Raw genomic sequence first — 144,179 nt, 5'->3', positions numbered from 1 at the left:
TCATTAAATAAAACAAGTAATAATAAATGTCAGAAAAGAAGCAGTAAAAATTGTAGGACTACTTTACATTGGTGGTGTTGGTGATCATTACTGTAGACATTACCATTTTACACTGCTCTCTCCTCAAGGAACCCCTAGCAAAACCTATGTAGGAACCCCAAGGTTCCATTGAACACTGGTTGAGAAGCTGATATATACAGTATATATATATATATATATATATCAGTTTAACTGTTATTATAGTACCCTGAAGTCTTTTATAATTCAATGTTTTAGTTAGCTTTTCGAAATTAGGTATCCTAAGCAGCACAAAGGTATTAATAGTTTGTTATACCATTACATTGTTTAGTTGAAGAACAATTTGTTCACATGGAATGAGCGTTTATCAGTTACAATTATTATTTCATTGTAAATCATTATTTAATCCAATAAAGCCATATTTTATCAAAATCACACATGCTTCCCTTTCCCTCTCATCTCAAAAGATGTCTCATTGAAACTAAAATTTATTGTCTGCTTGAAGCTAATGGCACCTTAAGGAACAATAAAACATGTGACCATTTTCTACAAATAGACTTGTACTGCTAAAATGCCTCGAAAGTGATACAATAATAAATGTTATTGTACTGCGGACGGGTGGCTCCTACACGCATAGCGACATATATGTACGGTGCTCCCTGCTGCTGGGTTCAAGGCGTGTGCATGCCCCTCACAGCAGGGAGAAGGAACAAATAGATTTTAGGTAAAAAGTGTGCTGCTTTTTACTAAGTACACATATTACCACTTGTTAGGCACACATTTAACCCCTTGATTACCCCAAGATGTTAACCCCTTCCCAGCCAGTGTCATTAGTACAGTGACAGTGTATATTATCACTGATCATGGTCTTAGTGTCACTAGTGATTTCAGTGTCAGATTGCCCACCACACTATCACAGTTCCACTATAAGTCACTGATCACCACCATTACTAGTATTAAAAAAATAAATAAATACAAATTCCAGTATACATACCATAGTTTGTAGAAGCTATAACTTTCACATAAATCAATACACACATATTTTTTTTTCACCAAAGACACGTAGCAGAATACATTTTCACCTAAATTTATAAAGAAATTTCATTTTTACATTTTTTTATTGCATATGGTTTATAGCAGAATATATATATATATATATATATATATTTTTTTTTTCCAAAATGTTCGGTATTGTATAAAACTACAAAACCCAGTGGTGATCAAATACTAACAAAAGAAAGCTCTATTTGTGTGAAAAAAATTATATAAATGTAATTTGTATACAGCGTTGCATGACCACGCAATTACCAGCAAAAAATGGCCTGGTCATGAAGAGGGTAAAACCTTCCTGAGCTCAAGTGGTTAAAAGCACTTTTTTCACCTGAGTATAGAGCCTACACTCCAAACTGCATCTAGCAAAACATTATTTATTTATTTCAGGTACTTGCATAGTGCCATCAATTTACGCAGCGCTTTACATATATCTTGTACATTCAAATCAGTCCCTAACCCTCAAGGAGCGTACAATCTAAGGTCCCTAACTTACATTCATACATACACATACTGGGGCCAATTTAGACAGGATCCAATTAACCTACCAGCATGTCTTTGGAGTGTGAGAGGAAACTGGAGTACCCGGAGGAAACCCACACAGGCACAGAGAGAACATGCAAACTCCAGGCAGGAGGTGCTGTGGCTGGGATTTGAACCAATGACCCTAGTACTGCCAGGCAGAAGTGCTAACCATTTAGCACAGTGCAATGTATTTTGAATGCACCCAAATATACATATAAATTAATGTATGAAAGCATATAAATTCTAAATGCATTGTTGGAAATTAAATAGCATACTGCCAATCAAACTATAAATAGAAATGCATGTGGTTGATGCATGTATATATTTCTAAAAAATAAAATGCAAAAAATATATACTTAACATAAGACTTTAGTATAACTTTGCAGCTTGCTTTTGTGCTTATATTTATCTGAGAATGTTTTAAAATCTTACAATAGGCTATATCTCTAAATGGACAACGACAAATGTGTTTAAAGCAACTTCTCTTAAGTAAAACTAGCCAAGTACATATTTAAGCAAAGGGCCATCTGGCTCTCCTTGACCAAGTTTTTATTAGGAAAGAATCTCCCACTAGAGTTTTTAAAGTTGCATCTGTTATTCATCAGTTACTTTACCCCACATTTCCTGTAAGTGGTTTGTTTGGGTAATAAGCAGTTACTCACATCATTAAATGAACAAAGCCTTTCTGATCACCTGCAGTTCTATTACAAAGACAGTTCCTGAAGGGAATTTAAAAGGTAGTGATTCTGAAGTAACTTGTACTGGGCACAGGGGAGCCTAGATTTCAAATATTCTTAAATCTGTCACTTGACCTGGAGGAAAACATAAACACACAACACATGACAGCACATAAAAAAACGCAAGTATAGTGAATTAATTAATTAAAGTTGTCACTCAACACAAAACTTGCGTCTGAAAGAATAAACAAATCCGATGAAGGTGAAGACATAAGAAGTGTGAAACACAGCAAAGGATTTGATGTGCGTTGAGAAGATAAATTATAGCAGAAAGAGAGGTCTATGACAATAAATAACAAATAAATCCAAAACTAACATCATATGCACATGCATAACTGTTCATCTACATTCCCCTCAAATTTGAAGGGAATGAACATGACTTTTTCAGGTGCTTTGAATAGGAATGTTATGTATTTCTGTATTTGTATTTTTCTGTGCGTTCCTGCGCTAGCGTTTGCCAGGGGGCAGGATACATGCTTGCTTCACATAAGCATGAAGAACCAACATTAAAATAGTATGATACAAATCTGTTCAACATTGGATAATAAGTGTTACATGTAAACTTGGAGAGTTACAACATAGTAAGTATTCACGAGATTACATGTTTATAATCAAGACATTTTGGTGGCTTCCCATGCTAAGTATATTTTATATTTTGTGTACTGTTGTTTTCTGGCACCACTGCCTATGACCTTTGAGGCACACTGAGGACCATTGTCTAATAGAAGTTGTCCTAGACTCACATGAAGAAAAAAATGACTCTTAGTGGCAAGGATGGTAAATGTTTCTTAAAGGTTCTATTTATGGAAAATGTTGTCCCTGCTTCCCCGTCTGTGCGCACTCCCTGGGAGCACACGGCACTGTGATCTGGTGCCTGCTGTGTCTGGATCACTGTACGGGACCTCTGTGTGAGGTCCCGATCATGTGATCGCTGATTGGCCAATCAGTGATCACATGAATAGTAGTAAGCAAAATGTCACTTCTGACATCATTGCTTACTACGTGTGAAATCTGTGAATGATCACAGAGATCACATGGTACAAGGCGATTCAGAACAGCCTTGTACCATGTGACAAGCTGTGACCAATCTCAGCTCACTCAGTATTTCTCAATGGCTTCAAGAATGCAGCCACAGAGAAGGAGAAATGATTGCTTTACAACCTTTATGGGTGTAAAAGCAATCAGTGTAAAAAAAAAAAAAAAAATGTATCACAGCCCCACAAGTAGTACAGTGTCACTGTGGTGACACTGTACTGCTAGGGTGACAGTATGTTAAAACAAAAACAAAAACATAAATAATAATATAAAAAAATAAAATAATGTCAAAAACATTTTTTTAAAAATGTTTAATTTTTGGTTATAAACTAATTTGGGTTTTTTTTTACTAAAAAGATAGATGAATACATTTTGGCCAAGATTTATGTATTTGCAAAAACACTTTTTTTTTCAAAATGTTTGGACTTTTTCATTTATATAGCAAAAAAATTTTAATCCAAGTAGTGAATAAATACCACCAAAATAAAGTTTTACCTGTCTCAAAAGATGCTAAAAAATTCATATGGGTACAGTGTTGCATGACCGCGCAATTGTCATTCAAAGTGTGATAGCACTGAAAGCTGAAAGTTGGCCTTGACAGGAAGGGGGTGAAAGTGTCCGGACTGGAAGTGGTTAATTTTCAGCAAGAATATAGTTTGCATTGCCTGCCACATAAAGATCTGATGCAACCTTTTGCCATGGTGTGAGGGAATTGCATGTGGGATCATCGGTTCCCCTGGATGATGCTGCAAATAAAGTTGACATTTTGGAAATCATTTCTGGAGAGTAGAATATATTCCACACTCTTGTACATTTAACATCTCCATATATGCCCTTGATATATTTTTTTAGTTTTATTAACCCCTTCCCACTGGTCATATGGAGACATGTGGCCTCATGGAAGTGGGCCTTTACCCGTAGAACAGCATATCTACATACCTGTGATTGTGCTACAACCGCCCACACAGTTCTGGGAGCGCCCTGTTCTGGGTCACCTGATTGCTGTGATAGCCTCCAATTGACTATCCCATTGATCAGTCACTATGCAGCCCTCCCCTGTATTTACTCTGTCTTCTGAATGGAGAGACAGCTACATTACATTGTATCTCCCTCTCCTTGCAGGAGATGAAGATGTAATAAAACAAAAATGTGTAAAAAATTATTTCAAAATTAAAAAGATAAAATAGCTAGATCAAGGTTTGATCTAGGTCAGTGCCAAGGTTTGTGTTAGGATCAAGGCAAGGATCAAAGGTCAAAATCAAGGGCAAAAGTCGGGGTCAAAGGTCAAGGTCAGTATATTTTGAGTAGAATTCTTTTTTTTTTTAAACATTTTATTAAATTAGCATCAGTGTCACTTAGTGTCTGTGCTTTAGATAGGATAGGAAAAAAGTGTGCATCATTGTTTCTGGGCCCTACTATGAGTACAAACAACAACTAACGTGTAGTATTGCTACATTTCTTAGAAGCAAGAGAATTTATTTTGGGTTGTTCTTTGTTGGTAATTTATGGTAATAGCAAGAAATATACAGATACATTTAAATAAAATGATTTTTTAAATCTTTAAATTTCGGGTTAGTTTTCCTTTGATAATATAAAAAAAATATATCAGGAAATATCTGCTACCATTTACCACTTTAAGAAAGGCCAATTTGTCCAGTAAAAAGGTATAATCCACCTGGATACACAAAGTAGTTGCGATGAAATGTAAAATTTTACTAACACATCAAAGTTGCTAAATTGTGTTTAGGCATTAACATTTGTTTTACCCTTAGTTGCTTTTGTTTTACCCTTCATTGCTAAGGGGTTACATTTGGGAACAACCAACTTTTAAAGATCAGATCATCAACCCAGGGGCGGACTGACCATTCGAGCACTCGGGCACTGCACGAGGGCCCGGGGTCAGTAGGGGGCCCCATAAAATGCCCCTTGTACCTTTTATAGGCTTTTTTGGGTGTGTTTTGAGTGTGAGCGAGGACACAGGGGCCCCATGATCCCCAATTGCCCGTTGTCAGTCCGCCCCTGCATCAACCATAATCAACCATGGTTTCAAATCAGTTGGAGGTGACTAGGCATTTTTATTTGACATTTTTCCATTCAATGCATCTTTGAGCAGCAGCCAGCTTAGGGTATCACCAGCTAGAATCTTAAATCCTGATATCTAATCCTAAATTCTGCTGATATTTGCTGATAATTTTTTTTTCAGAATGCCATGGGATTCATTTTTATCAGAATTGCCCAAACTGGAAAAGAATATGCATCTTGCTCAAGGTAAGTGGTTTTTCACAGACTCCACTGTAAAGTGGCCAGGTGTTGGTTTGACTCATTGCACCCCAGCAAATCAGTCAAAAAAGAAAATTAATCACTGCATTATGGGCTGTAGCAACTTTTCTTGTTTAGTAAATAGCAGCAGGGGTCAACTCCAGGGGCGGACTGACAACTCATGGGGCCCCCGGGCAACAGGGGATCATGGGGCCCCTGTGTCCTTGCCCAAACTGAAAAAAGCCTATGAAAAAGGTACCAGGGGCATCTCATGGGGCCCCCTACTGGCCCCGAGCCTTCCAAATGGTCAGTCCGCTCCTGGTCACCTCTGATATCTTTCATGCTAATAAAAGTGCTTTTCAGTTGGAACATATCAGAGGTGATCCCAGCTGCTGTTTAAGAAACAAGAAAGGTTGCTGCTGCCCAAAGTGCAGAAATTCTTTTTTTTTCCTGGCTGACCAAAGTGAAAGGAGGACTTGACTTTGCCAACTTTGCCAAATACATTACTCCGAGGGGATTTCAACTGAATGAAAGAGTTTATTATTAAATGTTCTCTCAGAGGTGATAATATAACAGCAAAATGTGGAATTAATTTAGCTTGGCAATTATCAACTTCAATAACTGTTTTTGGATCTTTAGTGATCGCAGAAACGTTATCTTATCTGGTCTTCTAATGACCAAATGTTGCCAAAAATATTTTATTCCATTTACTTTTAATGTGCATATTTTATAGATTGAATTAAACTCCCCTTTTGCTGATTCTTTTAAGCCTGTCTTTATATTATTGAATCATTTTTTTAGCAGTGATGTAAAACTCTAACAAGCTGCATAGCTTTCATCTGATTTCCTTTGGAATGCTCCCTACCAAATAGTAAGTGGATAAAGATTTTATTAACAACCTGCATTTGTTAGGCTAGGTTCACACTAGGTTTGTAAGCAGGCGTTTTGCAGCCGTTTGAGGGGCGTTTTTAACACTTCTCAAACGCCTATGAAAATTATACATATGGCAGCACACAATGCTGTTCACACTGAAGCATTAGCGTTGCGGCAAAATTGACTCCTCCTGTTGTGTCAGGAGTTAAAGCCTTTCAACCCCTCCCATTCAAGTCTATGGTGATGCTCCTCAAATGCCTGGCAGGCATTTGCCGGGTGTTAATAACTATTTAAAGCATCAATCTGTCCTTGTCTAGGTTTGTCTGTCCATATTTTGACCTGGCCTCCTAAACAGTATTTTGCACCAGCAAGCTTGCTGTAGATAATAATGTCTTTGTTTTAGAGTGTTGGCGTTTGATAATGCTCACACTTTAAAGTCTTAAGTATCTGAGGTCTATCCACAGCTCACTTGTTCATGATTTTTAACTAGGACTATTGAAATCACAATAAAGGAATGTATTTATAAAAAAATGTAGAGCTATTCATTCTGTGAATCTGTATTTAGGTGTATTCTGTGAGAATACCAGGAGAATTAAATACTACTAGGCTATTTTCTTTCCAGGTCAGATGTTCTTCTTTCATAACAATAGCTTGAATTGGGAAAATACAGCATTTTGGCCAGTAGATGGACCTGGTGATCATAGTAAAAATGTATTTAAAGTGATACTAAACCCATGGCCTTGCATTCACTATATCTAGTTTCCCACACTACACACAACATGGAAATACAATTATTGTAGTAAATATAAACTGCTAAATACCTTTTCTCATCAACAGTTAGAGCAGTCTTGTGACTTCTATCAGTGTCCAGCAGAGCACATGTTAAAGCTTGTAGGAGGAAAGAACAAAGAGAGGGCGCACAGGCCTAGTGCATTACCATAAAAAATGTTTAATAAGAAATAAAATAGGTGTTGTACTCACAAACGACAATAAAGTCAAGGCACTATAAAGTCAATCATAAAAGAACAGCTGGGTCAACACCGCGCTGAGTAACAGTCCGTAATGGGGAGTGTAGACATCCAATAGGCTGACGCGTTTCGAGGACTTGCCTCTTCCTCAGAGCCACTTTTATTGTCGTTTGTGAGTACAACACCTATTTTATTTCTTATTAAACATTTTTTATGGTAATGCACTAGGCCTGTGCGCCCTCTCTTTGTTCTTTCCTCATTCAGTATATTTGGATTCCCCGGTCTGTTGAGGGCAGCAAGGTGTGCATGTTCCAGGACATTCTTAATGTGGTTGCAGCCTGCATCGAGCCCATCCCCAAGCGCAGGAGAATTTGTGTTTGCTGGTTCAAAGCTTGTAGGAGGCCTGCCTATAAGGCTGCATACCCCCTGACCCTCTGTCTGGACAGTGCTGACTGGCTCTGTGCTGATCACATACACTCTCCCAAAGAAAAAAAAAAACCTCTCTAGGAATACACACCAAACTGAGCATGTGCTGAGTGACTCCAATGACTCTATTTTATCAGGAGATGAGTCGGGGGCAATGGAAGAAGGGGACAATACAGAGGAATAACCCCTTAGGTTCCACAGTGAGTATAACAAGCATGCTTGACTGCATATACAGTACATATAAATATCAAGCGTAGGTGAGCGCTGGAACTATAAGCAGCTAGCACCAAGGTATAGGTAACACCTCCTTATGGATAAATATATAGAAGGTGCACCGCTAAAATAAGTGAATGATATTGTACTGAAAATAAAGTGCTAACTCAATATGACATATAGCGGAAAAAAAATATACAGTACAGACTGATTTTACTGTTGTGGGTTTGGTAACCCTTTAATTGCCATGATCATCAGCTGCAACTACTGACCATAATGTGGTATTTTCCTGTTCCATGCACTTCTTATGTATCAAGAATATCTGACATGGAAAGAAAATACCCTAATACCATTCAGTTCTGGCAGCATTCACACAGAACAAATGTACATGTATTTTAGCAGGACTAATAGCTCCATGATTTGTTTTTAAATACACCCCAAGTATTTGCATCCTGTCAGGCTTTTTTACAAGTCATTCCATTAATGCGACTGGAACTCTGCAAGGTGTAAGCACTGTTTGGCTAATTATATCTAATTGTATCTACCGAGATAGCCAGACAATTTCAGCACAACAAACACAGCACTAGGCTACCCACATTGTTTATTTAGCGGTTTGGTAGCTGTGCCTGATCTTGAATGCTTTTTCTGTTGATATATACATTCTGTGAAATAAAAATAAATTGTATTTACAAAGCTAGATTAGTTACTAGTGGAAGTAATGATTTCATTTAAAATGTGTGCCATTATTACATGCTATGTAAATACTTTGCACATCTATAGAGCATTTTAGTGTACTAATTGCTTTTTTTGCATTTGTGACGCATATTTTTTGCCACATGTGTGGTCTTCTACATGTCCCGCTTGTTTTTTTTTCTATGAGTGTGTCGCACTGTATTCAGCCCACATGGAAGAAAAATATATTTGAAATATATTTTAAAAATATTCTTACCAAATACTGTATATTGAAATATATTTGAAATGCTGCAATTTTGGCCATATTCAATATATTTCAATATATATATATATATATATATACACACACACACACACACACACATACACTATATGTTGAAATGCATTTTTATTACAAAATATATGAAAAATATTTGTAAAAAATGTTTTTAAAAATACAGTTCAAATATACTGTATGTCTTTAAAAATACAAATCTACATATTTGGAGTGCATTTACAAATATATGTAAAAATATATGTTAAAATTACTTTTTAATATGTTAAAAAAATATTCTTCAGATTTTTTTTAACATATAAAAAAGTAATTTTAACATATATTTTTACATATATTTGTAAATGCATTCCAAAAATGTAGATTTGTATTTTTATAGACATACAGTATATTTGAAATGTATTTTTAAAAATATTTTTCATATATATTGTAATAAAAGCGTATTTCAACACAGTATATATATATATATATATATATATCTTGAAATATATTGACTATGGGCAAAATTGTAGCATTTCCAATAAATATTTTAAAAATATATTTCAAATATATTTTTCTTCCATATGGGTGGGCTGGGCCCACCACCTGTTAGGCAGAGTGATCACCACCTGACAAAAGTTGCATAATCCAGGCCTGTTGTCATCAGGAAGAGAGCAGTGTAGGAGCGTGTAAACTAGTAAGTAGATGAGGGCAATTAAATAAGCCTGCCACTGACCACCAATGTGGGAGGATTAACAACACTGTCAATTATCAGCAATGCAGGGGGCTTACCAGCACTGCCACTGATCACTAATGCGGGGGGGGGGGGTTAAATACTACTGTCACTGACCATTTGGGGTTATTGTCGTCACTCAAGCTAGTGCAGAGGATTATTATTGCTGTCACTCACAGCAATGCTTGGGGTTATTCTTGCAGTCACTGGCACCAATGCTATTATTGTGGTCAATGGCAGGGGGTTGTTATTGCAGTCACTCTGACCAAGTTTGAGGGTTATTGTTGTGATCAGATACCAGTGCAAGGGGATATTACAGTGGCAACTGACACTACTGAAAGGCCCTATTTTACTCCCACTTTCTCAAAAGTTTGCATTGCGTTAAATAATACAGCAAGACCAACATTTTCAGGTGTTAAGGTGCATTACAGACCATTCATTCTGAATGGGTTGCCAAACTCAACATAACGCACAGCTTCAGTGCACAAAAATCAAGCTGCTATTTGTTCGCCCCTTTGGAAGTGCCAGGAGCCACACTTGAGGCCCTTAACAATTTTCTCAGATGTCGGACTGGATGTTGCTAAGAGATGCCTAGCTGTCACTGTTCAACTTAACCATCATAGGAGGGAGCTCTCAAACACCGAGGTCAGAGTCAATGCCTCAAGGGGGGGAAAAGCACATGTGAGGGGTTTGAATCAGAGAAAGAGCTCAATCCTGCGATGGGCAAGGTGAACAGTAACAGCTAGGTTAAACAAAAATAATGAATTGTGCTATGGCTATACCAAATCGAAACTAAAGTAGTGTCAAAACTTAAAATATTAACTGGTGCAGGTGCTCAAATGTGTTCCACTGTTACTCAAAGAAAAATTCCTTTAAAACAGTGCTCAACAGTATGCAATATGAAAACAAACAATATCCAAAGTGTCCAAATAAACCTTCAGTCCATATACACTATATTTCCGAAAGTATTGGGACTCCTGCCTTTACACGCACATGAACTTTAATGGCATCCCAGTCTTAGTCCGTAGGGTTCAATATTGAGTTGGCCAACCCTTTGCGACTATAACAGCTTCAGCTCATCTGGGAAGGCTGTCCAGAAGGTATAGGAGTGTGTCTATGGGAATGTTTGACCATTCTTCCAGAAGTGCATTTGTGAGGTCACTGATGTTTGATGAGAAGGCCTGGCTCGCAGTCTCCGCTACAATTCATCCCAAAGGTGTTCTATTGGGTTGAGGTCAGGACTCTGTGCAGGCCAGTCAAGTTCCTCCACCCCAAACTCGCTCATCCCATGTCTTTATGGACCTTGCTTCGTGCACTGGTGCGCAGTCATGTTGGAACAGGAAGGGGCCATCCCCAAACTGTTCCCACAAAGTTGGGAGCATGAAATTGTCCAAAATGTCTTGGTATGCTGATGCCTTAAGAGTTCCCTTCACTGGAACTAGGGGCCAAGCACAACCCCTGAAAAACAACCCCACACCATAATCCACCCTCCACCAAATGTTACACTTGGCACAGTTCAGGCAGGCAAGTACCGCTCTCGTGGCAACCACCAAACTCAGACTCGTCTATTGGATTGCTAGACAGAGAAGGGTGATTCATCACTCCAGAGAACACATCTCCACTCCTCTAGAGTCCAGTGGCAGTGCGCTTTACCCCATTGCATCTGATGCTTTGCATTGCACTTGGTGATGTAAGGCTTGGATGCAGCTACTCGTCCATGGAAACCCATTGCATGAAGCTCTCTATGCACTGTTGTGCTAATCTGAAGGCTACACGAAGTTTGGAGGTCTTTAGCTATTGACTCTGCAGACAGTTGACAACTTCTGCATGCGCTGACCCCACTCGGTCATTTTACGTTGTTCCCAGTTGCTTACGCTTTGTTATAATACCACTATCAGTTGACTGTGGACTATATTTTAGCAAGAAAATTTAATGAATGGACTTATTGCACAGGTGGCAACCTATCACAGTACCACGATTGAATTCACTGAGCTCCTTAGAGCAACCCATTCTTTCACAAATGTTTGTAGAAGCAGTCTGCATGCCTAGGAGCTTGATTTTATACACCTGTGGCCATGGAGGTGATTGGAACACCTGAATCCAATGATTTGGAGGGCTGGCCCAATACGTTTGGCAATATAGTGTATGTCACGTCCTGTCCAGTGGAATGCAAGTGAACAGCAGCACTCTAAGATTGTCCTCAATGCCTGTCAAGTTTGAAGCTCATTGTTTTTTACTTATTGTGAGTGAAAAACGTTTAATTACTTTTATAATGAAGGCAGTATTATGCTATGGGGGCCTCCTCTCTCCTTTCCATGAGATATTAGGACAGGTATAAGTGTATAATAAAACAGCGCAAAAATAGACCTCTAAACAAATATTCAGGTTCACAAATATATGATGCTCATAAGTAAATCACAAATCATAAATGTCCACTCAAAATTAGTGAATATCCCATATAATAATTAATTTATCCTTCTCCAGAACCAAAATAATAAACACCAAAGGACCATGTGTGATGAAGATTGGAGATTCCAAACAATCTTTAGAGACCTTGAGAACACCCGATGGGAGGGGCGAAATGCGTTGACGCATTTCCGGTCTACACTCCATACGTCTGACGCTACTTCTGGTGAGTGGAGCGCACGCCGAGCGGTGCGTTCCAGCGGCCATTTTTTGGGATCTGTGCTGGTTTCTTTGCTGATCCTCTGTTCCATCCTGTGGCATTTGATGTGAGAATCCTGGATTATGGGGCTGTGAGCTGGTCGTTATCATCTGGCTGGTATTGGTTCAATAAATGTGCCTTTTACAAGTTGGTAAAATGTGAGTGGCCTGGATTTTGTTTTTTTATCTATACTATTGATCTGGCAATATTACACTATATAAGATTTTTTCCCTGGTGACACGGTGGAGCGGATTCATGGGGCTGTGGTGGGGACCTGAAAGAAGATCATAACCTGGCGGTGTAAGGATACCATAGAGCTGATGAAAAGAGGGTTTATAATCCCTAAAAATCCCTAAAGGCTTCTCATCACCATTATCTGGTGAGTGCAATTGATGTTGGTGTGCACGGGTGAAAGGTGGAAGCTTTTTTTGATCTAAAGATTGTTTGGAATCTCCAGTCTTCATCACACACGGTCCTTTGGTGTTTATTATTTTGGTTTTGGAGAAGGATAAATTAATTATTATATGGGATATTCACTAATTTTGAGTGGACATTTATGATTTGTGATTTACTTATGAGCATCATATATTTGTGAGCCTGAATATTTGTTTAGAGGTCTATTTTTGCGCAGTTTTATTTATATTTATCACTGTTTGCGTTTTCACATTGCACAGCAGCAATTTAGATCATTATTAGTTTTGTATTGGCGCAGGAATATTTTCTTTTTTTTTTTTTTTAGGTATAAGTGTACAGTATGAAGGAAAAGAGAGATATTCTTATCCACCATCAGATCGAGCGCTGTTTGCTGTTGAAAAAGCAAGATGTCCATCTATTCTGGTGAGTGTAGCCAAAAAATGGGGGGCACGGATTGAAGAGCACTTTTTAAAGAGCACCAGTCAGTATTTGTATAATTTGAGCATGGAGCACTTTAAGAAGATACATATATATCACTATGGTCTGAAGGTTTATTTGGGCGTTTTGGATATTGTTTGTTTTGATATTGCATACTGTTGAGCGCTGTTCTAAAGGAATTTTCCTTTGATTAACAGCTAGGTGTCTCTTAGCAATGTCCTTAGCAACATCCTAGAAGTTTTCAGGTCAGGCTTTATGAGGTATGTAAATGGCCTTCACCCATAGTAAGGTCATCATCTGCACAGTTTGTTTTTATCTATAGATGTCTCTTATCTGCATAGGCTGTTTTTTGGTAAAGGAGTACTATGCCTTTGAATAGAGTAGCAGCAATCTGATTCATTACAACTTGAAAAAATAGGATTTTTAGTTTTGACTGTGACACCAATTTTTTTTTTTTACACCATTGTCTTAAAAGTGGAATAAACCATTAAAACAGAGTCCACATAAAACTTCAAAACCACAACACATTCACCAAACCCCCTCCTATTCCAGTATTCTCAAAAATACAAAATATATACTTCAGGTATGTGTTTGGTAGAAGTTGAAGTGTAAGGACAGTGTGCAAGCACTTGAATAGACAAATAGAGAGAGCTGTGCAGTGTGGGACTTTTTTTTATCATATCTACTATAGACGGTTTTGTTGGAGTGTGCAGCCTTTGTATGGAACGTATCAACCATGGTAAAGTACCATCCGTTAGGGTTCCATATGCTTAAAGAAATATGACTGCACCATAGAGCCTGGTGGGTGGTACACCTTAATAAGGCAAGGCCACAGAAAAAGGCATGCATTACTCTTTATTAAAAGCACAGACACTTTTTTATATTGCTGCCAATGCACCATTTTCCTCTTCCTCCTCCTCAAGGGTGCAAAGCAGTCACTTTCTCTACGGCTCTGTTCACACCAATGCGGTTTTAGTGTTTTTTGCTTTTTGCATAAATGCACTACAGTCCATTTAATTATATCATTAACATATTTGTTTGTTGCAGACACACACACACACACACATATATATATATATATATATATATATATATATATTGTGGCAGCGCGGTACCCTGCCTCGGTTGAAATCAAGCCTTTAACCCTGGATTCTCCAGAGGGTTTATGTAATGCAGAGGAAACTGGCTTTTCAGTTTCCTCATTTATTCATAAAGTCCGTTTTGGGATCTGGAGCCTGGAGATTTCAAAGTGATCTGGGAGGGATGAAATCTCCAATCCGGGGTCCGTGTTTTCACAGCCCCAGCACACTGATTGCACAGGTGTGTTCAGGCCTTTTCATAGACGCCTAACCATGATTCTGGGCTCCACCCCGGCAGACAAGAGGTCTCTGCCTTGGAGTCAGGTGGGCTTTACCTAAGAGAGGTAGAAGCCAGAATAGCTGTGTGCTAGAGGTTTGCTGTGTGCAAAAACAACCTTTTGGAAGGAGTCTGCAGGAGACAGACAAAGCGGTATACCTGAGAGAGCCAGAAGGCTGAATATTGTTTAATTTGTTTGATGGTGGACACCCCTGCGTGGGAATCTTTATGGAACTTTTTCTTTAAATAAAAGTGGGCTAAAAAGGCCTTAAAGAAAGTGAGTTGCTGTGTGCTTTAAAAAAGCTCTACCATTTGAAGCGAGTTCCCACAATATATATATATATAAATTATATAGTGCCTTCAATTTATGCAGTGCTTTACATATGTACTTGACCTTATTAATCCTTATAAATATTGATATTAACCTAGAACATAACTTCAACATGTATAGCAAAAAATGGCAGGAATATACAGTACAATAATCTGTTTTGTAATGCTGGATTCACACTCTGCAATCTTGATGTAGAAATGCTGTACAGTCACCTTTTAAGATTTGCCTAAAATTATGTAATACATGGGCCTACATAAACAATGCATTACTTTTTTATTCAGCTGGGTAGGCCCTTGCATTTTATAGTTTCAAAATTTAAATGGAATGACGATCACACTGTGTACAGGATGGAGATGAATGTGTATACAGGATGGAGATGACTGGATGGAGATGACTGTGTGTAGAGGCTGTTGATGACTGTATAGAGATGATTGGATAGAGATGACTGTGTGTGGCCAGCAGCAGGGCCATGGTTGCAACAATACTCCAAGGATGGGCCTTGGACTGAGCCTATGGCTGCTTCTATGTATCTGAAGTGGATCCTTAGTAATCTTGCTGTTGTGAAGTAGGATAGTACCCTGTTAAACATATGCTAGACTGTACATCTAATGAGGTACTCAAAAGGAAAAGAGAGATTCCAGGATAACAAACTCTGTGCAAACATGGTCTGACTAGGAGATGGTGATGGATGGGGAAGGAGTCTTTAATCATGTGCAAGATGTCAGGTCCAACGCTAGAGGTTTCCCCAGTTAGAGTGTCAGTGTTCCTAGTAGTAACCAGGACTATGGTGAGTGTGTGCATTGGGCATACTATGTCTTAGCCATACTGTATGTGCAAGCGTGCAAGAGGAATGAACTAATAAAGGGCTGTTGACTGAGTATGGCCGATTCTAGACCTGAGCGAGTCCTAATACAGGCAGGTGCCTGGAGGAATACAAGTGGGTGATTCAGTTGCATTGTGGGACCTGCCCTAAAGTTATTGATCCTAAAAAGGACTTTTGGGTGCAGGGATTTGTGCACACTGACAGGGCACATATGATAGTGTACCTCAGCACTGCAATTCCTATATATGTAAACCCAAAGACTGAATTGACAGCTGATGATACAGATATAAAGGTCCTTGTTTCAACACTTTATGTTTTTTGATGAAATCAGTGAAATAGTTGTGGATAGGGACAGGCTATAAAAAAAAATCACCTGCAGCCAGCAAAAAATTAAGAAACATGCTGTGAAATAACTCATGCATTCTGTTAGGCTATAGTCAGTGCATGTGTAGGGGCTGTAAATACACTGCACGACATACATAAGGATGATTAATCACTTAAGCTCCCTTTCATGACCAGACCATGGTTTTGCTATTCCGCACTGTGCTACTTTAACTGCCAATTGCACAGTCATTCTATGTTGTATCCAAATGAAATTTATATAATTGTTTTCTATGCAAATAGAGCTTTACACGTTGTGGTATTTGATCACACTGAGTTTTTTATTTTTTATTATGTAAATGAAAAAAGACTGATAATTTGGGGAAAAAAACTATATTTTTTACTTTCTGATTTAAAACATATCCAATAACAAACACATCCAATAAAAAAAATGCAAATAATCAAATGTCTTCATAAATTTGACCAAAATGTATTCTGCTACATGTCTTTGGTAAAAAAACCTAACAAGTATATTAGTTGGTTTGTGTTAAATCTGACACTATGTAGGAACTGACTAAATGACACTGACATCTCAGTGTACTGTGTGCTGCTTTTACAAAGCAATGTGATTGTTTTTATTCCCCCCCTTGGGGGGAGGGTCATATATCCAGGGGGCACGTTTATTATAAATGGGGCTCCCATATTCTGAAAACCTGCAATCCTGCAAACCTCCAAATTTCGTTTTGGGGATGGGATGTGGGGAAGAGGCCATTGTCCACTCAACATGGGGACAAAGTGTCTTGCAGAGGGTAAGGCTTTATGATTTTTTTTAGGTATAGGGCCTGGTGTAGTTCAGGGGTGGGCCCACATGCTTGCTGCTCTCATTTGCCTGGTCACTAAAGTTGCATGTCTAGATAAGCACCTAGTATAATTTTTAGTATGGGCCATGCTCCTATTTTGTTTTATTAAGGGTCATTACTTCTAAAAAAAAAAAATGTAATAGACTTCCTCCTAAAATTTCAACCGGCCCCCTCGTCGGGTTCTGGGACTTTATGGGTGCTGACATAACTCTGCAGGAAGTGGAGATGGCCATAAAGACCCCTACACTGAGCAAGGGACTGGGCCCAGATAGTTTCACGACCCTCTTCTACAAGACATTCCCTGACCTGCTAAGCCTCTACCTCTGGGCTGTCTACAATCATCCGAAATCTGGCCAACCCTTCCTACTGGAATATTTGAAGCAGGGGCGGACTGACCATTTGGAAACTCGGGCCCTGCCCGAGGGCCCGGGGTCAGTAGGGGGCTCCATGAGATGCCCCTGGTACCTTTTACATAGACTTTTTTGAGTTTGGGCAAGGAGACAGGGGCCCCATGATCCCCTATTGCCCAGGGGGCCCCATGAGTTGTCAGTCCGCCCCTGATTTGAAGGCAGCAGTTTTGATGATCCCTCATCCTGATAGTGATCTAACTACCACCCCATTTCATTACTAAACATGTTAAGATCCTTGCCAAAATCCTAGCTTCAAGACTGAGCTCCTACCTAGGCTGGCTAATGCACAAGGATCAGGTTGGTTCATCCCCCTCCGAGGCATAGGTGATAACATCCGTAGGGTGGTGCAACTTATACATCAAGCTAAAACCTGATCCCATTCTGCCATGTTACTGTCTCTTGACATCCGAAAAGCTTTCACTCTCTGATTTTGGGGTTTTAGCAACGCATTCCTCTCTTGGATTTCTGCCCTTTACTTCTGCCCGTCCACGATCCTTAAATCACGAACCCTTGGCAGCCCCCATTCATGATTGATCAGATATCCGAAGCTGAAAATTAGCGAGGGGACATCCTACTATACTTCTCTACCCCCCATACCTCCTTTTAAAACCTCTTTGCTCTCTTCTCTGAGTTCAGATCCATAATCAATCCCTGCTCCATGTAAAGGAGTCTAAGTCCAAAGCCTTAAACCTCATGATCCCCCGGACCAGCTATCAGTTATCCATGGCAACTATACTTTTTCATGGCCTACCGCTTTACCTTACTTGGGCATCTGTTTAACCCCATCATACTACTTGCTATATCAAGCTAATTATTCTAAAGCCTCCTATTTTCTGCTCCTCCCTTCAGATCTCTTGGTTCAGCAAGATCCAGGCCCTTCGCGTGATGTATTTGCCTAAACTTTACTTTTTTCGGGTCCTCCCAATCTCTGTACCAAAGCACATCATAAATGTTGAGCAGTGTAAAGTCCTTCACTTTATTTGGCATTGTAATAAACCCTGGCTGTCTGCTTCTGTCTTGTTCCATCTACGTACGTTGGGGGGCTTAGCAGTTCTTAATCTCAAATCCTACTATGTAGCTGTCCAAATCGCCCCTCTCATCTCTCTTCACACTAACACGGAAATACCTACTTTAGTTCACGCAGCAATCCTTTACTGCTCCCTGTAACCAGTTTTCAACCTTGTATGGACTCTGCCCCTGCATAGGCCTCCTTTATTGGATCCAACACTGTACATTTGTTGTGTCTGTGAGACTCAGTGAAATTCTCTGCCCACCTGATCTCTCCACATTTGCCCTTATCTGGCATCTTGGACACCCCCAATTTCTGCCAGCTATTGACAATCCAGTGGTGTTTTATTGGTGGAGGATGCGGGGGACCAAATACGTGTACGAGGCTCTTGTTCCTCGACCGTATCAAATCTTTTGAATAATACCACAATCACTGGCATTTTACGGGTACTGAGAACTTTCATTACACCCAAATCCGCTGTCATGTTCATTCTCTTCTCAAACATCAGTTGGATTGCCCTAAACAGTTGAAACATTTAAAAATCGGTTTCTCAAGGACCCTTCATTGAAAGGACTAGTGTCCGTCCTTTATAACTCCCTCACAGACAACCTGGGTCCTCGCACCCTTCCTTATGTTAAGAAGTGGAATGCTGACCTAGGCAAGTCCTTGGATGACTACTCCTTGAACTAAATCTGACTTGATTTTTTCAGGTGCTCTTGGAACATTTTTGCCCAGGATAATGCCTACAAGCTCTTCTCCCACTGGTACATGACTCCGGTGAGGGTAGTGGAAATTTGTCTGCTCTGCACCTTCTACTTGTTCGTGGATTGCAGGCTACCCTACACTCTTTTTCATATCTGGTGGTCCTGCCCGAAAGACTTACAATTTTGGACCCAGGTGTACTCATTGATCAAATCTGCTTTAATTGTTTAATTGACACGTGACCCCTTGGAAGTCTTGTTGCATACATCTATTCCTTCCTTGACTAAAGCCCAGAGAACGTTAAATCGGTTTCATCTTCCTGGCAGCTCAACAGACACTGGCCAGATCCTGGCACCAGCCATTTCTCAACTTTGCAGAAGTCAAACAGCATCTCATGAGGACTATGGTTCATAAGAAGCTCACTTCTATCCTATCAAATACCCACACTAAATTCCTGAAGATTTGGGACCTACAACGATCAATTGGGCCTGGACCCTTCCTTGCTATCTGTCTGACTGCTCAAGTGGTCCTTTTGGTTGTCCAGCAGACTGGATTACTTGGGAAACCTCTCCCTTCCCCCTCTTCTCCCCTTCAGGCAAACATTTTTCCCCACATATCCCCCCCTTTTATTTTCTCCTTTTCCAACCACAGGCCCCCTCCCCTTTTCTGATGTTCTGTTTTCTTTCAGGATGTCCCTGCTCTCTCCCTTTCTCCATTTCAACTCTTAACTCATAAACCTTCTAATCAATTCTGATGACTCTTTGTGTATTGTACTGATGTTAGATGGATTTTCTACTGTATATCAACCACTGTTATGTTTTTCTTTTTTTTCCTAATTTTTCTATGTTATTCCCAGTACAGTTCCAAACAGACCCTTATGCAGGTAAGTAATATCTTACACCCAGGACATCCTACAACAAGGAAGCCCTGTAATGTGCATCTAATTTCCCGGCTGTTGTACTGATCCTCAGGCTTCAGCACTTTCTGAATCACTATCTGGCAGTATGTAGCTCAAGTGTAATGACTTCTCTGTGACCAAACTTTCTTCATGTTTGCTCAGAGACAATGACTCAGAAAGGGTTTAAACCAGAGACAGCTAAAAAATATATATTTTCTGAAGGAGGTCAGCAGTGCAAGTCAACATATTTATTTGACCCTAGGTTTCCTTAAAGTCCTTATTTCTTAAATGAACGCATTTCTGACAGTGTATTTGGTTTGCATTTAGTAAAGTCCAATTGTTCCAAAATCAACTAGTATATGGCCAGCCTACGAACCAGATCACAATGATTCTCTTATGTTAATATTGTAGCAATCGTACATACAGAGATGGATGTGGTCATCCATCTTGCTCAAGACCCTCCATCTTGTATCTCTCTCTCCCTCCAATCCCCCTCCTCAGGAATGTGGTCTGTGTGTGTATGCTGAATTCAAAAGGCATCAGGCCCCAGCTGGAGAGCTTCATGGTTATAAACCCAAATTAGCCGGTGCCCGGGTGTCTGTTGGCTTCTCAATCTGAGATAATCGTAAAACCATAAGCCAGTCCTTCACTGGGCTTCAAAGACATTCCAGCTAGCTGTAAAACAGACCTCACATTTAAAACCCACTTTTCCATATAATTTTATATCTTAAGGTAGGAAATAATTACATAAACATAAAGCATATATTCGGATAGCTCAGTTTAATGCTAGTCGTCTGATATCTTACACCCTTAGTGGAAGTCTACAGGAGAGCAGAAAGCCATATAGTTCTAGCTGGAATAGTCAAATATGGCATGTTTGATATCTAGACGTTCAGCAGATGATTCTGCATATTAATCTACCCGTGGATAGAATGTTACATGTACCTAGGGAAGGTTACTGCCCTGGTATAACTTGTGAAGGGATTTTGGTTCTAGCCTGAGTCCCCCGCCTACAACACCCCTCCCCAAATGAGACGATTGGTTCTCTGCTGTAAGGAGACACCCTACTGAGTTCCTAGAAAAAGGCTGTTATGCTTGGAGCAGTGAGTTGAAGTTGAAGAAATCTCCCTTTTAACATCGGAACCAACTTGGGAAAATGGCACCCTTTTGCTCTGAAACTTGATGTCAGGAGCCGCCGCGGCGTGTGGCTCGGCGCAGGCGCAGTGTGCCGATTCGCACTGGCATGCGGGCACTAGGTGTCAGGGATCCCGAGTCCTCGGCGGCACGCGCATGCACAGACCGCCGATCAGTCCCAGCCGGCGAGCGCAGAGTCCTCGGCGATCGCGGCGGCCGCGCATGCGCAGTAGCGATCGCGGCCGCACCAATGGGAGAGCAGGGCGCTCTATTTAAAGCTGCCCTGTGCATCTCCAAGTTGCCGCAAGGTCTTGTTCCTGTCCTGTAAGTACGCTTCCTTGTTGCCAAACTCTGCCTGTTCTGTTTATGCTGACCTTCTCCTGCTCTGACCCCGGCTCGTTCCTGACCATCCCTCTGCCTGACCCTCTGTACCACGCTGCCCGCTACCTGCTGAACCTGGCTTGTGACCCCGACCATTCTCCGCTTACTCCCCCTGTACCACGCTGCCCGCACAATACCAACCCGGATAGTCTGACCTCGTCTACTCCTGACAGTCGCCCATCCATCCCGCTCGGATCGGGATCTGTCATCCCATCCATCCTGCTCGGATCGGGATCGGTCGTCCCCTTCACAGCAGGCTCAACCCGGGCACATACCCTCAGCGGGACCCCTCTGCCGCCGCCGGGGGTGCCCAGGGACGCGACCTGGTTTCAGTCTTGCACCAAGTCCATCCCCACCATCAGGGGCCCTGGTGAACAGGCAGACTGGGACTTAAACTCCGCGTCCTGGGAAACCCCGTGCTGTGGACCACTAGAGATCCCGTTGGGCGGAGCCTGACACTAGGTCCGGGGCGGTCGCAGCGAAGGCGGAACTTGCGCATGCGCACTCGGGACCACGGGTGCGCACCTGGCAACAATGACAGCGCAGGGCGCGGTATTTAAATCCGCTCTGCGCTGACACTGATTGCCGTATGGTCTCATCTGTTGTTCCTGCTCCTGTATCTGTGCTGATTGATTGTTGCCGACCCTGATTATTCCTGACCATGCTGTCTTCTCCTGCTCTGATCCTTGGCTTGCCTGACCTCTCCTTTGATGCCCCTCATTGGATCTGACCTTCCGTTACTGACCCGGCGAGTGACCCGACTATTCTCTGCCTGCTGCCCTGTACCACGCTGTCCCCACGGTTACCGACCCGGCCTGTCTGACCACGCTTCTGCTCAGCCCTCCATCCATCCGTCCTGCTCGGACTCATCCGCCTCTTCACATCAGGCTCTTATCCTGCAGATACCTCTGGTGGATCCCTCTACCATGGGTGGGTGTACTCAGGGGCCACGACCTGGTCTCTATCTGCTCCAAGTCCATCCCCACCATCAGGGGCCCTGGTGAACAAGCAGACTAGAACTTAGACTCCGCGCTCTGGGGAATCCTATCTCGTGGGTTGCTAGAGGTACCGCCAGGTGGTACATTACCTTGATCTGCTTAACCCAGGACTATTGGCAAGTACTCTACCTCTCTAATACTATTTCTGTTAGCTCTTTGCTGTGTTATTGTGCTCTGTATTTATATATATATATATATTGACTACATCATTTTCTGTAAATATTGTTATTGCACCCTTTTGACCTTTTTAGTAATAAATTCTATTATCTGAAAAGTGTTGAACTGTTTCTAAAGCTCTTTAATGCAAACTAAGAATCCCTGTCTCTGAAGAGCGCTACTGTGTGTTGTAAACCTCTATATACCTCTGCCTGCGGTGACAGTGGTATACAGACGATTATTCAAAGATCATAGTGTTATTGCTAATATTGGCAAGTTTCCTCCTTTTCTCTACAAAAAGGCGATGGTGGCAGTGTGAAGGGTTAATTGCATAATTAACCTGACCCAGTAACAATCACTCTCAGGCTGCTGGCACAAAGATTGTGGTCCATTAGCTGGAAAATCTTTGTGCAGGGTGTAGCTGAGCGTGCCATTGTTACGCACGTGACAGCGCGGTTTTAGATTGGCTAGTTCTTCAGTCACGAGTTGGTGAGAAGGGCTAGGGTCTGACTCCGTGACCATCACAAGTATGGTAGAACACTTTATTATTAAAAAGTATACGTAAACGTTAATCACAAACTTTTTGTTTTATGACACTCAGATGAAGAGAGCATGCCCCTTGAAACTTGATATGTAGTTGATACTTGATATGTAGTATGCCACTCTTACTTCTTTGTACAATTCAGTTTGGAAAATAGGTGGTGTGCTTCCTGACACTGCTGGAGCAATAGTACATAAGAAAGAAAACAAAGTCAAAAGTAATAGGAATAAAAAGGCAAGAAAGCAGGGAACAATAAAAAATGCATGCAGATAATTCAGGAATGAGCAATTAATACTGGCAATACACACAAAGAACATAAAACGTTGGTGGATTCTGAAGTTGGAAGACATATGAATGGACAGGGGAAAAACTGACAAAAATGCAGACTGGAGAATACATGAACATAAAAGTCTGGACACAAAAAAGGTGAAAAGATACAAACAGAATGACACAAAAGAAACAAAGAAAATTACCAATATTATAAAGACTATAATAAAGTTGGAAAGAGCCAGATATGTTTGGTTTGAGTCACTGATGATGGCTTGTTTCTGCTGTTAAAGCAGATTATTTATAATAAAATAGAAAACTGAAAGTTTCCATGTCCCTGTTATCTTTATTGTTTGAGGCTGTTCACTGTTCTTTCCATTACTTATAAAGCAATGAACAGATACATGTCAAACAGGAAAAAGATAAACTAGGTTTAGTTTTTCTCCTACACCATTTGCTACGTATGATGAATTGTAGAACTTATATGATGTTTTAGATAGTTGGCCTTTTATCTTTTAAATGAACTGTAAGATTGCCTCTTTTGCAGATATTTTCTTTAAAGCGGAGTTCCACCCTTTTTTTCATGATCCTAGCCACACAATGCCCACCCGCAGAACTGTGTGTAAAGCGATATATATATATATATATATATATATATATATATACACAGTTGTGTTCAAAATAATAGCAGTGTGTTGAAAAAAGTGAATAAAGCTCAAAATCCTTCTAATAGCTTTTATTTCCATACACACAAATGCATTGGGAACACTACACATTCTATTCTAAATCAAAACATGAAGAACAATATATCAAATTTGTGTTGTTCCTCTAAAAAAAAGTGAAGAAAAGTGAATATTAGACTGTTCAAAAAAATAGCAGTGTTTGTATTCTTCTTTACAAACTCAAACATTCACTATATAAACTGAAAAATGAAGATTTTACTTTCCTTTGAATCACTTAATTAATATTTAGTTGTATAACCACTGTTTCTGAGAACTGCTGTACATCTGTGTTGCATGGAGTCAACCAACTTCTGGCACCTGTGAACAGGTATTCCAGCCCAGGATGATTGGACTACATTCCACAGTTCTCTATTTCTTGGTTTTGCCTCAGAAACTGCATTTTTTATGTCACCCCACAAGTTTTCTATTGGATTAGGATCCAGGGATTGGGCTGGCCACTCCATAACGTCAATCTTGTTGGCCTGGAACCAAGATGTTGCATGTTTACTGGTGTGTTTGGGGTCGTTGTCTTGTTGGAACACCCATTTCAAGGGCATTTCCTCTTCAGCATAAGGCAACATGACCTCTTCAAGTATTCTGATGTATTCAAACTGATCCATGATCCCTGGTATGCGATAAACAGGCCCAACACCGTAGTATGAGAAACATCCCCATATCATGATGCTTGCGCAACCATGCTTCACTGTCTTCACAGTGTACTGTGGCTTGAATTCAGTGTTTGGGGGTCGTCTGACAAACTGTCTCCGGCCACTAGACCCAAAAAGAACAATCTTGCTTTCATCAGTCCACAAAATGTTGCGCCATTTTTCTTTAGGCCAGTCAATCTGCTCTTTGGCAAATTGTAACCTCTTCAGCACGTCTTTTTTTCAACAGTGGGACTTTGCGGGGGCTTCTTGCAGATAGCTTGGCTTCACATAGGCATCTTCTAATTGTAACAGTACTCACAGGTAACTTTAGACCTTCTTTGATCTTCCTGGAGCTGATTGTTGGCTGAGTCCTTGCCATTTTGGCTATTATTCTATCCATTCAAATGGTAGTTTTTCGCTTTCTTCCACGTCTTTCAGGTTTTGGTTGCCATTTTAAAGCATTTTGCACTCATTTTAGCTGAGCAGCCTATCATTTTCTGAACTTCTTTATATGTTTTCCCTTTCCAATCAACTTTTTAATCAAGGTACGCTGATCTTCTGAACAATGTCTGTAACACCCATTTTCCTCAGAATTTCAGAGAGAAATGCACTGTAACCAGCATGTACAACATTTGCTGCCTTCCTTCCTTAAATAAGGGCAATAATTGCCACCTGTTTTTCAAAGAATGAATGACCTCACTAATAGAACTCTACACTGCTATTATTTTGAACATGCCCCTTTCAATTAGTGATTCAATTACACAGAATCAGCAGCATGCATGTCATGACTGTTGGGTCTGTTGGATTTCTATTACTCTACTACACCTGCTAGTAAATTATATGCCATGTAGAAATATCATTTCTACCAAAAACAGTGATTGATCAGGTTAGTGATGTCTGACTGTTATTATTTTGAACACAACTGTACTGTATATATTTTTTTTTCTAAATACCTTTTTTTCTATCTGTATTCTGGCCACCTACACAATTTTGTCATCAGGCGATTCCCTGGGGATATAGGCATCATTTATCCCAGGGGTCTTTTGAAAGCCTAATGGTGAAATCTTGCGGTATTTCTTGACTGGAAGTGATGTTATCGGGAAGATTGATTGACAGGTCAACAACGGGGCGGGAACTTTTGCCACCATTGTTATAGCAGCCTACAAACAATACACAATGCACCACCATGTGTCCTTACAGCGCAGGTGCAAGATCGGGAGGTGCATTCTGGGGAGCTAGCTCTACTGAATCTCAGAAGAAAGTAGGAGGTGGGTTCAGCTGCCCACACTAGTAAAGGCTGCTGACTGTCTGCTGGGATCCTACTGAGGAATGTCACATTTACAAGTAAGCAAAGGATATAAACTTAGAATACTGTCCTAATTATTTAGTACAACTGAAGAAAATCACGGGGGTGCTTTTTGTAGAAAAGACTGGAACTCCGCTTTAAGGAAATTCAGTCCACACCTGAAGTTTGGTAAAATATGAAAAGGTGGAATATTTTCAGCAAAACAGTAATACAAAATATGCACACATCTGGAAATGGACAAAGTCTGATGACTTGAAACAAACCTGCTGAGTATTAGAGGAAAATAAAAAGCTTGCATTTAATTACATCATAGTTCAAAACTAACCATCTTAATTTTTTTTACAGTTCTTTTAGCCTTTTTGTAAAGTGTTGCAGTAAAACAGCTATAAATAGCTGAAAATCATTGTGGTGAATAGCAAAATGGGAAACTGATAAATTCTTCTAATGAACAAACTCATCCTTCATGTTTTTATAAAGTTAAAAGGTCATAGGGGGTGAGAAGAACAAAAAGCAATCAAAACGAAGACAACACTATTTTCCTGGCTTGTCGTGTGTCAGCAAATGTACCTTAAAACCCAAATCCAAGAAAATAAAAAAAAATCTGCACTTGCAGTGGGTCTCCCCTTGGTGCTGTAAGGCCTCATGCACACAGTACATTTTAAAAATGCTCCTCCTCTTGGCAGCATAATGTTGGCAGAAAAAATGCCTGACGTTTGTAAAAGTGTGTAATGCTTTAACAAGTGTTGGCAGAAAAAATGCCTGATGTTTGTAAAAGTGTGTAATGCTTTAACAAGTGTTTAGGTGCGTTTACAGGTGCCTAGCCAATGAAATGAATTCAAATTTAAGCTCTAAAAGGTGCCTAGCTTAAAATGTGCTTAGGCTCATTTAGAGGCATCAAACTTTTTTTCTGCTAAAACGTTGCTGCTCCTGGAGGCACTGGTCCTGAGTTTTTTGTTCTGCTGGTAAAAGCCCTTGTCACTAAACACTTCTAAAAGCCTATGTGTGTATGGCAGAGGCGGACTGACCATTTGGGAACTCGGGCACTGCCCGAGGGCCCAGAGTCAGTAGGGGGCCCCCTGAGGTGCCCCTGGTACCTTTCATAGGCTTTTTTGGGTGTGGTTTGAGTGTGGGCAAGGACACAGGGGCCCCATGATCCCCTATTGCTCGGGGGCCCCATGAGTTGTCAGTCCGCCCCTGGTGCATGGACACATAGGGTAAAATGGAGGGGCATTTGGAAACAGGAAAAAGAACCTTCTGCCACCCCTAAAAGTAGCTGCAAAATGTCTTGTGTGCATGAGGCCTTAGGATTGATTGCTCATTATGTCTAGGGACGAGATGAAAAGGCATCATTTACCGGGTTCCTTATTCCAACTGATGGTTGCCTCCTCTGCCCAAAGCTCTGGTCTGTGGGCGTCAGCATCATCACGTACCATATGGGAACATTAACACTGTATGGTGAGAAGGCTGGATGTGACCAAAGGCAGTAGCAGATTGGTTGCTGGAGGATTGGTCGCAGCCAGCTGGAGTAAAGTGTAAGGCACACACCTTTTATCCCTAGGCTAAATGAGCAATTAACCTTTGCAGTGCATGTGTGGGGGGAGGACAACTGCCCTGGGACACAGATGGCAAAAAAAAAACCTGAAAGGGTTATAACCCTGACTTATGATATCCAAAATTAAAGAAAAAAGTTTTGCCTATAGTTCTACTTTAATCCACAGGGAAGAGATCCTGAGTGAAACTAAGCAACACCATGCAAGCCAGGAATTTGTTTGACCTGTTTATAGGGGAATTTAGAGCTACTGTAGTTCCTTCAAAGCTCCAATTAATTGGCATCTATGGTCTCCAAGTACTCCTGCTGCAAATTTCAGCAAAAATATTTCCTTGGGCGGAGCAAAATCAGGATAACTTGGTGGCAATTCATCTCCCAGATCCTGAGAACACTGTTGTGGATAATTTCAGCCACCATTTCTACAGCCAGAGTAAATGAGCTTTAATATTTATGGAAACTATTTTCTGTCTTGGGGACTGGGGTTGTGGACCTGATGGTAATCCATAATAATTCCTGGCTTCCCAGATTCTACCGCTGCTTCTATTGCCCTCAAGCTTTGGGTCAGTATCCCTTGGCAATACCTTGGAATGTCTGAATTTTTTCTCTCATTTTCAGGGCTCAATTGAAGAAACAGAGAGAAGGCATTTGGCAATTGCAATTTTGCTGTTCTGGCCAAGAACACCATCCATCTACTGTTCAAAGTGTTCGTTGCTTCATTGATACCAATGCCTCCAAAAGGACACCTCCTGGTTCAAGGGTATTTTGAACACCAATAATACTGAATTTCATGGTGGGAAGACACACTACTCAACTTTAGCCTATCCTCTTTAGTGTACAAGTCCCTGCTATTTTATTCTTTCATTATTATGGACATTTAAAGTATATCACACTGACAATGTATGCAGTGCTTTACATACTGTGCATTCACATTCCTGCCTTCAAGGAGATTACGATCTAAGGTCCCTAACTCACTTACATACTGTACATAGAAGCACACACATACTACAGCTAGTTTCAGCAGGAGCCAATGAACCTTTTGGCATGTATTTTGTGTGAAGCTGGAGTATTTAGCGGAAACCCAAGCGTCACAGGGAGGGCATGCAAACTCCATGCAGACAGTTTCCTGGCTGGGATTTAAACCAGTGCTGTGAAGCAGAAAAGCTTATCACTATGCTATCCATGGTCAGGCTGGTGAAATTTCTTTGTGTTTGTAGCTAGTAGTTCATTTGTTTCCCTAGAGCCATCAATCTATAACATTCTCAGCTTCTTAAAGTAAGTCCTGAATAATAAGGTACCTTTGTTACAATTTGCTGAGATTTCAAGTTTAAGCCGCATGCATACTGATCCGTATTTCTTCTGCTTTTGTGTTAAGTGAAAAAAAAAAAAAAAAATGGAAGAAAAACATGTAGCCATGTAATCCTATGGAACTCTTCATAGTGATGCTTTGCAGGTTCTCTGCATTTAGTAAAATCCTGCTTGCTGCATTTTTGGTGGGGTAAAAAAAACCCACCTCCCTATTGAAATGCATGGAAAATGCATAAAAAAGCACCCACATTGTGTTCTTAATGCACTGCAAATATGGTGCATTTTTGTTAAGGATCAGTCTAAAAGTAGCCTTAGGGGCCCTGCCAGGATTTCAGTGGACCTCACATTTCTTAGTATTAGTGTTTATCAAGGCAGCATGGAGACAAAATTCTACACGGACTTCCTGTGTTCCCTATGACACCTAACTCTAAATATATTTTATTTTGATGTTTATTGGCTCAACTAGGAGGGTGCTGGTACTTCATGCCTTTCTTCTTTATAGAACTATTCTGCATGGTTTTTGAAGATAAACGTGTTCACAGACCATGCCTCCTACTACCTAAAGTCTCTTCACTTTCTGTTTTAATCTGGACAGGGGCGTATTTGCCGCGAGGCAAACTAGGCATTTGGCTAGGGCGGCACTTTTCAGGGGGGCTGCACGGCGGCAGTGCCGCCCCCCCTTTCCCACAGAAGGGACACTTCCGTGGGAAACGGACAGGGCCGCCATGGCTGAGGGACCGGCTGCAGAGGAGAGCGGAGTGGTGGGTGGATCCCCGGTGTGCGATCGGAGCACGTGAGGGGCGGTGCCCGCTGTCAGTGTGCCGGTGTAGCGGCAAGATGAGTCCCCCCATGAAGATCCAGGATCTGCAGGAGCGCCAGAGGAAGGAGGAAGCAGAAGAGGACGAGGTCAGGGGGGCAGAGACGGCCCGCTCCTTTGCAGCCGCTGCCGGAAATCGTGGGGGAGAAGTTACACAGGCACAGGAATGATCCTGACACCATCTGGAGGAGCTGTTGCTGGACAGGTAAGTGCTTGGAGGACTGGTGCTCCCTTGGTCCTGTCTCACTGTCCCCTGATACCATGCCCCCCCACCTGTTCCACTTCCCTCCCCCGTCCCATTGCCCCCCATCCATCACACTGCCCCCTGCCCCCACATGTCACCCTGCCCCACACCTGTTCCACTTCCCCCTCCTGTCCCCCATATTGTCCCACTACCCCTCATCTGTTCCCACTGCCCCCTACCTGTCCCTCTGCATTCCTCCTGTCCCACTGCCCCCCACCTATCCCTCTGTGCCCCTCCTGTCCCTCTGTGCTCCTTCTCCTGTCCCACTGCCCCTCACCTGTCCCACTTCCCCTCACCTGTCCCACTGCGCTTCACCTGTCCCACTGCGCTACTCCTGTCCCACTGCCCCTCACCTGCCCCACTGCGCTACTCCTGTCCCGCTGCCCTAATGCTGTCCCATGCCCCCCCGTCATGCTGCCCCCCATCTGTCCCTCTGCGGTCCTCCTGTCCCACTGCCCCTCACCTGTCCCACTGCACTCCTCCTGTCCCACTGTCCCTCACCTGTCCCACTGCACTCCTCCTGTCCCACTGCCCCTCACCTGTCCCACTGCCCCCCACCTATCCTTCTGCACTCCTCCTGTCCCTCTGTGCTCCTTCTCCTGTCCCACTGCCCCTCAATTGTCCCACTGCGCTCCTCCTGTCCCACTGCGCTCCTCCTGTCCCACTGCCCCTCACCTGTCCCACTGCCCCTCACCTGTCCCACTGCACTCCTCCTCTCCTACAGCCCCTTACCTCTCCCACTGTGCTACTTCTGTCCCACTGCCCCTCACCTGTCCCACTGCGCTCCTCCTGTCCCACTGCCCCTCACCTGTCCTACTGCGCTCCTCCTATCCCACTGCCCCTCATCTGTCCCACTGCGCTCCTCCTGTCCTACAGCCCCTTACCTGTCCCACTGCGCTACTTCTGTCCCACTGCCCCTCACCTGTCCCACTGTGCTCCACCTGTCCCACTGCGCTACTCCTGTCCCACTGCCCCTCACCTGTCCCACTGCGCTACTCCTGTGCCGTTGCCCTGATGCTGTCCCATGCCCCCCCGTCATGCTGCCCCCCATCTGTCCCTCTGCGCTCCTCCTGTCCCACTGCCCCTCACCTGTCCCACTGCCCGCCTCCTGTCCCACTGCCCCTCACCTGTCCTACTGCCCCCCACCTATCCTTCTGCGCTCCTCCTGTCCCTCTGTGCTCCTTCTCCTGTCCCACTGCCCCTCACCTGTCCCACTGCGCTCCTCCTGTCAATGACACCAATGAGGGGGCACTTTTCCTCCCACTGACACCAATGATGGGGCGCTATTCCACTGACACCAATGATGGGACACTATTCCTCCCACTGACATTAATTTCGGGACACTATTCCTCCCACTGATACCAATGATGGGACACTTCCTCCCACTGACACCAAAGATGGGGCACTATTCCTCCCACTGACACCAATGATGGGGCACTATTCCTCCTACTGACACTAATTATGGGGCACTTCCTCCCACTGATACCAATGATGGGGCACGATTCCTCCCACTGACACCAATGATGGGGCACGATTCCTCCCACTGACACCAATGATGGGGCACGATTCCTCCCACTGACACCAATGATGGGGCACGATTCCTCCCACTGACACCAATGATGGGGCACGATTCCTCCCACTGACACCAATGATGGGGCACTTCCTCCCACTGATAGCAATGATGGGGCACTATTCCTCCCCTTGACACCAATGATGGGGCACTTCCTCCCACTGACCCCAAAGATGGAGCACTATTCCTCCCACTGACACCAATGATGGGGCACTATTCCTCCCACTGACACTAATGATGGGGCACGTCCTCTCACTGATACCAATGATGGGGCACTATTCCTCCCACTGACACCAATGATGGGGCACGATTCCTCCCACTGACACCAATGATGGGGCACAATTCCTCCCACTGACACCAATGATGGGGCACTTCCTCCCACTGATAGCAATGATGGGACACTATTCCTCCCCTTGACACCAATGATGGGGCACGATTCCTCCCACTGACACCAATGATGGGGCACTTCCTCCCACTGATAGCAATGATGGGACACTATTCCTCCCTTTGACACCAATGATGGGGCACGATTTCTCCCATTGACACCAATAATGGGGCACGATTCCTCCCACTGATACCAATGATGGGGCACTATTCCTCACACACTGACACTAATGATGGGGCACCATCATTGGTATCAGTGGCAGGAATAGTGTCCCATCATTGGTGTCAGTGGGAGGAATCGTGCCCCATCATTGGTGTCAGTGTGAGGAATAGTGCCCCATCATTGGTGTCCATGGGATGAATAGTGCCCCATCATTGGTGTCAGTAGGAGGAATAGCGCCCCATCGGTGTCAGTGGGTGGAGCTCTAATAGGAAGAGGTGGAGCCTAAAGAGGAAGGGGTGAAGTTTGCAGATGAAATGGTGGGACAAATTTAGATGTGGGGGGGTACCCAATTTTAGTCTTGCCTAGAGCAGCACAAAACCAAAATACACTACTGAATCTGGACCAAAGTTTCTGTCTCTTACTGGCTCTCATTGCTGAAAATAAGTATCTTTAGGGCAAAAACAACTGTAATTTCTTTTAGCCAAGTAATATTGTCACTAGTTATATGAAAAAAAATTGTTAAAACCAAGATTAACACTGGATAGAGGCAAAAAGTTTTGGAATACAGCAATGTTTCACCAATAAATTAGACACCAAAAGCACAATTCAAAATGTATTATATTTTGGCATCTTTCAACACAATTCAATTTCCTCTGTGGAGTCCCCAAGGCACCCCCCAAGTCAAGGGAATGTGGCCTAGTATGGTTTGGGGGAAGGGAGCCATTCACCCCGCCCCCCTTTTCCTTTCCAGGCCAGGCTGCATGCTCAGTGTGTTGGTCTGGTATGGATTTGTTGGAAGACCTTATATAATTTTTAGAGTTTTTTTGCATGGAGTCTCCCTCTCTGTACCAGACCTGCATGGATTTCCTGGGGGACCTCACGCAATTTGTTTGTGTGAGGTACCCCCTTAATATCCTTACCAGACTCAAAGAATCTGGTATGCATTTTTGGGGGGACTCTATGCAATTTTTGTTCCATGCTTACTGTAATGACATGCAAAAATGACATTTACAGAGAAAAAACAAACAAAAAAATGAAACTGTTTAAATTGTCAGAAAATTAAAGGCCAAAAAAGAAAACACAAAAAAACACACGCAAAATACATGGAAGACTCCTAGGATCGGGGGGAGACTGAGGAGGAGGTCTGTGGGGTTTTAAAAAAAAAAAAAAAAATTGGCAATGACAGCTGTCAAAGTTTTTAAACGTTACTTCCTTTGTAAACGTCAGTGCTAAAAAAAATAAAATCACTGCTCCTGGCTACCTGGAATTGGGAGGAGGGACAAATGAACTCGGGTATGGTTCATTTCAGCTGTGCCCAGTGTGAATGGACCTGAATTCACCAAAATTCACACTAAATATATAGTAACACCGCAGAGTATATATAAATACCTTAAATATGTGCTGCACACCTTAACAAAAGATATTCAAATGTCAAAGAAAAAATACTGATCAAAATGTATCAAATGAACACATATTTAAACTTCATCAGCATCAGTCAAGGCTTAGAGATACATTGGTACATGCAAGGAGACTTTGTGTGAGACACTGGAGATAAGGAGAGTGGTTGAGGTTTGATACTACCTTACTGAAGTTCTGTATACAAATGTAGTTATTCTCTAGTGTTGGATGCATTTATATCATGGTTTTTATAATTATTATTATACAGGATGTACAGTATATAGCGCCAACATTTTGCACAGCGCTTTACAAAATGAACGTAGACATTACAGTTACAATACAATTTGATACAGGAAACAGAGGGCCCTGCTTGTTACAGCTTACAATCCTGCTGAACTATGAGAAGCCTCTTTTTTATTCCCTGAGCATTGCACACTTACTGTACATGCTGATTCAAGAACATGCATACTTGCAGTGGGACAACCATCTATATTGAGTACAAGACCATAGAGCAGGGGTCCTCCAACTACAGCCCATGAGCCAGATGCAGCCCGCCAAAGACATTAATCCAGCCCGCCGGGCCAGCCAAAAAACAAGAAAAAAACAGAAAAAAAAACAGCGCTGGCCGGAAAATAACTAAGCGAGTGGCAGCCTGGAAGCCTCAGATTTCACCTCCTGCAGCCAGAGGAGCAAAAGGAGAGGAGGAGAGCACACCAGGCACCAGGTACAGTGCATTGCAGTGTCCAGTGTATCAGTTTACAGTGCATTGCGGTGTCCAGTGTATCAGAGTACAGTGCATTGCGGTGTCCAGTGCGTTAGTGTACAGTGCACTGCGGTGTCCAGTGCCTTACAGAGTAAAGTGCATTGCAGTGTACAGTGCGTTAGCGTGTACAGTGCATTGCGGTGTCCACTGCGTTACAGTGTACAGTGCATTGTGATCTTAAGACCGTTACAGTGTACTGCAGTGTCCAGTGCGTTACAGTGTACAGTGCATTGCGGTGTCCAGTGCATTACAGAGTACAGTGCATTGCGGTGTCCACTGTGTTAGTGTACAGTGCACTGTGGTGTCCACTGCGTTACAGTGTATTGCGGTGTCCAGTGCGTTAGTGTACAGTGCACTGTGGTGTCCACTGCATTAGTGTACAGTGCACTGTGGTGTCCACTGCATTAGTGTACAGTGCACTGCAGTGTCCAGTGCATTACAAAGTACAGTACATTGTGGTGTCCAGTGCGTTACATTGTACTGCATTGTCCAGTGTGTTACAGTGCACAGTGCATTGCAGTGTCCAGTGTGTTACAGTGTAAAGTGCATTTTGTTGTCCAGTGCATTGCGACGTCCAGTGTGATACAGAGTACAGTGCATTGCGGTGTCCAGTGTGTTACAGAGCCCAGTGCATTGCGGTGTTCAGTGCATTAGAGAGTACAGTGCATTGTGGTGTCCAGTGTGTTACAAAGCACAGTGCATTGTGGTGTCCAGTGCGTTAGTGTACAGTGCATTGCGGTGTCAAGTGCCTTACAGAATACAGTGCATTGCGGTGTCCAGTGCATTACAGTGTATAGTGCATTGCAGTGTCCACTGCATTACAGTGTACAGTGCATTGCGATCTCAAGGGCGTTACAGTGTACTGTGGTATTATTATTATTATACAGGATTTATATAGTGCCAACAGTTTGCTCAGCGCTTTACAATATAAGGGAGACATTACAATTACAATACATTTCAGTACAGACGGAATAGGAGGGCCTGGCTCGTGGAGCTTACAATCTAAAGGAAGGTGGAGGTGGTACAAAAGGTGATAGTTGCAGGGGATGATCTGATGGAGAGGAGTCAAGTACAGTTCTTAGGTGGAGGTGGGGTAGACTTCTCTGAAAAAGTGAGTTTCTAAAGATCGCCTAGGCAGACAGGGTGGGGGCTGACCGGACATGCTGTGTTAGGGAGTTCAAGAGGATGGGAGAGGCTCTGGAGAAGTCCTGGAGGCAAGCGTGGGAGGAGGTGATGAGGGAGCTAGAGAGGAAGATATCTTAGGAGGAGCAGAGTGGGCGATATCTGTGGATAAGGTTGGTATCCAGTGTGTTACAGAGTACAGTGCATTGCGGTGTCAAGTGCATTACAGAGTACAGTGCATTGTGGTTTCCAGTGCGTTACCGTGTACAGTGCACTGCAGTGTCCAGTGCGTTACAGTGTACAGTGCATTGCAGTGTCCAGTGTGTTACAGAGTACAGTGCATTGTGGTGTCCACTGTGTTACAGTGTACAGTCCATTGTGGTGTCCACTGCATTGCGGTGTCCAGTGCATTACAGTGTCCAGTGCATTACAATGTATAGTGCATTGTGGTTTCCAGTGTGTTACAAAGAATAGTGCATTGTGGTGTCCAGTGCACTACAGTGTACAATGCATTGTGGTGTCCAGTGCGTTACCATGTACAGTGCATTGCGGTGTCCAGTGCTTTACAGTGTACAGTGCATTGCGGTATCCAGTGTGTTACAGAGTATAGTGCATTGCGATGTCCAGTGTATCAGAGTACAATGCATTGCGGTGTCCAGTGTGTTAGTGTACAGTCCATTGCGGTGTCCACTGCGTTAGTGTACAGTACATTGTGGTGTCAAGTGTCTTACAGAGTGCAGTGCATTGCGATCTCAAGTGCATTACAGTGTACTGCGCTATCCAGTGCTTTACAGAGTACAGTGCATTGCGATGTCCAGTGCATTTCAGTGTGCAGTGCATTGCGCTGTTCAGTGTGTTACAGTGTACAGTGCATTGTGGTATACAGTGCATTGTGGTGTCCACTGCGTTACAGTGTACAGTGCATTGTGGTGTCCATTGCGTTACAGAGTACAGTGCATTGCGGTGTCCAGTGTGTTACAGAGTACAGTGCATTGTGGTGTCCAGTGCGTTACAGAGTACAGTGCATTGCGGTGTCCAGTGTGTTACAGAGTACAGTGCATTGTGGTGTCCAGTGCGTTACAGAGTACAGTGCATTGCGGTGTCCAGTGCGTTACAGAGTACAGTGCATTGTGGTGTCCAGTGCGTTACAGAGTACAGTGCATTGCGGTGTCCAGTGTGTTACAGTGTACAGTGCATTGCGGTGTCCAGTGCGTTACAGAGTACAGTGCATTGTGGTGTCCAGTGCGTTACAGAGTACAGTGTATTGAGGTGTACAGTGCGTTACAGAGTACAGTGCATTGTGGTGTCCAGTGCGTTACAGAGTACAGTGTATTGAGGTGTACAGTGCGTTACAGAGTACAGTGCATTGTGGTGTCCAGTGTGTTACAGAGTACAGTGCATTGTGGTGTCCAGTGCGTTACAGTGTACAGTGCATTTTAAATATTGTATTGTGTTTTCCTGTTTTTTGCATTACACATAAGATATGTGCGGTGTGCATAGGAATTTGTTCATATTCTTTTCAAACTATAGTCCATCCCCCCAAAATGTGAAGGTCCATGAACTGTCCCCTTGTTTAAAAAGTTTGAGGACCCCTGCCATAGAGGGAAGATAGTTTGATGCCATGGTGAGGAGATTAAGAAGTGTTTTTTTAGCGTTACCATTTAATGCAGTGAATTCCAGTCCAATAATTGGTGGGATTGCATTTATACTAGAGTATATGGTCACCAGATGAATTTATCACATGACGACATGAAGCCCAGCACTGAATGGTACTTGCATAGAAGCACTGCTACAGCAAATATAACCCTTTTAATAATACTTGACAATATTTGTGCACCTATTTCAACATCCATTGGGTGGCAGTGTGAGACTTTTACTGTTTATTTTTTTCACATCAATATTTATGGGAGTGCGTGTGCGCTGCAGGATTATTAAAATCATTTTGAAAAGCAATAATGCTGAAAGACACAAGTACAAGAAAGCAGTGGATTATGACAAATGTATATTAAAATATACATTCGCATTTTCGACCTATACAAAGACTTGTATCTATATTTTGTTTGTAATATCTCACATCTGAATTCCAAAAGGGAATATTTGCCATGGTTTAGGAAACGTTTAGTAATGCTAAATGTGCCTAAGCAGTACCCTGAAAATGTACCCTTTGGTGGAGTTCCCCCCCCCCCGCCAGAAAAAAAATAGCACAGCTGTAAAGGACAGCCTGCCGAAAAGGGTATGAAGTCACCCACATAGAGTAGAGAATTATATAAAACGTTATTAATGATAATCCATAAGACAATATCACAAGACTAGTGAAAACCAGGTTTTAACGGCTTCCATACCAGGCACTTTTACCCCCTTCCTGCCCAGGCCATTTTTAAGGTTTCAGCGCTCTCACATTTTGAATGACAATTGCACGGTCATACAACATTGTACCCAAACTAAAATTTTATCATTTTCTTCACACAACTAGAGCTTTCTTTTGGTGGTATTTAATCAACACTGGGGTTTTTAATTTTTGCTAAATTAACAAAAAAAGACTGAAAATTTTGAAAAAGAAAACATGTTTTTCTTTGTTTCTGTTATAAAAGTTTGCAATTAAATAATTGTTCTTCATAAATTTAGGCCGAGATGTATTCTACTACATGTCTTTGGTGAAAATAACCCAAATTAGGATGTATTATTTAGTTTGTAGGACAGTTAGAGTTCACAAACTATGGTATAGATCTGAATATTGATCAATCCTGAAGTACTGACAGCCAATCTAATTTCTTGAGGTCCAAGAATGTCAGAACAGTACAGATATCCCCCAAATGACCCCTTTTTGCAAAGTAGACAGTCCGACGTATTTCATAAGAGGCATGGCAAGTTTTTTGAAGTTGTAATTTTTTTGTCATAATTTTTCGGAAAATTAAAAAAATAAAAAAAATAAGTTTCACTATTTTTTTTTACATACTGTCACCAGTGCAGTACAGCTTCATCATATAACTGGCATGGCGGTGATCAGGGACACTGACTGGTGACAGTACGAAAAAAAAATTGATAATTTTTTTAAATTTTGTTTACATTTTTTTAATAGTTTTAATTATTTATTACATTTTTTCTCTTTTTTTAAGATTTTTTAAATATTTCACTATGACCAAAGTAGTCCAATGTTACCATAGTAACATTGTACTACTTTGGGGAAGTGATCAGTATTTTTTTTTTTGTTTTACACAATTTGCATACAGCAAAGAATTACTTTGCTATAAGCAAGCATTTACCTGAATGACATTGTTTCATTCAGGGTTTTTTTTTTCTGCTTAGCTGTGATTTGGCCACGGCTAATCACATGACACAGCTGGGCTGTGATTGGCATGTAATCGCTGTGACCATTCACAGCTAAACATACTTGTATACAATGGATGGCATGAAAGGAAGCCATCCATTGTATACAACTGTCATGTGACCTGCTGTGATTGGTCACAGCAGGTCACATGGCACTGGAAACGGGTCCGGTACGCAGATATGTCATCGGCCGTGTCCGAGGTACACGGTCGGTGATTGATCGCGCCGCAGAGCGGCCCTGCCTGAAAGGACGCCATATGGCGTCCACCCGGAGGGACGAGCTGCTTGCCCGGCCGCCATCTGGCTATAGGCCAGTTGGCAACTGGTTAAACCAGACACCTTCCATGAGTGAACACAAACATATATTAGCCAAATAAAACGATAAAAAAAATCCAGATTGTTATGCCCTACGTCTTTGCCATGTAATAACAAGGCATTAATGGTCATGAATGCTATATGGATACATAAACATGCATTAACCACTTGAGCTCCAGAGGATTTACCCCCTTAATGACCAGGCCTCTTTTTGCTACTCGGCGCTGCACTAATTCAACTGATAATTGGACGGTCATGCAATACTGCACCCAAACGAAATTTACGTCCTTTTTTCACACAAATAGAGCTTTCTTTCAGTGGTATTTGATCACCTGTGCGCTTTTTATTTTTCACGCTATAAACAAAAAAAGGCCAAAAATTTTGAAGAAAAACAATATTTTTTACTTTCAGCTATAAAAATATATAGTAAACTCAAAGTTGGTTATAAATTTAGGCCAAAATGTATTCTGCTACATGTTTTTGGTAAGAAAAATCCCAATAAGTGTATATTGATTGCTTTGTGTGACAGTTATAGCGTCTACAAACTATGGTATAGATACTGCAATTTACGCCATTTTTTTGCTATACAATGCTGCGCTAGTTTAACGGACAATTATGCGGTCATGCAATACGGTACATAAATGAAATTTACATTTTTTTTTCCCACAAATTGAGCTTTCTTTCGGTGGTATTTGATCGCCTGTGCGGTTTTTATTTTTTGCGCTATAAAAAAAAAGGCTGACAATTTTGAGGAAAAAAAACAATATTTTGGACTTTTTGCTATAAAAAAAAATTTAAAAATCAAATTTAGTCATAAATTTCTGCCTAAATGCATTCTGCGACATGTCTTTGCTAAAAAAAAAACCCAATACGTGTAAATTAATTGGTTTACGTGAAAGTTATAGATATAAGTTATAGATATAAGTTTACAAATGGCGGGAAAGATACTGGGATTTTTAGGTTTTTTTATACTAATAATGGCGGCGATCAGTGACTTATGGCGGCGATCAGTGACTTATGGCGGCAATCAGCGACTTATGGCGGCAATCAGCGATTTATGGCGGCAATCAGCGACTTATGACGGGACTGCGGCGGACATTCTGACATTGGGGGGTACTGACTTGGGGTCACTGACATCCCCAGTGACACCAATACAGTGATCAGTGCAAAAAAAAAAAAAACACTGACACTGTACTAATGGCACTGGGGAGGAAGGGGTTAAGTTTATTTTTCAGGGAAAGGGTTAACTGTGTGAGGGGAGTGTTTTACTAGGGGGTGGGGGTGTGTACTGCAGGGAACACCGCTGATTGGGAGAGAGAAACTCTTCTGTCCCGATCAGCGTGTCCTGGAGCTGTCAGGGAACTGACATAAAACACAGCTACTGCAGCTGTGCTCTCTGTCAGCGATTGCCGCCAATCGCCGGGACATAGCCGGTAACGACCGTCTGTGACCCGGTGACTGACATCCGCGGCTGTGATCGGTGGGACAGGTAGGGCGGCGGCGCACCCCCTACCTGTTTACATAACACACATTTTAAAAGGTGCTTTTGCCCAGCCATGCCACCCTGCCGCCGTATTTATGCAGTGGCTGGGCGGCATGTGGTTAAACCAACATGCATTAAACTAGACATAGAAGGGCTATTAGCGTAAATTGCTAATATAAAGTCATAAGTCCTCTAACTGTAAGACTAACGTATTCAAATATATATAGCCCTTCACTAATACAGTACATCTATAAGGGAACCACAGGTTTGACTATAGCTAGACATAAGTTTAATCCACGTTTACTGCCTCTGTCTGCATATGCCGTGAATTTTTCTTCCCATGCTTATTAGCAAATATTGCGGACTGACAACACTGCATTTGGCGTCTGCTAAAGCTTTTATTTATTAATTGAAGCTTCTATTTGCCAAATGAACTGCATATCTGCTCACTGTCCGGGCTATCCACAAAATGGACTTATGAAGGGCTATATTTATCAGAAATCACCTCGCTACATTAATCTTACAGTTAGAGGATTTATGATTTTATATTTGCAATCTATGATAATAGCCCTTCTATGTCTAAAAGCTGATTTACCAATTGGTGACTAGACAACCCAATGCAGACAAGAACAGTAACAGTGGTAAATATATACAAGAATCACGTACAATGTACCTTATAAATTGAGACATTCACCTATCTACAACTAAAATGATAAAAACAGTCTTTCGTTTGTCACACTGGCCAGTGAAGAACAGATACACAAAAGATGCAAAGTGTCAAGAGCTGGCAAAGCTGAGGCACATTGGAACTCAAACTAAACTAGATTGTAAACTCCAAGGATCAGGCCCTCCTAACCCTCTTGTATTGAACTGTATTGTTGCTGTATTGTCCCCCTTTATATTGTAAAGCGCTGAGCAAACTGTTGGCGCTATATAAATCCTGTATAATAATAATAAACATACAACTCACTTTATTATTTATTATAGGCACTTATAGAGCGCCATCAATTTACACAGCGCTTTACATATTTACAGTCCCTAACCCTTAAGGGGCATACAATCTAAGGTCCCTAACTCATTCATGCATACACATACTAGGGCCAATTTAGACAGGATCCAATTAACCTACCAGCATGTCTTTTGGAGTGTGGGAGGAAACCCACGCAGGTACTGGGAGAATATGCAAATTCCAGGCAGGTGGTGCCGTGGTTGGGATTCGAACCAACAACACTAGTACTGCCACGTGGAAGTGCTAACCATTTAGCCACTGTGCTGCCCTACTTTGAAATCCAAAGGTACAACATACAGTGGGGGGGGATTTACTAAAACTGGTGCAGTCAAAATCTGGTTCAGCAGTGTATGGTAGCCAATCAGCTTCTAACTTCAGCTTGTTACATTAAGCTTTAACAATAAAACCTGGAAGCTGATTGGTTTCTATGCAGAGCTGCACCAGATTTTGCACTCTCCAATTTTAGTAAATAACCCCCAAAGTGTGTTCCTACTAGTGCAGAGAATAATATGATGTTCTAGTCCTGACATCCAGATATGATTTTCTCTAACTGTCCCTGTACCCAGTAGTGTATTTAGGTTTTGTGCTGCCCTAGGAAACACAAAGATCATCTGCCCCCACGGACACTGACCAACACCTCCCCTTCCCCCTCCCTCAGAGAAAGCCTGACATTGACCAACAACATCCCTACCCCCACCCAGGAGAGCCTTCCACTACCCCCCCCCCCAGCGATAGAGAAAAAGACACTCATCTTCAGAGCTCCAGGCATCCCCAGGAACAAGAGTCAGGCTCTACATACACCATCAAGTAGCCTGCAGCCTCTCTCAGATCCCACATGGTTTCCATGGCGCATGTCCCTTCTTTCATTCCTTCTTCTGGGGGAGGTGCTTCCCCCCTCAAAAATGCTGCCCTAGGCAAGTTCCTTGTTTGCCTTGTGGTAAATACGCCCCTGCCTGTACCTAAAGAAGATTTTTCAACACTGTTCCCTTATTAAATCACCTAAACTGGTGTCTGGGATGTAATCCACTGTGCCATGTAAATGTTTTGTAGGTGAAACTGGCTGATACAGATTACCCCTCTGTCAAGCTGCAATAGCATCCTGGAATACTGGAGATCAATTGATCCACTTTCAGATTTCAAATGCAGAACAGGTGGCTGGGGAAAAGTGATCTAGGAGTAACCCCTGGATCACATCTGTGATACCGCTGTGGGACCCACACAAATACCTGCAGCCACACCACCCACACAGAGGAATGCATGACCCGCAGATGGGTGCCATTAATTCTAATGGCCCGCCACCCGCACTGGAAATCACAACCGTACTGGGAACCTCATTTCCTATGCGGGCTGTGATTTCCCAAGTAGTGCAGGGACTTCTTCCCTGCATGTCCCAGGGCACGGGAGTCCATTCATATGAATGGGCTCTTGTTCCTGTGGAAATTGCAGCCTGCATGACCACACAGATGTGAACCAGGGGTAAAGGATGATTCTCCACAGATGTAAGGAACAGGTACTTTGCAAGCTTTTGCTTGTGACAGTTTATAAATGATAACCAGCTCAACAAACACCACAAAAATAGGCGGGTAAGCCTTATTATTAGCTCTCTGACTCATCTAGAATATACTGATGTGGGTTAATACCAAAAAAAAAATGTCAAAAAACAAAAAGCTGTAAAGGACAAACTGTATACAGTCGGTTAATCAAAAATACAATACATTGAGTGAGAGACCTGGTTGAAAAATAGCTCTTAATAATATTCAAAAAAGACATGGTAATATCCAGCATCACACAAATGAATGATATATGACCATACCAAAAATCTCAAGCGACGCAGTCATGCGCTAGAGAGACTATGGCACAAAACCAGATCCCAACAAGCGTTCACCGGATATAAATCCGCCTTCCTCACCTACACTTCCTCCCTCCACGCTGCCAAGCAAGCCTACTTTGTAACTCTACTTTGTAACCCTCATCAATACCCTCTCCTCCAATCCTCGCCGGCTCTTCTCCACTTTCAACTCTCTGCTCTCTCCGCCCCCACCTCCACCCAGTACCTCACTCACCGCCCACGAGATTGCTAACCACTTCCAAAGCAAGATCGACGCAATTCGCAGGGACATCACCACTGCTCAGACTTCCGCCCCACCTAGCATCCCTCACATGAAAACCCCCTCAACACTCCTCTCCTTCGACCTCGCCACTGTCCAGACCTCCAACCCGCCCAACATTCCTCACACTAAAACCCCCTCAACACTCCACTCCTTCGACCCTGCTACCACTGAAGAGGTCACTAAGGTCTTCTCTTAAGCTTGCCTTACCACATGCCCCCTTGACCCTGTCCCCACACAACTCCTACGATCACCCTTCTCCTCCATCCTACGCTCCCTCACTCACATCTTTAATCTCTCCCTCTCTACTGGCGCATTCCCCTCCCCTCTGAAGCACACGCACATCACTCCCATACTTAAAAAACCCTCCCTGGATCCCACCGACCTAAACAATCTTAGACCCATCTCCCTGCTGCCATTTACATCCAAACTCCTTGAGCGCTTAGCCTATAATCGCCTAAGCTCCCACCTCACCAACAACAATCTGCTTGATCCCCTACAATCTGGCTTCTGTCCTCTACACTCCACCGAAACTGCCCTACTCAAACTCACCAACGACCTGCTAACCGCCAGAGCCAATGGCCGCTACTCAGTGTTACTACTCCTCGACCTCCCTGCGGCTTTCAAGGCGGTCTATACTCTTTTGGCCTCAGAGACTCCGCTCTCTCCTGGCTCTCTTCCTATCTATCACAGCGCTTCTTCAGTGTTACCTATAATACTGCCACCTCCCCCTCACTCCCCCTCTCTGTTGGAGTCCCCCCAAGGTTCTGTCCTCGGGCCCCTTCTCTTCTCTCTCTACACCTCCTCCGTGGGTCAACTCCCACAGCTTCAACTACCATCTCTATGCCGATAACACTCAAATCTATCTCTCTACCCCTCGCCTCACCCCTTCAGTCTCCACCCGAATCACTAGCCTTCTGAACAACATAGACTGGATGTCACTCCACTTCCTCAAATTAAACCTTGCCAAAACCGAGCTCCTAGTTTTCCCTCCAGCCCACGCCCCCCCTCCCCCCCGACCTCTCCATCACGACCAACAATGCCACCATCAGCCTTACCCCGCAAGCCAGAGTACTAGGTGTCATTATAGACTCCAATCTGTCTTTCCAGCCCCAGGTCCAATCGCTGACAAATTCATGCGGACTCCACCTCTGCAACATCTCCAAAATACGCACGTTCCTAACTCCAGCAAGTACAAAGCAACTCATTCACTCCCTTATTATATCACGACTTGACTACTTTAACTCCTTCCTCGCCGGCCTACCTCAACACAGGCTATCCCCGCTTCAGTCTATCCTGAATTCTGCGGCCAGACTCATCCACCTTACTAACCGCTCCGTATCCGCCACCCCCCTCTGCCAATCCCTCCACTGGCTTCCAATTGCCCAACGGATAAAATTCATATTATTAACATTGACGTACAAAGCTGTTCATAACACTGCCCCAAACGACATCACCGACCTGATATCCATCTACCACCCAAAACGCACTCTCCGCTCCTCACAAAACCTCCTACTCTCTAGTTCCCTGGTCTCCTCCTCCCATGCCCGTCTCCAGGACTTCTCCAGGGCTTCCCCCATCCTCTGGAACTCACTAACCCAATCCATCAGACTGTCACCTACCCTCCTCACCTTTAGGTGCACCCTGAAAACCCATCTCTTCAGAGAAGCCTACCCCGCCCTCACCTAATTGCCGATCTCCTCCGCTCTTCCCACCACTCCATCCCCCACAGCTATTTACTCCTGTACCACTCTCCCCTAGACTGTAAGCTCCAAAGAGCAGGGCCCTCAAACCCCTCGTGTATTGTATTGTTACTGTGCTGTCTCGTGTACTGTCTCCCATTATAATGTATAGCGCTGAGCAAACTGTTGCCGCTAAATAAATACTGTATAATAATAATACTATAAATTGTAGGCTAGTATAGCGGAGGGTAATTCATGAAACCTTGGCTGAAATATTTTCAGATCAAATAAGTTCATTAGTCCTCTATGAATTAGTTGAAACACCGGTTGTGGGAGATCATGAGATTTCACATCATTTAAATGGTTAATTAAATGTCATCCCAATTGTGAACTCAAGCTAATGCATAGCCATCATAAGTGCGCCTGTGCTGGATATCTGGAACTGCATTGCAGTAGAATTATAGATGTGAGCAATAAAGAGTCAACAGGGAATTCCCCATTAAGGTAACCACCTCCAATCATAGATGTTGAGCTCCATACATGACGAACTTGTGGAGCAACAGTATCCGGCACCATGGACTACTTAATACAAAACTGCAAATGTTGTGAATTGAAGTGAGAAGGCTGCTTCAACAGCAGAATAATCGTAAGTGTCCATATAGTCCAGAGGAGGATAGCAGCTCTTTCAATACGGACATAAATATTGTAAAAGTCCAGTACAGATACAAAGAGAGGGAAAATTGGTGGTGGCCATTATGGAGGCCAAGGTGAACACGGTAAAATTACCTTTCAGTTGTCTTTTAAATTCGGAATGGTTTCCTTATATCTTCACTAAGACTGGTGTTTGTCCCTTTTTGCAAGGTAATGGTCTAACAATGGCCTTTGTATAGACACATAATAAAGTTTTGTACACAATTATTTACATAAGCTACTTTGCATGGGTATTTTTGATTAACCAACTGTATATAGTTTGTTCTTTACAGCTTTTTGTTTTTTGTGACGGATTATACCCTGTGGTCTTTTCAGGACTCGGCTGGCAATGTGTTAGTCTACTTATACAGACGCACGTACCCGGAAAGGCACTTTAGCATTATCAGACACTGTCTCTTTTCATAAACCCCACTGCAAGTTAGCAACTGAAGGTAGGTGCAAATCCCCAGCAGATACATATAAACAGCACTATTATTGCTTTATAGCAAAATCACGGATAAATACATTGCAGGTTCTGGAAAGAGTGGCTAGCAGAGACTATATTGATCAATCTATCAATCCTTTATGTGGGCAAGGATTGAGAATAAATGGAGAGCTGATCACTTTGTAGAAACAGTTTGAAATGCACCACTATCTTTTGCAGGCAATTTTATATTTGGTAGACTTTCAATAGTCTTAGTGAAAATCCTGTCCTTACTTTTTTTCACTACAACTACAAAAAATGGTGCTCAATACTCCACTCCCTTCTGACTTCTGCAGTCTCTCACACCACTTATCATGAGTAATCCAAAGATCAAATTCTGTACACTGATAGGTTTGACTAGCAGAAGTGCTGACAAAAGAAATACCAGCTGTTCCCCAGCATAATGTGGCAAATAAGGTTTAATGTTGATAAAGGTCAGGTTATGCACTTGGGCGCTAAGAATATGCATGCATCATACATACAACTGGGGGAATCAATGGTGGAGAAGGATCTGGGAGTTTTGGTAGATCACAAGCTTAATAATGGCATGCAATGCAAGCTGCGGTTTCTAAAGCGAGCAAAATCCTCTCTTGTATTAAAAAAAGTATAGACTCCAGAGAGAGAGAGAGATCATATTACCCCTGTACAGATCATTAGTAATACCTCATCTGTAATATGCAGTTCAGTTTTGGGCACTGTGACAGTAGGCAGGTGAAATCACCTGGTTGCATTCTGGATGGATGATACATTTGTCCGAGGTTCAGGCTATATGGGGATTTGTCCCACTAGAGGGAAGTGCTGAGTCCTTCAGCACTGAGGTAATGAGCCCAGCTGAAGGTAGTGGGCTCATTAAGACCTGTATAAAACTAGTGGGTAGCTAGGGAAAGCTGTTGTTGCAGTAAGTAGCCAAGTTGGCCAGAATTTATTTTGATGTTTCTTTTTTGGTTTACCATTTTTCTGTAAATATTGTAAATAAATTGCACCTGTTTGTTTTCACCTCCACTGTTGTTGTGCTGTGCCTGTCTTTTTGTGTTGTGCACCCATCCAGGGGGTCACACACATCCGCTGCCGAGCTAACCCCGTTACATATGGTGGAGGATGCGGGCAGTTGTGGTAACTAAAGGCCAGCATGGAGGTGATAATAAGACAGTTGGCTCTGGCAAATGCCAATCAACAGCAGGCAAATGCCAATCAACAGCAGGCAAATGCAAGTTTCCAGCAGAGCATTGCAGCCCAGCAGAAGGCCTTGGAACAAGCAGAGGTCCGCCATAGGGAGGTGCAACAGGACCAGAAACACCAGCAACAAATTGAGGCTGTTTTGAAGCAGCTCCAGCAGAGGCAGCAGACTGAGGCTGGTGATGATTCTGGTAAAACACCATCATTTTTTGTGGGCCATTTATTGCCAAAAATGACTGGAGATGATGATCCGGAGGTGTTTCTAACCACCTTTGAAAGGACTGCTGAAAGGGAAAAGTGGCCTAAAGAACAGTGGGCTGGATTGATTGCCACATTATTAACTGGAGAGTCGCAAAAAGCTTACTATGACCTGGAGCCGGACCAGGCCAAAAACTATGATGTGCTAAAAGCGGAAATTTTGGCCCGATTGGGTGTTACCCTCGCTGTCCGTGCTCAGCGGGTACATAATTGTACTTTTCGGCTTGGGAAACCTCCCAGGTCACAGATGTATGATCTCATTCACCTGAGCAGGAAGTGGCTGCAGCCAGAGACTTTGACCGCCCCAAAAATTGTGGAACGTGTCGTCATGGATCGGTTCCTAAGGTCTCTGCCTAATGCTATTCAAAAGTGGGTCAGCCATGGAGACCCAGAGACCGCAGACAAGCTGGTGGATCTAGTGGAGAGATACTTGGCTACGGAGAACCTGACCTCCTCTTCCAGAGACTCACGGACTTTCCACCCTAAGACCAGACCATTCTCAGCGGCAGGTAAGATGATTCCACGGTGTGAGGGTGGAGAGAGTGAGAGGGTGGGAGTATTACCCAATGTCTGGCAAGAGCGGCCAGGAAGGCCAAGGCCACAAGAATCGGCGAAAAAAATTATTTGTTACCGCTGCCGGCAAGAGGGACATATTGCAGCTAATTGCCCAGTGGTGGATGAGCCTATGCAGTGTGACTTTCTGAGCAATAGACGTCAGTCGCTGTTTGTGGCAGTGGTATGCACGGCCAGCACGGGCACCGAGAAACATTTGTGCAAGATGACTGTTAATGGAAATAATATTGTGGGGTTGCTGGATTCAGGTAGCCTGGTAACCTTGATAAGAGAGGAGATGGTCACTACAAAGGTCTCTGGGCATAAAAAGGTGGCGGTGATTTGTGTGCATGGGGACACTAGGGAGTATCCCGTGGCTACTGTGTTTTTTGAGACCCCCAAAGGTAACATGTCTCATCAGGTAGGATTGGTACCTCACTTACCACATGATGCCATTGTGGGGAGGGATTTTCCAAAATTCTGGGAACTCTGGGATTGTCCTGTCCCCCCCCCACTGTCTCCCCTGAAGACCAGGAAAGTGAATCCCAGAAAGCGTCTGAGTGTGGTGAGGTCTCTCCCAAGTTCCCCTTGTCGGTACTAGCTGGGGAGACCCAAGGAACTTGGGAACAGCCCGCCTCTTCAGATGAAAATCTGCCGGTTGTGGAGTTCTCAGACTTAGAGGTGCATAGGGAAAATTTTGCCACCGAACAGCTGAAAGACCCCACGCTGATAAAAGCCCGGGAAAATGTAGTAAAAGTAGATGGCGAACTAGTGAGCCCTGAGAAAACTGCTGCTTATCCATACTTCCTTGTGGAAAGGGTCCTACTCTATCGAGTTGCTCAAGGGGCAGAAGAAACCATTGAGCAACTGGTGGTGCCCAGACCTTACAGGAAGTTGGTGTTGGAGTTGGCCCATGGACACATCCTTGGGGGTCATTTGGGGGCGGAGAAAACACGGGAAAGAGTATTGCAGCGGTTCTATTGGCCTGGGGTCATTAAGGAGGTAGAAAATTACTGTTCCTCTTGCCCTGTGTGTCAGAAGTCGGCCCCTATGCCCCATTTCCGTAGTCCACTGGTACCTCTTCCCATCATTGAGGTCCCCTTTGAAAGGATTGCCATGGATTTGGTAGGTACGCTGGTGAAATCCGCTAGGGGGCATCAGTACATGTTGGTCATACTTGACTATGCCACCCGCTATCCAGAAGCAATTCCACTCCGAAATACCTCTGCCAAGACAATAGCTAAGGAGCTATTCCTCGTGTTCACCCGAGTGGGTATTTCGAAGGAACTGCTTACAGACCAGGGAACCCCCTTTATGTCCCGGGTGATGAAAGAGCTGTGCAAACTGTTCAAGGTAAAACAGTTGCGCACCTCTGTGTATCATCCCCAAACTGATGGGTTGGTGGAAAGGTTCAACAAAACCCTGAAACAAATGCTAAGGAAGGTGGTAGATAAGGATGGAAAGGGTTGGGATTATTTAGTACCCTATTTGATGTTTGCCATCGGGGAGGTACCCCAGTCCTCTACAGGGTTTTCACCATTTGAGTTGCTCTATGGAGACACCCAAGGGGGCTGTTAGATATCGCCAAGGAAACTTGGGAAAGTGAGAGTTCTCCCCACCGGAGTGTGATTGAGCACGTCGCCCAAATGCAAGATAGAATTGCCCAGGTCATGCCTATCGTAAAGGAACATTTGGCCCAAGCACAGTTAGCGCAGCAGAGGGTGTACAATCGGGGGGCCCAGACCAGGTCGTTTGCTGAAGGAGATAGAGTGCTAGTGCTAATCCCTACGGTTGAAAGCAAATTACTGGCCAAATGGCATGGCCCATACGAGGTGATTGAGAGAGTGAGTGAGGTAAATTACAGGATCAGACAACCAGGAAGGCAGAAACCTGAGCAGATCTACCACATCAATCTGTTAAAGGCCTGGAGGGACAGGGAATCCCTAGTTGCTGAGGTTTTGTCACCAGCGCCATCTAACTGCTTGGTTCCGGAGGTTGGGATAGCATTCACGCTGTCTACAACTCAAAAACAGGAGGCTAAAGAGTTTGTGCTCCGCAACACAGATGTTTTTTCTGAGCTGCCGGGACAAACCTCGGGGGTGGAGCATGACATTATCACCCCACCGGGTGAAAGGGTAAAACTGTAACCCTATCGAATCCCAGAGGCCAGGCGAGAGGCAATACGTGGGGAAGTACAGAGAATGCTAGATTTGGGGGTGATAGAGGAGTCCCAAAGTGACTGGTCCAGCCCCATAGTGTTGGTGCCCAAACCAGATGGGAGCTGGCGGTTTTGTAACGACTTTCGACAGTTGAATAAAGTTACAAAATTTGACACCTACCCCATGCCAAGGATATATGAACTAATCGAGCGACTGGGAGCAGCCCGGTACATGACAACGCTAGACTTGACAAAAGGTTATTGGCAAATTCCCCTAGCTAAGTCAGCAAAGGAGAAGACTGCATTTGTAACCCCAGAAGGGTCATTCCAGTATAAAAGAATGCCGTTCGGGTTACAGAATGCACCGGCCACCTTTCAGCGCAAAATGGATCAGATTCTTCGTCCCCATCAGAAGTATGCTGCAGCGTACTTGGACGATGTGATTGTCCATAGCGCAGATTGGGCCTCACATTTGCCAAAAGTTCAGGCTGTGCTAGACTCAATACGGAAAGCTGGGTTTACGGCCAACCCAAAGAAGTGTACGATTGGACAGCTACCTTGGGTACACTATTGGGAGAGGGGTAATAAAACCTCAGATAAACAAAGTGGAAGCAATAAAGAATTGGCCACGCCCAAATAACAAGAAGCAGGTACGGGCTTTTCTAGGAATTGCTGGCTACTATCGGCGATTCATTCCCCATTTTGCTTCTATGGCAGTACCCCAAACCAACCTGACAAAAGGGAAGGAGTTGGTCATGGTTAAGTGGTCCCCTGACGCTGAAGCAGCCTTCCAGCCTTTAAAAAGGGCCTTATATAGCCAGCCAGTCCTATACTCACCAGACTTCTCAAAAGACTTTGTGGTCCAGATGGATGCATCCAATGTTGGCTTAGGTGCAGTGCTGTCCCAGGTTTGGCAGGGGGAGGAGCACCCAGTAATCTATCTCAGCCGAAAGCTAAAGTCTCACGAGGAAAATTACGCCACGATTGAGAAGGAGTGTTTAGCGGTAAAGTGGGCCCTAGATTCCCTTCGGTACTATCTGCTGGGCAGACATTTTGACCTGATCACAGATCACGCTCCCTTGAAATGGATGGCTCAAAATAAGGAGACCAATAGAAGGGTAAATAGGTGGTTTCTGGCCCTACAGGAATTTACCTTCACGGTGAAGCATCGCCCTGGAGTTCAGATGGGAAATGTGGATGCTTTATCCCGGGTACATGCCTGCCTGGCTACTGGTGTTACAACCCCAAGGTTGAAACAAGAGGGGGGGGGGGTATGTGACAGTAGGCAGGTGAAATCACCTGGTTGCATCCTGGATGGACGATACATTTGTCCGAGGTTCAGGCTTTATGGGGATTTGTCCCACTAGAAGGAAGTGCTGAGTCCTTCAGCACTGAGGTAATGAGCCCAGCTGAAGGTAGTGGGCTCATTAAGACCTGTATAAAACTTCCCAGAGTGCTTAGGGAGTTGCTCCAACCTGGAACCAGATCTGTGTCTGAACTGACTGGGGAGCTGACATCTTATCTGTGTGCAGAGAGACCAAAGCCTGTGTGGCTAGCCTCCAAGTATTAGCAACTAGGTATAGCAGCAGGCTGTACCTAGTGGGTAGCTAGGGAAAGCTGTTGTTGCAGTAAGTAGCCAAGTTGGCCAGGATTTATTTTGATGTTTCTTTTTTGGTTTACCATTTTTCTGTAAATATTGTAAATAAATTGCACCTGTTTGTTTTCACCTCCACTGTTGTGCTGTGCCTGTCTTTTTGTGTTGTGCACCCATCCAGGGGGTCACACACACCCGCTGCCGAGCTAACCCCGTTACAGCACCAATTCACAAAAAGAACATTGGGGAACTGGAGAAAGTACAGAGAAGGGCAACCAAATTGATAAGAGGCATGGAGGAGATCAGTTATGGGGAAAGATTAGAGGAACTGAATTTATTCTCTCTTGAGAAGAGGAGATTAAGGGAGGATATGATCAACATGTATAAATACATCAGTGGTTCATATAGTGAACTTGGTGTAGAGTTATTCACCCTGAGGTCATCATAGAGGACAAGGGGGCACTCTTTACGTCTGGAGGAAAAGAAATTTAATCTCCAAACACAGAAAGGTTTCTTCACAGTGAGAGCTGTGAATATGTGGAATAGACTCCCTCAAGAGTTTGTTCTGGCCAGCTCAGTAGATTGCTTTAAAAAAGGCCTGGATTCTTTCTTAGATATACAGAATATAACTGGATACTAATATTTATAGGTAAAGTTGATCCAGGGAATATCCGACTGCCTCTCGGGGGATCAGGAAGGAATTTTTTCCCCTGCATGAGCAAATTGGATCATGCTTTGCTGGGTTTTTTGCCTTCCTCTGGATCAACTGTGGGTATAGGATTATAACCTTTTTTTTTTAATGGTTGAACTGGATTGAATTTTGTCTTTTTTCAGCCAGACTAACTATGTAAGTATAAGAGGGGCACTCTGCTTATCACAGACAAATAATTAGCAACTTGGCTCTTTCTAAACTTACCACACATGAATCCAGAAAATGATTGCTGTCCTTCCCCTCTCCTTTCTTTTCTTGCCTTCTGTGTCTCTTAAACCAGGGTGTAGTGTCACTTTAAGCTTCTAAGGGGGCCAAACTCAGCCAGCCAAGTTTAAATGGGTACTCTAGCTACCTATGGCTGCTACATCGATAAACAGAATTTTAAAGTATAATGTAAAATGTTCTCAATTTCTAGTTAATAAAGTGGTATTAAACCCAAAATAAAAAATGTAATACAGTGTGTAACACCCTACTACAAATGTCTAATGCAGGATGTTGAAGCCAACACAAGATGGCAGTGTTCTGAGGAACAGTAGCAGCCACATGTTGAAGAATAGCCATGTGCAGGGGCGGACTGACCATTTGGAAGCTCAGGCACTGCCCGAGAGCCCGGGGTCAGTAGGAGGCCCCATGAGATGCCCCTAGTACCTTTTTCATAGGCTTTTTTGAGTTTGGGCAAGGACACAGGGACCCCATGATTCCCTATTGCCCGGGGGCCCCATGAGTTGTCAGTCCGCCCCTGGCCATGTGGAACTTGTATGCTAAGTTGCAGGACTTGACTGAAGAACAGTGCACCAGGAAACTACATTTCCCAGAGGAGCTTGTGTGTGAGTGGGGGCATATATATCTAAAAGTCTGGGAGACTGACCAGAGAGATTGAGAGAGGAGGAAGTGTGCTGATGTCCAAAGTGTTGGACCAGGCTGCGGAGCCAAACCAGAGAGGGAGGAGAAGCGGAAAGAGTCTGCTGATCATCAGTCTGGCCACGCTGCCCAGTGAGCCAATCTGCAAGCAGGAAACCAGTCGGGCAGCTGAATCAGGACTGTAGAGTCTGTGGGGGCCCCCAGCTGCAGGGAAAGACAAACCGCTAAGACCTGCCAGACACCATTAATCAGGTGAGAGAGTCCCATACACCGACTAACTGAGAGAACATTGACAATGTCTTCACATCTGCTATCTACCTTCATATAGTTGTGGACATTACACATAGTTACCCCAGTTTGTTACCTAGTTCTCCCAGCCACCACCATTGGAACACATTTGCATTATGCTCTCATCATCCAAGCTGACCGCAGGACACACAGCTACAGGCCAGAATACAGCAGTGCCAACTGAAACAGAAATATACCCTTAACAGTTGAGCGGGATTTCTACTACTGTTGCCTGTGACCCTTGTCACACAGAGAGTTGTTCTCTCATACAAACACTTATGTCAACTGTTACACTTTACTACACCAAATCTGTCCTTGTTTAGTGCCTTAAAGGGGACCTTACATCAGTTCACCACCATTTGTAAGAGAAGTCCTTATTTCTATCATCTACATCTTAGATCATCTTCACAGCAATTGGGCCCCAACTAGCGCACAGAAGATTCCATATTGTTCTTAATGGGACATTGGTTGATTATAGATGAGAGCTCTCTCCTTTGTCAAATCTAATCCTTGCCATCAGGTTCTGAGGACATGCAGTGAGCCTACCTGTTTATTGATAGTTGTTCTCGCTTGCTGGGTATTCAACAGTTATTATTATTATTATACAGTATTTATATAGCGCCAAAGGGTTTGCTCAGCACTGTACAATAGCAAGGGGGACAGAACATGAGATAAAACAGTAACAATACAATACACAAGGGGTTCGAGGGCCCTGCTCTTTTGAGCTCACAATCTAGGAGGGAGGGGAAGTGGTACAGGAGGAAGTGGCTGTGGGGTATGGAGTGGTGGGAGAAGTGGAGGAGATCGTTTGTTAGGTGAGGGTGGGGTAGGCTTCCCTGAAGAGATGGGTTTTCAGGGTGCGCCTGAAGGTGAGGAGGGTAGGTGACAGTCTGATGGATTGGGGTAGTGAGTTCCAGAGGATGTGGGAAGTCCTGGAGAAGTCCTGCAGTCGGGCGTGGGATGAGGAGACCAGGGAGCTAGAGAGTAGGAGGTCCTGTGAGGAGCGAAGGGCACGGGTAGGGTGGTATTTGGGTATCGGGTCAGTTAGGTAGTTTGGGGCAGCGTTGTGAGTGGCTTTGTAGGTCAGAGTTAGTAATTTGAATTTGATGTGCTGGGCAATCGGGAGCCAGTGAAGGGATTGGCAGAGGGGGGTGGCAGATGTGGAGTGGTTGGGGAGGTGGATGAGTCTAGCCGCTGAATTTGGGATAGACTGGAGTGGGAATAGCATTTGTTTGGGTAGGCCAGGGATAAGGGAGTTGCAGTAGTCCAGGGGTGAGATGATGAGGGAGTGTACGACTTGTTTAGTAGTGTCAGGGGTGAGGAATGTACGTATCTTAGAGATGTTGCGGAGGTGGAGCCTGCATGACCTTGATAGTGATTGGACATGAGGTTGGAAGGAAAGATTTGAGTCCAGGGTGACACCCAGGACTTTGGCGTGTGGGGTGGGATTGATGGTGGCGTTGCTAGTAGTGATGGAGAGGATGGGGGGGTGTGCGGGCTGGGGGGAAAACCAGGAGCTCGATTTTGGACAGGTTTAACTTGAGGAAATGGAGCGACATCCAGTCTGATATGTAGTTCAGGAGGTGGGCGATGCGGGCGGAGAGTGAGGGGGTGAGGTGGGGGGTGGAGAGGTAAATTTGTGTGTTGTCGGCATAGAGGTAATAGTTGAAGCCGTGGGAGTGTATCAGTTTGCCAAGGGAGGAGGTGTAGATGGAGAAGAGGAGGGGTCCGAGGACAGAGCCTTGGGGGACTCCAACAGAGAGAGGGAGGTGGCAGCGTTATAGGTGACGCTGAAGGAGCGTTGGGATAGGTAGGAGGAGAACCAGGAGAGAGCAGCGTCCCTGATGCCAAGGGAGTGCAGTTTTGTAAGGAGGAGGGGGTGGTCAACTGTGTCGAAGGCCGCGGAGAGGTTGAGTTACCTCAGATCGGAGGCAGTGGATTATTTATGAAAGCGGGCCTGCTAACAATTACTGGTACTTTTCTGTGAATGCGGTTACGTTTATTTAGAGTTCACCAGAGTGAACATATTGCTGCATTTGCCAATCCTATTGTGTGTTTTTTGATCAAGCTATGTTCAAACTCAGGGTAGGGAAGTGTTAGATGTAACAGCAGATTTAAACAAATTAAACCGAAGCCAAACTCCAGCTAATTCTTTATAAGCGGTTATAGACATTTTTTTTTTCCTTTTGTGGTAAAGGTTTTACATGAATAAACAAAAGCTGGTCATTGTAGGCACCCCTGCTAATGATAAATGGTTTGACTCATCTCTGTAACTGACATTCTGCTGGAGAGTTTGCTCTTTTGAAAAACAACAGACTTACTGGCTAGATCACCAGATGAAAAATAGAAGAAAGAAAGCCTGAAAAAGAAAACTAATGCAGCCATAACAGCTAAGAATTAGTAATAATAAATGCTTTCTTTTAGATTAAAAACTGTTTTAATTAGTCAAAAAATAAATGATCTAACATGTTTTTATATTTTTAACACATAGCTGTAACACCAACTAACTTATTTCACAACATGTTGTTACTAAGAACTAGAGAAATTTCTCTTCAGACACCTATACAGAATTTCAGTGCAATGTTAAGTATGGTGGTTTAAAGTCCTTGGTTTCTCAGGTATTTATGTAACGTGTATCGCAATCGTCATTTTCATGTGTAGGCGCCCCAAATTGGGCTGCCAAAAAGTTTCTCACGTGTGGTTTCCCCATACTTGGGATTAGTAACAGAATGTGTTTTGGGCTGTTATTTTACATATACCCATGGTATGAATGAGTCACAACTTTGTGCAAAAAAAAAAAGTCATTTTCCAAATATTGTGGTAAAAAATAAAATCTTTTAAGGACTCAACATGCCTCTCGGCAAATTCCTTCAGGTGTCTACTTTCCAAAAAGGAGTGATTTGGGGGGGGGGTTTGTCCAGGCATTTTAGCACCTCAAAAAATGTGATGGGCAGTCAGAAAGTAAAAGCTGCGTAAATTCCAATATATATACCATAGTCTTCATCAGATCAAAGAACCTAACCAGCAACTCTTTACTCACTTGGCAATAGTAGTGCCAGGTCCTGCAACTTTATAGAAAAAGAAGGCTCTAGAAGAAGAATAGCATGATCATGGACATATTCAGGCCCAGTACCCAGAGCATCAATGATGGCAACTAGAGATGAGCGAATCGAAGTAGGCGAAGTGGAATTCGTTTCGAATATTAGAATCCAAAAATAAGCAGACTTCGGATACGCGAATCGAAATTTTTCCTAAAATGGCGGCGACATGTGCGGCGACGGAGCGGGGATGTCTGGGAAGGCGCGCAGACAAGGCGCGCTGACCCATAATGCATTCATTCATGACATGTGATCGCATTAGCCAATCAGCAGCCAGCCAGCCAGCACTGTGTAATGGTCGAGCTATAAATGGCGGCCATTTTAGAATTCTCCATTTGCCTCCAGTCATTCAACAGAGGCAGACCTGGCTGTATTCAGGGAGAGAGTTAGGGACACAGAAACGTTACTTAGGGACATAGAAACGTTAGTTAGGGACAAAGAAACGTTACTTAGGGCCACAGAAACGTTACTTAGGGCCACAGAAACTTTACTTAGGGACACAGAAACGTTACTTAGGGACACAGAAACGTTACTTAGGGACACAGAATCGTTACTTAGGGCCACAGAAACGTTACTTAGGGCCACAGAAACGTTACTTAGGGCCACAGAATCGTTACTTAGGGCCACAGAATCGTTACTTAGGGCCACAGAAACGTTACTTAGTGCCACAGAATTGTTACTTAGGGACAGACACAGAATTGTTACTGAGGGACACAGAATTGTTACTGAGGGACACAGAATTGTTACTGAGGGACACAGAATTTTTACTGAGGGCCACAGAATGTTACTTAGGGCCACAGAATGTTACTTAGGGCCACAGAAACGTTACTTAGGGCCACAGAATTGTTACTTAGGGACAGACACAGAATTGTTACTGAGGGACACAGAATTGTTACTGAGGGCCACAGAACTGTTACTTAGGGCCACAGAACTGTTACTTAGGGCCACAGAACTGTTACTTAGGGCCACAGAACTGTTACTTAGGGCCACAGAACTGTTACTTAGGGCCACAGAAACGTTACTTAGGGACACAGAATTGTTACTCAGGGACAGACACAGAATTGTTACTTAGGGACAGACACAGAATTGTTACTGAGGGACACAGAATTGTTACTGAGGGACACAGAATCGTTACTGAGGGCCACAGAAACGTTACTTAGGGCCACAGAAACGTTACTTAGGGCCACAGAATTGTTACTTAGGGACAGACACAGAATTGTTACTGAGGGACACAGATTTGTTACTGAGGGCCACAGAACCGTTACTTAGGGCCACAGAAACGTTACTTAGGGCCACAGAAACGTTACTTAGGGACACAGAATTGTTACTTAGGGACAGACACAGAATTGTTACTGAGGGACACAGAATTGTTACTGAGGGCCACAGAACTGTTACTTAGGGCCACAGAATCGTTACTTAGGGACACAGAATTGTTACTCAGGGACAGACACAGAATTGTTACTTAGGGACAGACACAGAATTGTTACTGAGGGACACAGAATCGTTACTTAGGGCCACAGAAACGTTACTTAGGGCCACAGAAACGTTACTTAGGGCCACAGAATTGTTACTTAGGGACAGACACAGAATTGTTACTGAAGGACACAGATTTGTTACTGAGGGCCACAGAACCGTTACTTAGGGCCACAGAAACGTTACTAAGGGACACAGAATTGTTACTCAGGGACAGACACAGAATTGTTACTGAGGGCCACAGAACTGTTACTTAGGGCCACAGAAACGTTACTTAGGGCCACAGAAACGTTACTTAGGGCCACAGAATTGTTACTTAGGGCCAGACACAGAATTGTTACTGAGGGACACAGATTTGTTACTGAGGGCCACAGAACCGTTACTTAGGGCCACAGAAACGTTACTTAGGGACACAGAATTGTTACTCAGGGACAGACACAGAATTGTTACTTAGGGACACAGAATTGTTACTCAGGGACAGACACAGAATTGTTACTGAGGGACACAGAATTGTTACTGAGGGACACAGAATTGTTACTGAGGGACACAGAATTGTTACTGAGGGACACAGAATTGTTACTGAGGGCCACAGAACCGTTACTTAGGGCCACAGAACCGTTACTTAGGGACACAGAATTGTTACTCAGGGACACAGAATTGTTACTGAGGGACACAGAATTGTTACTGAGGGACACAGAATTGTTACTCAGGGACAGACACAGAATTGTTACTGAGGGACACAGAATTGTTACTGAGGGACACAGAATTGTTACTCAGCGACAGACACAGAATTGTTACTCAGGGACAGACACAGAATTGTTACTGAGGGACACAGAATTGTTACTGAGGGACACAGAATTGTTACTGAGGGACACAGAATTGTTACTCAGGGACAGACACAGAATTGTTACTCAGGGACAGACACAGAATTGTTACTGAGGGTCACAGAATTGTTACTGAGGGACACAGAATTGTTACTGAGGGACACAGAATTGTTACTGAGGGACACAGAATTGTTACTCAGGGACAGACACAGAATTGTTACTGAGGGACAGACACAGAATTGTTACTGAGGGACAGACACAGAATTGTTACTGAGGGACACAGAATTGTTACTCAGCGACAGACACAGAATTGTTACTCAGGGACAGACACAGAATTGTTACTCAGGGACAGACACAGAATTGTTACTGAGGGACACAGAATTGTTACTGAGGGACACAGAATTGTTACTGAGGGACACAGAATTGTTACTCAGGGACACAGAATTGTTACTCAGGGACAGACACAGAATTGTTACTCAGGGACACAGAATCGTTTAATTAAAGAGTGTGTCAGACAACATGCATAGGAGTGGCAGAGGAGGCAATGTTTTAGGAGCAAGCAGACGTGGCAGCAGAGGAAGGGGTCGAGGCAGCACTAGTCGCAGCCAGAGGCCAGTGCTCCCGGTGTCATCCAGCGGTCGTGTCTCCACCGACAACCCTGCCGTCATCGATTGGTTGGCTCGGTCGTCTTCCTCTTCCCAGGTCACCTCTGACACCTACAGCCAACGGTCGGTGGGTACGTCAGACACAACCGTTAGTTGGCATGGCCCGGGAGCAAGCCCACTGAAATCACGTGTCCTCGACCTGCCCCTGTCCTTTGGTGTTCCCTCACCAAGCGAAGTATCGTATGCTGTGGGCTCAGCCCCACTGTACAGTGAGGAAGAGCTAACAGAGGGCGATCAGGAACGGGGGGAGACATCCGCCTCTTCAGCAGCCAGGCGAAGAAGTACTGGCGAGGAGAGTGGCTCGGTAGCCGGTCTAGAGACAGGTCTGTCTCCTGACCCACACGCAGCCGAGGGGGCTAGTAGTGAGGCGGAGACCCTAATTGATGATGATGAGGCTGATCGCACTTGGCAGCCTCGTCGTCATCAGGCTATTGCTTCCGCATCATCAGGAGAAGAGGGTGGCAGCTTGGCAGCGAGCAAAACAGTCGGTGGGTTGCCCAGGAGGCAGCAGGGTCGCAGCAGTGTCAGTGGAGGCAAACGGCCACGGAGTAGAGCACCAGCTCCACTGCAGCCTACCACCACGGCCAGTAGTGGTGCCGGTGTGCACGGAGGAAGCAGCAGTCAGCCAGTGAGGAGTATCGGGGGCAAAGTTTCCTACTCGGCGGTGTGGCAATTTTTTGTCAAGCCGCCCGAGGAAGTAAACGTAGCCGTATGTCGACTATGTGGCCAGAAAGTCAAGCGTGGCCAGGGGGCCCATGTTGGGACTACAGCGTTGCGGCAGCATATGCAGCGTCGCCATTTGGTGGCCTGGGAAAACCGTGATAAAGATACGGCGGTTCTGCCTGCCCCAGCCCCCGCTCCATCACCCGCTCCGTTACTTGCTCCGTCACCCGACGTCAATCGCCCTCTATCAGCCAGTCAAGGCTCCAACACCTCTGCTGAGGGGAGTTGTCGCTCGTTGGCATCTTCCGCTCGTTCTGATGCTCCTTCTCCTGCTACTCCTCTTCACGGATTCCGTCAGCAGTCTTTCTTGGAATCCGTTTCCAAGAGACAACAGTTTGCGAGCACGCACCCGACGGTGCAAAAGCTGAACGTCCTCCTGTCCAAGTTGCTGGTGCTGCAGTCCCTCCCTTTCCAAGTGGTGGACTCAGCACCTTTCCGAGAAATGATGGCTTGTGCCGCGCCGCGGTGGAGAGTGCCAAGCCGTCATTTCTTCTCCAAAAAGGCAGTGCCAGCCCTGCATTCACATGTAGAAGAGATGGTGGGCCAGTCTTTGAGCATGTCGGTCTCTGCCAAAGTGCACGGCAGCGCCGACGTGTGGAGCTGTAACTACGGTCAGGGACAGTACATGTCATTTACGGCCCACTGGGTGAACGTGGTGCCGTCACAGCCGCACCAGCAACTTGGACAGGTCACGCCGCTTTTGCCTCCACGTTTGCACGTCCTTGGTCCGGCAAAGATGTCCGCCTCTACCACCTCTTCTTCCGCCGTGTCCTCAGCCGCCACCCCCGTGCCAAGTCCCATTACCCAACCGGCATATCACATGTGCAGGGCGCAACGGTGTCACGCTGTGCTGCACCTGGTATGCCTTGGCGAACGTAGTCACACAGGGGAGGAACTTCTCAGTGTAATGAACAGAGAAATCGACAGATGGCTGTCTCCGCGCAAACTGAAAATCGGAACCATGTTGACCGACAACGGAAAGAACATGGTGTCTGCTCTGCGTCAAGGAAGGTTGTGCCATGCGCCATGCATGGCTCACGTGTTCAATCTGGTTGTCAAGCGGTTCCTAAAATCCACCATCCCACTGCAAGACATCCTTAAAATGTCACGTAAACTTTGCATGCATTTCAGCCATTCCTACACCGCAAAGCACACCCTCCTTGAGCTGCAGCGGCAGAACGGAATTCCACAGCATCGCCTGATCTGCGACGTTGCAACAAGGTGGAATTCAACCCTACACATGTTAGACCGCCTTTACGAACAGCGAAAGGCCATCACCGATTTCCTGATGTTACAAGCGGATAAAGGTACTCCCCTGTGTAACTTCGATGTCAGCCATTGGCAGCTCATGCGTGACACCTGCCGCTTGCTCAGGCCCTTTGAGGAGGCCACGCTATTCGTGAGTCGGCAGGACTATGGGATGAACGACGTCATTCCTCTGTTGCACGTCCTGGAACAAATGCTGTTAACAATGGCTGGTCAGGGTGCGGTAGACGTGGCGCACAGATCTCAACGCCACATGACCCCTGTGGGGGCAGGACAGGAAGAAGAGGAGTAGGTAGAGGAGGACATTTGTGCTCAGGAATTATTGAGTGAAATGGGTGGTTTTTCCACTCAGCGGACAGGAGTGGAGGAGCAGGAGCATCTGGTAGAGGAGGAGGAGGAGGAGACAGAGGACCCAGACGCACTGTGGCAGTATGCTGTGGAGATGGAGGCAGGGAGTCCCTCGCATTCCTTGGCACATATGGCCCATAGCATGCTCGGTTGCTTGCGTAGCGACAGCCGAATAATAACCATCAGACAGAGGGATGACTTTTGGCTGTCCACCTTGTTGGACCCTCGCTACCGTTCAAAAATGGTGGCCTTTTTCACACCTGCTGAGAGGGAGGCCAAAATAACGTACTATAAAAACCACCTATGTAGTCAGTTGGTCTCTGCCTTTGTGCGCCAACGTCCATCCTCAGACACTGTGGGCCCTGTGCGCTCGCGTTCCGCTGCCATGGCAGCAGGGGAGGGGTGGGGTGGTAGGAGCAGTGGCAGCTCCACCAGCAGCGGCTGCCTCAGTCTGCAGTCGATGATGAGTAGCTTTCTTCACCAGCGCAGTGAGGAAACTACTAACCAGCCGCAGCTGCAGCAGCATCAGGTGGACCTGGAGCAGGACCTCAAACAACAGGCTTGGGCCTACTTGGACAGCACCCTGCCAACCGAGATAGACAATCCCCTTGACTACTGGGCAACGAAACTTGACCTTTGGCCCCAACTAGCTGAATTTACCCTTGAAAGGCTGTCATGCCCGGCCAGTAGCGTGGCATCGGAGCGCGTGTTTAGTGCGGCAGGAGGTATTGTAACTCTGCGGAGGACACGACTGTCCACCCAAAGTGTGGAGAGACTCACGTTTGTGAAAATGAATCAGGCGTGGATTAGTCTGGATTTCAAACCACCAGTTCCTGACACAACTGACTAAATCCGCCATGAATCATGCCCCAAACATGTGCCACTTTCAGGTCTCCTCACACTACTGGTGTGTTCCATTTTTTGTCATAGGGTGCTGGCAGATTACGGGCCTCCCATAGCTGCTGCCAGGCCCCTAATCTGCCATGGGCCCCTATACCGCCTCCTCATGCTGCTGCCAGGTCCAGAGTCTCTCATGGGTCCCTGTACGGCCTCCCATTGCTGCTGTCTCCATCGCCACACTCTGCCATGTGCCACTTTCAGGTCTCCTCACACTGCTGGTGTGTTACATTTTTTGTCTTAGGGTGCTGGCAGATTACGGGCCTCCCATAGCTGCTGCCAGGCCCCTAATCTGCCATGGGCCCCTATTCCGCCTCCTCATGCTGCTGCCAGGTCCAGAGTCTCTCATGAGTCCCTGTACGGCCTCCCATTGCTGCTATCTCCATCGCCACACTCTGCCATGTGCCACTTTCAGGTCTCCTCACACTGCTGGTGTGTTCCATTTTTTGTCATAGGGTGCTGGCAGATTACGGGCCTCCCATAGCTGCTGCCAGGCCCCTAATCTGCCATGGGCCCCTATACTGCCTCCTCATGCTGCTGCCAGGTCCAGAGTCTCTCATTGGTCCCTGTACGGCCTCCCATTGCTGCTGTCTCCATCGCCACACTCTGCCATGTGCCACTTTCAGGTCTCCTCACACTGCTGGTGTGTTCCATTTTTTGTCATAGGGTGCTGGCAGATTACGGGCCTCCCATAGCTGCTGCCAGGCCCCTAATCTGCCATGGGCCCCTGTACCGCCTCCTCATGCTGCTGCCAGGTCCACAGTGTCTCATGCCATGTGCCACTTTCAGGTCTCCTCACACTGCTGGTGTGTTATATTTTTTGTCATAGGGTGCTGGCAGATTACGGGCCTCCCATAGCTGCTGCCAGGCCCCTAATCTGCCATGGGCCCCTATACCGCCTCCTCATGCTGCTGCCAGGTCCAGAGTCTCTCATGGGTCCCTGTACGGCCTCCCATTGCTGCTGTCTCCATCGCCACACTCTGCCATGTGCCACTTTCAGGTCTCCTCACACTGCTGGTGTGTTCCATTTTTTGTCATAGGGTGCTGACAGATTACGGGCCTCCCATAGCTGCTGCCAGGCCCCTAATCTGCCATGGGCCCCTGTACCGCCTCCTCATGCTGCTGACAGGTCCACAGTGTCTCATGCCATGTGCCACTTTCAGGTCTCCTCACACTGCTGGTGTGTTCCATTTTTTGTCATAGGGTGCTGGCAGATTACGGGCCTCCCATAGCTGCTGCCAGGCCCCTAATCTGCCATGGGCCCCTATACCGCCTCCTCATGCTGCTGCCAGGTCCAGAGTCTCTCATGGGTCCCTGTACGGCCTCCCATTGCTGCTGTATCCATCGCCACACTCTGCCATGTGCCACTTTCAGGTCTCATCACACTGCTGGTGTGTTACATTTTTTGTCATAGGGTGCTGGCAGATTACGGGCCTCCCATAGCTGCTGCCAGGCCCCTAATCTGCCATGGGCCCCTATACCACCTCCTCATGCTGCTGCCAGGTGCAGAGTCTCTCATGGGTCCCTGTACGGCCTCCCATTGCTGCTGTCTCCATCGCCACACTCTGCCATGTGCCACTTTCAGGTCTCCTCACACTGCTGGTGTGTTCCATTTTTTGTCATAGGGTGCTGGCAGATTACGGGCCTCCCATAGCTGCTGCCAGGCCCCTAATCTGCCATGGGCCCCTATACCGCCTCCTCATGCTGCTGCCAGGTCCAGAGTCTCTCATGGGTCCCTGTACGGCCTCCCATTGCTGCTGTCTCCATCGCCACACTCTGCCATGTGCCACTTTCAGGTCTCCTCACACTGCTGGTGTGTTCCATTTTTTGTCATAGGGTGCTGGCAGATTACGGGCCTCCCATAGCTGCTGCCAGGCCCCTAATCTGCCATGGGCCCCTGTACCGCCTCCTCATGCTGCTGCCAGGTCCACAGTGTCTCATGCCATGTGCCACTTTCAGGTCTCCTCACACTGCTGGTGTGTTCAATTTTTTGTCATAGGGTGCTGGCAGATTACGGGCCTCCCATAGCTGCTGCCAGGCCCCTAATCAGCCATGGGCCCCTATACCGCCTCCTCATGCTGCTGCCAGGTCCAGAGTCTCTCATGGGTCCCTGTACGGCCTCCCATTGCTGCTGTCTCCATCGCCACACTCTGCCATGTGCCACTTTCAGGTCTCCTCACACTGCTGGTGTGTTCCATTTTTTGTCATAGGGTGCTGGCAGATTACGGGCCTCCCATAGCTGCTGCCAGGCCCATAATCTGCCATGGGCCCCTGTACCGCCTCCTCATGCTGCTGCCAGGTCCACAGTGTCTCATGCCATGTGCCACTTTCAGGTCTCCTCACACTGCTGGTGTGTTCCATTTTTTGTCATAGGGTGCTGGCAGATTACGGGCCTCCCATTGCTGCTGCCAGGCCCGTAATCTGCCATGGGCCCCTGTACCGCCTCCTCATGCTGCTGCCAGGTCCACAGTGTCTCATGGGTCCCTGTACGGCCTCCCATTGCCATTGCTGCTGTCTCCATCGCGACACTCTGCCATGTGCCACTTTCAGGTCTCCTCACACACTGCTGGTGTGTTCCATTTTTTGTCATAGGGTGCTGGCAGATTACGGGCCTCCCATAGCTGCTGCCAGGCCCCTAATCTGCCATGGGCCCCTGTACCGCCTCCTCATGCTGCTGCCAGGTCCACAGTGTCTCATGCCATGTGCCACTTTCAGGTCTCCTCACACTGCTGGTGTGTTCCATTTTTTGTCATAGGGTGCTGGCAGATTACGGGCCTCCCATAGCTGCTGCCAGGCCCCTAATCTGCCATGGGCCCCTTTACCGCCTCTTCATGCTGCTGCCAGGTCCAGAGTGTGTCATGGGTCCCTGTACGGCCTCTCATTGCTGCTGCCAGGAGGCAGCAGGGTCGCAGCAGTGTCAGTGGAGGCAAACGGCCACGGAGTCGAGCACCAGCTCCACTGCAGCCTACCACCACGGCCAGTAGTGGTGCCGGTGTGCACGGAGGAAGTAGCAGTCAGCCAGTGAGGAGTAGCGGGGGCAAAGTTTCCTACTCGGCGGTGTGGCAATTTTTCGTCAAGCCGCCCGAGGAAGTAAACGTAGCCGTATGTCGACTATGTGGCCAGAAAGTCAAACGTGGCCAGGGGGCCCATGTTGGGACTACAGCGTTGCGTCAGCATATGCAGCGTCGCCATTCGGTGGCCTGGGAAAACCGTGATAAAGATACGGCGGTTCTGCCTGCCCCAGCCCAGGGTTCCATTTTGTCATAGGGTGCTGGCAGATTACGGGCCTCCCATTGCTGCTGCCAGGCCTTAATCTGCCATGGGCCCCTGTACCGCCTCCTCATGCTGATGCCAGGTCCACAGTGTCTCATGGGTCCCTGAACCGCCTCCAATTGCTGCTGTCTCCATCGCCACACTCTGCCATGTGCCACTTTCAGGTCTCCTCACACTGCTGGTGTGTTACATTTTTTGTCATAGGGTGCTGGCAGATTACGGGCCTCCCATTGCTGCTGCCAGGCCCGTAATCTGCCATGGGCCCCAGTACCGCCTCCTCATGCTGCTGCCAGGTCCACAGTCTCTCATGGGTCCCTGTACGGCCTCCCATTGCTGCTGTCTCCATCGCCACACTCTGCCATGTGCCACTTTCAGGTCTCCTCACACTGCTGGTGGGTTCCATTTTTTGTCATAGGGTGCTGGCAGATTACGGGCCTCCCATAGCTGCTGCCAGGCCCCTAATCTGCCATGGGCCCCTGTACCGCCTCCTCATGCTGCTGCCAGGTCCAGAGTCTCTCATGGGCCCCTGTACGGCCTCCCATTGCTGCTGTCTCCATCGCCACACTCTGCCCTGTGCCACTTTCAGGTCTCCTCACACACTGCTGGTGTGTTCCATTTTTTGTCATAGGGTGCTGGCAGATTACGGGCCTCCCATTGCTGCTGCCAGGCCCTTAATCTGCCATGGGCCCCCGTACCGACTCCTCATGCTGCTGCCAGGCCCGTAATCTGTCATGGGCCCCTGTTGTCGCTTGTTGGCATATTCCGCTCGTTCAGATGCTCCTTCTCCTGCTACTCCTCTTCACGGATTCCGTCAGCAGTCTTTCTTGGAATCCGTTTCCAAGAGACAACAGTTTGCGAGCACGCACCCGACGGTGCAGAAGCTGAACGTCCTCCTGTCCAAGTTGCTGCTGCCAGGCTCGTAATCTGTCATGCGCCCCTGTACCGCCTCCTCATGCTGCTGCCAGGTCCAGAGTGTGTCATGGGCCCCCGTACCGACTCCTCATGCTGCTGCCAGGCCCGTAATCTGTCATGGGCCCCTGTACCGCCTCCTCATGCTGCTGCCAGGTCCAGAGTTTGTCATGGGTCCCTGTACGGCCTCCCATTGCTGCTGCCAGGCCCGTAATCTGCCATGGGCCCCCGTACCAACTCCTCATGCTGCTGCCAGGCCCGTAATCTGTCATGGGCCCCTGTACCGCCTCCTCATGCTGCTGCCAGGTCCAGAGTGTGTCATGGGTCCCTGTACGGCCTCCCATCGCTGCTGTCTCCATCGCCACACTCTGCCATGTGCCACTTTCAGGTCTCCTCACACTGCTGGTGGTTTCCATTTTTGTCATAGGGTGCTGTATGGCCTCCCATTGCTGCTGCCTCCGCCGCCACACTGTGGCTCCACACTCTGGTTTTGGCCCCGTGACTGCCCAAATGAGTGAAGTGTGCGGTGATTCTAAGATCGACGGCACTCATCTGCATGTCATACTGACTGTCAGTATTATTTCTCTTCCCCAGCAGACTCCAAGGGCATTTAAATTAAAGGTACAGTGTTCTGCACTAATATAAAGGCTCTGTGAAGCCTAGAAACACCCTTTTATAAGTTAAATTCGCAGCGAATATATTCGACTCGAATCAAAATTTTTTCACGAATTCGCCGAATCAGTCGAATCGAATTTTTGAATAATTCGCTCATCTCTAATGGCAACTACCATGGTGGCAACATTTTAGTCTTTCTGTAATGGAAGCCTCCCTGAAACAACCTCTACAGTTGATAAGCTTTTCTCATCTTCACCAGAACACCTAATAAATTACCTAACTCCCCTCTATTGCTAATAGAAAAACCAATGCAGGAAATAACATGCAGTCAGAATAGCTTCTAGAGCAGCCTTGCTCATTCCTACCCTATGTGACACTCTGGACACAAAGAATACTGAAACAGATTATCTTAGCCAGATTTTCCAAATTATTGGAACACGGCCTGCAGAAGACCAGAACACATATTATCAACGAACTGAAGATTTACAGTAATTTATAGAGTTGGAATACTGCAATCCAAGACAGATTTGATCATTTCCAGGACCAGTCAGAACACAGTGGGAGTTTAAAACATATCAGCTGAAAAAGGCTGTCTTGTCTGGCATTTTCAACCTATATGTATTTTTAAATTGATAAATTTGGTAAAATGTTATATTATCATCACTTAAGGTTCATCAATAAAAAAAACAAACATTTGTCTGTAGGGATATACTCTAGTTTACTTCTTACTTTTTATCCTGTGTTCTCACATTACAGATTTTCAACAGTATTCTTGTGATTTCCTTTGAAAGTCACCATTTCAAGAATTTCTCTAGCCCATTTCCTTTCCAGGAGACCAGACCACTTTCTCTGCTCTATGTGCAACAGGATAACCAGTCCCCTCAATGCCTTCAATTTAGTTGTAGCTACAGATGAAACAGGCAGCTTTTTCCTGCCTGTATACACCCAACTCTGCCCACTCTTGCCCAATTCTGATCATCCCGCTCTGGGATGTCCACAGTGCTGAAGTCAGTGTCTGAGTCTGCTGGCATTTGTGGGTAGAAGTGTGTGCACTCACACCTCACCTACAGGCAAGTTGCTGGAAGGGAGGATCTCCCTTGTCCCCCTGGGGGGGACAACCTGTGCAGCAGGGAAGGAGGTGGCCCAGTGTAAGGCCTGAAGACAGCCACCAACCTACAAAGCTAACAAGAGAGGACAGTGTGAGTACTTCTACATCCCCTGGACCAGATAAGGGTTGAGGAAGGTCAGGTGCAAGACCCAACTAGTTCTCATCTGGGACTACTTCACTGTTAGCTCTTGATACCTCTTGTCCATGGATACCCTCAGTGCAGCTGGGTGAAGAGGAGGATTCATCTGGGGTCTGAAGCAGTACATTAAGAGGACTTTAGACACGTGGCTTTCTATCTGAGAGTAAAAGCCTGTGTCACCAGGCTTTGTTAGTTTCAAGAGGCCTTCACATTCCCATATAAAATCTATGAGAGTGCAATGCCCACTTGAAACACATCAGATGGAAGTGATCTGTAGGTCAAAGGCACCTCTTAATTATTTCTGAATGATCTCAGATCTCAAATTGATGTCAAACTGAGGCTATCAACACAAGGCTCAAAGCTTGTCTACATAGGCCCTAAATGTCTTTTTTTCCAGAACCTGATGGCAAGAACATAAAACACCTAGAACTAGTCTGAAAAATTTAAGCAGTTTAATTGAAACTGAAATTTAACCTCACAGCTAGAGCCAAAAAAAGCATATACTTGAAGACGTTTAAGGTTTGTGCCCAAGGAGACTGGGAATCCTCTTGAGTAGGAAACTCAACTCCAGACCTTACTATATAGTCATGTACAAACTCAGGGGTGAACAGTACTCTCACTCAAAACTTTATTTTGGTTTTTCAAGAATTTATTTCCAATAATTCAAAACTAGAAAGACATTTTTCCTGACCTCCTGTCTCTAAAATGGATTATTTAAAATTAAAACTTTCCCCTACCAAAGTTAAGTCAAATTATCTAAAATGAAAAGGGAAAATGTGAAGAAAGAGAGCTATTCAGAAAAGGTCATTTAAGTGATCAACTAAACCAAAGCATCAAAGGTACCTATGTTCAATGACTTTTCTGCCCTATACCACAGACCCTGCACACACTACATTCCAAACTGGTTGGTTACCTCCCCCCCTTTCCCTCCCCCATCCCTCATTATCATATCCTGGCTATACCCTTACACCCCTAGTCATAGTGCATCCCTCCATATTCACCTGATCCACCACTCACAAGTGTATTTCTTCCCAGGCAACTCAATCCTGTTAACACAACATCCAGTTCTATAAACCTCACACCCTGGCCATAGCACATTGTATCCTGCTTACCTCATTCATCACTTCACCCTGTCACAGAACATCCCTCTTGGGCACCTAGCTCCTATGGGTCAAAGTACCTATCTACCTAGCAACCTCACAACCTCACTCATTCACGTGCAGTGGCTGCAAGGAGGCAGGAGAAGATCAGCACTTTGTTGCACAAAAAGGTGAGAAGGGTATTTCCTAAAAGAAGGAACGCATGCCAGTTGTTTATGATACACAGTACTTTAGCAAACGAAATGTCACCCAGTTAGTATTTACATCTACTTCAATGCTTACTGAAACTACACAATGGTTGGTTCCAATTTAAAGCATGAATGCAGAACAAATCTTTTAAGTGTTTACTCTGCTTTTTATTCAAACTGCCTTCCCTGTGGGTCTATTTCATGAAAACTGGGAAAAAAGGAAATGATTTGGTGTTTCTGGCAACAACATGCCAAGTGCATGTTTTAGATTCCCAGCCTGTACTAGAAAAATAGGCAGTTAGGTCCTGTAAGTAATACAATATCCTTTTCCTCATTTTTTTTTAAAATAAAAGGCTTCAAATAAATACCATTTTCATATTTTGATTAAAAGTTGGGAGTTGTGGGCAGTCTGTTAAAGGATAAGTTCACCCTTTTTAGGGTGGAACATGTAACATGTTCCAGCATCTGTACCCTGCATCCTCGATCTCCCCATCTTTGTGACAGCGGGTCACATAATTCATTCACAGCTTCCTTTGAATGAATAGCCCGCAAATACTGTCAGTCATTGTGGCTTGTAGTTTTCAATGAACTACGAGGGCACTGGTAATCACTCTGGTAGTTCATTGATTCTTACTGCTCTCAGGTAACTACCTGCCTGAACGGGGTATGGGCAGACAATAATACTTAGAGTCTGTAGAAGCCTGAGATTGCACCCACTATCTGCTGATCACTGGTGCAATGCTCTGCAGACTCCTTAGAAAAAACGTAATACATTCACATTTTTTAAACCTGCAAATTATTATTTTATTTCATAAAGGTAAACTTATCCTTTAAAATTATTGGAAATAAAAGTAAGCTCTCTACACAAGGCACTGAGCCTGTGACCACCATGCACTTTACTCAGCATGAAGTATCTATATAGAAGGAAGTATCTATATAGAAGGATGTACCGTATTTTGCGCTTTATAAGACACATTTTTTCCCCCCCAAAAAAACGGGGAAAATGTCAGTGCGTCTTATGGAGCGAATATGGAGTGGCCGGTCCGGTATTTCCGCCACCGCCACCATGTCAGAATACCGGGCCGGCCACTCGTTTCTTCTCTGCAGCAGAAACTTACCTGTTCCTCGGTCCAGCGCTGTACAGTCTTCCGGCACCAGCATCTTTAGTGTGGGCACCCGGCCGTGACAGCGCTGTGCTTTGTGAATGGTACAGTATCTTCTAGGACACATGACAGGTCCCAGAAGTCTCCGGACCAATCACAAAGCGCAGCGCTTCTCGAGCATGCACAGTGGGCACCCTGGTGCTCACAGTAAAGGCTCCACGAAAGTGGGAGTGGGTACTTGTCATATTCAGGTACCTGCTCCCCCTCCCCAAAGGTCCGCAGTCTCTTGGTCATCCCCTGTACTGCCTGCAGTCTCTGGTCATCTCCTGTACTGTTTGCAGTCTCTGGTCATCTCTTGTACTGTGCCGCAGTCTCTGGTCATCTCCAGTACTGTGTTTGCAGCCTCTGGTCATCCCCTGTACTGTGTCCGCAGTCTCTGGTCATCTCCTGTACCATGTCTGCAGTCTCTGGTCATCTCCTGTACTATGTCTGCAGTCCATTGGTTAAGAATATTTTTTTTTTGTTTTCCTCCTCTAAAACCTAGGTGCGTCTTATAGTCAGGTGCGTCTTATGGAGCAAAAAACACTGTAATTTTGGAGTTTAAAGCAAATCAAAATGTTACAAAAAAGACTGTAATATGAATACCAACTCACCACTTTACTTACTGAAATACATGAACTACATACGTTCTGTAGTTAAATAGATTGTTCACTAATGTCACAGTAAAAATTCCTGTCTTTCAAAATGATAATCTGTGTATCACTTCATTGCATAAGCAAATGGTTTCTGAATTACACTTTTAGAGGGCACGCACCCTGAATTATGTCTATATAGTTATAAAAGACAAATGTCCATCCAGTTTAACCATAAAAAAAAAAAAAATTATAATCCTACACCCACAGTTGATCCAGAGGAAGGCAAAAACCCCAGCAAAGCATGATCCAATTTGCTCCTGCAGGGGAAATAATTAGTTCCTGATCCCCTGAAAGGCAATTGGATATTCCCTGGATCAACTTTACCTATAAATGTTAGTATCTAGTTATATTCTGTGTATTCAAAAAAGAATCCAGGCCTTTTTTTAAAGCAATCCACTGAGCTGGCCAGAATTAATTTTTGAGGGAGTCTATTCTACATTTTCACACTTACTGTGAAGAAACCTGTTTCTATAGAACCCGTAATATTGTGATAGTGGCTTGCATCTAGGGGTCTTTTAATCCATATATTTTTCTTATGTTTGGATAGTATGCACACTTGTTTCCTAATAACATACAAATAACAAAAGTTTTACATTTTAAAGTTAAAAATATAAATATCAAATGATGGAAAATCTTATTGCACCTGTGAACCAGAGCAGACTCTGTGGTGACAGTGGCAAATAGCATCTTACATGAAACATTTATAGAATTGGTTCTAAACATTTCTGTTTTCATTGACATATATTTATTCTTAGTTCACATTTGACTGGTTGCAATTAGAAGCCAAAGAATAACACGGCTAACATAATTAAAATCAGCCTAATAGAGTAATTGCACATTGCTCATGAACACATGCCTTATTTCAGTATCACACATACCCCACTACTTTTTTTATTCAAGCTACATCCAAATCCTGAAGCTAATGTCAACCAATTTAAATAAACAGTCACAGCATGCTCAGTGATTAAATCCACTGCACAGCTGCTTTCTACTTGTTCATGTCTAGCATGGATAGACTATAAAAAAGGTGACTTTAAACAGGATTATTTACAAGGCAAATCGAATTTATTTTAACCTGGAAATCCCTCAAGCTGATACCCACATGGAGCACACAGATGTTATTATTTGCAAAGTGGCTTTTATCATAGGAGGAACACATTAAAGAAAGGGATTTCATAGTCTGCAATTAAGGGAAATAAGGCAGCCTAGAGATCAAGTGTTCTATAAACTTCAGTAAATACCCACAGAAGGTGTGAGCTTGTCAAGGGACAAGCACATATCACTGCAGGATATAATATTTGCAATTAAATTTTGGCACGACACTCCCCATACTACCTCCCCAAACTCTGAATAGCAGTGGCCCTAGTAGGGTATCAGTAATTGCGACTACCATGTTCTTTAACAAGTGGATCCCTATACTTTTATGAATAGAGCAAAAATGCAAGCTCATACATGTAATAGATAAATATTTAAAGTGAAAAAAATACTTCTACTGTTTGCTCTGCAAACACATTTTTCTAGTTGGCTGTCCAGTTGCAGAAATAAAGTATGGATTGTCCTAAAGGAAAATAATTTCATTTATATCAAAAATACATATGGCTCAAGATTGAAATAAACCCAAGATTGAATAACCTCTTTTGTTATTATTCCTTTAAAAAAAAACTTTTTTAAAGTAACCTCAGTTTCACTGAACCTCATTTATAACAGGGAAAAGAATAGGAGCAGGTAAATATTGCTATGGAATAGAGGCATTGCGGGATAAAATGAGCATGTAATATGTCTAAACCTATCTAGCTAATAGTACACTAAGGTTCAATGTTTATAGGGAAGCCCCATATTTCAGTGTGCTTTGAGGAGGCAAATAATGGTAACCACATACATGTGGGAGATGCAACTACAGTGAATATTTGGTGAATGTCACATTTACTGGTTTATAATTATACCTCCTAATGTGAGAAGCACCATAAATGTTCTCTGATGAATTTAATATGCATGTTATAAACAAAGTAGCAGGACAAAAAGACCTCTATACCATGCTGTTGAAACACAAAAAGACATTGTAAAAAAAAAAGGTATTTATCATTGAAACCTTAATTTAAAACATTTTTACTTTTAGTGTTTTCACTACATGAGACAGTAAAGCTAGTTAGTTTATACGCTTAGGAAATGCACAAGTGACAAAATCACTGCTGCTGTCTTAAAATAATAAATCATAAACCAAATAAATGAAAAATAAACAAGTGCAAATTATCTTTTCTTCTCATTCATCCAAGCAGCGCTGTGTTAAAAAACAACCATCACCATTTGTGATAAAAGTGAAAAACCAAAAAGTCCACAAATAAGTCCAAATCTAGCATCAAAAAAGACTTCCAACATGCAAACTAAATCAAATGTCCTCTGAAATGAATCCTGTGGTCACTACATGTGACAGTGAGACGCTACTCCCTATTGGCAGAGACTCACCAGATCCAAAATGCCTCTCATTTGCATGATTGGCATATTGTGCTCAGTGTAAATCCACAGCCTCATGGGAGGTACCTGCACATCATTACTTCAAAGGTTTAGGATGGCTCATTTATTCTGTACAGTAATTATTTCCTTCCTTCAGTGCCTTAAAATACCCCTCATCTGCCACAAACAGTTAAAAGAACTTGCTCATCAATGAGTTACGGTTTCTGGTGGTAATTTTCAGCATAGTAGGACACCTTGGTAAAAGCGAACACAATAGGTGGGATGGTAGAAAACGTGTAGAGCCACACCAGGGGGCACCAGACTAAGTGCAGTAAATTACAGGCAGTGTTAGGTGCCTGTAAATTAGTTACTCACACGGTACATAAGAAATGGCGTTTTTTATATATCACCATGGTCAACAGCTGGTTCTGGCATGTGGAGCATGGAGTCTCTTCTGTAAAACTTGCAGCCTTGTGGTTCACAAGTATGGCCAAAAACTGGATTTGATGGAGGAAACAGAAACCAAAAATATGGCCGCCAGACTCCTGTACATGCGAAAATTCTTTTAAGGACCAATATCTGTCCACACCAACTAATTGATAGTTAGTTCTTCAGCCATCAACACCTTAGCTACTTTTTATAATAAAAGAAAAAACTGCTTACTTGCTCTGAATCTTAAGAGAAGTTGGAAGGACTATGTCCTGCTTTGAATAAATGTCCAAAGTCACATTGGGAGTAAATTCTAACACCAGAATTAGAACCACCCTGTCAGCAAAGAAAGTAGTGAAGGGTTATTTGGTCCCTTATGCAGTTATCTCCAATACCCTTCTTGCCAAAGTGATCACAACTAAAAAAGTAGTCTTCAGTGTAAGATGGCACAGCAAAACCCCACCTTCAGGAGAACACTTTTCCAAGGAGAGGAAGCCCAAGACTAGTGTAAGTGTTCAGGAGCTTTCTTGGTGATTTTAATCACATTACTGCCTTGAAGAATTGGACAACCAATTCATTGAGCAACCATCAGGTTATTGAGAAGGCTGAGACATGTCAAAAGACTGAGAAATGTTTCAAAGTACTAAGATTAAGACTCATATCAAGACCCCATTTCCTTTCTCTGGTGTTTGTTGTAATAAAGATCCACTGAATGGCCTGAAGCAAGTGGCAGTTCCACAAATTTACCTCTTATAATCACCATCTGAGACTCTGTTTCATAAATGAGGAGACCAGAATTCTGTCTGAAAGATGTTCCAAATTCCATTCCTCTAGAAAACCTTCTCCTCCATTGTGACCACTTTACTGCAGGTGTGGATGGCACTAATGTTCCTACAATCTTCAAACATTATAGTGCAGACAGAGATGTTGCCTTCACAGCTTCCGTAATTTTCCCATTTATGACCGGAATCATCTCCTGAGGATGTGAGACCATGCAACGGCATGTATATAGCCTAGCTACACTAAATCTCATGAGGGTGTAAAATGACGTTTTAGCAAATGTATGAGCAACCCAAACTTTTTCAGCGTTGACTGGAGCAGAACCACATGGACGAGCAAGAGCCTCCAATCCTCTTCCAGGTGCCAAGCAAAAGGAATGAGCCAACAATTTGGACTGAACTTTGGGTGTTCGGTCTCCTGTTTGGCAGAAGCCAAATGTCATATATGGAAGTGGAACATTTTTTGGGGATTTTTTTTTTTTGTTAAATTAAAATCTTGTCAAATGTTTGTGTTTCTTTATTTCTATGTTACATTTTTTTAAGTGTACCACTTACTCATTTGCATGGGGGGTGATGGTTTCTGGAGGTCCCCTTATTTTTAAAGAAGGCTTTCAGATTTCAGTTAACTCCTGCATGCAGACCCCCACATCCACTGAGCCAAGGTTGTGTTGAAGAGGTCCTTGCCTTCATCAACATGAGGTCAAGGTGCTTTGCTGGGGGTCCCTTGCAGCAAGGAGCAAGGTACCCCTCCATGTTGGGGGCATGTGGCTTGGTATGGTCCTAGAAATATACAAACCTAGACAAGTGATGGCAGAAAAAAGGCCATGTAGACCACTGAATCTGCCTCAGTCTTTTTTATTTACAGTATATATGTTCTCTTTTTGTCCAAACAGATCTATGGTAGTGGACAGTAAGTGGATTCAAACATGCTTGGGACAGACTCCCTACCTATTCCAACATCAACTACCCTTTTGGTGAAATAATACTTTCTAGGATTAGTTTTGAACTTTCCTCCTGCTAGTTTGAGGTCATGTTTCTGTGCTTTTCATTTTAGCTTCATATTGAAAATTCTGTCCTCCTGGGCTGTGGCCAACGTGGAGATGAGATCCATATATTGTGGTCCTGCCCCCGTCTGGTGGGCTTCTGGTTACAGGTTTATGACCTCCTTTCGGCCCTTTTCCATGTACCCTTCCAGAAGGACCCCCGACATGCACTTCTTCACTGCCCGCTCGCAGGCCTTTTTATTACCAACAGAAACTGGCCACATATCTTTTTACACAAAATGCACCATTACTAGGGCTTGGAAGAGGCCCTCAGTGGGGTTCACGAAGGTGAATCTTGACCACTCTTATGATTCATGAGAAAATGGCAAGCATACTCCACAACTCCCATTCCAAATTCCTTAAAGTATGGAACCTGTGGCTGCCCTATGCTCTTCCCACTTTGCCTCCAACCAGTCTGGCAGGCACCTTCTTCCACACTTTCTTAGCTCTGCTCCTTTCTCTCTTTGCCTTCCCTTGCTCTCTTACTACTTCCCTTCCCCCTCTGAGGGGATACCAAGGAGCCTGTGTCCTGATCACCAGCACAACCATGATTGCCACTCCCAGAGATTCCCGTCATACACACAGTGCAAACCTCTATTGCTAAAGAGCTCTGACACTTGGATCCACTTCATGTTTCCACTCTCTTCTTGTACCTCCAAGCTTGGTCTTTAGGTTCCCTGTGCCACGATATTTAACTAGTAACGGGGTTGAGCTGCTATAACATTCTGCACCATTCCACTGGTTACCTGTAACAACAATATAGCTATGTTTTCCGCCAAATCCACTGTACAGTTAACCCTTTCATGGTGGCCCTCTGGCATCTCCTCTTCATTCCCTTTTGAACAAGCCCTGTTCTTGTTACGCCATGCATGTATTCCTTCTTGGGAAGAATTTCAGACCAGGCACTTTAAAGTTAACAAAACTTTTTCTGAAGAACTCTTGCAGATACAGTCAGTTCAAACAGTATTTCATAGATATCTTGCAGCATATCCCTTTCTTTCCTACCCAAGGTTGCCCCAGCTCATACTTCTCATGTTGTAAAGATCATTCACACATAGTTTGTTTACACTTCTGTGAAACTTTGATTGGGTACCCCAAAAGGGGGGAAACTATCTTGAGAGAAGGTAATTACTGATTGCTACTGGCATGCTCGGGGGAATCATTCCCCCATCCACATCAAGTGTGCAGATGGGGGTATTGGGTAATTTTTTCATTCAACCCACTTGTTGAATGTTAATATATATTTTTTCTAATTTAGGAACTTTTTGAGAGACATTCTAGGTTGTTTGGCAGAATATTAAAGAATATATAAACCTATGGGGTATGATAATTAAAAAAAGTATATGAATATACATAATTATATTATAATCATAACTATTATACAATTATAAAAATTATAATAAAAAATAACTGATACAGATTTTGAAAGACAGGAATTGCAGTTGCAAAATTTTGATCTGTCCACTCATACTAACTTTATGGCAAAGGATAAAAAACTAAAAACACATCTAGAAAATGTAATCGTCACATAATTAGTAAAAAAAGAACAAAACGAGTAGCAACAGATTGGCATTTGCAAGTAGTTTTGCATACAAATGAAACTCAAACAATAGAACCTAATAACAACTCAGGGAATCAAATAGGCGTCAAAAAACTCTACTGTTGACTCCTAATCTTCACTGGAAGAGTATTACACTTGAACAAGCAGGAATGGATGGAGCACACAGGTGCACTAAACATGGTGGTCACAATTCACAGAATAATAAAAAATTCAAAAGATTTTCTTTACAGCTGACATTCTCTGGTCATATGACAGCATGCACGACGTGAGTAATTCTACACTAGGCTTTAAGGATAGTTTGTTAAGCACTATTTTCAAGGAGGCCTCTTGTCTAAGAGGAATCCCCAAAACTTTTTTAGGTTGCAACAATGTCACAGACAACAGGGAGCACAAAAAAATGGGGAATATAGATAAACTCCTAATTAAGGAGTCGCTAGACAAAATACATTTGACATAAAAAAAATCTTTCCATTCATACACTTCTCTTGATGAAATTGAAGTTCTTAGAAAGGGGATCATTTTCTCTAGCTTGACCAATTTGAACTGGTGAAGGGCCTGTCCTACACCTTTTTGCTTGAAATCTTATTTTCAAACTTTCACATTTACATTTTTAGAATATAAAAGAGGGAGTGCCCCCAAATATCTTGAATTTTTGAAGGATTGGAAGGGCTTCTCCACACAAGATTTTCATAACCTTAAACATTTGTTGCAATTGTTAAATGAGAACAAGAGTGCGGTTGATGCTCAGAGTGATTAAGTTTATAATAGGAGCAGGGCATCTTTAAATCATCATGCTGAAACAAAGATGGTCGGTGTGGTTCATTCATCTGCACCTCTTAGACACTAATCCCAAGTTTTTCCATCGATACAGACCAATTCTAACATTGCATGTGTAACACCCTGCAGAAATACTGTTTGCAGGATGTTAAATGGACACAAGATGACAGTGTCTTGCAGCCCAGTTGCACATACTCTGTTGAAAAGCTTTGTGGGATTTGTAGGTTGACTTGCAGGACTCCACTGTTTAACACACTACATTTCCCAGAGGAACAGGCAAATAGGTAGGGGCAGATAAATACAGAAGTCCCAGATTGGGAGGACAGGAAGTGGATGGAGAGAGAGCTGGAGAGCAGATGTGAGGATAGGATTGTGCAGGATGCCATAGGTTCCAGCTGGGTCGGACCGCAGAGAGTGAAGGAGAGAGGAACAGTTCTTGCCGTCTGAGTGATCTCAGAAGGAAGAATCACGAGGAAACGTTTCCCCCCGTCTACAGAGAAACTTTCCGCCACTTAACCGAGACCATGGACTGGGTGAGAGAATTCCATATTCAAGCCATCTAAATTGCACAGGACATTACCAGGTTCTGTCCTTCTCTACTCAGCTTGATTACTATAACTTCGCAAGTTACATGTTAAAGCCCAAGTTGTTTGGTCTACTATTTATTACAGTTCCAGCATATCCAATCATAGAGGCCTACTGCACTATCTGCCATCTGCAGGCCCAGCTGTATTTTTGCTCCTATTACAGTCTGCCCATCACCAAGGAGCTCCTGCATTGATGCAGTTTGCCACTGTGGCCTAAGGAAAAACCCAGCTCCACAGAAGTGTGTTTTGCCCATTTCTACTTACTGCCAAATTTTACACTTTACCCTGTGTGTGCCAAAGAGATACTATTTAAATGCAACATCATCTAAGGGGTCAGTTCCTTCCCTTTGTGTTCACCCTCTATTAAAGAACTTCTGGGTTTTGCCTCCAGGAGGATTTGAATTATTATGTACACCAACTAGGGCCCCATCAAGCGCACAGAATATCAGACAATGGAGTTAAAGGGACATTAGTCTGTTTAATCTAAGAGCTCTTCTTTCCTTCAAAATTGGACTCAGCCACTGAGAGCCAAAAGTGAGTTAGCCTCTTTGCGTGGTAATTTTTTTTGTGACTCACAGGAAAAGAAACCTTTCAGGACTGGGGCTTTCATTTAAATTCCGAATTGCAGGACCTCTGGAACTGATTGAGATTGTGTTATGTTGTGATTTTTACCTGAAATTATTAGAGTGACAGCTATTATCTTATGCTTATATTTTCCTGTTGCTTTACTGTGCCTACATTTGATCTCAATACAACCAAAATATTAGTTCACTCTAAATTGTGTGTAATTTTATTTCATGGTTGCAGCCAGAGGATTCTTGTGGCCAGAGGTTTAAAGTGATGTCATGCTTAGGCTTCCAGAGAGGGGTCAAAAAATACAGAAAACCTGAAAATTATTCAGGGGCCGCTGAAAGCGTAGTGCTACACATTTTGTTAAGCAGGTCAAGGCTAAAATGCTCTCCCTCATTAAAAGGATAGCCCTCAAAAAAAATTATCATTTGTGTATTACCAGGCCCCAAAAAATCTCCATGATCATGATAAAACCCAGGGGTTATATCATACTGATAGATAGTACAAACAATACATACATATCTGTATGCAGTCTGAACAACAATTGGTACCAGGTGCTCCAATCTTCTGTTGTTTAGAAATTTTAGCAGTGGCTTGTTGCAATTATTCACCAAGCCTATTTTGAAGATCTAATCAGCAAGAAGATGTTGGAATTTTTGATTGTCAAGTATGAGAGAACCCCAGTCAGGAATGGACTGGCCAGCAATGGTGGGACTCACCTGCCTTTTGATCTGCAGTACCAGGGCTAGCCAGCGGATGCTCCCAGCAATCAGAGACTCAACTTTGCAGCCAGCTAACACCTGGAACTGATTATGCTGGGGTATTTAAGGGATGGCCAGACCCACAGACTCTGCCTTGGTGTTGTGTTTGTCCTGGGCCCTGTATCCTGTTTCTGTCCTGCATCCTGTTTCTGAACCGCTGCTGACTTCTCCTGCTCTGATCCCGGCTCACTCCTGACCATCCCTCTGCCTGACCCTCTGTACCACGCTGCTTGCTACCTGTTCTGATCCCTGGCTTGTGACCCTGACCATCCCTCTGCCTGACCCTCTGTACTATGCTGCTTGCTACCTGCTGAACCTGGCCTGTGACCCCGACCCATCTCCGCTTGCTCCCCCTGTACCTACCTGCCCTATTGATATTGACCCGGCCTGCCTGACGACGCTTGCTTGTATGTACTGTTATCTGTGGGTGGTTGGTTTGGTTTGTTTGCACTGTATTATGTTTTAGTATTGCACTGCGTTTATGTTTGTATTGTTAGTGTTAATAAATTATATTGTTTATAACATATCTGAGGTCTGCGTTTCCCTGCGTCAGCCACACACCTCTGGTCACACCTGGGAGCCCTGACATTACACCAAGGCCAATCCTGACCAGAAGTGGCTGCACAGGGAAGCCATCTTGGCTTGTTGCTGGGAAGGATGGATCTGGATGAGGTTGTGTATTTATATCTGCTAGTGTTTGATGACAGGGAGTATGCTTATCAAACTCTGAAGAAGTATACCCGGGATCAACTACTAGAATGTATACGGCTCGCTCATGTTCTAGTAGATCAGGGCACAGAGTTCTCTGAGGTGCAGCCTTTGATTGAGGTTTGTGCTGAGTTGGTTTCATCTGGTTCCCCCGAATGCAGGGATGAATTTTTGCCACCATTTAGTGCAGACCAGGTAGAGTCCCTGGTGTGGTTATTAGATGATGATGTGGGTTACTTTCTGGAGCGTTATTCCACATGTTCACCACAGACACTAAGAGATTGTATAAACGCAGTGCAGTCATTGACCAGACAGGCTTTGTGTAAGCTCAGCTTTGTTCAACCCATACTGCAGACATGGACAGACTTGTTGCACCCAGCCTCAGTCAGCTTACAAAAACCCAGTCCTGCTTCTAACTCTACTCCTGTATTCCCACCAGCTCCTCCAGTTACAGCCCAGTATACTTGGCTATCTACCGCATGTCAGTACCCTGTTCCCACTCGCTGCACCTATCCTGCCTTTAACCCTGTAAAAAAGCCCTCTGTAGCAACTGCTCCCTCTCCTGTTCCATCCTCCAGTTTTTCTCTGTCTCCAGCTGCTCCATTCGTTTGCAGACCTGCGTTTACTTGCAGTGCTCCAGTAGTTAAAACCAGAAAAAAGCGAAAATTCTTTCCAACCAATACCATCCTGCCAGTATCCAAACCGGTGAACCTGCCTTCCGTGACTCAGCCTGAAGCCTCTACTCAGCCTGAATCCTCTACTCAGCCTGATGCCTCTCTTCAGCCTGAAGCCTCTCTTCAGCCTGATGCCTCTCTTCAGCCTGATGCCTCTCTTCAGCCTGAAGCCTCTACTCAGCCTGATGCCTGCATTCAGCCTGATGCCGCTACTCAGCATGATGAACTGATCCAGCCCGACGATCCTATTAGGCCAGTTGACTCGATGCCCGCTGTTGATCCAGATGATCCGGTACCTGATCCAGTGCCCGCTGTCGTGCCAATTGACTCAGAGCCCGCTGTCATACCTGGTGACTCGGTGCCCACTGCCTTGCCAGATGACGCGGTGCCCGCTGGCAAGCCAAATGACCTGATGCCTGGTGACCCAGTGCCCGCTGTCATACCTGGTGACCCGATGCCCGCTGTCGAGCCAGACAATCCGATACCTGATGACCCGGTGCCCACTGTCATGCCTGTTGACTCGGAGCCCACTGTCTTGCCAGACGACTCGGTGCCCGCTGTTCCGCCAGTCGACTCGGTGCCCGCAGTCTTGCCAGACGACTCGGTGCCCGCAGTCTTGCCAGACGACTCGGTGCCCGCAGTCTTGCCAGACGACTCGGTGCCCGCAGTCTTGCCAGTTGACTCTATGCCCGCTGTTCCGCCAGTTGACTCGGTGCCCGCTGTTCCGCCAGTTGACTCGGTGCCCGCAGTCTTGCCAGACGACTCGGTGCCCGCAGTCTTGCCAGACGACTCGGTGCCCGCAGTCTTGCCAGACGACTCGGTGCCCGCAGTCTTGCCAGACGACTCGGTGCCCGCTGTTCCGCCAGTTGACTCGATGCCCGCAGTCTTGCCAGACGACTCGGTGCCCGCAGTCTTGCCAGACGACTCGGTGCCCGCAGTCTTGCCAGACGACTCGGTGCCCGCTGTTCCGCCAGACGACTCGGTGCCCGCTGTTCCGCCAGACGACGCGGTGCCCGCAGTCTTGCCAGACGACTCGGTGCCCGCAGTCTTGCCAGACGACTCGGTGCCCGCAGTCTTGCCAGACGACTCGGTGCCCGCAGTCTTGCCAGACGACTCGGTGCCCGCAGTTCCGCCAGTTGACTCGATGCCCGCTGTTCCGCCAGTTGACTCGGTGCCCGCAGTCTTGCCAGACGACTCGGTGCCCACTGTCGTGCCTGGTGACTCGGTGCCCGCCGCTTCGCCTGGGGGCCCGAGACCTGTTGCTCTGCCTGAGGGCCCGAGACCTGTCGCTCCATCTGGGGGTCCGGCGCCCGCCGCTCCGCCTGAGGGCGCGAGACCTGTAGCCCCGCCTGGGGGTCCGGCACCCGCCGCTCCGCCTGGGGGCCCGAGGCCCGTCGCCCCGCCTGGGGGCCTGATGCCCGTCGCCCCGCCTGGGGGCCCGAGGCCCGTCGCCCCGCCTGGGGGCCCGATGCCCGTCGCCCCGCCTGGGGGCCCGATGCCCGTCGCCCCGCCTGGGGGTCCGATGCCCGTCGCCCCGCCTGGGGGCCCGAGGCCCGTCGCCCCGCCTGGGGGCCCGATGCCCGTCGCCCCGCCTGGGGGCCCGATGCCCGTCGCCCCGCCTGGGGGCCCGATGCCTGTCGCCCCGCCTGGATGTCCGAGGCCTGTCGCCCCGCCTGGGGGTCCGATGCCTGTCGCCCCGCCTGGGGGCCCGAGACCTGTCGCTCCATCTGGGGGTCCGGCGCCCACCTCTCCGCCTGAGGGCCCGAGACCTGTCGCTCCATCTGGGGGTCCGGCGCCCGCCGCTCCGCCTGAGGGCCCGAGACCTGTCGCTCCATCTGGGGGTCCGGCGCCCGCCTCTCCGCCTGAGGGCCCGAGACCTGTCGCTCCATCTGGGGGTCCGGCACCCGCCGCTCCGCCTGAGGGCCCGAGACCTGTCACTCCATCTGGGGGTCCGGCGCCCGCCGCTCCGCCTGAGGGCCCGAGACCTGTAGTTCCGCCTGAGGGTCCAGCGCCCGCCGCCCCGCCTGGGGGCCCGATGCCTGTCGCCCCGCCCGGGGGCCCAGTGCCTGTCGCCCCGCCTGGGGGCCCGGTGCCTGTTGCCCCGCCCGGGGGCCCGGTGCCTGCCGCTCCGCCCGGGGGCCCGGTGCCTGCTGCTCCGCCTGGTGGCCCGCTGCCTGCTGCTTCTCCTGGTAGCCCGATGTGCCTCTGCCCGGAGTCCTGCCCGATGTGCCTCTGCCCGGAGTCCTGCCCGATGTGCCTCTGCCCGGAGTCCTGCCCGATGTGCCTCTGCCCGGAGTCCTACCCGATGTGCCTCTGCCCGGAGTCCAGCCCGATGTGCCTCTGCCCGATGTGCCTCTGCCCGGTGTGCCTCTGCCCGGAGTCCAGCCCGATGTGCCTCTGCCCGATGTGCCTCTGCCCGGTGTGCCTCTGCCCGGAGTCCAGCCCGATGTGCCTCTGCCCGGAGTCCAGCCCGATGTGCCTCTGCCCGGAGTCCAGCCCGATGTGCCTCTGCCCGGAGTCCAGCCCGATGTGCCTCTGCCCGGAGTCCAGCCCGATGTGCCTCTGCCCGGAGTCCAGCCCGATGTGCCTCTGCCCGGAGTCCAGCCCGATGTGCCTCTGCCCGGTGTGCTTCTGCCCGGAGTCCAGCCCGGTGTGCCTCTGCCCGGAGTCCAGCCCGATGTGCCTCTGCCCGGTGTGCCTCTGCCCGGTGTGCCTCTGCCCGGAGTCCAGCCCGATGTGCCTCTGCCCGGTGTACCGCTGCCCGGAGTCCTGCCCGGTGTGCCAGTCTTTGATATCCCGCCAGTTACCAGACCCGGGCGGTGGAACATTTTTCCCAGCTAGGACTGTTTGGAGCGTCCTGAGGCCGCTCCTTGAGGGGGGGGTACTGTCAGGAATGGACTGGCCAGCAATGGTGGGACTCACCTGCCTTTTGATCTGCAGTACCAGGGCTAGCCAGCGGATGCTCCCAGCAATCAGAGACTCAACTTTGCAGCCAGCTAACACCTGGAACTGATTATGCTGGGGTATTTAAGGGATGGCCAGACCCACAGACTCTGCCTTGGTGTTGTGTTTGTCCTGGGCCCTGTATCCTGTTTCTGTCCTGCATCCTGTTTCTGAACCGCTGCTGACTTCTCCTGCTCTGATCCCGGCTCGCTCCTGACCATCCCTCTGCCTGACCCTCTGTACCACGCTGCTTGCTACCTGTTCTGATCCCTGGCTTGTGACCCTGACCATCCCTCTGCCTGACCCTCTGTACTACGCTGCTTGCTACCTGCTGAACCTGGCCTGTGACCCCGACCAATCTCCGCTTGCTCCCCCTGTACCTACCTGCCCTATTGATATTGACCCGGCCTGCCTGACGACGCTTGCTTGTATGTACTGTTATCTGTGGGTGGTTGGTTTGGTTTGTTTGCACTGTATTATGTTTTAGTATTGCACTGCGTTTATGTTTGTATTGTTAGTGTTAATAAATTATATTGTTTATAACATATCTGAGGTCTGCGTTTCCCTGCGTCAGCCACACACCTCTGGTCACACCTGGGAGCCCTGACAACCCCCACCCCAAAATTTACAAAGGCATTAGATACCCACCAATTGCATCAGAATATTGTTGCTCTACAGAAAATGCCAGCAAGTGGATGTACAGTACTGTATAACCAGTTCTCTCCACATGTGGCAGCTTTCGCTTCTTTATAAAGGACACCATACATCTCCTTAATTATTTAATGGTCTAGTTGTCTCACCAGGCACCTACCTTATCCCCATAGATAGAGGCCCTATAGTCTAGTATTCTGCACCAACTTGGGCTGCAAGTAAGTGGCACATTCATACAAGAACCAGCTGGCCAATTAACCAATTTGTGGTGAAGTTGTTGATGCATATCTTAACGACTAATGTACAGTTGCAAGAAAAAGTATGTGAACCCCTTGGGATTACGTGGAGTTTTGCATGAATTGGGCATAAAATGTGCGCTGAACGTCATCTAAGTCACAACAATAGAAGAACACAGTCTGCTGAACATAATACTACACAAACATTAGATGTTGCCATGGTTTAATTGCACATAACTTGTAAACATTCACAGTGCAGGGAGGAAAAAGTATGTGAACCTTTGGACTTAATAACTGGTTGCCCCTCCTTTGGCAGCAATAACCTCAACCAAACTTTCCTGTAGTTGCAGATCAGACCTGCACAACGATCTGGAGTAATTTTGGACCACTCCTCTTCACAAAACTGTTTCAGTGTAGCAATATTCTTGGGATGTCTGGTGTGAATCGCTCTCTTAAGGTTGAGGTCAGGACTCGGCCACTGGGCCACTCCAGAAGGCATATTCTGTGCTGTTGCAGGCATTGTTTTGTTCAATTATTTGTATGCTTTGGGTCATTGTCCTGTTGCATCACCGATCCTCTGCGGAGCTTCAGTTGGCGGACGGATGGTCATACGTTTTCCTGCAAAATGTCTTGATAAACTCTGGAATTCATTTTCCCATCAATGACAACAATCCGTCCAGGCCCTGAGGTAGCAAAGCAGCCCCAAACCATGATGCTCCCTCCGCCATGTTTTACAGTGGGGATGAGGTTTTGATGTTGGTGCCTTTTTTTCTCCACACATAGTGTTGTGTGTTCTTCCCAAACAACTCAATCTTGGTTTCATCTGTCCACAGTATATTTTGCCAGTAGTGCTGTGGAACATCCAGGTGCTCTTTTGCAAACTTCAAACGTGCTGCAATATTCTTTTTGGACAGCAATGGCTTCCTCCGTGGTGTCCTCCCATGTACTCCATTCTTGTTTAATGTTTTCCTTATTGTAGATGTGTCAACAAAAATGTTAGCATGTGCCAGAGATTTCTGTAGGTCTTTAGCTGACACTCTGGGATTCTTCTTTACCTCATGCAGCATTCTGCGCTGTGCTCTTGCAGTCATTTTTACAGGACGACCACGCCTAGGGAGAGTAGCAACAGTGCTAAACTTTCTCCATTTGTAGACAGTCTGTCTTACCGTGGACACATGAACATCAAGGCTTTTGGAGATACTTTTGTAACCCTTTCCAGCTTCATGCAAGTCAACAATTCTTGATCGTAGGTCTTCTGAGAGCTCTTTTCTGCGAGGCATGGTTCACATCAGACAGTGCTTCTTGAAGCCAGTAAACACAAAACAGGTGTGTGTTTTTTGAAGGGCAGGACAGCTGTCAGCAACACATCCAATATCATCACACTGATTGGAGTCAAGGTTGGCTCACTCCTGGCTCCAATTAGCTCTGGGAGAAGTCATTAAGCTAGGGCCTCACATACTTTTTCCTCCCTGCAATGTTTACATGTTATGTGCAATTAAACCATGGCAACATCTAATGTTTGTGTAGTATTATGTTCAGCAGACTGTGTTCTTCTATTGTTGTGACTTAGATGACGTTCAGAGCACATTTTATTCCCAAGTCATGCAAAACTCCACGTAATCCCAAGGGGTTCACATACGTTTTCTTGCAACTGTATTTTATTTTTATTATATGTTTTGTAGTGTATTACAACACATCTAAAACCCCAACAAATGACACTAAAAAAGAAACATACAAGGAAAAGGCACAAAAACATTGTTGTACATTTTTTTACTCACGTTGTGGGGTATTTTTTTTTCTTTCATCATAATCTAAATTATAATGATTACGTATTGTGATTAAAAAATTATACAATCTATTGCTACTCCCCCCTCCAAAAAAAATAGGTTGTTCAAAATCTGTGTCCTTTTCCTTGTTTATCCACATAATTGTATGTGTTTTGTAGGTTTTGTTTTAGAAAACAGGAAACAAATGGGCAGCACAGTAGCTAAATGGTTAATACTTCTGCCTGGAAGCACTAGGGTCGCTGGTTCGAATCCCAACCACGGTACCACCTGCATGGAGTTTGCATGTTCTCCCTGTGCCTGCATGGGTTTCCTCTGGATGCTCCAGTTTCCTCCCACACCCCAAAGACATGCTGGTAGGTTAATTGGATCCTTTCTAAATTGGCCCTAGTATGTGTGTGCATGTATGAATGTAAGTTAGGGACCTTAGATTGTACACCCCTTGAGGGTTAGGAACTGATGTGAATGTACAATATATATAAAGCGCTGCATAAATTGACGGTGCTATATAAGTATCTAAAATATAAAAATGTTTGCATTTTTAAAGCTGAACACATGATCTTACTGCTACTGCCTCTATGGCTATTTTTCCATTGTGTAAAAAGAAACTAAAAACAAAAAAGTACATAATAAATACATTATATACTTTTTTTTTTATTTGTACATAACTGAATGAATGGGTTTTGTTGTTTAACACACTCAGGGGTTGTACTGTAAAATGACTACATGGTGGGTCGCTCACCGTGTCCTCTTTTTACCTACTTAGAGCATAATCAAGTTGTTTGCTCTACTGCTCACTGTTAAAGAAATCTATTTATAAATATATATTTATGAATGAATTATTTATTACTGAACTGTATATTAACAACCAAATAATAAATTGGCACTTTTCAGGTGATACCTAGAATCATACTCATCATATTTGTATTTGTATAGTTTTTGTTCAAAACAACGGATCAGAGGAGAGGGAGGAGAGGGAGAAGAGAGAGGAGAGAGAGGAGAGAGAGGAGAGGGAGGAGAGAGGATTATTGGGGATAGCTTTCACCTAAATAGTGCTGGTACAAAACTTACAACAGGCAAGTAATGCACTTTCACTGGATCTTAGAATCACTAGTAATCATATTTCAGAGAGTATCCATGGTACCCGTTCAAACTCCCAACAGGTAAGTAGTGCATTTTTACCTGATCTTAGAATAATTAATACCCATAATTCATAGAAAAACCATTGGTCGGCCTTGTGGGATAGAAGTACAATTCTACAAAGCTTTTCTCATGCTATTAAGTATTACTAAACTGAGGACTCTGCATACACTCTGGTCTCCCACAGTACACACAACATAGAAATGCAATTATCTTAGTAAATATAAATGGCTAAATACCTTTTGTCATCAGCAGTTAGAGCAGTCTTGTGACTTCAGCAGAGCACTGGTTAAATATTGTAGGAGGAGTTTTCTTTCTGCTCTAGGAGGATGTGAAACCTCTGACCCTCCATTTGGACAGTGCTGATTGGCCCTGTGCTGATCACATGCACCCTCTAATGAAAAAAAAAAACTTCTCTAGCAATACACACCAAACTGAGGATGTGCATGCGACCATGGGTTCAATCTGTATCAGGTGGTCATTTCAACAAGGAGGGGCAGAGACGAAAGGATCAAACAGTCTTTTTACACAATGCAGAGGATTAACCCCTTAGGTTCCACAGTGAGTATAACAAGCATGCTTTACTGCATATACAGACTGATTTTACTGTTGTGGGTTTAGTAACATGTTTTGGAACATGGTTGCACAAAATTTAATAACTGACATTCAGTATTCTGTAAAAACAATATATCCTGGCCTATATCACATATATACCGTATTTGCCGGCATATAAGACGACTGGGCGTATAAGACGACCCTCTACTTTTCCTGTTAAAATATAGGGTTTGGGCTATACTCACCGTATAAGACTACCCCTCTTCCAACGCACACCAAAAATTAAAAAACATCAGATTTGATTTCAATATGGTATGGTATTCCAATGATGGGGCACGCTTCCTTACTCTGACACCAATGATGGGGCACTATTCCTCCCACTGACACCAATGATGGGGCACTATTCCTCCCATTGACACCAATGATGGGGCACTATTCCTCCCATTGACACCAATGATGGTGCCCCATCATTAGTGTCAGTGTGTGAGGAATAGTGTCCCATCATTAGTGTCAGTGGGAGGAATAGTGCCCCATCATTGGTGTCCGTGGGAAGAATAGTGCCCCATCGTTGGTGTCCGTGGGAGGAATAGTGCCCCATCATTGGTGTCAGTGGGAGGAATAGTGCCCCATCATTAGTGTCAGAGCAACGAATCATGCCTTATCATTGATGTCAGTGGCAGGAATAGCACCCCATCACTGGTGTCCGTGGGAGGAATAGTGCCCCATCATCGGTGTCAGTGGGAGGAGTCGTGCCTCATCATTGGTGTCAGAGCAGCGAATCGTGCCCCATCATTGGTGTCAGTGGGAGGAATAGCACCCCATCATTGGTATCAGTGGGAAGAATCATGCCCCATCATTGGTGTCAGTGGGAGGAATAGCGCCCCATCATTGGTGTCAGTGGGAGGAATAGCGCCCCATCATTGGTGTCAGTGGAAGGAATAGCGCCCATCATTGGTGTCAGTGGGAGGAATAGCGCCCCATCATTGGTGTCAGTGGGAGGAATAGCGCCCCATCATTGGTGTCAGTGGGAGGAACCGTGCCCCATCATTGGTGTCAGAGCAACGAATCGTGCCCCATCATTGGTGTCAGGGGGAGGAATAGCACCCCATCATTGGTATCAGTGGGAAGAATCATGCCCCATCATTGGTGTCAGTGGGAGGAATAGCGCCCCATCATTGGTGTCAGTTGGAGGAATAGCGCCCCATCATTGGTGTCAGTGGAAGGAATAGCGCCCATCATTGGTGTCAGTGGGAGGAATAGCGCCCCATCATTGGTGTCAATGGGAGGAATAGCGCCCCATCATTGGTGTAAGTGGGAGTAATAGTGCCCCATCGTTGGTGTCAGTGGGAGGAATAGTGTCCCATCGTTGGTGTCAGTGGGGGGAGGGATAGTGCCCCATCGTTGGTGTCAGTGGGAGAAATAGTGCCCCATCATTGGTGTCAGTGGGAGGAATAGTGTCCCAACATTGGTGTCAGTGGGAGGAATAGTGTCCCAACATTGGTGTCAGTGGGAGGAATAGTGCCCCATCGTTGGTGTCAGTGGGGGGAGGAATAGTGCCCCATCGTTGGTGTCAGTGGGAGGAATAGTGCCCCATCATTGGTGTCAGTGGGAGGAATAATGCCCCATCATTAGTATCAGTGACACCAATGATGGGGCACTATTCCTCCCAATGACACTTGCTGACTCCTGTTCTAGTATGGTACTGCTGCAGCCAGCATATGTGGTTGCAGCAGCACCTCTGCACTGCATACTTACCCTCACTCGATTTTCGCGGGGCCCCTCGGCTCCACCTCCTTGCCCGTGATTGGCCGCCTGTGTGCCTTTCCTGGGCTACAGTTCTGGCGGCCAATCACCGGTGAGGAGGCGGAGCCGAGCGGCAGGAGTGAGGGAGTGGCCGGAGTGACTGAAGAAGCAGCGCTTCCTGGATAGATCGTCGTGGGAGCCAGGTAAGAGACTGCAGCCCTCTGCCCACCCCTGTAATTGGTGTCCCTTCGGTCCGAAGGGGGGGATGGCGGCAGCACCGTGCCGCCCCCCTAAAAAGTGCCCCCTGGCGTGTACCGGCGTATAAGACGACCCCCGACTTTTGAGAAGATTTTCAAGGGTCAAAAAGTCGTCTTATACACCGGAAAATACGGTAAATATAATAACAATGACTTTGAGTAAATATGTAAAATCTGAGGTGTGTCCCCTGTATCGCCATCCCAAGTCACATAGAAGAAAGCAATAGCTAATATACAGTATCATAACAGTATACAGATACATTATACAGCACTCCTGGTCCATAAAGGATACCAGGGAGGACCCAAGGATCAGAAGGCTGTGTAGAGTCAAACCGTACATAATCTACAGGATCTATGGGATTTCATACAGCAAATGCCTGTATGGCACTCTACTGCATTTTACTACTTGTACTAATTGTCTCTGTGGTACTCTGTTGGCTGACTGACACATCCCGATAAAGAGTAACTATCAACAAAGTAATAAAAATACTATAAATGGTTCGATATTTGTTTATAGTTACATAGACTTAGTTTATAGGCTTACATTATTGTCTCTTTGAGGAATTACACAAATGTGAAATAATGAAGGATTTAAATCTATTTGCTTGAAATTTAACTCTCAAAGTCCTACATCATTTTCGAAGCAATCTTAGTATGTCGGACTTATGTACAAAATTTACCATGGATTACTTTCTGGCACTGAAAGAGTTAAACAAATGAGCCCAGGAAAGCAGTTAAAGTCCCAAACTGGAGAATGGTATGGCCTTATCCAACCTCATGGAGATCCCTCAGGAAACTCTGTCTCTAACCTTGTCTTCGAGGAAGCTGGAAATGTATACCAACAAATCGCTGACGTTTACCTTTTTACCAACTAATCCCAGCATTTGTGCTATTCTGAAACAAACTGTAAAAGAAATACAATGGGTGGGTCAGTGTGGTCTCACACAAATACAACAGCAAGCTTTACGTGACAATCACAATATATTGATAACATACAATATGAATGTATGTGTCTTAATATGTTAGAAAATAAAGAATGGTATACTAAATTCCTGATAAAGCAGGCTGAGCAGCCTGAAAAAAAGCATTAACGAACTGTACTCCTACCCCACAAGATGGGCCAATTGTTACTCTATGAAATATGGTTACTAGCTATTCTAAGATGATTTACTTGTTGGGAATTTGAACAGGTACTATTTGGGTTGAAGTGAAGTCTGATAAATTGAATTACTCATACTTTATGTACATGAATGTGGCTGGCAAGCTTTAAACCAACTCATATGTTCAAAAACATATTTTCATTATGATCCTTTGTGTTTAACAAAAAAAAATCTAGGATGTATTTTCCAAAATATGTTTTTAATGAGTTAAGATTCTAAGTAGCACCTGAAAAGTCCCAATTTCATTGTTGGTTGTTATTTGAATTTGGATTGAACTGTATATTACACAAATATCGTTGATTGCACTCTAAAAACTACGTAGTTGTTTTACCCATTCATTGAAGCCAGCAGAAAGTTAGGAAGCCTTTGTTAGCCTGACAAAGGTTTCTTGCAGAAAGGCCAGTGAGAATGAGGGTAAAATGGTGATTTTTTTTTTTGGTAATTACATTTTTATTGATTTTCAAACATATTACAACAAGCAGTTGCAAAGGTAAATGTAAATTAAAAGAAGAGAGGGAGAGAAAGCCGAAAAACAAGCTCATCGAATCGATGAGAGGTTCATAAGTACATACATTGTCAATACAGAACAGTGAAATGGTAGTCAATCACAAACAATCTGAGCAGTCAAATCAGTGTTATAGGTGTCCCATGGGTCCCAAACGGCCTCAAAAGCAGGGACAGTAGCAGTGTGTAAAGCAGTTAGGTACTCCATCTTTCTAAACTCTGCTATAACTTTCATCAGTTCCAGTAACGTGGAGGATATAGAAGAAAGCCAGTGCATGGGAATGATTCTCCCGGCTTCTGTTAAAATGTGGGTGGAAAGTTTCTGTACACATTTATAGAGACCCAAGAAAAGGTAGACCCAGCAGAAAGTAAATGGGCTCAAAAGGAACAGGAGCCCGCAAATGTAACTGCAATAGGGTAAGGACCTCCCTCCAAAAGGGCGCAGTGGACCGGCTATCCCAAAAAATGTGGAAAAGGGTGCCAGTTTCTTTCCCACAATGCCAGGAAACAGAAGAAACATTCAGGTTACAAGCATGGAAAACCTCAGGAGTCCTATACCAAAGCATCAGGATCTTATAAGTATTTTCTTTATACACTACACACATAGAAGATTTAGAGGCAGCCTCCCAAATCCTGTTCCATTGATCCAAACCAATATTGCATTGAAGGAAATGGGACCATTTACACATATAAAGATGAGTATCAACAGAAAGAGGGCAGGCATCTAAAAGCAATTTATACATAGCAGATATTATGCCCTGTTGGTATGGGCCTTGGATGCAGATATGCTCAATGGGGTAGGCTTCTCAAGAGTCAGCGAAGAGGCTTTGGAGGCAAAAAAAATGGTGCATCTGTAGATAAACAAAATACTGTTGGGTGGCATACGAGCAGCTTTTTGAATGTCAGGAAAGGGATTACAATGGTGATGTTTATATTGCACAGAAATTGTCTTAATGCAACCTATGTAAATGACAAGCCCAGTGCACAAAATGATCGTTCAACCAATTTTTTTTTTTTTCAAGCTTCCCCCTTATTGCAGGCAGTTTTAAAATACTCAATTTTTCTACTTTTGCCATTTAGTTCTGCAAATTTAGTTGGCAATTTCAGCAAAAGTTTGTCATATGTGAAATTACGCTCAACAAAATGTTATGATCATCCCTGTTACAGTATGTTTCTTAAATAAAGGCTATTATAAAGACACATTTTTGTATGTACAGTTGTGTTCAAAATAATAGCAGTCAGACATCACTAACCTGATCAATCACTGTTTTTGGTAGAAATTATATTTCTACATGGCAAATAATTTACTAGGAGGTGTAGTAAAGTAATAGAAATCCAACAGACCCAATAGTCATGACATGCATGCTGCTGATTCTGTGTAATTGAATCACTAATTGAAAGGGGCATGTTCAAAATAATAGCGGTGTGGAGTTCTATTAGTGAGGTCATTCATTATTTGAAAAACAGGTGGCAATTATTGCCCTTATTTAAGGAAGGAAGGCAGCAAATGTTTTACATGCTGGTTACAGTGCATTTCTCTCTGAAATTCTGAGGAAAATGGATTGTTCCAGACATTGTTCAGAAGAACAGGGTACCTTGATTAAAAAGTTGATTGGAGAGGGGAAAACATATAAAGAAGTGCAGAAAATGATAGGCTGCTCAGCTAAAATGATCGCAAATGCTTTAAAATGGCAACCAAAACCTGAAAGACGTGGAAGAAAGCGAAAAACTACCATTCAAATGGATAGAAGAATAGCCAAAATGGCAAGGACTCAGCCAACAATCAGCACCAGGAAGATCAAAGAAGGTCTAAAGTTACCTGTGAGTACTGTTACAATTAGAAGACGCCTATGTGAAGCTAAGCTATCTGCAAGAAGCCCCCGCAAAGTCCCACTGTTGAAAAAAGAAGTGCTGAAGAGGTTACAATTTGCCAAAGAGCACATTGACTGGCCTAAAGAGAAATGGCGCAACATTTTGTGGACTGATGAAAGTAAGATTGTTCTTTTTGGGTCTAGTGGCCGGAGACAGTTTGTCAGACGACCCCCAAACACTGAATTCAAGCCACAGTACACTGTGAAGACAGTGAAGCATGGTTGTGCAATCATCATGATATGGGGATGTTTCTCATACTACGGTGTTGGGCCTATTTATCGCATACCAGGGATCATGGATCAGTTTGAATACATCAGAATGCTTGAAGAGGTCATGCTGCCTTATGCTGAAGAGGAAATGCCCTTGAAATGGGTGTTCCTACAAGAAAACGACCCCAAACACATCAGTAAATGTGCAACATCTTGGTTCCAGACCAACAAGATTGACATTATGGAGTGGCCAGCCCAATCCCTGGATCTTAATCCAATAGAAAACTTGTGAGGTGACATCAAAAATGCAGTTTCTGAGGCAAAACCAAGAAATAGAGAAGAACTGTGGAATGTAGTCCAATCATCCTGGGCTGGAATACCTGTTCACAGGTGCCAGAAGTTGGTTGACTCCATGCAACACAGATGTACAGCAGTTCTCAGAAACAGTGGTTATACAACTAAATATTAAGTGATTCAAAGGAAAGCAAAATTTTGAAACATTTTTCAGTTTATATAGTGAATGTTTGAGTTTGTAAATTAGAATACAAACACTGCTATTTTTTTTTTGAACAGTCTAATATTCACTTTTCTTCAATTATTTTAGAGGAACAACATACATTTGATTTTTTTTTTTTCATGTTTTGATTTGGAATAGAATGTGTAGTGTTCCCAATGCATTTGTGTGTATGGAAATAAAAGCTATTAGAAGGATTTTGAGCTTTATTCACTTTTTTCAACACACTGCTATTATTTTGAACACAACTGTAAATACTTTCCTTTTTGGCACTAAAGAGCACAGTCATGGTGGCCAAGTTAGAAGTCCTGCTACTTTGGGGTTCACAGCCTCCTTATTTCAAATCCACCATTTTTGCGGTTATAATAATATTATAGGTTATAATAATATTACAAGCAATACATTGTGGTAACTAAAAATACACCACATAACATTGTGTGGATAGGAAAGCTGATTTCCATTGGAATTCCAGTATGTCAACAAGAAAGATATAAACAAAATCACTTCAGACAAAGACCATTCATATATCAAACGGCTCTGACCTTCACGTGCAGTACAGAATTGTGTTGTTGGCTTTTCACTGTCCTTGTTATATTGATGACATCTGAGCATGATGTCAAATCTAAATATCAAAGTACAACAAGAAGAAGCATATTGTTTCACTTAGCTTCCCTGGATGCATACACTGGAATAGTTCAGCTGTCTGAGGTATCTCTCCAACATCTGTTTGACAGGACATGTGCAGGTTAATAAGTATGTAAGGTGGAACTGTTAGTTACTAGGATATAAAAGAATGGTTTAAAAAAACAAGGCTGATTTAATCTAGTTGTGTGTTAGAATGTTTCTATTCTAAACCATGTAAACCATCTTAAAATGTGTATATATATATATATATATATATATATATATATATATGTGTAAAATATAATAAATATATAGAATAATTATCTCATAGAATAAATATTAATAATAGCCACTTCCCAGCAGCCTACCACAGATATACTGTGGCAGAGTATACTCCCCATTCTGGATCACATACATATGCTCTTCCAGGTAGGGGGCGCGCACTTTTGCCTGCCACCCTGGCTGTGGTGTAATTCACTACAGCACATGCCGATCAGTGTGTCCCAGCTAATGATTTATGGCCGAAACCCTGATTGGCTCACCGAATGACAGAAGAGAGCCCTGTGTTGGTAAACAACACAGGACTTTCTAAAGACAGCAAAGATTTTAACTGTCTTTTTCTGTCTTTATTACTGTCATTTAGCCAGTTCCCACCCAGCATCAGTTAGAGTCAGATTGCCCACCATACTATAACAATCCCACTATAAGTCCCACTATCTCCGCTGTTATTAGTATAAAAAACAGATAAATAAAAATTCAGGTATATATAGCATTGTTTATAGATGCTGTAACTTTCACGCAAATCAACATTTCATTTGGGTACAGTGTTGCATGACTGCACCGCTGCCAGTTCATGAAGGTAAAAACCTTCTGGAGCTCAAATGGATCACAAAAGTGTGTCCCTTGCAGACACAGGTATTTTGACGCTTTGTGGAATACAGTATCCAGTAACTCAGAAGGGTTAGAACTGGCGAATCATCAATGTAGTTTCAACATGGCATATGGTGCGGTCATGATGAAAGTTGTTGTTCCAGCATTATATACCATTATCACACCAATGAAAAAAATATCTACAGTATATACCTTCATTTAAGCAAGATTCAAACACAGTTAAAAAAATAAACCACAAGTATATTGTCATTTTAGATAGATAGATAGATAGATAGATAGATAGATAGATAGATAGACTTTCCCAAAGAAGCTCTGGAACTTAGGGGATCTTGCACATATCAGCAGCAGCCTGTACCTCTCTCCACATGCTTTACTGGAATGTTGGACCATATTGATTGGGCGAAGCTCCAGCATTTCTAGGAAGTGTTAAACATGTGCATCCTATCTTGCCTCCTGCACATTTCATTTGGCCAGTGTAGGATGGTCAGATTTTATGGTTAATAAAAATATTGTTCTGGTAGAGGTAGTGATTGCTAACTCTGAGAAATATTTTGTTGCGCAGGCCCACCTTACTATCCAGGGTGGCAAGAGTTATAATTTTCATATGCATTTATGTATGTAAGAATACTCAAAGAAGCTGTACTATAGCTTCCAGCAATGAAAACACTCCATGAATGGAGGAGGCAGGCCTCTAATTTATCTATCTGTTTTCTATTTCATTGCTTGACATTATAGTACCACTTTTATAAATGTAGGAGGGAGGCAGAAAAGGCGGGCATAGACTACAGTCTTGACAAGGTTTGTGACACGTCTATTGGCTTGTATTAACCCCCACAGTACCAGAAGATTACCGCTGCAAGAGCGAGAGAATGCAAGAGAGCGCAAGAGAACAGGCACCAGCACAAGGGACACTTATCATTCAATGTTAGTACCTCCCTTTGCGCTGAGTAAAAAAAAAAGAAAATTTAGGCTTTAAAGAAAAAATGTTGGCAATTATGGTAAATTCAAGCCAAATGTGTGCTGATTGCATTTATATATACATTGTCTTAAATAATTAAAACAATCTTAATAGGGGTTAGGAAGCATAAAGTAAAGATGCCATTCTAAAAAAATGCAGTGGAGACGTGTTTTCTGGAGTGACGAATCATGCTTCTCTGTCTGGACGTGTCTGGGTTTGGTTGTTGTCAGGAGAACGGTACTTGCCTGACTGCATTGTGTAAAGTTTGGTGGAGGGGGGATTATGGTGTGGGGTAGTTTCTCAGGGGTTGGGCTAGGCCCCTAAGTTCCAGTGAAGGGAAGTCTTAAGGCATCAGCATACCAAGACAGTTTGGGGATGGCTCCTTCCTGTTCCAATATGACTGTGTACTAGTGCACAAAGCAATGTCCAAAAAGGCATGGATAAGCGAGTTTGGGGTGGAGGAACTTGACTGGCCTGCACAGAGTTTTCACCTTAACCCAATAGAATACCTTTGGGATGAATTACAGTGGAGACTGCAAGCCAGGCCTTCTCGTACGACATCAGTGCCTAACCTCACAAATGCGCTTCTGGAAGAATGGTCAAACATTCCCATAGACACACTCCTAAACCTTGCAGACAGCCTTCCCAGAAGAGGTGAAGCTGTTATAGCTGCAAAGGGTGGATCAAATCAATATTGAACCCTACGGACTAAGATGGGGATGCCATTAAAGTTCATGTGCGTGTAAAGGCAAGCATTCCAATACTTTTGGCAATATAGTGTATAATCGTGGCGTCCTATTTACGAATTTTTTCACAGAAGATTAACAAAACTTTCACACATTTTTCTAATTTGATTTCATGGGAAAGGCATGTAAAACTTAGGTGAAAGTTGCATGAATTTTGTGCAAAAACAGCAATAGACCATTTAGAGAAAGGTGAAAAGTAATTGTAGCATTACCCTTTTGAGGGCTGCTGTGTTTCTGGATCCCTCAAAGCTTCACACAGCCAAGCAACACACAATTTTAATACTTTCATCCACAGTCAGCAACCAGTCCATGAGCTTGGTTTACGTTATTTTATTATGGGCTATAACTTGGATAGGGTAATAGGGATAATGGGATGCCCAACTTGGCTGAATCAATGCACGGGGACAACTTCCTTCCTATATACAGAAACAGATCCTGGATGGTTCTTTTCCTTGAAAGTGGTCAGTCTTTATGGATCAATAGCAACTGCCCCTTATGGGCTATGGACTTGCAGCCCCTCTGAAAGTTAGATTAGCTTGTTGCAAACTAGATGCAGAGATGTCTTCTCTCCCCTGTAGAACTGCTCCCAGCTCCACAGCCTGCAGACACTATCAGCCCTCCTGGCTGCTTTAAAGATCTCCTAGGACAAGGATAAAGGATTAAACACAGTGCTGTCCTTTGAAAGCTTGCTACACGTGGCAGTCCCCTTGTTAATACCTGGGTGTGCTGATGTACTCACGCTGTCCTCTTTGCTCCCACTGCTCTCAGGTCTTGATCCTGTTCATACCATGATGCTGAATTGATCCTCCTGAGCCAGCCCAAGCCCAGCCCCTCCCAGGCCACCGACAGCCTCCTCAGTCTCCATCTTCTACCCAACTTTCCTGCCAGCCTGACTCTCCCATATTTCATGGATTGGTATCACCACTCTACCAGGGCCTCCAAACCTAGGATTGGTTAGACTCCCATAATAATGCAGATTAGGTCTTCACCCCTTCTGCCCACTGGCTTCTGGAAGGTTCCATGGTCCATCAGAACCAGGTAGAGACGATAGAGTCTCAATCTTTTAAGCCATCCAGCCTGACCTGCAGTAACTCAACCTAATTACAGACTCACACAGTTACCATAAGTCATACACAATAAATTTATCTACACTACTCTAGCAGCACTCTAGAGGGTGCTACATAATTAAAAATGGCACATGCTTATGAAGACGTACCCTATACACCAGACTGTTTAGTATAGAAGATTGGATATATCCAGGGCTTTCTTTCTGCCGGAACGCGGCGGTACTGCGTTCCGCCACCTTTTTCTTCTTGTCCCCGCTCACCGACTGCCTCTGCAGAGCTGACAAGCTATGCAGAGCAGCGAAAGTGACAGGTGCCGGACGCGGCTTGTTTATGTCATGCTTGCGCGTGCCCGGCACCTGTCACTGCCGCTGCTCACAGCCGGTGAGCGGGGACATGCACGCTTCACCCCCCCCCCCTCTACCGCCAGCGTGTAAACATCGGGGGCGCGGACGATGGGCGAGGACACTATGCACGCTTCACCGCCCCCCCCCGCCGGCGTGTAAACATCGGGGGCGGCGCGGCGACATCAACGGCAGTGACAGCGTGGACGCAGGGGCCGTACAGCTTGGAGTAGGTAAGCTGCGCTCGGCTCCCTGTCACTGACTGCAGTATCATGTATTGCTCTAAATTTTTACTCTCTCCCCAGCCTGTGCCCACCTAAACTATCCCAACCACCTGTGCCCACCTAAACTATCTGAGCCCACCTAAACTATCCTCACCCACCTGAGCCCACCTAAACTATTTCAGAACGCAATTGCTCAGCGCTCAGCGGCGCCGATCGAGAGCGCCCCTCCTGTGCATGAGGAACAGGAAAGATAAATTCAGTGATGGACGGTATTTTTTGGAGGAAAAGGTGGCAACCCTAGGGGAGCCTGTAGGAGCAGGCACATCTACCAGACAGGGTACACATGCATGCTAGACTGATTTTATATCTATGCTGGACGTTTACAAACGGCCTGCCATGATTTTATATCTATGCATGTGTTCCTGGTGTCAGTACGGTACTGATTTTATATCTATGCGTGTGTTTCTGGTGTCAGTACGGTACTGATTTTATATCTATGCATGTGTTTCTGGTGTCAGTACGGTACTGATTTTATATCTATGCGTGTGTTTCTGGTGTCAGTACGGTACTGATTTTATATCTATGCATGTGTTTCTGGTGTCAGTACATTAGTCATTTTATATCTATGCATGTGTTTCTGGTGTCAGTACGGTACTGATTTTATATCTATGCGTGTGTTTCTGGTGTCAGTACGGTATTCATTTTATATCTATGCATGTGTTTCTGGTGTCAGTACATTAGTCATTTTATATCTATGCATGTGTTTCTGGTGTCAGTACATTAGTCATTTTATATCTATGCATGTGTTTCATGCAGATCATGCAAGAGGCAGCCGGGGGTCCGATGACATCATTTCCCTTATATGGTATGTACGGGAAATGATGTCATCGGAAGCCCCTCCCAAATTTTACTTGCATTCCTGTTCTCTAAAGGGGTGGTCCTAGGGTTTGATGGGGGCGTGGCCAGGTTTGGGTGGGGGAGTTCCACCACCTTTCCTCTGAGAAAAAAAGCCCTGGATATATCTATAGAAATAGCTTAATGTTTTTCTGTAATAATAGTAAAACATTATACAGTAAATAGAGACATTATTTATACTGACAATGATAGTTTTTAAGTTGAAGTGCTGGTTATTGTTTAACTCAAGATGTAACAAGATACAATAGAGTATAAAAATGTATTTCCTATACGTGTTTCTTCCTCAGGAACCCAAACATCATTTTAGTTATCAAATACTGGTAACTAACAGGATACAATATCTACTCTGACTCATTTATAATCAAAGAAATGTGTGTATAATGTGTTTTTTTATCTTGTGTGCTTTTGAATATGTTGTAAGTAGATATTAATTAAGCACATGGTAGTCTGGAGATACTTAATATTTTTAGTAAAACAGACAGTTGAAACCTGGTGAAAATATAGATTGTCTACCATGAACAGTGATTTACAGAAACCCTCTTCTTAAATCATAAATTTATTGGAGATCATGTGTTGTATTAGATATATATCACCATCCAGTATACGTAATACTGCAATCTGTTTGTGGTTATGTTGTTAATGGTTTAATTCCTTGTTGACCCTCAAACATATTTTATAGGCTTACATACTGTATATGGCTAACTAAGGAAATATAAAAGTGACTAACGCCATCAATTTGATACATTGTGATTTCTATCAAATGTATAATCATACTGTAGGAGGTGTGTTTCTGGATTCTAATGATTCAGTGTTGGTAATTTTCGGTGCAGAGCTTTTGGAGTTGAGAAGAGGTGCAAACCATTTTATTTCCAAGCTATCTCCCACACCAAAGCACCTCTTGATAAGACCTTTCTCTGCTGAGCCTTCTAAAACTTAATGTAGCACTACCCCCTTAGGAGTTGCTAGAAGATTTAAGTCCCCCTATAGTCCTGCACAGCCAGGCATCACACATCTCCACAAAAGCGTTAATCCAGAGTCAAAAATCAGTGCTTGAGCTTTGGTTTTTGTTGTTTTATTTTATTAGGGGACTTGAACTGGGATAGGGTTAGGGGTGTACAGGATGCCCACGGGTACTGATAAACTGACGACAACTTCCTGGAACTATTTACAAGCCTTCTTTGCAGCACAGTCCCTGTTGGAGAGCTAGCCAGCATCTCCTTAGTGTACCACCCCAGACCCTAGATGAACTTCTCCTCTTCACCCAGAAATATGGAGGTATCCCTGAACAGGGGATCCGGTTCCTGTCACTTTAAGAGATGGTCACTGGTAGGTGGCTAATCTGGTTTTCAACCAGATTGCTCCTTCCCCTATCTGCCCAGGGGGTGTAAGTGTACTCACTCAGATCCTTTCCTGTACCGCTTGTGGGTTGGTGGCTGCTACCAGGCCTGGGCTGCTCCTTCCCTGCGATACAGGTGGTCCTCGCTTAGGGGGCCAGTGAGCTCTGAGCTTTCCTCCTTTCCAGCTCCAGGACTGCAGGTAGGCCCCATCACACTGAGCCTCCTCGCAGCCTCCTTCCTTCAGCCCCAGAACTCTCCCTCCAACTCTCCCTCTAACTGAGGAGGCTCCAACACTTTTAAGGGTGTCCAGCCCCTTGGGGATTGGCTAGGATTCCTCAAAAGTGCAACCAGCCACTCCTCAGATCCACCCACTGCCTCTAGAGCCTTCCTCCAAAAGCCCTAGAGCAGAGGGAAATTTTAGAGGGGCTGGTCTGCTGAGCCTCTCAGCCTTGACCACAATTTGACCCCACTCTGGCTATTACACCTGGGCTTCTGCTCATCCCTTGTCTAACCATTGGAGTCTAGCTCCCCCTAGTGAAACTAGGAGGGTGCTACATTAACAAAATCCTTAAATAATGCCTTATTGTGTAACCTCTTTCTAAAACGTAACCTCTAGCCCCTTTAACCTAACACTTAACAGTTATCCTAATCCTAAAGCTTTGCCCAATAGCCAAGTGATATCTTAACATTTAACCCCCAACACATACACACTTTTTACTACACTCAACTTGTCACCTAAAATCCAACCTTCTCCTTAAAACTAAAACTAAACTAACCATACTCACCTAGTCATGTATCAGGAGCGGTTGTGCCAAAACCTCAAAGTTTTACTGACAGCTCTATTCTGGAAGACACTGGTGCCCGAAGCTGTCAGCAGTAAAAGCTACTGACCCATAATATATGTTTATCTGTCTGTTGAGTATTTCCAGCAAAAAATTTTTTTCCAACATATAAAAGTGTTTTTTTCTATTAACTAGGAAAATATCATAATACTGTTTTGTATTTTTTCAGCAGACACCATAGTAGCCATATAATATTATTCCAATCTGCTCTTAGAAGCCTAATCCTTTCTGGAAGTTGAAATATGTGCCAATTTTCTGTAAGTACATAACTACACCTCACACCAGTCAAAGTTTACAGATGTGCTATAACACCCCTCATCTGCTATTCATCAGTTGCAAAGCCAGCAAGTATTATTGCTCTCTGTGATTGCAGTAGGGGGTTGATCACAGCTAAGCCTCTCTTCATGTACCTTCATGGATACTCACTGGTCAGGCATTGCTGAATGACAGTTATAGCCAAGTTTCATCTCCTTTATCCACTATCAATGCTACACAGCTGTGTCTCACCTGGGCTTCCAACACTTTGTTGAGCTTCTTTCTCATCTCCATGCTGCAGTTTTTATTTTTAGCGACATTGTACTGACTTTATAGCTTATGTCACATTTTCCTAATAACTTTTAAAAGACAACATTTAAAAATGCCATTTTGAAAACTACACAGTTTTCAGTAGTAGAAACATTGTGCAGTTTGCTCCTCTTCCCAGTCACCTAATATGTTGCTGTGATTCAATGTGATCATTCCAAAATTACATCTACAGGGCTTTTCAAAACCAAATATTATACAGTATGCGTGGTTTGAAAAACTGATTATTACCAGCAGGGATTGTATTTGAAAATAGGTGAGAAATAGCATGCTTTGCTGTAACACAAAGCCTAGAATTATGCTGAAAGAGTAATTTTGTCCACCTACAGTGGTATCTCACGCTATATATTACTGCAATATTCATTCCAGACGTTTCCAACCCATGCTGGTGAGGAGGCAGGCATGTGGGTACTTTATAAAATCAAGCAATTTTGGCAATATAGTGTATGTTCTACACGTGCGGCTATGGAGGTGATTGGTACACCTGAATCCAATGATTTGGAGGGGTGTCCCAATACTTTTGGCAATATGGTGTATGTTATGGGCATGCCCACATGTTCGCAGCCTCTGGAAGGCCATCTTTTTCACTTAATATCCACAATAACTGGTATAATATCTAAAGATAATATACACAGAAAATACTATGTGTCAATATATCGCTTTACCCCTTAGTACAACCAATTACTATGCAGATTTTATTGGCAGCTCACTTTAACCTGCAAAAATGGAAATCCAATTTAATCCTGGGGGTTAACAAAGTCATTAAACAGATAGAGAAGGCCCACAGCCTAAAATAACTGATGACCCACAAAGAGGATAAAATTGATAGATTTTACAAACAATGGGAATCGTGGACATTTTTTCAAGCCGAGTCCCACCCTAGGTAGGTTAGCCTGACTCTAACATGCTATGCCACAGTCCTGCGGTGCTAACCGTATCTTTATCCTGAACCAAAGTTACTTTGTAATATAGTGCTATGTGCAAGCTACAGTCAAGCTACTATGATTAATAATTTTCTAGCTCTCTTATGCTACATTTGTAATCATTATCAAAGAATAAGTTCACCTTTCGTAACATGTGACACCCATATTCAGGGTGTAAAATGTTATTATCTGACTAGCCCCCGCTCCGACAGCTAGCAGGGATCTTCTCACCCCCTTGCTGTCAAATTTAAAAAAAACCATGGCTGTGCCGGGTTCCGCCTGGCTGGCCGCGTCACTCATTCACAGCATTCTGTGTAGAAAAGGTTTCCTTTTTTTGTTGTTTGGCTAATTAACTTCATAACCCAATCATAATTTGACTTATGTAATGGTACCTAGTGTACAGATTCGTTATTGGTTAGCTATCTACCAACTGATACAACATATGGCCTACTCAGCTCATTTGAGACAATCTCATATTTGATTCCCATTGATATTCTGTGACGGATCTGTATTTTCTATGTACAATTTCTCCTGTTGTAATACATTGCTCTGTTATCTTGAAACTCAATAAAATTATTATTGAAAGAGTAATTTTGTGTCAATATGTGTAAATGCTGAACAGGAAAACAAGACGTAAATGGTTTTAAAGCTAGCATTAGCCAAATGAAAGAAAATCAGTTGATTCCACAATCTCTGCTAAAGAACAACTGTGACTGCTTGATTGCTTAAACAGTGACTGTATCCAATACAATGCTGCCACTGGTCAGCTGATAATTTTTCACCTGGCACAGCTGATTTGTAAATCAAATTTGCTGAGCCTTGTGGTGTCAACAAGGCCACCAACGGATTGAATTTTGGCCAATTCATTAGGAGATGGATGGAATTGAGGCTGTGTTTAGCACGCTTTAATAAGCATCTGGATAGAAACCTTTTCGAGATGATGCCTATGAGTCTAGAAATTTAGGAATTCCATTTATGGCTAGATGACAGTCACCAGTTTTTGTAGATCAATTCATTTGTAACAAGGAGTGATGGCTGAAAAATTTTCCTCCTTATCCATGCTGATTCATTTTAAATGTTAATCTCTACCCCATTATGGTGGAACATTTGGATAGAGGTTACAATGTTGTTCTTTTTAAAATGTTCTTCTCAAAAGAACAATTAAGGATAGGTAAAGTGATTGGCTGGCAAATTGATCTACCTCAGTGGTACAGTTTGCATATTAAGTCACCCATAAGGACAAGATATGGTTTATGTGGGACCAGAGAGAAGTTCAGGCATAACATGCCTATCTTTTCTAGATAATTCTTAAGGTCTTGATTGGGCACTTTGGGCTAGCACAACTGCTGAATCATGTCAATTAAACTGTAATGCTCACTGCTTCTGCCATTCATCTTTAGAAGCAGGTATCATTTGTTATTTTGCATGTAGTAAGATTGTGATGGCTTTATGACATTTTAGAAAGGCACCATATTTCCTTTAGTAATGTTCCTGTATCTTGTATATGTTTTGGATTTGTCTTTTGTATGCCTTTTTTGATTGACTATGATTGCACCACAAGTTCTGAACAAGAAAAATACCTAAATGGTGTACTAACTTCTAATTCAAAACCAGTGGCCAACTTTATCAGTTTCAGTGGTTTATTCCTATGTAATGTATTATACAGTATTATAGTGCTTTAACTTGATTACATATGGAAAATAGGTCTATCACACAATTTAAATAGTACTAAAACGATTCTACACGAATCCATATATATATATAGGATACAAAGTATTTTTTTGGCTTTGAGAGACAGGATTTGTAAAAGATGGAAGTATTGACCAATATTATGCATTTCTTTGAATAAAACAAAGATGAATGGAAATGTCACAGGTCAAATCCGACTGTCAGCTTTACACTACAAACTTAAGTGGGAAATTACCATAAATACTTCTGTGCATTCAATCTACTTTCTGTATGTGCTTAAAACATACAATCATTCCAGACCCAAGGCATGTTCTCCTACACTTAAATCCCCCAGTATTGTCAAAACACCAATTCAAATTAGCTACCCGCCTAGTATTGGCGGCTAAACAAACCATAGCAAAAGCCTGGGAACAGCAGTTCATATCCTTCACAGAAGTTCACTGCTGCCTTGATTTCTTTCTAATAAATGAAAAACTGTCTAGCATTCTCTCAGACACCCAGGAGAGATTCCTTAAAGCAAGGACTTCATGGATCCCACAAGCCCATCCCGAGCTACCAATAGATAGATTCACCTCATTATAGCATTATAGACCCCATAACCCGGACTTGAGCGCTTTAGATGTTCTTTCTCTGATCCTTCTCTACGCTCTCCTCCCTCTTTTCTTTTGATTTTGATTTTCTGGCTCTTCCACAGGGATGTTTTATGAACCATGAGGTGTTCTGGACATCTCCCGTCTTGATTGCATATTTGTATATTGTAAACGACATAACCCTTTTATTAATGTTGGCTAATGAGCTACAGATATGTAGCCCTTTCTTGGTTCTCTACTTTGATTAACCAACACAACATGATTGATATTTCTGTTCTCTTGATACAATGTAATTTATCATAGTTATGCTTTGTCTGTGTATGACCGCTTTTGACTGCTACCCTTTATTGTAACTTTTCATTCACGCTCAAGACAGCGGTCGAGTTTGTATTTTGTATTTCTAACATCAAAATATTCAATAAAAATGTATCGAAAGGAAAACACACACTCATTCCATTAATGTTTATTAGTGTTTCATAACGAAGTATAAATAACACTTCATAGCAGTAAGTATATAGTACATAGGCCTAGACTTTTAATTCTAACATTTTGTTATATACAGTATACATAAAAGTGTAGTTTCATAAGTTAGAAATTGACTGCATAAGTGTTATTTTGCCCAAGGGAGGCTCAACATCTGAAACACTGGCATTATCAGAGCCTTCCAAGACAATGCCACTCGGCTAAACTTTGTTCAATTAACCTAATGCTGAGTCCAGCCACCAGCTGAGTGAGAGTCCCTTTATAGGAAGTTATTTAATCTTAAAATTCCAAACTCAGGTTCTGAGCATGTCTATGACACTATAGACCCTTTATAAAGAGAAAGGAAAAAGAAACTAAAACTTTCACACATAGAATTTATGGGATAAACAGGCAGTAGAGGTTTTGGGCTGTTGCTAAACTAAGTAAATATTTTTCCAGTCTTAACTATAGTTTTACAACCCCTAAGTACAAGGCTAGCCACATGCGGCACCAGGAAATCTCATAAAAAGAAGGTTTGGAACCACAGAGCTTGTATAAGTTCTGCAAGGTGACAAAGTGTTAAAGGCATGTTTAGGAAATAAAGCAGGATGGATAATTAATCCATTAGCTTGTAACACAAAAGAATGTTTAAGTGTGTGGGTAGAATAGTAGTTAGCCATTAAGCCTGGTATTTTGAATGTCCCTCTTTTTCATAGATGTTTGTTTTCTCCACTGCCCCCTACAGTTTAAAAAACACAATATTAGGTTAATTTGCTGATTATCAAATTGACCTTAATGAGGAATGTGCAAGGGAAATTTGATTGTTAGCACTTCCTGGAATAGGAATAGTGTTTCTTGTGACACTCGCCTCAATGTCAAGGTCAGAAACAATAGCTGGCAAATCTAAATTCACCTCTAGCAGCTTTAAGACAAGCAGGCCTGCCAATACTTTGTAGCCCCCAGGCCTTGATACACAATCAGGGGTGGACTGACCATTTGGATACTCGGGCACTGCCCGAGGGCCCGGGGTCAGTAGCTGGCCCCATGAAATGCCCCTGGTACCTTTTTCATAGGTTTTTTTGAGTTTGGGCAAGGACACAGGGGCCCATGATCCCTTATTCCCCAGGGGCCCCATGAGTTGTCAGTCTGCTACTGTACACAATGCTGTAGTTTCAGGTCTGTTGGCACAAAGGATTGTAATTTTAGATTTAAATAACTTGGAGTAAATTAATTAAATCTAAAAATAGGTATAAAGTGAGCGCTCTGTATGTATCAGCAGCTTGCATTAGGATAAACCCCTTGATCCTCAAAACAACATGTAATAAAAAATGCAGCGCTAATAAGTATAATAAATAAAGTGACAAAGTGGTAGGTTTATGTGCCTAGCCTATAAGGTGCTAAATAATGTGATAAGAAGTGTCGCCAATTGCTGACGAGATACAGTTAATGGATGATTACCACAAAATCAGATTTGTGATATGAGTGGTGCTAAAGTAAAAAAGGCAATAAAAATAGTAATAATATTATTAGGTTATTAGTCCATAGAAGTGATTCAACAGATGTGCTTGCACTCACCGGAAGCACAAATATATTGTGCATGTATATTAATTATCCAGACTGGCACTAGTGGTCATTATGGCACTGGCGGGGGTAGGGGGCTCCATTGACACACTCTGCACACAGGGAACATACTCCAGACCTCACAGCTTGGACCTTCTCAGCATGTTTGGACTGCTCCTTCTTAGCACTCTCACCCGAATCAACCAGAGCGACCAACATCCACCTTAGATGGCTCAAAAAAAAAAAAGGGCCACCAAACAAAAGTGCTTGGATAGTGTAATATTTTAATATAAATATGCAGCTTAACTACAGAAGCAGTTCAGTAAAATAGGTCAGATTTCAAAAATAGCTCAGTGATTAAAACTGCTCAGTGATCGAAGTTGTCAGCATAGTGACCAAAATAGATCAAATGCCCACTGCAGTATTGTGAAAACAAAAGCATGAGTGACAGTCAATATCAAGGCATATATGTCAGCGATGATCCTATAGTGGCATAACCTATAAACTCATGTCAGCAGCAATGATGGGGCACCTGTCATAGTATTTGTATCAGCAGTATTTCCTTATTAAAAGTTCAGTGGCATAGCCAATCTAAAATAGTTCAGCATATGTGGAAAGAAACAATCCAATTGCAAAGATGGCCGCCAGCCTGAACACGTGGCCTCGGCAGAATGTCAGCGCGGCAGGCTCCTTCTGATGCGTTTCGTGCGAAAGCACGTTTTCAAAGGGATTGCCTGCCGCAGACGTCTATCCCTTTATATAGCCCCGTGCACATGCGCAAAATGGGCGCCATTTTAGAGAAGACAGGTGGTTCAGCTGCATCACTGCAGAGACCTAGGTCTAAAAGTCTGTATAAATTACTATAAAAGTAATTTATATTAAAATACTACACTATCCAAGCACTTTTGTTTGGTGGCCCTTTTGTTTGAGCCATCTAAGGTGGATGTTGGTCGCTCTGGTTGATCCGGGTGAGAGTGCTTAGGAGGAGCTGTCCACGCATGCTGAGAGGGTCCAAGCTGTGAGGTCTGGAGTATCTTCCCTGTGTGCAGAGTGTGCCATTGGAGCCATTTGAGCCCCCTACCCCCCACCAGTGCCCTGATGACCACTAGTACCAGTCTGGATAATTAATATACATGCGCAATACATTTGCGCTTCCGGTGAGTGAAAGCACATTTATTCCCTATCACGGAATTCACAAGCACCATCATCTGTTGAATCACTTCTATGGACTAATAACCTAATAATATTATTACTATTTTTATTGCCGTTTTTACTTTAGCATCACTCATTATATCACAGATCTAATTTTGTGGTAATCATCCATTCACTGAATCTCTTGTCAGCAATTGGCAACACTTCTTATCACATTATTTAGCACCTTATAGGCGCATAAACCTATCACTTTGTCAATTTATTTATTTATTATACTTCTTAGCGCTGCATTTTTTATTACATAGAGTAAATTAATTAAAACTTACCTGTAGGTAAAAAAAAATTTAGACTACAGTATTCACATTTGTTTGTTCTCTTTAACCTACTTATCTATAGGGTTGCTACAACTGCCCTTTCTGAAGATGTAGTACTCAGATCATTTATTATTTAAAACATGTGTGGTTTATGGGGCTTTTTAAAAAAAACAAAAAACCTATAAATTAAAAAGACATGGCTGCTTTTGCCCTGCCAACACTCTGATGGCACAGCACATTGAGTCATGTGATGGCATGGGACTTAGTATGGGACTTCGAAAAAAGGTAATGATGGTAAGGCCCATCCACAAGTTTAAAGCAATAGGATGTGGCCTTATTTAATGCATACACATAATGATAACTGAGAGACTAATTTTAAGAAAATAAAATCAGGAGGCCAGGCACGTTATTCAGAAATCCAACCTGGGTTTCAACAGGCATGAGTCTATTTGTATACATATGATTGAGTTTATTAATGTATCTCCTATATGGGTGTGTACTAGAAATTATCTAGCAGGCGTGCATTTTGTTAACTTTTCAATAGTAAGCAGAAATGATGTATGTTTTAATTAATGTAATTTCGTCAGTGAAGTAAACCAGAAACTATTTCTTGGGTAGTACAGTTACATATTCTGTATATGCAGTAATGTACCTGTTTATAATAAAATTACTAAGAAAATTTCTTATAGGTGAACTTTTTGTATTGCTATTTATATAGCACATACTGTAGTAACTTCTGGAGGCATATGGGTACAAACCATATGGCTGTAAAACATGCTTCCTAAAATGTCTGCTTAACTAATAAAATGTGAGAAACTTATTATAACATTTGGATAATGTCATCCTCCCAGTCTCAAGAGTCCACCATAATCACTTATGATACTCCTGGTCTATTCAAATATGCCTCCACTTGGATCATCAGAAAACCTGGATTGTTTTGCGAAAATCAGTCCAAAAGAAAAAAATTGCATTCTATAACTGAGACACAAAACTACCAGAACCAAAATACATCACCACTTGCCATAAATATCTATTTCAACAGTTATTTAGATTCTGGGAATAATCATATTGCAATAACCATTTTTATGTTTTACACATCTGCCTAACATGCAGATATCGAGGAAAAAAAAGAAAAACACCCAAGTTATTTTTTTACATGTATTTTTCAATGGGTATAAATTTTAGATTGATTTTATTGCCAAATTCTTACAAAAGAGATAATGCCACTCATTGGAATCCACATGCTAAAGCTACCAATACTACTACAAGCATATTATAATTAAAAAGTAGTTAGTATGGGGGCATGGACAGGTGCATGAGGAAGATGGACACATAATCCCAGCACTCCACTAGATCTGAGAGACTTTGCTTGCTGTAAACACTGTGCTGGGGAAACACAACTGATTCTCTCTAGCGCTCAAACCTCCAGGAGACTCCTCATCACACAGTAGTAAAGAAACACCTGAACTTTTTTGTTCCCAACAACCTGACACCAAAACTAAAAGATGGTAAGGGAGATGTGGCAGGTTCCGTTATCTACAGACAGTTACCTCTTGCAGCATTCACAGGTCCAGAAGAATCATATTGTGCCTGCGAGCAGAGGGGCTGGGGTAGTAAGGTGGTACTTCCTACATATTACCCTATTAGTTGGGTGCCAAGTGTGGGTCACATAAGAGGCCTACCTAAGGGTGGGTTCTTCTGAGCTATGCTGGGCACCTAGGATGGGTCACTTGCCTTGCACATTGGATATTTTTAGTTGTGCTGTGCTCAACAATGCCCTAGGACAGGGTGGAAGCTGCTTTCAGGAATAGACCGACCTTAAGGCAGACCTCCAGCTCAGAGATGGCTGTACACTGTATACACTTGAACAAATAAACTGGACTCCAGTTAACTCTCACTAGCCCCATGTCAATGTACACCTTTCACTGTGACTTCTTGCATTTTGGAGGGACATGCTGAGCCGAAGCCCACTCCACCTGTCCAGCGTATCTCTGCTACCTCACTTCCAGTTGCAAATTGGGGGCCCCCTGAGTAACTACCATGGTCTTCATGCATGCTCTTCATCAATTCTTCTTCTGCGTACGTAATAGCTAGGCTGAGGGCCTCACCGGTGCTGATCTGCTCCAGTTGCTATGTAAAATGGACCGCTCAGGGAGAGGGTGCTGATAGCAACCCCCCAGGTACATGCTTCATGACAAGCTGCTTGTTCTAGCTTCCTTTACCCTTGATAACCACTTTCTTATACTCAACAATGTGTTAACTCTCTTGGTGCTGTCTTTATACTCTAATATGCTGCACTGACCAAAGCTGTAGACTATATGTAGTGCCAGTTACTTTCATACATCCCTTTAAAAACTTCCGACCAGACATTACAAGTTTTCAATGCTTTACTGAAATCACTGCAACAGTACATTCAACAAAAAAACAACAGTTTTTCCTTAACTAGTCCCTAACTCAGGCTTGGCTGCCTCAATGTACCTTCACAAGTGAAGTTCATAACAAGGAAAGTCCATAGTGGCTAATCCTCACAACTGGCATCTTCAGCGCAGACTGCAGATCCCAGCAGTCCCCCTACATGTTGAAGGATCCAAGACACAGGCCAACAGCAAGGACTGACCGGCAAAGGCAAGCTCCAGGATAGGGACCCATGTCCCAGCAAACAATAGCACAACATTTAACTCTCTCCTGGCCGGGTCAGCAATTTATCTAACAGTAGGCAACCTGCCTACATTCCCTAACAGGCTAATACATTACCCACCTCAGCTGACATGACCTTAATTGCACCTGATATCAAAACTACCACCTCATCTGCTATTGAAGATCTATGATCAGTCCTAATTGTTATTTGCGCAACACTGGAGAGGGTGAAGGCAGGCAAGAGGAATCATGTGACATTTACACTCCAACAAACCTCATTGATACACAACTGTCCTTTGATATGTTTTGAGGTATATAAACAATTTGGAAAACAGGGACAGGAGACATACAGTAACTTAAAGTGATTCTAAAGGTACATTTTTTTTTTCTGTAAAATAACAAACATGTCTATACTTACAGTGGGGCAAAAAAGTATTTAGTCAGCCATCAATTGTGCAAGTTCTCCCACTTAAAAAGATGAGAGAGGCCTGTAATTGGCATCATAGGTAGACCTCAACTATGAGAGACAAAATGAGAAAAAAAATCCAGACAATCACATTGGCTGATTTGGAAAGAATTTATTTGCAAATTATGGTGGAAAATAAGTATTTGGTCACCTACAAACAAGCAAGATTTCTGGCTCTCACAGACCTGTACCTTCTTCTTTAAGAGGCTCCTCTTTCCTGCACTCATTACCTGTATCAATGGCACCTGTTTGAACTTGTTATCAGTATAAAAGACACCTGTCCACAACTCAAACAGTCACAGTCCAAACTCCACTATGGTGAAGACCAAAGAGCTGTCGAAGGACACCAGAAACAAAATTGTAGACCTGCACCAGGCTGGGAAGACTGAATCTGCAATAGGCAAGCAGCTTGGTGTGAACAAATCAACTGTGGGAGCAATAATTAGAAAATGGAAGACATACAAGACCACTGAATCTCCCTCGATCTGGGGCTCCACGCAAGATCTTACCCCGTGGGGTCAAAATGATCACAAGAACAGTGAGCAAAAATCCCAGGACCACACAGGCAATGGGAAGCCAGTGGAGGGATTGGCAGAGAGGGGTGGCAGATACAGAACGGTTAGTAAGGTGGATAAGTCTGGCAGCAGCATTCCTGATAAACTGAAGAGGGATAGCCAGCGATGAGGTAGGCCAATGAGGAGGGAGTTGCAATAGTCAAGGCGAGATATAACAAGGGAATGAATAAGTTGCTTAGTGGTTTCCGAGGTTAGGAACGGGTGTATCTTGGAGATGTTGCGGAGGTGAAGTCTACAAAATTTGTGACAGTGATTGGATTTGGGACTGAAAGGACAGATGGGAGTCCAGGATTACACCTAGTACCCTGGCATGAGGGGAGGGAATGATGATTGTGTTATTGATCTTGATGGAGAAGTCAGGGGAGGGGGCACGGGCTGGGGGGAATACTAAGATCTAAGTTTTGGAAAGATTGAGTATGAGGAAGTAGAGTAACATCCATGCCAATATGTCGCTTAGTAGGTTAGTAATGTGAGAGGAGACTGAAGGGGTGAGGTGAGGGGTAGAAAGATAGATTTGTGTGTCATCAGCATAGAGATGGTACTTAAAGCCATGGGAGTTTATCAAGTGATCAAGGGAGGAGGTGTAGATGGAGAAGAGAAGGGGTCCAAGGACAGATCCGTGAGGCACCCCTACAGAAAGAGGGAGTGAGGAGGAGGAGGCAGCGTTATAGGTAACACTGAAGGAGCGCTGCGTTAGGTAGAAGGAGTACCAGGAGAGAGCAGAGTCTCTGATACCAAGAGAGTGGAGTTTGAGTATGAGGAGGAGGGGATGGTCAACTGTATCAAAAGCCGCAGAGAGGTCAAGTAGTAAGAGTACAGAGTAGTGGCCATTGGTTTTAGCAGTTAGCAGATCATTAGTGAGTTTTGGTACGGCAGTTTCATTGGAGTGTAGTGAGCGAAAACCAGACTGTAAAGGGTCAAGAAGGTTGTTGTCAGTGAGGTGGGAGCTCAGGCGATTGTAGACTAAGCATTCTAAGAGTTTAGAGGTAAATGGCAGCAGGGAGATGGGTCTTAAGTTGTTCAGGTTGGTGGGGTTCAGGGAGAGCTTTTTAAGTGTGGGAGTGATGTGCACATGCTTTAGAGGGGAGGAGAAGGCACTGTTAGAGAGGGAAAGATTGAAGATATGAATGAGGGAGCATAGGATGGAAGGAGCGGGTGACCGTAGTAGTTGTGAGGGGACAGGATCCAGGGGGCAGGTAGTGAGATGGGCTTCCGAGAATACCTTAGTGACCTCTTTGGTAGTAGCAAGGTCAAAAGAGGAATGTGTTGAGAGAGGTTTATTATAAGTAGAGATGAGCGAATTATTCAAAAATTCGATTCGGCTGATTCGCCGAATTTGCGGAATAAATTCGGTTCGATGCGAATTTATTCGCTGCGAATTTAACTTATTAAAAGGGTTTCTAGGCTTCAGAGAGCCTTTATATTCGTGCAGAACACCTTTAATTTAAATGCCCTTGGAGTCTGCTGGGGAAGAGAAATAATACTGTCAGTCAGTATGACATGCAGATGAGTGCCGTCGATCTTAGAATCACCGCACACTTCACTCATTTGGGCAGTCACGGGGCCAAAACCAGAGTGTGGAGCCACAGTGTGGCGGTGGAGGCAGCAGCAATGGGAGGCCATACAGCACCCTATGACAAAATGGAACCCACCAGCAGTGTGAGGAGACCTGAAAGTGGCACATGGCAGAGTGTGGCGATGGAGACAGCAGCAATGGGAGGCCGTACAGGGACCCATGACACACTCTGGACCTGGCAGCAGCATGAGGAGGCGGTACAGGGGCCCATGGCAGAGTGGCGAAGCGTAAGCAGCTTAAATTTAAGGCCATACAGAGGCCTATGTTAAAAAGTCCCCCCAGCAGCAGTGTGGGGAGACGACTATCAAGAGTCCAATGGCAGAGTGGCGGAGCAGAAGCAGCTTCAATTGAAGGCCATACACAGGCCTAGGTTAAAAAGTCCCCCCAGCAGCAGCGTGGGGAGACGACTATCAAGAGTCCAATGGCAGAGTGGCGGAGCGGAAGCAGCTTCAATTGAAGGCCAATAGTGGTTGTGAAGCAGAAAGTCAGTTTATTGTACACAATCGGTCAATTGCAGCTTGCCGTTGGCTGGAAACTGTACGTTTGTGTCACTGGAATGCACTAATCACCCAAAAAATATTACCGCCAGCCGGCGTGTAAATGGATTTAACTCTTTGAACGTACAATAGTGGTTGTGAAGCAGAAAGTCAGTTTATTTTGCACAATCGGCAAACTGCAGCACCAACTGTGCACGACAGCCACCAAAAAAAAAAGGGTGTATGTCACTTTAAATTTTCGATTCTTTGATAGCTGTGGCCCTAAGTAACGATTCTGTGTCCCTGAGTAACGATTCTGTGTCCCTGAGTAACGATTCTGTGGCCCTAAAGTCTCTGTGGCCCTAATGCAGGCCATAGATGGGTCGAAAATCGGCCGATTTTTCGGCCGAAAATAAAATCGGCCGATTTTCGGATCGTTAGTGGGCTATTTGGTCGGCCGTTTTTCGGTATTTTGGCCGGTTTTTTTTTCTGTAAAGTTGGAAAAAAATCGGCCGATTTTGCCGATCGGTCGATTTTCGCGGCAATAGTGGGCAAATCGGACGATTTTTTGCCGATAAAAAATCTGCGCATGAGCAGTGACCTGCAAGAGGAAGACAAAAAGAAGAAAAAGAAGAAGAGGAAGAGGATGAAGAAGAGGATGAAGAAGAAGAAGAGGAAGAAGAGGATGAAAAAGAAGAGGATGAGGAAGAGGAAGAAGAAGAAGAAGAGGATGAGGATGAAGAAGAAGAAGAAGAGGATGAGGATGAAGAAGAAGAAGAAGAAGAGGATGAGGATGAAGAAGAAGAGGATGAGGAAGAAGAGGATGAGGATGAAGAAGAAGAAGAAGAAGAAGAAGAGGATGAGGATGAAGAAGAGGATGAGGATGAAGAAGAAGAAGAGGATGATGGTGAGGAAGAAGAAGAAGAAGTAGAAGAAGAGGATGATGAAGAAGAAGAAGAAGAAGAGGAGGATGAGGATGAATAAGAAGAAGAAGAGGATGAGGATGAAGAAGAATAAGGATGAGGATGAAGAAGAAGAGGATGAGGATGATGAAGAAGAAGAGGATGAGGAAGAAGAAGAAGAGGATGAGGATGATGATGATGAAGAAGAGGATGATGATGAAGAAGAGGATGAGGATGAAGAAGAGGATGAGGATGAAGAAGAAGAGGATGATGGTGAGGATGAGGATGATGAAGAAGAAGAAGATGAGGATTATGAAGAAGAAGAAGAAGAAGAGGAGGATGAGGATGAAGAAGAAGAAGAAGAAGAGGATGAGGATGAAGAAGAAGAAGATGAAGAAGAAGAGGATGAAGAAGAAGAAGAAGAGGAAGAGGATGAGGAAGAAGAAGAAGAGGATGAGGATGACGAAGAAGAAGAAGAGGATGAGGATGATGATGAAGAAGAAGATGAGGATGAAGAAGAAGAGGATGAGGATGATGAAGAAGAAGAGGATGAGGAAGAAGAAGAAGAGGATGAGGATGAAGAAGAAGAAGAAGAAGAAGAGGATGAGGAAGAAGAAGATGAGGATGAAGAAGAGGATGAGGATGAAGAAGAAGAGGATGATGGTGAGGAAGAAGAAGAAGAGGATGAGGGTGAGGAAGAAGAAGAAGAGGAAGAAGAAGAAGAGGATGAAGAAGAGAATGAGGATGAAGAAGAGGATGAGGATGAAGAAGAAGAAGAGGATGAGGAAGAAGAAGAAGAAGAGGATGAAGAAGAAGAGAATGAGGATGAAGAAGAAGAGAATGAGGATGAAGAAGAAGAAGATGAGGATGAAGAAGAGGATGAGGATGAAGAAGAAGAAGAAGAAAAGGATGAGGAAGAAGAAGAAGAAGAAGAGGATGAGGATGATGAAGAAGAAGAGGATGAGGATGATGAAGAAGAAGAGGATGATGGTGAGGATGAGGATGATGAAGAAGAAGAGGATGAGGATGATGATGAAGAAGAAGAGGATGAGGATGAGGAAGAAGAAGAGGATGAGGATGAGGAAGAAGAAGAAGAGAATGAGGATGAAGAAGAGAATGAGGATGAAGAAGAGGATGAGGATGAAGAAGAGGATGAGGATGAAGAAGAAGAAGAAGAAGAAGAAGAAGAAGAAGATGAGGATGAAGAAGAAGAAGAAGAGGATGAGGATGAAGAAGAAGAAGAGGAGGATAAGGAAGAAGAAGAGGATGAGGATGATGATGAAGAAGAGGATGAGGATGATGAAGAAGAAGAAGAAGAAGAAGAGGATGAGGATGAAGAAGAAGAGGATGATGGTGAGGATGAGGATGAAGAAGAAGAAGAGGATGAGGATGAAGAAGAAGAAGAAGAAGAGGATGAGGATGAAGAAGAAGAGGATGAGGATGAAGAAGAAGAAGATGAGGATGAAGAAGAAGAAGAAGAAGAGGATGAAGAAGAAGAAGAAGAGGATGAGGAAGAAGAAGAAGAAGAGGATGAGGAAGAAGAAGAGGATGAGGAAGAAGAAGAAGAAGAGGATGAGGATGAAGAAGAAGAAGAAGAAGAAGAAGAAGAAGAAGAAGATGAGGAAGAAGAAGAAGAAGAAGAAGAAGAGGATGAAGAAGAAGAAGAGGGTGAGGATGAAGAAGAAGAGGATGATGGTGAGGAAGAAGAAGAAGAAGAAGAGCATGAGGATGAGGATGAAGAAGAAGAAGAAGAAGATGAGGATGAAGAAGAGGATGAGGATGAAGAAAAGGATGAGGATGAAGAAGAAGAGGAAGAGGATGAGGATAAAGAAGAAGAAGAGGATGAGGATGATGAAGAAGAGGATGAGGATGAAGAAGAAGAAGAAGTAGGATGAAAATAAGAAGAATTCCAGTCCAGCAAAAAGTGTATCTGCAGAGAGCTCCGCTATTTCTGACAGTTCTCTGACAGTTCCTTCACATTTACAGCGGTTGAAACATTGTATCTATTTGTTTCCGAATAAAAACATCTGTATCCTAAATGGAAACAAATAGATACAATGTTTCAACCGCTGTAAATGTAAAGGAACTGTCAGAAATAGCGGAGCTCTCTGCAGGGACACTTTTTGCCGGCTGTAGAAGGGATGAAAATCGGCCGATCGGGGAAAATTCGATTCGTGCATCCGAAGTTTGCTAATTTTCGGATTCGGCGCGAATCGAATTTTTCCTAATATTCGAAACGAATTCCACTTCGTCATGTTCGATTCGCTCATCTCTAATTATAAGGTATGCTAAGTGGGATGGATGTCTGTGCAGTGGGGATGCCCCTACGAATTGCGTCAATCTTGTTTGTGAAATGATTTGCAATCTCGTGTTCAGTGAGTGAAGTACTGGGTGGAGGTGGAGGTGAAGAAAGTAGAGAGTTAAAAGTAGAGAAGAGACGACAAGGACTGGATGACAAGTTATTAATAAGAGTGACAAAGTAGGCTTCTTTGGCAGCATGAAAAGAGGAATTGTATGTTAAGAAAGCAGATTTATATCGGGTGAATGCTTGCTGGGATTTGTTTTTTTGCCACAATCGCTCCAGCGCACGACTATGTCGTTTAAGATTTCTGGTGTCGTCAGTCTGCCAAGGTTGCAACGGTCGGGGCCTGATGCTTTGTGTTGTTAGAGGAGCAAGCAAGTCTAATGCGGATGAAAGTGAACTGTTGTAGACAGCAGTAGCCAGGTCAGGGCAAGACAGGGGAGAGATTCTGTCATAGAGTTTGTCAGTTGCAGAGTGGAAAGGAGCAGGGTTCAAGTTGTGAAGGTTTCTGCGGGTAATTGTTTGCCTCTTGGAGTGATAGGTGGGCGGCACAGTGGCTAAGTGGTTAGCACGTCTGCCTTGCAGTAAATGGGTCATGGGTTCAATTCCCGACCATGGCGCCTCCTGCACGGAGTTTGCATGTTCTCCCTGTGCTTGCGTGGGTTTCCTCCGGGTGCTCCGGTTTCCTCCCACACTCCAAAGACATGCTGGTAGGTTAATTGGATCCTGTCTAAATTGGCCCTAATATGTGTATGTATGAATGTAAGTTAGGGACCTTAGATTGTACACCCCTTGAGGGTTAGGGACTGATGTGAATGTTCAATATATACTGTATGTGTAAAGCGCTATGTAAATTGACAGCACTATATAAGTACCTGAAATAATAATAATAGGTGTTTGAAGACGAGGAAACTGTGAAGGTGATGCGATTGTGATCAGAGAGATGAAAGGGGGTGTTTGTGAGGTTGTAGGGAGTGCAAAGACGGGAGAAAATAAGGTCCAATGTATTCCCAATGTATTTAGTATAGACCTATATGAAGTGTATATTGGAATTAAAGGTCACTTGGTCAAAAAGAAAAAATTTACACTGATATATGCAGCAAATATAATCACTCTTGGTAATTATAAGCAAAAGTATTGACATAAGCCATAAAGCAACAATAACTATTAGCAAGGCTGCTTTCAGAAACAATCCACTGCCTCCAATCTTAGGGGACTGCTGAATCCCCAGTGAGCAGAAAATCAGGAAACAGGTAAGCTCACTGTGGGTCCTCAGAACTAGATGATAAGGATTAGATGTGAAGGAAAGAGAATCCTCATTTGAAATTGAGCACTGTCTCTCTAAGAACACTACAGTGTTTTTTGTGTGCTTGTTTGGGCCCAGCTGATATGAAGTTGAGTTTATGTGTGGAATATAGTTCATTGGGATGATAACACAAAGATAGTGAAGGAACAAGGGAGATTTAACACTTTTCCTCTTGATGGTAGCGAATTATGGCAGGGTCCCCTTTAAAGCACTAAACATGGAGCAGACTTGAAGTAATGAATAGCAACAGTTGGCATAAATGTCTATAAGCAAAGACAGCTCCCTTTGTACATCAAAGGCAAAATAAGTAATAAGGAACAGTAACGGGAATCCTGCTTTGTTGAATTAGGGAAACTTGTTTCAGTTGACACTGCTGTATCCTGGTCTGCAACTGTATGTCCTGAGGTCAGCTTGTACAATAAATTGCAATGTATATGTATCTCAACGATGGCAGCTGCGAGAACTAGGCCGTAAACTTAGGCAACTATATGTATTGTTCACAAATATGTGTAGGTAGATAGTGTCAGGGATCCCCTCGATCCCTGCCGCGTTGGTCCCGGCGCAGGCGCACTGCTCCGCCCTGTACACGGGCACTAGGTCCGGGCCGGCCGCGGCGTTCGAGTTCGCGCATGCGCAGTAGAAGCCGCGGCCGCCCGCTGGGCACCAATGGCAGCGCAGGGTGGGATATTTAAAGGTCCCTGAGCTGTCATTTCGTTGCCTTCTGGTCTTACCTGCTTCCTGTGATTCTGTACCTGTGCCTTGTAAGTTTATTGACCCGGATTGTTCTTGACCTGCTGATTTCTCCTGCCCAGACCCTTGCTTGCCTGACCTCTCTCCCTGGATGCCCCTCATTAGATCTGACCTCCTGTTGCTGACCTGGCGTGTGACCCGATGATTCTCTGCCTGCTCCCTTGTACCTTACCGTCCTCTACGTTATCAACTCGGCCTGTCTGACTTCGCACTTGCTCAGCCATCCATCCATCCATCCCATCGGGGTCACCCGACCTCCTCACATCTGGCTCTCCCTGGTTGGAGCCCCTGGCGAACACCCCTACCAATGACAGGTGGACTACTGACAGTAGTGGCGACCTGGTCTCGGGGTACTACAAGTCCATCCCCACCATCAGGGGCCCTGGTGAACAAGTACCCTGGGGCTTAGACTCCGCGCTCTGGGCACGCCTGACCAGTGGAGTGCTAGTGGTGCTGCTCGGCGGTCCCTCATAGTACCAGAAGGCCATGACTGAGCCTCGAGGAGGACCCTCCCCGTTGGACGAGGTTTGCAGGCACCTAGCTACCCTGACGCAAGCAGTAAACACATTACAGGACAGATGTTTGCAGATCGAGAATCGGTTTCAGGCCTGCACCATATCTGCTCCTGTTTCACAGGCCCCGGCTCCTGCACCGCCGGTCGCAGCAGCCCACGGGCCGGCTCCTGGGCCTTCCACATCACTCCCTATGGCGGAACCCCGAGTACCCTTACCCGAGCGCTTCCATGGGGATCGCACACGCTTTCGGTCATTCCGTGACTCCTGTCTGCTCTACTTTGAACTGCAACCACGGACCTTTTTGACAGAATCGGTGAAAGTGGGGTTTGTTATCTCCCTGTTGCAGGGTGAACCCCAAGACTGGGCCCACCGACTAAGGGGAAATAATGATCCTCATCTGGTTACGGTTGACAACTTCTTTAACGTTATGGCCATCTTATACGATGACCCACAACGGGCGGCCTCGGCCTAGGCCACATTATACGCACTCCGACAAGGTCGGCGGGCGGCTGAGGAATACGCCTCTGACTTTAGGCGCTGGATGGGTGACACTCGATGGAACGAGTTCGCACTTTTGCACCAGTTCCGTATGGGCCTTTCTGAGGCTCTGAAAGACGAGCTCGCCCGGGTGGAGGTGCCCGAGACATTAGAGGACTTGATTGCACTCACCATTAAAATTGACCGTAGGCTACGGGAGCGCAGATTGGAGAGGTCTGGTCAGGGTCGCGGAAATACCTGGGGGTCTTTCCAAGGATCCAGTCAACATACTAGGCCAAACATCCAGAACCTGCCGCCTGAAGATGCTCCCGAACCCATGCAGCTAGGCCTGGCACGGCCTAAACTATCGCCAGAGGAACGCCAGCGCAGACGCTCCCAGAATCTGTGTCTCTACTGCGGTGAAGCGGGTCACATGGTACGTTCCTGCCCGCAGAAACTGAGTAAGTTCACCTCATCTTCTTTATCTATTGGCAATATGAATCCGTCCCAATACTTAGTTGTTCCCCTCTCCTTTCAGCTTTCAGAAAGGACCGTGGAGGTGACGGCCATAGTTGATTCGGGGGCATGCAGCTGTTTTGTGGATATCAATTTTGCTCACCAGCAGGGTATCCCCCTCCGCCCAAAGGAGAAGGGATTTCACATCTTTTTGGCTGATGGCTCCCGGATAAAGTCAGGGGTGGTTAACCAGGAGACCCCTTCCATTGTGACTTCTATTGCCGGTCAGCTCCGGGAACTCCTCCGCCTGGATGCTATTGCATCACCCCTTTTCCCAGTCATTCTGGGGCTCCCATGGTTGCGGGCCCATAACCCCCAAATTGACTGGGAAACTGGGGTTGTCTCGTTCCCTTCCCCATACTGTCGGGAACTGTGTCGAACTTCGGGCCCGGAGGTCCCCCAGGTCCTCCTGTGCTCTGAAGGGGATGCCAGCCTAAAACAAGTGATTCCTGCAGCCTATCATAAGTTTCTTGATGTGTTCAGTGGACGGGGAGCAGATGCTCTACCCCCCCACCGCCCATATGACTGTCCTATTGATCTGTTACCCGGTTCTGAAATTCCTTTCGGGAGAATTTTTCCCCTTTCTGAGCTAGAATTAGGGGCCCTGAAGGATTATATTGAGGACAGCCTCCGGAAGGGATTCATCCGTCCCTCCACTTCCCCAGCAGGTGCAGGGATCTTCTTTGTAGAAAAGAAGGACAAGACTTTGAGGCCATGTATTGACTATCGGGAGCTGAATAGGGTCACAATTAAAAATCGTTACCCATTACCACTGGTACCTGAATTATTCCAGAGCTTAAAAGCTGCAGTAGTATTTACCAAGCTGGACTTAAGGGGAGCCTACAACTTGGTTCGCATAAGGGAGGGGGATGAGTGGAAAACGGCCTTCCGCACCCGTTTCGGCCATTTCGAATACCTGGTCATGCCTTTCGGGTTGTGCAATGCGCCGGCCACCTTCCAGCACTTTGTAAACGACATCTTTAGGGACTTCCTGAACATCTTTGTCATCGTCTACTTAGACGACATTTTGATTTTCTCATCCTCTCTGGGGGAGCACAGGGTACATGTAACAAAGGTGTTGGGGCGGTTGCGGCAGCACGGGTTGTACGCTAAAGCAGAGAAATGTTGCTTTGAACAGGCTAGTGTTACATTTCTGGGTCTGATTATCTCCACCACGGGGGTCGCAATGGACCCTCAGAAGGTCTCTGCGATCCTTGATTGGCCTGAACCCACGGACAGGAAAAGCGTCCAACGTTTTATCGGGTTCGCAAACGTCTACCGGAAGTTCATCAAGAACTTCTCGGGTCTGGTCTCCCCCATCACTCAGTTAACCAAGCTTGGGACGCGATTCAGATGGACGCCAGAGGCACAGGAAGCTTTTGAAGCACTAAAGAAGTTATTTACCTCGGCACCCATTCTGGGTCATCCCGACGCCTCCCTGCCCTACATCTTTGAAGTAGATGCGTCAGAAAACGCGGTTGGCTCCATCCTTTCCCAGCGAAAGGGCGCCAAGGAATTACTTCACCCAGTAGCATTTTTCTCACGGAAACTTACCCCTGCGGAGAGGAACTACGACATTGGGGATCGAGAACTACTGGCTATCAAGACCGCATTGACACCAAGGAGATCCCAGTACCCGACACTATTCTTCCTGCAGGAAACTTCTTGGCTCTTCAGACGAACCTTCGCTCCGAGATCCTGAGAGCGTCCACAGCGATGTCTACCTCCGATGGGGTGCCCCTCCGGAACAAGGAGGGACTCCTATGGAGGGAGGACCAGATTGTGGTGCCGGAGGATGCCCGAACCTTAGTCTTGGGACATTGCCATGACCACCCAATGGCAGGACATTTTGGCCCGGTCAAGACCCTGGAACTTCTCCGACGTTCCTTCTGGTGGCCGGACATGGCCAATGATTGTAAAAGTTACGTGGGCTCCTGTGCCATCTGCCAGCGGAACAAGCCTTCAAGAAATAAGGCGTGGGGCCTGCTACGTCCATTACCCATCCCTGAAGGGCCCTGGCAGAAAATCTCTATGGACTTTATAGTCGAGCTTCCACCTTCACTGGACATCAATTCTCGTGGTCGTGGACCGCTTATCCAAGATGGCCCATTTCATTCCTTTACGGAAGACTCCATCAGCAGCCGAGATGGCGCAAGTTTTTATTCGAGAGGTCGTTAGACTGCATGGGGTTCCCGAAGACATCGTCTCGGACTGAGGGGTGCAGTTTACCTCGAGATTTTGGAGGGCATTGTGCAAAGCCCTGGATATCAAGCTATCCCTTTCCTCGGCATTTCACCCTCAGACTAATGGTCAGACCGAAAGGACCAATCAGACCCTAGAGCAATACCTGCGATGCTACACATCATTCTCTCAGGACGACTGGGTGCCACTTCTCCCTTTGGCGGAATTCGCGTACAACAACGCTTGCCATTCAGCAACTGGGCAGTCCCCGTTCTTCTCCAACTATGGGTTTCATCCTGTCTTCCTCCCGGATTTAGTCCCGGAATGCCCAATTCCAGCGACACAGGATGCACTAGCCTTCTTCACTTCAAACAATAAAAAACTACAGGAAGCCATCCGTCAAGCCCAAGAAGACTACAAGAGGGCTTTTAATAGGAAGCGAAGAGGGGATCTGGTGTTGCAGCCCGGAGAGAAGGTTTGGCTGGCTACGTCGAACTTGAAGATGCTCTGCCCGTCAAAAAAGTTGGGACCTAAATTTATAGGCCCTTTTTGCATCAAACGGATGGTCAATGAAGTGGCCTATGAACTTGTTCTCCCTGAGACACTCAAGATCCACCCTGTCTTCCACGTGTCCCTGTTGAAGCTGGTAGTCCCTGATGCCTTCCCGGAACGGGAATCCAGGCCCCCGGAGGCCGTAACGGTTGAAGAGGAAGAAGAATTTGAGGTGGAGGCAATCCTGAAGTGCCGACGAAGGGGGGGCCAGACCCAATTTCTCATCAAGTGGAAGGGCTACGGCCCTGAGGACAATTCGTGGGAACCAGCCCATAATGTCCATGCACCTAGACTTGTCCGGAGGTTTCTTTGTGATCACCCGTGGTGGAGAGATCGGGTGGGCATCCGGAGGTTGCCCGTAGGGGGGGGCAATGTCAGGGATCCCCTCGATCCCTGCCGCGTTGGTCCCGGCGCAGGCGCACTGCTCCGCCCTGTACACGGGCACTAGGTCCGGGCCGGCCGCGGCGTTCGAGTTCGCGCATGCGCAGTAGAAGCCGCGGCCGCCCGCTGGGCACCAGTGGCAGCGCAGGGCGGGATATTTAAAGGTCCCTGAGCAGTCATTTCGTTGCCTTCTGGTCTTACCTGCTTCCTGTGATTCTGTACCTGTGCCTTGTAAGTTTATTGACCCGGATTGTTCTTGACCTGCTGATTTCTCCTGCCCAGACCCTTGCTTGCCTGACCTCTCTCCCTGGATGCCCCTCATTAGATCTGACCTCCTGTTGCTGACCTGGTGTGTGACCCGACGATTCTCTGCCTGCTCCCTTGTACCTTACCGTCCTCTACGTTACCAACTTGGCCTGTCTGACTTCGCACTTGCTCAGCCATCCATCCATCCATCCCATCGGGGTCACCCGACCTCCTCACATCTGGCTCTCCCTGGTTGGAGCCCCTGGCGAACACCCCTACCACTGACAGGTGTGCTCAGTAGTGGCGACCTGGTCTCGGGGTACTACAAGTCCATCCCCACCATCAGGGGCCCTGGTGAACAAGTACCCTGGGGCTTAGACTCCACGCTCTGGGCACGCCTGACCAGTGGAGTGCTAGTGGTGCCGCTCGGCGGTCCCTCACAGATAGAGCTGGAAAACTGTCAGTATTCAGTGGTTGCATTGGTCTCTCTCCCCGAACAAAGTAACCTGGCAGATCATGGTGGTAAGTCAACGGACTCTCTAGCTCAGACTCAGCATCTCATCTGGTCTCCTGCTGTCTTATTGGCCTGCTGGGCAGCGTTGCAGACTGAGTGGTCAGTACGCTCTTTCCACTTCACTTCTCTCTCTCCAACCCTGGCTTTGCGGCCTAGTTCAGCACTTCAGCCGTCAGCACACTTCCTTCTCATTCAGTCTCTCCCGAGCTTTTGATATTTATATGACCCCACCTGCTGCTACCCTTCCTGGGAAATGTAGTCCCTGACTGCCCTGCTCACTAGCCGAGCCTTCCTATTTAGCATAAATGCTCTAGAGGGCTGTTCTGTTCTTGTGAGTAACCCTGAATGGCAAACCCCCATCATCCACTGTCCATTTTAATGTATTGTAAGTAATAACATTTTAATGGGTTACAAAGGTATAAACTGCAAGTTCATTTGCACATTTATCTCCAAAGTTAGGCTTATTTCAAAGATCTAGCTACATACAGACAACACCCCTTGGTTCAACTGGCCCCCTTAATGGACTCTGGTGACAGAAAGGTATATGTTTGGCTACATTTTTTTAAATCTCATCTTTCTCCCCCTAAGGCTTTCTATTTTTTTCTTGTTTTCTTTCCCTTTCTGGGGCCCCTTTACCCCCTTTTTTCTCCCCTCTCCTTTACCCCCCTTATCCTTTTTACAGTTACAAACCTCACTTATAACCGTCTTCTTTCTCCCCTACATGCCCTTCCCATTGCCCTACCCTTTCCTATGCAAGGAGGACTGATGCACCAGGGCTCCTTTTGTCAACATGCCTCAGATGGGCACAAATAAACACTGGTTCCTACTTTCTATGAATTGAAATGTCCTAACCTACTGGATACAAGATTTACACTTTCAAATGACACATACAAACACCAACACAGCAATTATTCTGGAAATGCTTATTAACGTAATTATATACAGCTCCTGAAAACTTGCTTTTTCCCCAACAGCTTTTCATGTGACAGACCTAACTCCTGGGCAGATCCACAAATTTAACACTTGCAGAAGAACTTAAAGATGATAAAGGGAGGTTCCTATCTATAAAAGACACTAGCTCAAAAACAAATCGCGTTGGCAAATCCTATTTCCAAAACACAAATAAAGTCACTTTCCCTGAGAAATTTCTGCAGGAATTGAAGTTCTTTGTTTCTGGGCATCGATTCTATGTGGGAATTTCAATCTGAGAATTTACACAAGCCTTGAAACATCTAATGAAAAATACTCTCTGCCATATGCCACTGAAACAAATTAAAAAGCAGTTACATTCCATGAACATGGTGCACCTTAGGACTCCTGTCTGACCCCGTTGGGGATCCCATCAGGGTAGTGCCATGAGCACAGGGACTGTAGAACATGCCTTGCGAGGTGTTAACATCACTACCCTCTACCATCATCTATTCATGTCCCCTTATCCCCATTTTCATAATTGTATTTTTATTGAGGTATCAAAAGAAAAAGTGAACATGAACAGAGAAAACACAGAACAGAAGCTTCAGTGAGGAGGAGAGGTATAAACAGTGTACAAAATAAAGCAATGCCATGGAGTACAAAGTATCAGCAATAGGATTGTATCAGTACAGTCAAATAAAATGTAGTCATAAACCTTGTAATACAACATATCAACTAGTTCAAATTCAATAATCACAGTGTACTTGTGGACCGAGGATGGATGTTTACAGGAATAAGAGAATAAATAACTTATGAGGGGAGATTTAATGCACTGAGGTTATTCACTTAAAATTTGATAACAAAACTGGAAGCTGACTGGTTTCTATGCAGAGCTGCACAGATTTTGCACCATGCAGTTTTAGTAAATCATTTCAATAGTGTCTTGAGGGCAGGGGCGGACTGACAACTCATGGGGCCCCCGGGCAATAGGGGATAATGGGGCCCCTGTGTCATTGCCCAAACTCAAAAAAACCTATGAAAAAGGTACCAGGGGCATCTCATGGGGCCCCCTACTGACCCCGGGCCCTCGGACAGTGCCCGGGTTTCCAAATGGTCAGTCCGCCCCTGCTTGAGGGCATAATTGGATCATATACAATAGTATTTATCAGTGAAGATGGGCACAGTATGACTTGTGGGCAAAAAAAATGTTACCATCAAGAGGTGTTTTCAGCAGGCAAAGATTTACCACATGCGGATTGGTCCTAGAGGGTCCAAGTTTTATCGAACAGCTCCACTGAATTATGTATGATAGTCATATATATTCCATATGTCTAATATCAGCAACTGTAGACAATAGTTGATCCAGGGATGGGGGATATTGGTTCACCAATGGATGGGAGTGAGTCAGCCAGCCAACATCCTCCTTATCAATTGATGATGTCACTGGTTGTCAGGACGCCAGCGGCTAGAAGGTCGTAATGGTGCACAATGAAAACCTGTGGCTTTGTGTAACTGAAAGGCGGGCTTGTTCCACCCACTGGCTGGTATACAAGTTTTGGGCAATTTGTAGACATTTTGCCAAGGCACCCTGGTTGAGAAAGGCTGTAATATGTCATAGGATTGTTTACTGCCTTACATTTGTTTGAATATAGTTATTTCTAAATGGAAAATTAAGTATAACTACTGTACTTGTATAGCAGGCTAGTGCAGGTGAGGCTACTGCTCTTTAAAGCAGATGCAAAGTTTAATATTAAGAGTCCTGACAAAAGCACTCTGTAATGTAGAACAAAATTTCCACAGTGTCATTTGAGTCAGTGCCCCCTTTTCCACATGCTAATCATCCGAGATTGGAGACAATTTTGATACTGCTCCATTTCTTTCTTTTTCCAGCATTGCCTAATCTCCCTCTTCTCACTGATTTCACAATACATCAGTCCAACACACTGATTCCATATCAACCCCTTTCTATCTTTTATACCTCTTGCCATCCATGAATTCTTCTCAAACCTTATAGGACCAAGAGAACTATAGAAAATACACATACAGCTTAAGTGCCAGTAATGAGACTTTTACTACAGCAATCAGGTTTATCTAAGGAAAATATTTCAGATCTTCCTCTTCCATCATGTCTCCCCGCAGTACTTTTTGCCTTTGATTTCTGTTCTCCATAATGGAGGATGAGGAACATGTCTGTCATTACTGCCCCTCTACCCTCTTTTTCCAGACCAGAGAAGCATAGCACAAATTTCCTGTACATGGTAGGATAAAATTACTGTTAGAAAAATTAAAAAGACCTATCAGTTTTTTTTTTCACATTATTTAGTTCCTTATGGAACAAAGTAAATAGGGTACTCCATCTTTCTAGGTACCCTAAACTACTAGCTGTGATGTTACGCGAACTGCAAGCAAGGAGATGGCTGCTTTACTAATGAAGTCTATTCTGAAGGGAGAACAAATCTAAATCCTGAAAGACCCTATGTTATCCTCAACTGTATCTTTTTTCATGCTTTTCTTATCCATGCCTTTTCTGTGCACTTTTTTCTCTATATCTTGTGTTACCTCTGCACTTATACTTTCAGATAACTCATTGCAGCATTATTTTTACATGTACTAAATTCAGCATAACACTGTTATGGAATTAAAGAGTAATTCTCTGGGTGATCTATGTACCATGAAGGGATTTTAACAAACTTTGTTGCAGAATCCTATCTTTGGTATTCTGAAGAAATACTGTAGCTGTTGGTTTTTCTGTGTCCATGTGCAAAGTGAACCTGTATGGAAGTGATTATCAGTTATCAGTCAGCTGCTGCACCTGTAGGTTGATTTCCTTTTGGGAGTATTTCACCAAAAAATGACATTTTTGTTGCAGGGGATGCCCAAGAGCTGACTTGTATCCAGGGGCAGACTGACAACTCATGGGGCCCCCGGGCAATAAGGGATCATGGGGCCCCTGTGACCTTGCCCAAACTCAAAAAAGCCTATGAAAAAGGTACCAGGGGCATCTCACGGGGCCCCCTACTGACCTCGGGCCCTCGGGCAGTGCCCAAGTTTCCAAATAGTCAGTCCACCCCTGCTTGTGTCGTATTTCTGGGAAAATCAGTAAACCAATCACACAGGCAGGAAATTACATTTCTAGGGGTGTTCTGTACACCATCTGTGTACAGAATGCCTCCAGGTAGCCATATTGCATAGCATTTTACAGAAAAAAATGAAAGAGCTGCAGATTGAAAAGGTAATTTTTAAAAACATTCAAATCCAATATAACTTGTGCCACAATTGTATCCATTATATTCTTTAAATTTAATTTATTTTTTCCCATAAAAGTGGAGTTACCCTTTAAGTCCCTCTTTGCTGCCTTGAAGTCTGGTATTGAGGAAATGTGTAAACCTGGGATCTTTGGAGCACATAGGCTTTCTTTCTAAAAAGACACACATCTTGTTTGAAAGACTTGAGCCTAGAATAAAAAAGATTACATATCAGAATTCTAGGAGGTGTTTTAAAATTATTTTTGATTGTAAGTTGCTCCTATTTATTTTAATGTTGGTTATCTTAGATGTAGTTTAAGAATAAAGATGAGCAAATGTGTCTGGGTTCACATCTCAGGGCATTGCTGAACCTATCTTGAAGACTGAAAATTACAAACCTAAAACTGAACCACACTAATATTTTTAAGGGGATGAAAATCAATTCTGCCCATTTTCTAAGATAATATAAGAATAGTTGTCAAAAAAGGGCAATGAGTCCAATACTGCCATGGAGGATATGTACCAATACAAAAAAAAGTTACAAATTACTGAACAAGAGGGAAAGTCCACTTTTTCATGTGACTTTAGGGGCGATGTGGGAAAAATGAAAGTCCTTTAAATAACATAAGGAAATGCCTTAAATCATAATACCAGGTTTCCTGTCATTTTAAAAAGTTTTAATGGGCCAGCTTTGTTTAAATGAATGCTTACCTTTGCAGAATGGTCTGGCCACAGTGGATGCTGTAATACACTGTAGCAGCTTGTGCTGCATACTGTAAGCTGTGCCTTCTTCTCTTCTGCACTCTGAAAAAAAATGTATTGGTCCAATGGCATCTCAGCCATTCAGGAACATCCTCGTTTTTTATCAGTGTATGCATGGCATTCTCTAACTGGATGAGGTAGAGATTGTGATGTCATCAGCCTGTCTTTTCACCTTAGCCAATTAGAGAATGCCTTGTATTTACTGATAAAAATACAAAGCTGTTCCTGAATGGCTGAGATGCCATAGGACAGACTTTTTCTTTTGGGGCGCATAAAGGAAGTTTGTAGGACTCTGCCTGGAGGACAGCACAGCTTACTGTATGCTTCTACACTGTGTTACAGCATTCAGAATTACCTGATCATTCTGCAAAGGTAAGTATTCATCTGAATGAATCTAGCTCAGTTAAACCTTTAAAGTGATAGGAAACATGGAGTGTGTGACCTTTTTTTTCCTCATTACCACACTGTATTGCCTTAAACATTTTATAAACATGTCAAAACAGAGAGCACAAAGCACTTCAAAACTACAACCCCACACCCCATGAACTCCCTCCCACCCGTGTCCCTAATTATTCCCAAAAATATTAGGCGTCAGGTGCTGGTAAGGGTGGCAGAGCAGCTGAGATGGCAGGAGAGGGTAATGGTGCTAGGCCAGCAGAAGTGGCAGGAACTGGTAATGGTGGTGGGCTAGGAGGGGTGGCAGGAGCTGTAAAGCAGGGACAGAGCTGTTAATGGTGGTAAGCCAGCAGAGGTAGCCAGAGTTCATAATGTTGGCAAGAGCTGGTAATAGGTTCAGGCCAGAAAAGGTGGCAGGAGCCAGTGATGGTGGCTGCTGCAGGTCAGGAGTGGTGAAAGAAGCTGGTAATAGCTGGAGGCCAGCAGAGGTGTCAGGAGTTGGTAATGGTTGCAGTGGCAAGCCAGGAGTAGTGTCAGAAGCTGGTAATAGTGGTAGGCCAGCAGAGATGAGGACAGCCAGTTGGCAATATTATAAGGAAGTTCTTTAGGGTGAGCTGAAAGACAAATAAAAGTGTAATCAGCAGCATTGGCTGCAAGGGTTTTGTAATCATCGCTAAGACTGGTTTATTTTAATGGTTCACGGTGCCAGAGGAGAGGACGAAATCATCTCTTTGTCACAAAACTGTCTGCTGCGCTGAAGACCCACTTAGACAGCACACTGGCTGCAGGGCTAGCTAGAAGCTCCAGCGTAAACTGTGCAAAGAGTGTTCACTTCAGTCCCGGAATTCCTACTAACCACCAGGATCCCAATCCTCCTCTTCGTACGCTGACTCATAGGGATGGAAGCAATAGGCAAAGTATGATGGGTCTGAAATAGCAAGAAGTCTATTTCTTCATCCTGCTGTTGTTCCTCCAGCACTATTGTGGTGTCTGAAGGGTAACAAAATGTTGCACGTCATGAAACAGGAGCCACTGACATGGTGAAAAGAACCTCACCACTCTAGAACCTGTCTTTATCCTGTACTTGTACAGATACTCATTGAGGGTCTGATGCTTGTGTAGCTGCTATAGCATGCTTAGTGTTGAGCTCCAGTGCATTGGTGTATTAAATATTATCCAGTTGACAGGCAGCTTGCGTTGCCACTGCATTTCAGAGAGGGCCTGCTGCAGCCCATCCTGGAAGTCAGGATACCTAGCATGGAATAGATACACTGCTCGGTTCAGTAAATTTGCTTGGTAAGGTACATGTGTGAAGTTTCCCTGCTGATGGGTAGATAGCAGACTGATGCAATTGTCATACACAACCTTGCATGGCAAAAGATGCTGTAAGGTCAGCTTCTTCTTGGCTTGCCCTTAAAGCGATATTAGGATCTCTGGCTCAGAGCACACCAGTGGTAAATCAGCATGTTAATGTTTTGCCTGGGTCATTGTAAGGACATTGAGACATTTGGGGGGTAATGATGCTAAGGCGTTAGAGGGGGAGACCATTAATGAGGAGGAAAAAGAGAGGGTGTAGAGGTGACTGTGCTGTCACACCGACAACAATGTGCAAGAAATGAGGTAACCCCACTAGCTCCAGCATTGTGCCCCATCCTGCATTCTTTCCAGTCACCAGAGTACTGACGGGGAAACGCAAAAATCATGGGTTTCAGTAACAATTTGACTGCTGAAGCCAGATTGAAAAGTAGATGTGTTTATTAAACAAGCAGGTCGTTAGACCTTCATGCAGGGAGAGCAAAACAATACATAGTGTTGAATTCAAAAGTAGTGCTCTAACTGCCTTGGAAGTCTAATACAATTTATATGTTCTAAGATGGGTGGGAACCTAGCTATCTGACTGCTTTGATGTTTCATTGTGGTTTCTGGTGGAGTTCATTGAAATGTAAATGGACATGCAGGCATGCTATTTCCAGTAGTTCCTTGAGATAGCAATCCGATGAACATGCCAGGGAAATGGTACTTGCCTGACCAAATTGTGCCAAGTGTAAAGTTTGATGGAGGGGGGATTATGGTGTGGGGCTGTTTTTCAGGGGTTGGGCTTGGCCCCTTAGTTCCAGTGAAGGGGACTCTTAAAGCGTCAGCATACCAAGACATTTTGGACAATTTCAACTTTGTGGGAACAGTTTGGGGATGACCCCTTCCTGTTCCAACATGACTGCGCACCAGTACACAAAGCAAGGTCCATAAAGACATGGATGAGTGAGTTTGAGGTGGAGGAGCTTGACTGGTTTGCACAGAGTCCTGACCTCAACTCAATAGAACACCTTTTGGGATGAATTAGAGCAGAGACTGCGAGCCAGGCCTTCTCGTCCGATATCAGTGCCTGACCTCACAAATGGGCTTCTGATAGAATGGTCAAACATTCCCATAGATACACTCTTAAACCTTGTGGACAGCGTTCCAGAAGAGCTCATGCTGTTATAGCTGTAAAGGGTGGGCCAACTCAATATTAAACTCTACGGACTAAAATGGGATGCCATTAAAGCTCATGTGAATGTAAAGGCAGGTTTTCCCGATAATTTTGGCAAAATAGTATATATGTGTGTGTGTATTATATATATTATATATATTTATTTTTTATTTTATTTTTTCAGAAACAAAAAAATTATATGAAAATATGAAACAACATAAAAACTCATAAAACACCCCAAAAGCTGAACAGCAACTAACATTTCTAATGACAAAAGCATAGTCCCAAAAAGGACTGTTTGGTCTATGCACTGTGAATACAGGATGGGGGGTGGTCACAATAATATGTGGTCCAGTCCACTATAATTCACAGTAATGTAGCACAATATAGCACTGTGTATAGCACTATGGAGCTATAATGAGGTTTACATAATGGTTTAGTATTTATGTGACATTGGTTAATGCATGTATATATTTTGCACTGGCAGGTTTATATCTCCTTTCTTTTGTCCATCAAGTTTTTGGTTCTTTAAGAGACACAGCATGGGTTAATGAAGGAGAGGACTGATAAGAAATTAATATGTGTTGGGGTAATAGATAATTGCTCATCTGTAGGAGAATGGTTACACACATGGGAGAAGGTTACATGGCTAGCTGGGCCATGTGGTGCCACAGTTTCCGTGAAACTTTCCAGTTGAAGTAACTAATTTTCTGTTACTAGGACTTATTGACCTGTAAAGGAACATTTGTTCTCTCTCTTGTTGCTGTGAACTTATTGTTTTGCTGCTGTTTGAGTTAAATAAAAAGACTATATTGCTCCAAAAAGTTAGTCCTGTGATCCTGCTGACTTCCCAAACGTCACAACTGGTGCTAGAATGAGCAGGCTATAAATAAAAAAACCTGACACTTAAAAGGGACAAAACTTTCATTTTAATCAGTGGGGGGTGATATTGAAGCAATTGCAAGTGGCTAACAGTGCACAATAGCAGGCTAACATGGAACATCACCTGACCAATGTACGTCCCTGAAATTCACCATGAGGGAGATCTCAGCAGTACAAATAAAGACTGACTGACTGACTGACTGAGACAGAACAATCATTTTCTCAAACTTGTTAGTCAATGGTGGTTGACCTTTACAAAAGCTGACATCTATAATTGACATTGAGGCATTTCTGACAATGTTTGAAAGAACAGTAGAAGGTGAAGAGTGTCCTCAAGACAAATGGGCTTACCTAATTGCTCCTGTATTGTAGAAGGCTCACAGAAAGCATAATATGATTATGGTCAGATCAGCTGTTATGGTTGCAAATGCACAATATGAACCAGCTGATCAAAGAGTATCTCCAGCCCAAGACAGGAGCCAAAGCAGTGAGCAAGATCCTTAAACTGAGCTGTTTTCTGAGGGGTGAGAGTTTCTCCCATTAACTGTCAAGCTTACAGAGAATGCTGAGTAGACCTGGATGTGCCCAAGGAGGCTTTTGGGAAAACCCAAATATGTTCTGACCCAGGTAAGAGAACAAGTTGAGGTTTTAAATGTGGTTCCTCAAAAGCCAGATGCAGATGAAAGGTGGCCTCATTTTTGACAATGACACACTTTACTTCATTGGTTAACCAAGAAGGCATAAAAAGGACAGGACCTGCAACCTATGCTGCTGAAGCAGTTTACATCTGTCAGAAGTGGCACAATCTGTCACAGGCTGTGTCCATGGGATGCAGACGATGACTGATCACTACACCGGCCCACTGCCATTGTCACGTGACAACTGTGGCATAGCAAATCACATGACAATTGTATACAATGGATGGCTTTCTTTCATGATATCCATTGTATACAATTGTGTAGTTAGCTGGATTGATCACAATGGTCACATGGGACAGACAGGGCCAATCACAGCCCATCTGTACCATGTGATGAGCTTTGGCCAATCACAGCTAATCACAAGAAAAGACTGAATGAATCAGTTTCATTCAGTAAAAATGGTTGCTAAAATCAATTAAATACATTGGTATAAGCAACCATAAGCAGTTAAAAAAATCCTGATCACTTTCCCAAAGTAGTACAAAGTTACTATGGTAACTTTGTATTGCTCCTGTCACAGTGTGTTGAAAACAAAAGTAGTAAAAGAAAGAAAAAATTGAAAAAAGTTAAATTATTATTTTTTTTTTTACATACTGTCACCAGTCAGTGTCCCTGATCGCCGCCAAACTAGTTATATGATAATGCTGCACTGGACTTGTGACAGTATGTAAAAAAAAAAAATGATTTTTTTTAATTACTTCATCTGAAAAATTTCAAAAAACTTGCCATGCCTCGTACTAAATACCTTGGACTGTCTATTTTACAAAAATGGGTAATTTGGGGGGTATTTGCACTATCCTGGTATTTTCGGGCCTCAAGAATGAGATTGGCCATCAGTACTAGAGATGAGCGAATTTCTCAAAAATTCGATTCGGCTGATTCGGCGAATTCCAGTGTGAAATTCGATTCGATGCGAATTTCTTCGCTACGAAGATGACTTATAAAAAGGGTTTCTAGGCTTCAGAGAGCCTTTAAATTAGTGCAGAACACTGTACCTTTAATTTAAATGCCCTTGGAGATGAGGAAAGAGAAGGAGAAGGAGAAGGATGAGAAGAAGGAGAAGGATGAGAAGAAGGAGAAGGATGAGAAGAAGGAGAAGGAGAAGGATGAGAAGAAGGAGAAGGAGAAGGATGAGAAGAAGGAGAAGGAGAAGGATGAGGAGAAGGAGAAGGATGAGAAGAAGGAGAAGGATGAGAAGAAGGAGAAGGAGAAGGATGAGAAGAAGGAGAAGGATGAGAAGAAGGAGAAGGAGAAGGATGAGAAGATGGAGAAGGAGAAGGATGAGAAGATGGAGAAGGAGAAGGATGAGAAGAAGGAGAAGGAGAAGGATGAGAAGGAGAAGGAGAAGGATGAGAAGAAGGAGAAGGATGAGGAGAAGGAGAAGGATGAGAAGAAGGAGAAGGATGAGAAGAAGGAGAAGGATGAGAAGAAGGAGAAGGATGAGAAGAAGGAGAAGGAGAAGGATGAGAAGAAGGAGAAGGATGAGAAGAAGGAGAAGGATGAGAAGAAGGAGAAGGAGAAGGAGAAGGAGAAGCAGAAGGAGAAGGATGAGAAGAAGGAAAAGGAGAAGGATGAGAAGATGGAGAAGGAGAAGGATGAGAAGAAGGAGAAGGATGAGAAGGAGAAGGATGAGAAGATGGAGAAGGAGAAGGATGAGAAGAAGGAGAAGGAGAAGGATGAGAAGAAGGAGAAGGAGAAGGATGAGAAGAAGGAGAAGGAGAAGGATGAGAAGAAGGAGAAGGATGAGAAGAAGGAGAAGGAGAAGGATGAGAAGAAGGAGAAGGATGAGAAGAAGGAGAAGGATGAGAAGAAGGAGAAGGAGAAGGATGAGAAGAAGGAGAAGGAGAAGGATGAGAAGAAGGAGAAGGATGAGAAGAAGGAGAAGGATGAGAAGAAGGATGAGAAGAAGGATGAGAAGAAGAAGGATGAGAAGAAGAAGGATGAGAAGAAGGACAGTTCTGTGACAGTTTCTGTCTATTTCTGACAGTTCTGGGACATTCACTCCATACAGCTGTTTCAACCGCTGTATGGAGGGAATGTCATGGAACTGTCAGAAATAGACTATTAATGACAGTTCTGGGACTGTCCTTCCATGCAGCGGTTGAAACATTGTATGTATTTGTTTCCATAAATGGATCCATTTATGGAAACAAATACATACAATGTTTCAACCGCTGTATGGAAGGACAGTCCCAGAACTGTCATTAATAGTCTATTTCTGACAGTTCTATGACATTCCCTCCATACAGCGGTTGAAACAGCTGTATGGAGTGAATGTCCCAGAACTGTCAGAAATAGACTATTAATGACAGTTCTGGGACTGTCCTTCCATGCAGCGGTTGAAACATTGTATGTATTTGTTTCCATAAATGGATCCATTTATGGAAACAAATACATACAATGTTTCAACCGCTGTATGGAAGGACAGTCCCAGAACTGTCATTAATAGTCTATTTCTGACAGTTCTATGACATTCCCTCCATACAGCGGTTGAAACAGCTGTATGGAGTGAATGTCCCAGAACTGTCGGAAATAGACTATTTATGACAGTTCTGGGACTGTCCTTCCATACAGCGGTTGAAACATTGTATCTATTTTTTTCCATAAATGACATTCTGCAAATACACTTAGAGGAGCGCTGCAGATACACTTTTTGCCGGCTTGGAATTAATCTTATTTTCATCCTACTTCTTCTTCTTCATCCTCATCCTCATAAGAAGAAAAAGAAGAAGTAGGATGAAAATAAGAATAATTCCAAGCCGGCAAAAAGTGTATCTGCAGCGCTCCTCTAAGTGTATCTGCAGAATGTCATTTATGGAAAAAAATAGATACAATGTTTCAACCGCTGTATGGAGTGAATGTCCCAGAACTGTCATAAATAGTCTATTTCTGACAGTTCTGGGACATTCACTCCATACAGCTGTTTCAACCGCTGTATGGAGGGAATGTCATAGAACTGTCAGAAATAGACTATTTCTGACAGTTCTGGGACTGTCCTTCCATACAGCGGTTGAAACATTGTATGTATTTGTTTCCATAAATGGATCCATTTATGGAAACAAATACATACAATGTTTCAACCGCTGTATGGAAGGACAGTCCCAGAACTGTCATTAATAGTCTATTTCTGACAGTTCCATGACATTCCCTCCATACAGCGGTTGAAACAGCTGTATGGAGTGATTGTCCCAGAACTGTCAGAAATAGTCTATTTCTGACAGTTCTGGGACATTCACTCCATACAGCTGTTTCAACCGCTGTATGGAGGGAATGTCATGGAACTGTCAGAAATAGACTATTAATGACAGTTCTGGGACTGTCCTTCCATACAGCGGTTGAAACATTGTATGTATTTGTTTCCATAAATGGATCCATTTATGGAAACAAATACATACAATGTTTCAACCGCTGTATGGAAGGACAGTCCCAGAACTGTCATTAATAGTCTATTTCTGACAGTTCTATGACTTTCCCTCCATACAGCGGTTGAAACAGCTGTATGGAGTGAATGTCCCAGAACTGTCGGAAATAGACTATTTATGACAGTTCTGGGACTGTCCTTCCATACAGCGGTTGAAACATTGTATCTATTTTTTTCCATAAATGACATTCTGCAAATACACTTAGAGGAGCGCTGCAGATACACTTTTTGCCGGCTTGGAATTAATCTTATTTTCATCCTACTTCTTCTTCTTCATCCTCATCCTCATAAGAAGAAAAAGAAGAAGTAGGATGAAAATAAGAATAATTCCAAGCCGGCAAAAAGTGTATCTGCAGCGCTCCTCTAAGTGTATCTGCAGAATGTCATTTATGGAAAAAAATAGATACAATGTTTCAACCGCTGTATGGAGTGAATGTCCCAGAACTGTCATAAATAGTCTATTTCTGACAGTTCTGGGACATTCACTCCATACAGCTGTTTCAACCGCTGTATGGAGGGAATGTCATAGAACTGTCAGAAATAGACTATTTATAACAGTTCTGGGACTGTCCTTCCATACAGCGGTTGAAACATTGTATGTATTTGTTTCCATAAATGGATCCATTTATGGAAACAAATACATACAATGTTTCAACCGCTGTATGGAAGGACAGTCCCAGAACTGTCATTAATAGTCTATTTCTGACAGTTCCATGACATTCCCTCCATACAGCGGTTTCCGGCAAAAAGTGTATGTGCAGAGTTCCTCTATTCTGCAGATACACTTAGAGGAGCTCTGCAGATACACTTAGAGGAGCTCTGCACATACACTTTTTGCCGGCTTGGAATTATTCTTATTTTCATCCTACTTCTTCTTCTTCTTCTTCTTCTTCATCCTCATCCTCATCCTCTTCTTCTTCTTCTGAGGATGAGGATGAAGAAGAAGAAGAAGAAGAAGAAGTAGGATGAAAATAAGATTAATTCCAAGCCGGCAAAAAGTGTATGTGCAGAGCTCCTCTAAGTGTATCTGCAGAATAGAGGAACTCTGCACATACACTTTTTGCCGGCTTGCAATTATTCTTATTTTCATCCTACTTCTTCTTCCTCTTCTTCATCCTCTTCTTCTTCTTCTGAGGATGAGGATAAAGAAGAAGAAGAAGAAGTAGGATGAAAATAAGATTAATTCCAAACAGGCAAAAAGTGTATGTGCAGAGCTCCTCTAAGTGTATCTGCAGAATAGAGGAACTCTGCACATACACTTTTTGCCGGCTTGGAATTATTCTTATTTTCATCCTACTGCTTCTTCTTCTTCTTCATCCTCATCCTCATCCTCAGAAGAAGAGGATGAGGATGAGGATGAAGAAGAAGAAGAAGAAGAAGAAGAAGAAGTAGGATGAAAAGAAGAATAATTCCAAGCCGGCAAAAAGTGTATGTGCAGAGTTCCTCTATTTCTGACAGTTCTCTCACAGCTGCTTCACATGTACAGCGGTTGAAACATCTGTATCCTAAATGGAAACTAATAGATACAAATTGTATCTATTAGTTTCCATTTAGGATACAGATGTTTCAACCGCTGTACATGTGAAGAAGCTGTGAGAGAACTGTCAGAAATAGAGGAACTCTGCACATACACTTTTTGCCGGCTTGGAATTATTCTTCTTTTCATCCTACTTCTTCTTCTTCTTCTTCATCCTCATCCTCATCCTCTTCTTCTGAGGATGAAGATGAAGAAGAAGAAGAAGTAGGATGAAAAGAAGAATAATTCCAAGCCGGCAAAAAGTGTATGTGCAGAGTTCCTCTATTTCTGACAGTTCTCTCACAGCTTCTTCACATGAACAGTGGTTGAAACATCTGTATCCTAAATGTAAACTAATAGATACAATGTTTCAACCGCTAAACATGTGTTCCTTCTGTCAGAGAACTGTCAGAAATAGCGGAGCTCACTGCAGGGACACTTTTGCCGGCTGATCGGGAAATGTTCGATTCGCGCACCCGAAGTAGGCAAAATTTCGGTTTCGCCGCGAATCGAATATTTCCTGAAATTCGACTCGAATTCCGGTTCGCCTGGTTCGATTCGCTCATCTCTAATCAGTACATCAGGACTGATCGATTGTCAGATATACAGTATCATAGTTTGTGGACTCTATAACTTTCCTACAGGCTAAATAATATACACTTATTTGGGTTATTTTCACCAAAGAAATGTAGCAGAATACATTTTGATCTACATTTATGAAAAAAAGTTATTTATTTGCAAAATTTGCAAAACGTGTTTTTTTATTCAAAAGATTACGGATTTTATTGTTTATTTAGCAAAAAATAACAACTCAGTGGTGATTAAATACAACCAAAAGAAAGCTCTATTTATGTGAAAAAAAATTATAAACATTTTTTATGGGTACAGTGTTGCATAACCGAACAATTGGCATTCAAAGTGCAACAAGTGCAAAGCTGAAAATTGGCCTGGGCAGGAAGGGGGTAAAAGTCCCCAGTATTGAAGTGGTTAAAATAGTTTTCTAGATTTATAAAGCAGTTTACTGAGTGCTAAAATCAGTTTGGAGGTTTTCAGTTAACTTATTACTTTATAGCACAACTGTCTCTCCCTAGTCACACACAGTCTGTTCTCTCTGTCTACTTCAACTGGGAACATTGCTTTTTATGTGAAGTGAAGGGACTGGCACACAACACAGTCCCCATTATTAGCCATTCTAAGTCCACTGTTCTAAGTTCAGTGGTCAGGAAGTGCATTATTGGTAGTTGAATGCTATGATGGCAAACAGCCACGCTAGTTTGCCATTTCATACAAATTAGTTGGGTTTGCAGTGAGCCCAAACTCAGCCTGAACCTGATGCTCATCCCAAATTACAAATTTAATTAAAAAATCAACAGGCAAGACCTTTAGGATTATCAAGTTACAAAAACAACACGCTGGAAGGCAACTGAAGCAAAATCTGCCAGAAACATATGTAACACTACCCCCAAAGGAGAAACTTAGTAGTTTTGGTCCTTTATTCTTTCCCTCGACTCTATGAATGACCTCAGCACCTCTAGCAAACCAGGTTAAGCAAATAACAGAATGTACTTCAGAAAGCATAAGGATATGTACTCAACACACAATTACAGTATAACTCAATAAATGAAGATAAACACCAGAGGCGTGTCCAAGATGGCGACTGGAGCAGCCGCAAAATCCGGAGCTCCGGCGCCTTAAGTTGCAATCCGCTGCCATCCGTGCAACAGCGGACTCCAGCGGGGCACCGGAGGCTCTCAGCGGTGTCCCCTGCATCTGAGGGAGGGACTC

The sequence above is a fragment of the Staurois parvus genome, unplaced genomic scaffold (genome assembly GCF_062004578.1).
Source record: "Staurois parvus isolate SC_StPar_1 unplaced genomic scaffold, SC_StPar_1.0 ptg000439l, whole genome shotgun sequence".
NCBI lineage: Eukaryota > Metazoa > Chordata > Amphibia > Anura > Ranidae > Staurois > Staurois parvus.
Note: the sequence above shows the minus strand (reverse complement) of the source record.